Source organism: Tamandua tetradactyla, chromosome 16 (genome assembly GCF_023851605.1).
Source record: "Tamandua tetradactyla isolate mTamTet1 chromosome 16, mTamTet1.pri, whole genome shotgun sequence".
Taxonomy (NCBI): domain Eukaryota; kingdom Metazoa; phylum Chordata; class Mammalia; order Pilosa; family Myrmecophagidae; genus Tamandua; species Tamandua tetradactyla.
The window spans coordinates 20,006,388-20,128,283 of record NC_135342.1 but is presented as its reverse complement, the minus strand read 5'-3'; the positions used below and the strand labels follow the sequence as shown (position 1 = coordinate 20,128,283).

Sequence of the window (121,896 nt, the reverse complement as noted above, 5' to 3'; positions counted from 1 at the left end):
AATTAAGGTAATTAAATGCCTAGATGCCAGCAAAAAATAGCAAATCACACTAGGAAAATTGAAGATATGGCCCAGTCAAAGGAACAAATGAACAATTCAAATGAGATACAGGAGCTGAAACACTTAATTCAGAATATACGAAGAGACATGGAAAACCTCATCAAAAACCAAATCAATGAATTGAGGGAGGATATGAAGAAGGCAAGAAATGAACAAAAAGAAGAAATCAAAAGTCTGAAAAAACAAATCACCAAACTTATGGGAATGAACGTCATGGTAGAAGGGATGAAAAAAACAATGGAAACCTACAATGGTAGATTTTGAGAGGCAGAACATAGGATTAGTGAACTGAAGGACGGAACATCTGAAATCCGACAAGAAAAAGAAAATATAGGGAAAAATGGAAAAATATGAGCAGGGACTCAGGGAATTGAAGGACAATATGAAGCACACAAATATATGTGTTGTGGGTATCCCAGAAGGAGATGATAAGGGAAAAGGAGGAGAAAAACTAATGGAGGAAATTATAACTGAAAATTTCCCAACTCTTATGAAGGACTTAAAATTACAGATCCAAGAAGTGCAGCATACCCCAAAGAGAATAGATCCAAATAGACATACTCCAAGACATTTACTAATCAGAATGTCAGAGGTCAAAGAGAAAGAGAGAATCTTGAAAGCAGCAAGAGAAAAGCAGTCCATCACATACAAGGGAAGCCCAATAAGACTATGCCTAGATTTCTCAACAGAAACCATGGAGGCAAGAAGACAGTGGGATGATATATTTAAATTATTAAAACAGAAAAACTGCCAACCAAGAATTCTATATCCAGCAAAATTTCCCTTCAAAAATGAGGGAGAAATTAAAACATTTTCAGACAAAAATCACTGAGAGAATTTGTGACCAAGAGACAAGATCTGCAAGAAATACTAAAGGGAGCACTAGGGACAGATATGAAGGCAGAAGAGAGAGGTGTGGAGAAGAATGTACAAAGGAAGACCATGAGTAAAGTTAAAAAGAAGGAAAATTAGAAGTACATATAAAAGCCAAAAGGCAAAATGGTAGAGGAGGGTACTGCCTGGGCAGTAATAATACAGATGTTGATGGATTAAGCCTCCCAATTGGGGAACATGGACTAGCAGAATGGATTAGGGAATGGGACCAATCTATATGTTGTCTCTACTCAAATGACATGAAGGCAAGGACACAAATGGACATTTGCACACAAATGTTTATAGATTGCATTATTTACAATTACCAAGAGATGGAAACAGCCAAAATGTCCATCAACAGACAGGCGGCTAAACAAATGGTGGTATATACATACGATGGAATATTATGCAGCTGCAAGACAGAATAAAGTTATGAAGTATGTAACAACATGGATGGACCTTAAGGACATTAGGCTGAGTGAGATTAGCCAGAAACAAAAGGACAAATACTGTATGGTCTCACTGATATGAACTAACATTAGTGAATAAACTTGGAGAATTTCGTTGGTAACAGAGACCATCAGGAGATAGAAATAGGGTAAGATATTGGGTAATTGGAGCTGAAGGGATACATATTGTGCAACAGGACTGAACGTAAAAACTCAGCAATGGACAGCACAATACTACCTAACTGTAATACAATTATGTTAAAACATTGAATGAAGCTGAATGTGAGAATGATAGAGGGAGGAGGGCTGGGGGCATAAATGAAATCAGAAAGAAAGATAGACGATAAAGACTGAGATGGTATAATCTAGGATTACCTAGAGTGTATAATGACAGTGACTAAATGTACAAATTTTAAAAATGTTTTTGCATGAGGAAGAACAAAGGAATGTCATTCCTGCAGGGTGCTGAAAATAGATGGTAATATTTTAAAATTTAAACTTATGTGTGAGACTAAAGCAAAAAATGTTTATTTGGTACAAAATTTATATTTTGACTAGTGCATTTTCTAATATAACTTATGTAGATAGCTTGGTTGAACAACATAAGTACATGGAACCTTGGGTAGGACATGAGATTTTATTGGTTTGTCCAGAGTGATGCTCTGATGAAACCCAGAGTGATTTGATCAGTGAGTGGAATCGTATTTGCAAAGTCCCCTTTGGGAAATGGTGAGAACGGGGGAAAATTCAACCTCCAAGTTGAATTCTTGATGTTCTCACAAGCAATGTGGACAACAAAAGCTATAGGCTGAGCCCCCAGTCTTGGGGTTTGTTCATATGAAACATAACCCCACAAAGGATAGGTCAAGTCTACTTAAAATTAGGCCTAAGAGTCACCCCCAAGAGAACTTCTTTTGTTGCTCAGATGTGGCCTCTCTCTCCAGCCAACACGATGACTAGTCTCACCACCCGCCCCCCTCTCTGCATGGGACATGACTCCCAGGGGTGTGGACCTTCCTGGCAACATGGGACAGAGATCCTGGAATAAGCTGAGACTCAGCATCAAGGGATTGAGAAAAACCCTAGAATGAGCTGAGAATTAACATCAAGGGATTGAGAGAACCTTCTTGACCAAAAGGGGGAAGAGTGAAATGAGACAAAGTGTCAATGGCTGAGAGATTCCAAACAGAGTCGAGCGATTATCCTGGAGGTTATTCTTATGCATTAAGTAGATATCACTTTGTTATCCAAGAGGAAATGGAGAGGCTGGAAGGAACTGCCAAAAATGTAGAGCTGTGTTCCAGTAGCCATGTTTCTTGATGATGATTGTATAATAGTGTAGCTTTCACAGTGTGGCTGTGTGATTGTGAAAACCTTGTGTCTTATGCTCCTTTTATCTACCTTGTCAACAGATGAGTAGAACATATGGAATAAAAATAAATAATAGGGGGAACAAATGTTAAAGTAAATTTAGCTTGAAATGCTGGTGATCAATGAAAGGGAGGAGTAAGGGGTATGGTGTATATGTGTCTTTTTTCTGTTTTCATTTTATTTTTCTATTGTCTTTTTATTTCTTTTTCTGAACGGATGCAAATGTTCTAAGAAATAATCATGATGATGAATAGGCAACTATGTGATGATATTTTGAATTAATGATTATATATGTAGAATGGAATGATCACATATTAAGAATGTGTTTCTTTCATGTAATTTTTTAAAATTAATTTTAAAAATCTCAAAAAAATATTTTATCCTCTATTTCTTGAGATTATGGTAGGAATTTCACAGGTTGTGAAGTTTTATAGTTCCATGCTTTCATTCCCCGGTCCCTCAAGGGACTTTGGAAATTATTATTTTTTTTTATGCCCAAAACACTCTGAACTTCATCAGGGTATTACATCATCTTGTCCTGAATACTAAGTTCTTAGTCCCCATTCTTGGTTCCACAACAAGTAAAGCTGATTAGGTTGTTTAAGTAAACTGACTACACAGGTTAAATTAGGCAGTGTGCCACAGAAAATTTAAATTTTGGACAAAGTTAATTTCTCTTCCTTTGGCCTCAAGCAGAAAAAGTTTTAAAATACTTACAATATCATCCTTCCCAGATCAGCTTCATTCACATGTCTAATTGAAGTCTGATCTCTTTTTCAGCTTCTTTAAACCATTGCTGTATGGAGAAATGCTGACTTTTCAAGTTGGAGAACACTAACTCTGAATCTTAGATGTCAAACAGATACCCAAAATTCGGGGGACCACCAGGCTATACACAAAGAGCAAAGCACCTTGAATTTAGAAATGATAGTTAAAGTTCAGGAATAAATGTGTGACTGCTGTAAGAGTTTACAATGTAGGTGTGTTGGTTCAAAAATATTATGTACCCCAGAAAAGCCAGATTCTTGTAATCCAATCTTGTGAATGAAGGCTTATCATGAGTGGGATCTTTTGATTAGGTTGTTTCCATGGAAATGTGACCCATGCAATTGTAGGTGGGACCTTTTGATTAGATTATTTCCAATGAGATGTAACTGCTGCCCATTCAAAGTGGGTTTTAATCAGTTTACTGGAATCCATAAGAGAGCTCACAGAGAGAGAACTCAGGCAGAGATGTTTAGAGATGCAGAAAGAAAATGCCCTGGGGGAACCTGTTTGAAACCAGAAGCCCAGACAGACAAACAGCAGACATTGCCACATGACTTCCCATGTGACAGAGAAACCCTGAGTGCCATTGGCCTTTCTTCAGTGAAGGTATTCTCTTGTTGATGCTTTAATTTGAGCATGTTTATGGCCTTAGAACTATAAATTTGTAACCTAATAAATTTCCTTTGAGAAAGTCAACCCCTTTCTGGCAGCTTGCATTCTGGCAGCTTTAGCAAACCAAAACACAAGGTCATAATTTTCTTATAAACATTTTCTAAATGAAGCAATTTTCAGAAGCAAAAAATTTTACAATTGACTTATATTGGAGTCATCAACCACAAACCATAGCATAAGTTTTGTCCTGTATCAACATAAACATTAACCAGGGTTATGTTAATTAACAGAACATAATTTGTATACTTGCCTTGAATTTTTTTTTTTGACACAGGCAGGCACTGGGAATCAAACCCAGATCTCTGATATGGCAGGTGAGAATTCTGCCACTGAGCCACCATAGCACCACCCAGCCTTGCATCTTTTTTTTCCTTGCATCTCTTTTAAAACCCCTTTTGATGAACATGAAGTTCTGAGTTATTGTTGGCCATATGTACTTTTTTTGCTCTTTTTTTGTTTTTGTTTTGTTTTATATGCTATTGGTGGGGGTCACATTTCATTATTTTTCCATGTGAGTATCCCGTTATTGCAGCACCATTTTTTGGGGGGGAGTGCATGGCCAGGAATCAAACCCAGGTCTCCTGCATGGCAGGCAAGAATTCTGCCACTGAGCTACTCTTGTATTCCCCCAACCACATGTACTTTTAGAGAAGCATTAAAGCAAAGTCATGTAACTGACAAGAGAATTTGGACATTTTCATGATCATTCTTCAAAGAATAACTAAAACCATGAGCAACAACATCCTACTGTTTTCTAACATCATGCAGATCAGTATCAGGATATAACATGGACAGTGAGAACATTTTCAAGTCTTTAGGAATTGCATGCAATCTTTATATATATGAATAACATTTCCTCCATTAAAATTCAACCAACAGAAGTTTATAAAATCCCCTTTAATTTTACACTACTTATGTAATGTACTGAACGATTTTTAGCACCCTCATTTTCACAAGTGGAAGAACAAATCCTTTGCAATAATTTGAAATAAAAGACATACTTTTTGGTTCAATGTTGTGATGACAAATGTTAAAAAGTTTTTAGGTTTGACTTAAAATTGTGGAATCACAACACATACCAAACTCTGAAATCTGTTCTACAACTAATTATTGTAATGTGTTTTGAAATTCATTGCTTTTTTTGTATATGTTATTTTTCACACAAAAAAGTCTATTGTGATGTTAAATGCACAGCTATTTGATAATATTGTGAACCATTGATGGGATACATGGTATGTGAAAATATAATATACACCAAAAAATTAATAATTTAAAAAGTTGTTAGGTTTGAAAATAGGAGTTAATATAATTATAAAAAAATACTAAGTTCATCTAAAAGGGAGAAGACTTATCTTCTAAAATAAAGGATGATAAATCAACATAAACATTTGTTTGGTTTGCTAAAGTTGATGGAATGCAATATACCAGAAATGAGTTGGCTTTTTACTATGGGGATTAATTTACAACTTACAATTCTTAGGCCATTGAAAATGTCCAGCTAACAACATTAACGGCATGATACCTGGGCTCTGAAGGCAGGCTGCTGGCATCTATGATGCCACATGGGAAGACACATTGCAATCTGCTAGTCCTTCTCTTCTGGGTTTCATTGTTTTCAATTTTTGGCTTCAGTGGCTCCTTCTCTCAGCTTCTATGGTGCTCTTCCATAAGCGTCACTTAATTTCATCTTTTTGCTTCTGTATGTGCTTTATCCTCTTATAAGGATTCCCTCAAGAGGATTAAGAGTCTTCCTGAATGCAGTGGGTCATATCTCAGTTGAAATATTCTAATCTAATGGTGTTACCTACAATAGGTCTACACCCACAAGAGTGGATTAAAGGAATATGGCCTTTTCTGGGGAACATAACAGCTTTAATCTAACAAAAACATCAACAAGAATATTATCATGATATTAACATAGAATCTTTGTTCTCTAGATGACTAAGAAAAATATAACCTTTAATTAAGAGCAGACTAACAATCTGCATTATTTTAGCAGAGAGAAAACTAAATCAGTTTTGTATGAATACATAGTTTGACACAAAAGGCTGTTACAGAATTTTATAAACTATACTATTTTGGTTAACATTGATTACAACAAACAGAATTCACTCTCACAACCATTTTCCAATTTTCCATATCTATTCAAGTCTTGTCTTACACATTAAAACTAGGCATTTTACTTTGGGAAAAAACTATACACCCTTAGACAAGCTTATCAAATTTTAGTCAGCATTATCTATGACAAAATCACCTCCACAGGGTGGGCCATGGTGGTTCAGCAGGCAGAGTTCTCACCTGCCATGCCTGAGACCCGGATTCAATTCCTGGTGCCTGTCCATGCGAAAAGAAAAAAAAAATCACTTCCACAAGCATCCACAGCTTTCCATATTCACCCAGGCTTTTCCCTACATATTCTCAAGGACAAACCTACACATCTTTCTTTAACAAAGCACATCTTGTGTAGTTTGATACCTGCATATCTTAAATTATGAAAAAGATCTTTGATACTGTCTTTAAACATCCTATTAAATGTAATTATTTTCAAAAGTTTGTCAATAATAATTTAATTTCATTAAACACAAACTTTTTTTTTACCATCTTGAAGATCTAATAGATATAATGTTAGCTTATTTTATCAGTAAACATGCATAAATTTAGGGAGAGCCAAATTTATCCAAGTAGAATAAAATTGGTTTTGTTTGGTTTAAAAATTACAAAAACAGGAACAGGAATGGACTTTGTCATTGCATTTTTTGGGGGGGGTGGGGCATAGGCAGGCACCAGGAATTGAATCCAGGTCTCTGACACAGCAGGCAAGAAATCTGCCTGCTGAGCCACTGTGACCTGCCCTGTCACTGCATGCTTGCAGTTGTAGCTTGCCTTTTTTATTGGAGGTTGCAAAAATCTCTGTTTTATAGTATCCTAAAATTACGACCAACTTGAAAAACATCAACTCTGGAAAATATACCACAATTGTTTAATTTTTCCCAAGCAAAAATCCAGAATAACTTTTCCATCAGTCTCAAGAACATTTTCTTTTACTTACTGAAATGTGGCAATTAGATCTTACTCAGTTACCCCTATCCCAAGGGTGTGTATGTATATATATATATATATATATAATATAAATGATTTATTAATGGTGGTTACTGTTGCAAAGGTATTATTGGAAAAAAAATTAATTGTGGAATTCTCTCAGAACAAACATGGTCTATTAAACATTTCCTCTATGCCTAACATTTCTAATCTCCAGACCCCGTAGAAAGATTTCTGAAACAATCCCAATTTCCAACATCTTTCTACGCTCAACCCTTCCCCCATAGCTGCCTTGGCTGGTTCACTCATATTTGCTCAAAATCTAAGAGGCCTTGAGGGCAGGGATAGGTGAAGTAGAAAGAAAGAAGCCTGTTTTGTAAAGTTTTAAATGAGGATGGTGGGATTTAAGACCCCCAAGGAGGGCTTAGAGTTGATGACAGTTCCTATGCTTTTCTTTCAACTATAACAGAGAAATCAGGACTTTAGGGATGATTTTGGTTACTGAATCATTATATGGATATTCCTTTTTGCTTTCTGGTTTATTGGAGCAGACAGAGGGAAATTCCTAAAATCTCTAAATTGTAATCCAGCTGCCCTGATATTGGAAATGATTGTAAAAGCCCTTATCATGTGCTTTTGAGGTCATTTATGCCATTTATCTGGTCATTTTCTTGTAGGGCAAAGGCCCTAATGCTAAGGAAGAATATGAAGTCTTTAACTAGTTTCAGCCCCAGACATTTGGTGTAAATCGTATCAGCTTGACTCTGCTATTGAAAGATAACTTGTCTCCCTTTCTTTTGGCTTATACCTTTAGTACTGAAGTGATAACTCTGCCTCCCCTCCTTTCAATTTAAGTTCTCCTATTGAAATGATAATAACACTGTCTCCTTTTCTGCTTTGAACTTGCTACTTGAAACGACCTCATCTCTCCTTGCTAAAATCCTTAAAAGTCTTGAACTCCCTAAACTCAGGGAGACAGATTTTGGGCCAGTAGGCCATCTGCTCTCCTACTACACATCTAGGAATCAACTCTTTCTCTCTTTGAAACCCCGGTGTCTCAGGAATTGGTTATTGAGCATGTTGGGCAAAAGAATCCACGTCCTTTATCTGGTAAAATGCAATTGTTTCCAATGATTAGATCTAATTTGCCTAAAGCTCTTTTTACTATTTCCTGAGGCAGCCCTTTGTTGCCTTCAGGAAATGTCAGAGAGTGGTTTCTTTCCAATGTCCAGGTTTGTTTTCAGTAATTATAAAACCTAAGGCTTTAAGCCATAATGCCTAGAGGTTTTTCTTTTTGGGACTTCAGAACTACTGATATATATACACTTAATTTCATTAAATACTAATTAATTGTTGGATTACTTATTTTTCAGGAGTATACTCAACAGATGATCTCAGGTCAGGGTCTTGAACCCTGCATGGAATGACTCCCAGAAAACAAAAAGATGGAGAGGCCAGAGCAAATGGGGATCATTCTGGATGTGGCACTCAAGGCCTCCAACCCAGGTCCAGGGGACATGTACCACTGTACTAACCTCTCTATCCACTTTTACCTTGATGACCCATGCACCTAGTCAGATGTCTGGACTTGGAATAACTGATTTTTCTTTTTAAGCTTTTTCAGTTGCCAAGGGTCTGGAGTGCCAGCAGAACAGAGAACAACTTGATTGTCAAGCCTCTAGACTAAAATAGTCTAGCGGCCACAAAGTCTCGATTCCCATGTTTGCCTGTCTTGCCAGAGCTCTGGACCTTTGGGCAGATGGGTTCCTTGCTTCTTAGGGACATTTCTCCCTTCAGGGGTTACCAAATTGATACCAGACAAATGTGGGATTCACTGCCCTATGAGTCCAACAACCAATCCATGACACTGGGATTTCAAAGAGAGAAAGAGTTTATTACTGCCTGCAAAGCAGGAAATCAGGTGACGTATCAGTCCAAAAGTTGGTTTCCCCCAAAACTTCAGGATTCAAACAAGGGGAAATGTAGTATTGCCATTAAAATATCAAATATAAACAGGGCTGAGACTAGGCTAGAATAACCATTATAACAGTGCTTACTGTTGTAAACAAAGGTGAGATTAGGCTAAAATAACCATTACAAAAGTGTTAACATAGCTGAGACTAGGCTAGAATGAACATCACAATAGTAAATAAATGTAGGGCTAAGACTAGTGGAGTTTCAGTGATGTCAGGTATTAACTTCTGCCTAATCTACATTATAGAAAGGAAAAATATCTATATAATAACTAAGTAATCATAATCATTTATTAATTCTTAATTTCTCAGTTGCAAAACTTTCTGTTAACTTTTGACATTTTACTTTCCAAACTCAAAAGCTAAATTATCCTTTCTTTTTTTCATATTTTTGAAATAGACTTTAAAGACAAAATAATGACATTTGATCAGTTTCACAAATTGCACACTAAATGAAACCATACAATTACTTCAAGGGACTATAGGCAAGCAATTCGGTCATAGGAATCTGTTTATTTTTTTTTATTTATTTATTTTTATTAATTAAAAAAAATTAACTAACACAACATTTAGAAATCATTCCATTCTACATATGCAATCAGTAATTCTTAATATCATCACATAGATGTATGATCATCATTTCTTAGTGCATATGCATCGATTTAGAAAAAGAAATAGCAAGACAACAGAAAAAGAAATAAAATGATAATATAGAGAAAAATAAAAATAAAAATAAAAAATACAAAAATATATAAGAAAAAAAACAACTATAGCTCAGATGCAGCTTCATTCAGTGTTTTAACATAATTACATTACAATTAGGTAGTATTGTGCTGTCCATTTTTTTTTTTTTTTTAGAAATCATACCATTCTACATATGCAATCAGTAATTCTTAACATCATCACATAGATGCATGATCATCATTTCTTAGTACATTTGCATCGGTTTAGAAGAACTAGCAATATAACCGAAAAAGATACAGAATGTTAATATAGAGAAAAAAAATAAAAGTAATAATAGTAAGAACAAAACAAAACAAAAACCTATAGCTCGGATGCAGCTTCATTCAGTGTTTTAACATGATTACTTTACAATTAGGTATTATTGTGCTGTCCATTTTTGAGTTTTTGTATCTAGTCCTATTGCACAGTCTGTATCCTATCAGCTCCAATTACCCATTATCTTACCCTGTTTCTAACTCCTGCTGAACTCTGTTACCAATGACATATTCCAAGTTTATTCTCGAGTGTCGATTCACATCATTGGGACCATACAGTATTTGTCTTTTAGTTTTTGGCTAGACTCACTCAGCATAATGTTCTCTAGGTCCATCCATGTGATTACATGCTTCATAAGTTTATCCTGCCTTAAAGATGCATAATATTCCATCGTATGTATATACCACAGTTTGTTTAGCCACTCGTCTGTTGATGGACATTTTGGCTGTTTCCATCTCTTTGCAATTGTAAATAACGCTGCTATAAACATTGGTGTGCAAATGTCCGTTTGAGTTTTTGCCCTTAATTCCTTTGAGTAGATTCCCAGCAATGGTATTGCTGGGTCATATGGCAATTCTATATTCAGCTTTTTGAGGAACCGCCAAACTGCCTTCCACAGTGATTGCACCATTTGACATTCCCACCAACAGTGGATAAGTGTGCCTCTTTCACCGCATCCTCTCCAGCACTTGTCATTTTCTGTTTTGTTGATAATGGCCATCCTGATGGGTGTGAGATGATATCTCATTGTGGTTTTGATTTGCATTTCTCTAAAGGCCAGGGACATTGAGCATCTCTTCATGTGCCTTTTGGCCATTTGTATTTCCTCCTCTGAGAGGTGTCTATTCAAGTCTTTTTCCCATTTTGTAATTGGGTTGGCTGTCTTTTTGTTGTTGAGTTGAACAATCTCATTATAAATTCTGGATACTAGACCTTTATCTGATATGTCATTTCCAAATATTGATTCCCATTGTGTAGGCTGTCTTTCTACTTTCTTGATGAAGTTCTTTGATGCACAAAAGTGTTTAATTTTGAGGAGTTCCCATTTATTTATTTCCTTCTTCAGTGCTCTTGCTTTAGGTTTAAGGTCCATAAAACTGCCTCCAATTGTAAGATTCATAAGATATCTCCCTACATTTTCCTCTAACTGTTTTATGGTCTTAGACCTAATGTTTAGATCTTTGATCCATTTTGAGTTAACTTTTGTGTAGGGTGTGAGATATGGGTCTTCTTTCATTCTTTTGCATATGGATATCCAGTTCTCTAGGCACCATTTGTTGAAGAGACTGTTCTGTCCCAGGTGAGTTGGCTTGACTGCCTTATCAAAGATCAAATGTCCATAGATGAGAGGGTCTATATCTGAGCACTCTATTCGATTCCATTGGCCGATATATCTATCTTTATGCCAATACCATGCTGTTTTGACCACTGTGGCTTCATAATATGCCTTAAAGTCAGGCAGCGTGAGACCTCCAGCTTCGTTTTTTTTCCTCAAGATGTTTTTAGCAATTCGGGGCACCCTGCCCTTCCAGATAAATTTGCTTATTGGTTTTTCTATTTCTGAAAAATAAGTTGTTGGGAGTTTGATTGGTATTGCATTGAATCTGTAAATCAATTTAGGTAGGATTGACATCTTAACTATATTTAGTCTTCCAATCCATGAACACGGTATGCCCTTCCATCTATTTAGGTCTTCTGTGATTTCTTTTAGCAGTTTTTTGTAGTTTTCTTTATATAGGTTTTTTGTCTCTGTAGTTAAATTTATTCCTAAGTATTTTATTCTTTTAGTTGCATTTGTAAATGGGATTCATTTCTTGATTTCCCCCTCAGCTTGTTCATTGCTAGTGTATAGAAATGCTACAGATTTTTGAATGTTGATCTTGTAACCTGCTACTTTGCTGTACTCATTTATTAGCTCTAGTAGTTTTGTTGTGGATTTTTCCGGGTTTTCGACATATAGTATCATATCGTCTGCAAACAGTGATAGTTTTACTTCTTCCTTTCCTATTTTGATGCCTTGTATTTCTTTTTCTTGTCTAATTGCTCTGGCTAGAACCTCCAACACAATGTTGAATAATAGTGGTGATAGTGGACATCCTTGTCTTGTTCCTGATCTTAGGGGGAAAGTTTTCAATTTTTCCCCATTGAGGATGATATTAGTTGTGGGTTTTTCATATATTCCCTCTATCATTTTAAGGAAGTTCCCTTGTATTCCTATCCATTGAAGTGTTTTCAACAGGAAAGGATGTTGAATCTTGTCAAATGCCTTCTCTGCATCAATTGAGATGATCATGTGATTTTTCTGCTTTGATTTGTTGATATGGTGTATTACATTAATTGATTTTCTTATGTTGAACCATCCTTGCATACCTGGGATGAATCCTACTTGGTCATGATGTATAATTCTTTTAATGTGTTGTTGGATACGATTTGCTAGAATTTTATTGAGGATTTTTGCATCTATATTCATTAGAGAGATTGGCCTGTAGTTTTCTTTTTTTGTAATATCTTTGCCTGGTTTTGGTATGAGGGTGATGTTGGCTTCATAGAATGAATTAGGTAGTTTTCCCTCTGCTTCAATTTTTTTGAAGAGTTTGAGGAGAGTTGGTACTAATTCTTTCTGGAATGTTTGATAGAATTCAGATGTGAAGCCGTCTGGTCCTGGACTTTTCTTTTTAGGAAGCTTTTGAAAGACTGATTCAATTTCTTTACTTGTGATTGGTTTGTTGAGGTCATCTATGTCTTCTTGAGTCAAAGTTGGATGTCCATGTCTTTCCAGGAACCTGTCCATTTCCTCTAAATTGTTGTATTTATTAGCGTAAATGTTTATTTTTTTTAATGAAAAAAATTGTATGAAATGCAGGATTAAAATGACAGATACAGTTTCCTCCCCTGTAACGTTCCATATTTAGATGCTGGTGAAAGGCAGTGCTGGCAAAGTATTTAATGCACATGGAAATGCTATCCTATTTTGGCTTCCAGAAATAGCCCTAGTGATTCTATGCACCAATGCATTGGCTAATAATGATTATTTCAGTTTTACTGTAAATTGTTCTAATTCTCACTTAAGCACTTAATTAGCTCTTGCTCATTTCTAGAAGTTAAGGCAGCTGATGCCTGAAGTACCTCACTTGGACTCTCAACTAGCTCAGCCGTTCAACCTGAGTTCCTTAGGCTACAAGGACTGTCCTTGGCTCTACAACTCTGCCACCCCCCACCCCCGACTCCCAGGAACTTTCCATGGTCATTTCTGCCTATAAAAGGCAGCCCAGGCAAGGGAGGGAAACATGAGGAACACAATTGCCAAGGGCAGTTCTTATAGCAATCTTAATTCCAAGGAGGGTTACATGGGTGCAGAGGAACCCAGAGATTCCACCAATAGAGGTAAATGAGTTTCATTCATACAGCCAGTTCTTCAGGGGTTATTCCACTCTATCACCTCAGAAAACATACTTTCTTTGCATAGTGACCCACTGCTCTGTTGGTCAGTTTCCTTTCATACTATGTTAACTTTCATCTCAACCATCAGCCTTCATGTAATTTGTTTATGTTTCTCCAGTTTTCACTGAACATGCAGTGCATGGAAGCAATCATTTCAAAAACAAGAACTCACACTAAAAACACACATGAGCATCAAATACGAAAATGTGGGTTTTCTTCTGTTTTTATTCAGGGGAGGAGAATCCATCTCCTCATCTTCCTCATCTTTGTCACTGAATGAACACAAGGGGCTCATCTCGAGACACGGAGCAGTAGGAGGCTGCACTGCTAAACAGGTGACTGTTTGGGGCAAGGAACTGCCCAGTTGCTGAGGCCACTTCAGCAACCAAGCATAACCCTTGGTTTAGCTTGATTGGGATAAGGTGGCTCCCATGGTCAGGTCTAGATTTGAAACTGACTGGGTAGAGCTCAGAAGCAGTCCCTGATTCCACCAAGAAGATCCTGTGGAGATATCTGTGAGGTAACCTTCTTAAAGCCTTTGGTACTAGTGATTTAGCAAGTTTCAGATCCTACCGAGAGCACTTTCCTGACTCCAGGCCAAAGGATATTCCCATCTGCTTTAGTACTTCCTATGTCATCATGGATCTCAAGGGTGTTTTCAAAATTAAAAAGATATTCAAACTTGTCACTGGAGATGCTGCAATCTATGACTTTTTCTGTTTGTATTGATGATTATAAGTGGCAGCTGAATGGTGGAGTTTAGAACAGGAGGACTTGAGTTTTGGTGTTCATTTTGCCAATTCCTCTGTACCAGGTTTTTGAAAACAGCTGCAGAAGTTCTTGCAGCTGAGCCCACTTCTGTTTTATCCATTCTATCCATCTCTGCTTCTCTATCTCCAAGTTGTAACATTCCTGAGCAGTTTTTAGGCAGGCCAATCCACTTTATTTTTCCTTTGAAATTATGTTCGTTGTCATTAACACAATTAAAGCCTCATAAGCTCTTCTCCTAATGTTCTTCTGATCATAAGAATCAACCGCTAAATGCTTATTTGAATTGGTGAACTCTGATACCACCTCATCAACTACTTCGTATGATGTTGTTCCTTTCTGCTGAACTTTTTCACACACTTTCACTGAAAAATGAATCAAGCTTTTCCATTTTTATCTCCTTTAACCATCCCTGGTGCAGTGGTATATGGCTCCTAATCAGGACACTTCCTGAACTGGTTAGTCTCTGTGGTGTGCTTATAATCATTTGGGGTCCAATATTCATATTTACTGGTCCTAAGGTTTTTGGTAAAATTTTTGTTAGTGAGTTGCTGCTGTAAACTGGAAATGGGACAAAAGAAATGTTACCATAACATTACATAAATGTTACCAGCAATTCCACTTCGAAGTATTTACCTTTTGTTGGACTGAAATTCTGATCTATAAATCCTCTTAGTTCCGCATTTGTGAAAATCAAACCAAGATTTTTGCTGTCATGTCAAACTATATTCTACTTAACATTCTGCAAAGCCAGTAAAGAAAACCGCCCTCTTCAAAAATCGTTTAAAAGAGCATGTCACTCTGCAGGCCCGGGAGCACCTGCGCGCACCCACCGACTGGACCCGGGAGACCCGGTGCTGGCCGCCGTTCGGCTCTGGACCGAAGCGGCCTGTGGGGCCCAGCCTGGGGCGCCACCTCGGGCGCCACCTCGGGCGCGCGTCTCCTCCCGCCCAGCTGGGCTGAGGTCGGCCGGGCGCACTCACACCCGCCAGCTCCAGCGTCCCGACGTGATGCAGTCAGGCCGCGTTCACTAGGCAGCGGCAGCGGCTCGGCGGCGAACGACCGCGGCTCCAGCCTCTTTTATCTATTCCTTTTTTAAAAAACTTTTCTTTTTAATTCTGAAATATGACATATATACAAAAATAAATGATCTGTTCTTGATTTCAAACTATCTCTGGTATTTTGAAGAGGGTCCCTGAAAAATTACAAAGGATTTATTCTTTCATCTTGTAAAAAAATGTTAAAAGTGATTAGGTTTATTTAATTATGCTATGAGTTGCATAGGAAATGTCAAATTTGAAAGGATTTTCGACCCTTCTGTTCGTTAAATTTGTATAGGTAAAATGTCATTGATATAAATATTTCAAGTTATATAAAGAAAAAAAAAGTTATATGAAGTTCCTAAAAAGTTTATCCATGTCTTCAGTGTCCATGACTAAGTCTTAGTAGTGCTATACTGATATTGAACAATAGTATGGTGTTATTGGCTATAATTTGTTACTCTCTAAAAAAAGTTACATGCCACCAAAACAAGCAAATTTCCTTGTCAGTTACATTTTTCACTTTGATGCTTCCCCGAAAATGCTTACAATCATCTACAGATCAGAACTTCATCTTCAGCAAAAAAGAGACTAAATGAGAAGGAAGGCAAGTACATAAAAAAATTCCACCTGTCAGTTACATAACCCTAGTAAAACTGTAAATGTGGGATGGAGTCAAATACCTAGATGGACAGGGCAAGGTACAGTAAAATGAGGTATACCTGTAATATAAAATAAACAAGGTATACCTGTTATATGAAAATATCACAATTTTATACATGTTATAAAGCCTAAATACATGGCTATTCTTTTTGCTTTAAACAGTAAATTATCTGTTAATGCAATTGAAAATAAAACATAAACTAAATATGTAGCTACTTTCAGAAATCTTCATCTCCTAGTGAATGGATCCAAATTTCTGAATAGTTTATTTCTTCTGCCTGAATAACTTTCTTAAAATTCCTTGTACTGCACATCTGCTGGTAATGAATTCTCTCAGTATATATATTTGGTCTTAAGAACACTTTATTCCTCTCTTTTTTAAAATAAAATTTTAGAAAATGGAAACCATTTATTTATATCAAGGAGATGATTTGCAAATTGGGGAATGCTTGATGACAAGACAAAAGTTTTCCTTTTCTCCTGAGAAAAGAGGTAACTCATATAGCAAATAGAATAAGGTTACACAAGAAAAACATATGATTAGTTAAGCAAAAAGAAAAAGGAAAAAAGAAATGCAAACTTACTAAGGGGTTGGAATGTATGATATGCTAGCAGGTTACTGATGAAACTTATTTGCTCCCAGCTTTTTTTTTCTTTGTTTTTCTTTTTTGTTTTTTGCATGGGTAGGCTCAGGAATCTAACTCAGGTCTCTGACACAGCAGGTGAGAATCCTGCCACTGAGCCACCATCGCTCCGCCCTGCCCCCAGCCTTTTGATCATTCTCTCTCCCAGAGAGTATGATCATCATGCGTGTCAGTTTTCAGATGTTAATAATCTCTTGAGGATTCTTAGTATTTTTGTTCTTCCTTTTTAGAGGATTCCATCAGTAGTACTGAGGATTTCACATCCCACTGTATTGGAGTACCAATCTTCTGTCTTCATGTTAATAATCAGGCAAGGAAATCATAATGCAATTCTATCCAAATAGTCAAAAAAATATTGCATCGTTTGTTGTTAAATTTTTTACATTAATAAATAAATAAATTTAAAAATATATATAGCATTCTGGCAGCTTGCAAACTAAGTGTGCTTTTTTTCCTTTTTTTAAACATTTTTATTGAGAAATCTTCACATACATACAGTCCATACATAGTGTACAATCAATGGCACACAATATCATCACATAGTTGTGTATTTATCACCATGATCATTTTTATAACATTTGCATTATTCCAGGAAAAAAATTAAAGGAAAAAGAAAAAAAACTCATATATCCCATACCTCTTACTCCTCCCTCTCATTGACCACCAGTATTTCAATCTACCCATTTTTTGTGTGTTCTTTTTTTTAAACCCTTCTTAATCTTTAAAAATTCAAATACAAAGAGCTAAACTCCATAGAAAAATACTCACTTACATAGAATGCCTTATTCCTTACCAGAGTCTTTAGACAGCAATATGATGAAATAAGCGGCTCCAAACTCCCATTTCTCTACCAAAACATTTACAGAAATTACAAAATAACCAGAAATTATTAGATGACTGTCAGAACACTGGAAAACAATTAAAGTTCTATAAAGTCTAAGTGAATACTGAATCAAGAAAAAGGCAACATAAAATAGGAGGGAAACTTTGCGGCATTTTTACTTGCCCTTCCCCCACTCCTACCCAGTATAGCACCACTTTTGAAGAGGGTGGCACACCTTCCCGGTGTGGACCCTGGTCTTTGGTCTAAGAAGGAGCAGAGCAGGACTTATTTACAATTATTGTGTTGGTACTAAACTGTCTGGGGGGTGGGTGCTATCTGAGCACTTGTCTGTTTTGCCTTCTCAGAACGCATTCTTGGTGGAAAAGTGGGGAATATTTTTCCCAAACATTGGACGGTGATCAAAAACCATGCAACTGCCTGGGGCAAAAGATTATGGGCTGATATAAACACTGCTTAAAGCCCAGGTAGAAAAGTCAGGGAAGGAGTTTGCTCTAGTTTGCTAACTGCCGGAATGTAATATACCAGAAACGGAATGGCTTTTTAAATGGGGAATTTAATAAGTTGCTAGTGTACAGTTCTAAGGCCAAGAAAATGTCCCAATTAAACAAGTCTATAGAAATGTCCAATCACAGGCATCCAGGGAAAGAGACCTTGATTTAAGAAAGCTGATGAAGTTCAGAGTTTCTCTCTCAAGTAAGAAAGCACTGGGGGAACACAGAGTTTCTCTCTCATCTGGAAAGGCACATGGTGAACATGGTCAGGGTTCCTCTCTCATCTGGAAGGGCACATGGCAAACACGGTGTCATCTGCTAGTTTCTTTTCCTGGCTTCCTGTTTCATGAAGCTCCCCGGGAGGCAGTTTCCTTCATCTCTAAAGGTCGCTGGCTGGTGAACTCTGCTTCTCAAGGCTATGTCGTTCTGTTCTGCTCTCTCTGAATCTCTTTCATTCTCCAAAATGTTTCCTCTTTTATAGGATTCCAGAAACTTATCAAGACCCACCCAAATGGTGGAGGCATGTCATCACCTAATCCAGTTTAACAACCACTTTTTTTTTTTTTAACATGGGCAGGCACAGGGAATTGAACCTGGGTCCTCTGGCATCGCAGGCAAGCATTCCTGCCTGCTGAGCCACCGTGGCCCACCCTTATCAACCACTCTTGATTAAATACATCTCTAGGGAGAAGATCTAATTACAGTTTCAAACATACAGCATTGAATAGGGATTAGAAGAAATGGCTGCCTTTCCAAAATGGGATTAGGATTAAAACATGGCTTTTCTAGGGGACATACAGCCTTTCAAACCAGCACAGAGTTTATATGGGAAATTAGGAAATTCAAAAGCACTTGAGTATATTGGGGAATTTAGAGAATCAGGCACATGCCCACGAAAAGAAGCATGATCCAAATACCTGAGAAGTCCCAAGTCTTTCACCACTGGCAATAAGTAAGAGCTGAGGCAGAATTGCCTCAGTAAACAGCTTGGCTACTGTGTAAATAAATGCCCCAACACAGAGCCAGTCTGCAAAGACTGAGATAGGTATTTTTTGTTTTGTTTTGTTTTGTTTTGGTCTTTAAACTCTCAGCATTCAAGGAAATCTCAGACAAAACACTAGCTGGAGGTCATGGCCCAATGGTACTCTTCCTGTTAAACCTGAGTTAAACCTTAGCAGCCCAGCAGTTGTCCCTTTACAACTCACCAAAAATGGAAATCCCACTGACCCACTTCCTGATTCCCCAAATCCTTACCCTCCCACCTCCTACACATACACACAAGGTGTTTCTTGTGCAAAAAAGCATGGAGGATATTATGGGTTAAGGACATAAGTATTGCCTTAAGTGTCCTGTGAAAGAAATTATCCAAAAACAAGTTACAGGGAACTGCATAGCTGAAGTATTTTATCTTCCAGTGGAAAAAGACATCATTCTATAAGTCAACTTCACATTTAGGAAGGAGAAATTGGAAAAAATCCAGATGAAGAAGATAACACATTTTATCACATTCTCAAGTATATCGTGGAACTACTGGAAGCACAAAATATTCCAGACAGTTGTGGAAATGTGTCTCCATAAATGAAGCCACTTCAACTTTTAGCCTGGATTGCCTGTAGTTATGTAGTGTGGAAGAATTCAACTGAAAGTACAGGGTAAAAAAATGGCAAAAATTCAAACTATCAAGCAGGTGCAAAGAAATGATGACCTTATTGAATTAGAATACACCATTCTACTTCATGACATTGCATCTCAGGAGATTATTCCTTGGAAAATGCAAGTTTACTGGCATCACAACATTACACTAAAGAAAAATATAATAGCTGCTTGCCAAATGAAGTATTACAAGAATACGTCAAAACCCTAATACTAGGATGCAGTGTAAGATGCTTATCAATGAGTGCATAAGAGTCTTTACTGGTATCTAGTGAAGGGTTTAAATCAGTCCTAAAGTATCCCTTTGTATAAAAATTCAATGCTGTATGTCTGAAATCAAACATCAATCAAATAATATTCTTGATTATATGTATATTCCCTATATATGGAAAATACATATATCCCATAATAAAAAGTATCACTGTGTAAAAATGTCTTAACAATATAGTGTTTTGTATATTATGTAATCAAAAGCACCAATTCCAGCCTTAAAAAGCAAACAACAAAAAACAACGGCTGAACACACATAAGCTTTCAACAATCATGAACAGCAAACACTGGGGAATCCTATTTTCATAGTTACCATATTATAATTGCAACTGTGTACTTCTCAACAACAACAACAACAAATCAGAAAGTATACAAAAGAACAGGAAAATATGGTTCATTGAAATAAAAAAATAATTGTCAGAAACTGTCTCTGAGGAGGAAGTGCAGGCCTTGGACTTAAAAGATTTTAAATCAACTGTCAAAATATGCTTAAAGAAGACAAGGGACCACTTTCACCACTCTATTCAACACTGTACTGGAAGTTCTATCCAGAGCAATTAGGTAAGAAAATGAAATAAAAGGCATCTACATCAGAAAGGAATAAGTATAATTATCTATATTTACAGAAAATATGATCCTTAACATGGAAAGCCCCCAATAATGCACAAGAAGGCTACTAGTGCTAATAGATAAATTCAGCAATGTTGCAGGGTACAAGATAAACATACAAAGATCTCTTGTATTTTTATACATGAGCAATATACTATCCATAATGGAAACTAAGAAGGCAATTTCATTTACAATAGCATCTAAAATATCTAGAAATAAATTTGACCAAGGAGAGTTAAAAACTACAAAACACTACTGAAATAAATTAAAGAAGACCTAAATAAATGGAAAGACACCCCATGTCTATGTATTGGAAAACTTAATTTTGTTAAGATGTCAATAGTTCTCAAAGTGAGCTACACATTCAACACAACCTCTATAAAAATTCTAGCAGCACTTTTTATTTTTTGCAGAAATTTGCAGTCATCAAATTCACATGGAATTCCAAAGGCCCCTAGAATGGTCAAATCAATCTTGTAAAGAAAGAACAAAGTTGGAGATCTCACATATCACAAGTTCACAAGTTACTACAAAGCCACAGTATTCAAAACAGTGTGATACTGCCATAGAGATAGACATATAGACCAGTGGAGTAGAATTGAGAGTCCAGAAATGAGCACACCCATTGACACATTTTTTGACACAATTGATTTTGTCAAGGGTGCAAAATACATTAAGTGAGGAAGGATAAGTTCTTCAACAAATGGTGCCAGGACAACTTGAAACCCACATGTAAAAAAAAAAGTTGGATCTCTACCTCACACCATATGCAAAAATTAACAAAAATGGACAGAGAATCTAAACATGAGTAAAACCATAAAACTCTTAGGTTTATAAGGGGAAACACTGATGACCTTCACTATGGAAGTGATTTGTAAAATATGAGCCCCAAGCACGAGTAACTAAAGATAAAATGAATAAAATGGACTAAATAAAAAAACTTTTCTACATCAAAGAATATTATGAAGAAAGTGAAAAGGTAACCTACAGAATGGGAGGAAATAATTGGATATAATATATCTGATAGGATTTAACATTAAAAAATATAAAGAATCGTTACAACTCAATAACAAAAATACGAACAACCCTATTTAAAAATGGGCAGAGGACTTGAAGAGACATTTCTTCAAAGAATATATACAAATAGCCAATCAGCACATGAAAATAGACTTGAAGTCATTAGTTTTCAGGGAAATGGATATCAATACCATAATGAGATACTACTTCACACCCTCCAAATCGCTATTTTTTTTTAATGGAAAATAAAATCTGGCAAGGAGGCAGAGAAACTGGAACTCTTATACATTGTTGGTAGGAAAATATAATGGTGTCATTGCTGTGGAAAACATTTTGCTGAGTCCTCACAAAGTTGAATGCATAATTAACACATGACCTAGCAATCCCACATCTAAGTATATGCTCCAAAGAATTGAAAACTGGAATCAAACTAAAATTTGTATACCACCAATGTATTATTCACAAAAGCCAAAAGTCAGAGGTGACCCAAATGTCCATCAACAGATGAATGGATAAACAAAATGTTGTATATAAATACAATGAAAGATGATTCACCCATAACATTGAATGAAGTTCTGATCCATTCCACATGATAGATGAACCTTGAAGATACCATATTGAGTAAAATCTTAGCACAACACTATGAATGTAATTAATACCATAAAGTCTAAAACTTGTGTGTTAGTCAGGGTTCTTTAGAGACACAGAACCAACAAGAGAGATCTGTAGATAAGAGATTTATAAAGGGATCTCAGGCAACCATGGGAGTGGAAGAGTACAAAATCCATAGGGCAGACTATGAATCTGGCAGCTCTAATGAAGGGTCTGGACAAACTCCAAGGAGGGACTCACTGGCTGAAGAAGCACTGAAAGAGTCTCTTTTCTTCCTTCAACTGATTGGATTATCTTATTATGGGAGACGTGCTTTAATTGATCACAAATGTAATCAGCCATAGATGCAATCAACTGACTGATGATTTAATACACCAGCCTTGTGGTTTATCAACCTGCCAGAAAATATCCTTGTGGCAACAGTCAGGCTAGTGCTTGCCTGGCCAGATGGCTGGGAATAATCACTTGGTCGAGTTGACACCAGAACCTAAACATCACAACTTGCAAGTTGTTCAAAGGGGAAATTTTTAGTTATAATGTATGCTACCACAAAAAAATACTTTTAAAAAATAAGAATATTGAGTGGCTTCCAAATTTGGCATAGATAGCAAGAATGGTCAGGAATCTGAGGCCAATGTTGGATTGTTTCTCCCAACAGTGATAAAAGTTAAATGGCATCCCAAGGAAGAAATTAGACAAATCTAGAATGTGGGTCTTCCAACATGACAATTGACCTAGATTTTCAGTAAGTCAAGCATATGGTTAAAGGTTAGAGGGGAGATTGGTCTTTACTAAAGGAGACACAATAGCCATAATAAGATGAATGGACTTTTAAATATTTATTTAAAACATTAAGGCTAGAAAAAGCAGTTTTGAGAAAAATCATTCGGAATTTGAGTAAGGACTAGGTATTATGTAATATTAAAATTATTTTTAACTTTGTTTGGTTTAATTTAGTACTTATGATGTCATGGTCAGGTCCATGTGACAACTTGGCCAAGTGGTTGTACCTGTTTGTCTGGTTGGGCAAGTGCTGGCCTGTCTTTTGCTATGAGGACATTTCATAGAATTAAATCATGATCATGTCGGCTACATCCACAGCTGATTCCATTTGTAATCAGCCAAGGGATGTGTCTTCTTTAATGAGTGATGCTTAATCTAATCACTGGAAGCCTTTTAAGGAGGATTCAGAAGAGAGAGTCTCTCTTCCTGCTTCAGCTGGTGAGCCTGTCCTGTGGAGTCATCAGCTTCATAGCCTACCCTGCAGATTTTGGACACTACGTTCCCATGGTATGTGAGACAGTTTTATAAATTTTATATTTATGAATATTTCCTGTTGATTCTGTTTCTCAAGAGAACCCTGACTAATACATATGGTTTATCAATACGTTTTAATTTTCTTTTTAGAGAAACATGGAAATATTTAGGGGGAAATGGCATGATGTCAGGGATATGATTTAAAATACTACAGCAGCAAAAACGGAAATAAAAAGTCACAGATTCTCAAACAGATATAATGTTCATAGCAACATTTTTCACAACAGCCAAAAGATAGAAACAATTGAAAGGTCCATCCACAGATGAATGGATAAACAAAATGTGGTATATTCATACAATGGAATGCTATTCATCCATAAAAGGATTGAAGTACTAGTAGATCCTACAACACAGATGAACCTTGGAAAGATTATGCAGAGTGAAATACACCAGACAAAAAAAGATAAATATTGTACAATTCCACTTACATATTTAGAACAAGTAGAATAATTGAAAGTAGATTGGAGGTTAGCAGGGGCGTGGGAGAAGGTCATAAGGAGTTATTGCTCAATGACTAGAGTTTATTTTTCAGGTGATGAAGAAGTTTCGTTAATGGAAGGTGGTAATAGTAGGACAACATTGTAAAAGGAATGCCACTGAGATGTATTATTAGAAATGTTAAAATGGCAAATGTATTTTGTATATATTCATACACAAATATAATAGAATCTTTTGTTTCCTGCTAGTTCAGAGCTTTTCATTTGGGGGAATACCCATCATCAAAATGAGCAGTTAAAGCCTAAAAACGTTGGAAGCTTTATGCTGTTTGTTTTGTGGCCTTATCAGAGTCTTTAGTATCTTGGAATGAATAGCTAGTGCCAGGTTTTATTATCAGAGGTCTAACTGCAACCAGTCACACGTAAAGTGAAAAATGCAATAGAAGGAAAACGATTCTGAGATCTTCTGTTCCTTAAATTCCGTGTCCAATGCAAGTCCAACCCAGCACCTTTAAAGATCTCTGCTTTTATCTTGGACGTCACTTCTCTGTTACGATGGGAATTTTGTTTTCTTTGCAAGCTTCGCGTTTCAATCCTATATGGCCACATTTACATTATGTAAAAACTGACAAAATAAAAAGAAGAGAGGAACGTAGGGGAGGAAGGAGAGAAACGGTACGAGAAAAGAAAAAGAAAAGAGAGGTAAAGTGCCAAAATCATCCGTGAACTGTGAACTAAACCTGCTTATTTTACACAACATAACGGCAATCGACTGTAAGGCCAACGCTGCCGAGGATTCTGGGAATTGTAGTCCGGGGCTTCTGGGAATTGTAGTCCTGGCGCTGCCTAGAGTTCAGGCACTTCCGCTGCTGGGAAGCGTGGCTGTTCCTACCGGCTTCGTAGTGGAGGTGAGTTAGCGCGTCTTCCGTGTCCTCCCGCTTTCCTGGCCGGCACGTGGGGTCCATAGTTATCGGCCCTCACCCTGCTGGAAGAGAAACCGTGGCCAGCGGTGGAGGGCGCAGCCTGGAGGCGGAGGTAGCAGTTTGCGCCCCTGGCGTTGGGGTGGTTCGCGTGGCTCCGGGCTAGGGGCAGGTTCGGGTTGTGCCTCGCGGGGCTTCAGGGTCTTCCTGGCGCTTAGCAACCGCTTCCCACCTCCTCGCACCTTCCACATGCTCTGCCGCCTTGGGCGATATTGGAAGAGTTAATTTCTCCGTTTTTACTTAGTAAAATGGGGTTAATAGTCGTAGCCTACCTGGTAGGGATGTTGGGAGAATTACGTGAATAGACGGGAAAATGCTTAGAACAGAAACTCGTGCATAGTGAAAGTGTTACTGGGGCTCCGCGGACAACGGAGTCTCGCCGCGGGAAGAAAGTGAAGGCCTGTAGCATGGAGAGTACCCGCTAAAGGAAAGGAAGGAGTGCGGGCGTGCTCGACAGAGTCACGCTTCGGGGTGAACAAAGTTGATCAGTTTTATAGAAACTTTAGCCTATAGCAATTTAAAATTTTTGCCCCGTGATTGCTAGGTGTTCAGTTTGTTTCAAAAGGGTTCATTTCCGTCTGAATTTATGGCCTTCCTATTTTGCACTCCTTACATTACAAAACCTCAAAAGAGGTTTTCCTGTTGGTCGGAAGGGAAACCTGCTCTGCAAGTTTCAAGGCTGGAGCTGGAGTAGAGGTGATGTTAATTTGTAGAGGTGTAGAGCTGGAGTAGAGGTGATGTTAATTTGAGAGCTGGCGGTGAAACTTAACTGTTTCAGGACCAAATGGAGGACTGGTGACCATAACTCAGATATCTTCTAAAAAGTAGTCGGTTTTTACCATTCTTATTTTTTCTCAGAGAAGCACTTGGTCCTTGAAAGCTTTTGTGAACCCCAGATGGGTTCACTGCTGTAGCGCCACTGTCCGTTCTCCGGTTCCTGTAGCAAATGGGGCTGTTCCAGAATTCCTAATGATTTTTTCTCCCAACCTCTTTAAAAAGTAAGGAGTGAGTCTCAACCACAGTGATTTTTCGGGGAGCGAAGACACAGCCGTGATAGCTCCAGCGTTGTTTGAGTCCTCCTCCATGACTTCCTGAAGAGAAAGAAGGAGGCAGTGACCCCTTGGGTCCTGGTCCTGTTGCTTGGATTTGGTTTCCCAAATTTTTGGTCATACTCTGAGAAAGCATTTAAGGGTACAGCACAGATTGAGTGAGCAGATAGACAGTTTATTAAGAACTCATGTGAAAGGGCATGCAGCAAGAGAAGGAGTGAAAGGGAGAGGCCTTCGCACTGTGGGGCAATTTGCTGTTATAGATTTTTGTTCCTTTTATAATTTGTATTAACCATTTTACTACCGTCCCCTTTTTCTTCTTTCCTTGATGCTTCATCATAGATGACTCATTCAGGCAGGGGTTGTTGGCTCCACTTTTCTCCCTCCTTTGGGATGCTTGAGCCCAGAGGACTCACTCATGAGGTTGATGGGCCCCAGGTACTGTTCATTGCTGTTCTCAGAGGTATCTTTCTCCTTGGGGCCTGACCACTTCTTGGAATTTGCCCTTTGCTCCACAGCCAGCCACCGACCTAATTCTAACCCTTTCTTAGTAGTATCATCCCACCCTTGAAAGTCTTAACATGCTGTATTTCATTAATGCTATCAATAGAATGTGTTTATTTCCCCCATTAGCAAATTATTCTGCTAGGAAAATGCTTAAATATTTGTAAAAATAAACATGAGATTTGATGGGCATATGTTGATGAATGAGTAATAATAATTGATTAGCATGTTGAGTTCTAGGTATTCTAAGGGCTTTGTATACATCAATCAGCTTAATCCTCATAACAGACCTGTGAAATAGTACGATTATTATTCCTGTTTTGCAGATGTTATGGAAAGACCTTAAATTATTTGTCTAAAATGAAACATCAGGGAAAAGGTGGAAATGATCCTGGGACAAAAAAATGTTTAGTGGAAAAGCTGGTAAAATTGAAATAAGGCCTGAAATTTAGTTAATAATATTGTACAAATCTTAATTTCCAGATTTTGATAATTGTACTATAGTTACATGAGATGTTAACTGTAGGTGAAGCTGTATTCGTTTTGTAGCTTTCCTGTTATTTTCAGATTATTTGCAAATATAAGGGTTTTTAAAAAAAAAGATTTAGAGTCTAGATCAGGACTGCCCAAATTTGAACCTTATGCTGAAATATACTGGTTGAATAACTTGGGGCAGGTCATTTAAACTCTCTGTGCCCCAGTTTCCTAACTGATAATGTAGGGATCATATGAGTATCCTCCTCATATAGTTGTTGTAAGGATTAAAAAAGGACATGTACATAAATTGTGTGGAAGAATGCCTAGCACACACTGAGTGCTCAATCTATTAATTCTGTGTAATGGAATATAGTATATGTCTAACATAAGAAAAAGGGATTGTAGGGATAGACAGATGTTCTTCTCCCTACCCCCAACTCTTTCTTTGAGATTTAGCTCTACTCTACATCTGAATAAATACAGATTTTTGGTGTTATGATCTTATTTAATGTTACTGTACTTGTCTTTTGAATTCACAAGGTCAGTGGAATAATTGGAACAACTCTTATTGTTTGGGCAATGCTGAGTTTTAAATATCACCCCAGTAATGTTTGTCTGTTTTATGGTTGAGAGCCACTTAGCAATTAAAAGCATAGGCTCCTGGCTAAAATCCTATGTCTTCTTCTGTTAAATGCTTACTCATGAACAAGTGGCTTAATATCTCCATGATCCTCAACTGTACAATGTGCATAAAAAGTGTCTTTATCTCTAAGGTAGCAGTCAGATGAGTGGTTAAGCACTTGTAACAGGTATCTGCTCTAATTTTTTTAATTTTAAGCCCTCAGCTGCCATCTAAGTAGAACAGGTTGCTTAATTTGATCTTTACATTTCTTCTAGCTGTTACATACCTTGCTTCTGATCCCATTTGTGAGGATTAGAGAACAGGATAATCTTAATCTCTTGTGTCTCCTTTCTTTTCTCTTCCCTTAGACCCATGATTTGAGAGGAAAAAGAGTTGAAGCCTGGCCTCTGAGGTGAGGACCTTAAATTCTCAGTCTGACTGACTCTGCAGGTTGTTTTGGACTGATAGTAGAGAAGAGCCTAAAAGGTTTTTGAATTTTTTGTTCCCTCTTTCTAGAATCAGAGATGCTGTAGATCACACTTCCTCCAGATATCTGCATATTCAGTGCCGCAGTCCTCTCAAATTTCTGATCAAATTTTACCATCTTTTCTAAAACAGCTCTCTCTCTCTCAACCCCTGCATTCTTATTTTCCTTCTTAAACTTTTTATTTTGAAATAATTTCAGCATACAGCACAGTTACAAAAATAATACAAAACTCAGGCAGAGAACTCCAGCATACCCCTTTTCAGACACGCAGGCCCTCCAATTTTAACATTTTACCTCATTTACTCTATCATTCTTTTTATCTACCCATCCATCGTGCAATTAAGTATTAAATAACGTAATACTTCCTTGTACTTTTCCTAAGAACAAGAATAAACACTGATGTAACTACAGTTACCAGCTTGTATAGTTATCAAATTCAAGAACTTTAACATTGACGTAAAGCTTACAGTCTATATTCCAATTTTTAATATATGCCAATAGTGTTCCTCTGAGCCTTTTATCTATTATTAGATTCAGTTCAGGACCATGTATTGCACTTAATAGTCATCTTTTTAAGTTGCTCTTTTTTCTAATTGTGGAAACAAATACAACAAAAATCCCCTGCTTTGTTTCTGTCACAAGTTGACACATTGAATACTTATCAATTGTGTTGTTTATTACCTGCCTTCCCTACTATAATATCAACTTCATGAAAGTAGGGATGTTGCTTTATTCACTCATTTATCTTTAATATATAGAATTGTGCCTGGTACTAGGTAGGTGTTCAATAAATATTTGTTGAATGAATGAATGGATCATCCCAGTGAGTGACGATGAGCCTCTGGTCTAATGTAATACAGGATGCATTTCTATCAACTATTCAACCATTCATTTAAAAATTTTTTTTTTCCTAACAGTAGCATATACAATATAACTTTTCCCATTTTAATCACTTTCACATTCGGACATTCTCTTTTTTCAGCAATCTCTGTCGGGTGCCTGTTGTATCCCATGAAATCTTCTAGACAGTGAACAAAACAATGTGACTTACGTTCTAAAAAGGGAGAGAAATATAACCAAGCAAGATAAATAAATAAAACATGCTAGTGAGTGATGAGTGCTAAACTATAAAAAGGGGATGAATGGGAGAAGGAAGCGATGGAGTGGGGAGTTAAATTATATAAAATATGTCTAGGGAAAAACTCAGGGACGATATTTGAGGAAGTACTGATGGTTATTAATAAAGAAATGAATAAATACACAAAATAAAAGGATTGCCTTATCCAAAATCCATAACTGGCCCTTTTATGAATCCTTCCCCTTCTAAGGATAACCTTGATGTTACTCAAGCAAGGCGAATAAAAGACCCAAAGGAAGAAATAAAAAGATAAAATTCATGCTTTCCTTCTCCCAATTAGAAGCAGTCTCAGAATTTTACAGCTCAGAGGAACCTGGAGATAATTAGTCCATTACATGCCTAACTGGGGGTGTCTTCAGTCATTCTTTGATTCCATTTTTATAAAATGCAATTTTGAGCTATATTCACATACCATATAATCATCCAATGTATACAGATAGTATCATCATGTAGTTGTGTGTTCATCCTCAAAGTTGATTTTGAACATTTTCATTGCTCCTAAAACAATAAAAATAACACCAAAAATAAAAGTAAAAAAGAACACCTAAAACGTTCCATACTGGCTAGCCCCTCTGTGTTATTTATTTATTTTTTGTCATTATTTTCTTACTCATCTGTCCATACAGTGGATAAAGGGAGTGTCAATCGCAGGGTTTTCAAAGTCATGGTCATTCTTTAGGATTGAGACTGATTCCATATGTTTTGAGCACTTCTGATATTCTAGGTGCCAGAGATAAAAATTGTTAATCATCTCACAGGGAAAGCAGGTGTTTACATTTCTAATTCACCTCCGTTGCCTGGTGAAGAAAGACTTTCAGAGGAGGGATTTGAAGGATGAGTGAAAATTCTACAGGATAAAAAAGGGGAAACAGGTCCTTTATAGAGGCACAGTGACAGGAGGAAAGGCAGGAGAGGACTTGACAACCCAGGAATGAGTAAAGTCTCAAAACTCAGGCTTAGAAAAGTGGCCTTGCTGCAGTTCTGAGTCAGGCATTCTAGACCCCACTTGCTTTTTCCTACTAAATATTGTGAAATGTCAGGTCTCCTTGCCAAACCCTGTTACTGAGCAGATCAGGAAGGTGCAGACATACAGAGCTAGAATGAAGGGAATTGGAAGTTATGAACTGATTTCTCTCCCAAGATTTAAGAAGTTGATACAGTGCTGTCATTCTCTTCCCTTCTGGAGGACTTCTGCTTGGAGTAGGGAGACCCAAGAACGTGAATAGCTGCCATGTATTGAATGCTTACTTGTCTTTATTCACCAAAACCTATTAACAACCCTTTAAGTTAGATCCCGTTACTATGCCCATATCACAGATGAGGAAACAGGTCCCAAAAGCTAGTAAGTTACAGAGTCAATTTTAAATTCGTAATGAGCTGTCTCTATCCTCTCTCAACAGATCATTTTCAGCAGAGTCTATATGGCTCCAGCCCCTCTTTCCTTCTGTCCTTAAGGACGTGCCTCCCATCTCTTGGGATTTGTGATTAGAAACAGCATGGAGACAAGTTGAGGATCCCAGGCTCTGGAGTCATAGCTGGATTCAATGCTGTCTCGCCTCTCACCAGCCCTCCAACCTCAGGTAACTGATTCTCACTAATCCTCTAGCTTCTGCATCTGTTAAATGGGAACACTTAACTGAGAGCTTATTTAATGGGTGAGATTCTGAGACGGGTTTTAAAATTTTTTTTCCTGTTCATTTAATTGAGATGTAATTCACATGTTATAAAATTCACCCTTTTGAAATGTGCTATTCAGGGCTTTTTAGTATGTTCACAGGATTGTGCAACCATTACCGCAGTCTAATTCTAGAACGTTTTTACCAGCCTAAACAGAAACCTCACTCTCCTTAGGTGTTACCACCACCCCTCCCATTCCCTCTTGCCCCCAGCCCTGCACAGCCACTGATTTGCTTGCTAGCTCTATAAATTTGCCTAGCCAAGGCTTGACTAGAGTCACTCACTGATCCTCCAAAGCAACCCAGAAGTTAGGTTCTAAAGTTACAATGAGACAAAGACTGTCCAATTTTTGTTTAAAATGAAAAAATCAGCAGAGTCGTATTTTAAATTAGTTTTTCTTTACTATGGTATGCATGAGAGGAGAGGGGAGGTACCACTGAGATGCTTCTGATTACACTAAAAAAATGTATAGGTATCTTTACCTTTTAAGGAATGAGATGCTGAGGTCAATTGAGTATCGCTCCAGGATGACAAATTTTTAAGTAACAGAGCCAATCAGAATTAATGACTTTGGAGGGAAAGGTGAATTTCTCAAGACAAAACATTGATTGGACAGTCACTTAAATGTGGATGTCATGGAAGACTCCTTTATATTAAAATGATGACAATAATGTATCTCCACTCATGTACATGAGTGTCCCTAGCAGCATATTCCTAGTAGCCTAAAAGTGAAACAGCATCAATGAGTGACTGGACACACAAGTGTCTCCATACAATGGAATGCGATTTAGCCATAAAAAAACTGCTTTTCTGATAGATGCTACAACTTGGATGAACCTTGAAAACATAATTGCTAAATTAAAGAAGCTAGGCCTGAAAGATCACAGAGTTTGTGATTCCTTTTATATGGATATCCAGAGTAAGTAAATCCATAGAGACAGTCTGCAGATTGATGGTTGCCAGGGGTTAGAGGGTAGGGGAATTGGGGAGCAACTGCTTAATGGGTACATGGTTTACTTTTGGGAAACAAAAATGTTTGGGAGCTTATATAGTGTTGGTGGTTGCACAACATTGTGTGTGTACTAAATGCCAATAAATCATTCCCTTTAAAATGGTTAATATAATGTTACGTGTATTTAGCTTCAGTTGTAAAAAATGATGACAAAAGACATATCAAGGAAAATGTCATGATTCCATTCCCAACAATCTCATTTCTACAGCTGTAGGGAAATTGGTTATGAGTTTTGCACCCACTCACACCTTTGATCTCCATAAGTATGCTGTGAGGTAAACACTATTATTCTTATTTTGCAGGTGACAGACAGATTGAGGCACAGGGAAGTTAATTAACTTCACCAGGGTCACCTTATAGCAGTACCAGGATTTGACTCTATTTCTTTTGGCCCCACAGTCCATTCTGATAGCGGTTCATTCCACCAACATTGATTTCCCATGATGCCCAGGATGGGAATGATAGCCCAGGGAGCTGCAAGGGGCTCTTGTGTTAGGCTTGCTGCTTAGAGTTGGGCAGGTTGTTCACTGTTTTAAGACCCCTGGCTGAGACGTCAGTTGTGTGTGCTGTAGCAGGGGTCCCTTTTTAAAAAAATTCAAATGGACTATGGCCCATGTCTTATGGCTTCTTTCTCCATTCCTAGCTCTGCCTGCTCAGGACTCTTTCCCTTCCAGAGGAGCAGAAGAAGATGACCTGGTTTCAGGTGAGTTGAGTTTTAAATTTTATCTCTTAAAATGACATCTCTTTTTTCAAAGATTAGAGACCTTTTTCCTGAAAGATAAAGGAGGACAACAGGTATTTGTTATATGCTTCTTCCTTGCTTTTTTTATTCATTCTATTTATTTTTCCATGTAACTTTTGTTTTGTTTTGTTTTTTGTATTCATTTGTTTTATTTTATCTTCTCACCACACATTAGTCCAAACATTCCTAGATTAAAAAAACCCCACAGTATTATACTGTTTGCCTGTCAGCCATTTTCTCTCCTCTGCAAGAATAATAGGAAATTCTCTAAGCAGAAAGGAAAGAGAACAAAAGGATGTTTGGGATTTCAGGAAGGAAGGCAGAACAATGGAATGGGCAAAACAAAAGTAAATGTAGTAGACGTCCTCGTCTTTGGTTTTATGTTGCCTTTGATGGTTAAAACTAAAATGGTAACATTGTCTGATGTAGTTCTAAATGTATGTAGAGGAAATATTTAAGAAAATTATAAGTGAAATAGGGTAAAGGAACTTAGGGAAGTAAGGTTCCTATACTTGAACTGATAAAGTGTTGACACCAGTAGACTAATAGCTTATATCATGTAATACCTAGAGCAACTACCAATAAAACTGCAAAAGTGATTCAAGAGAAGGTACAAAGATAGTAGAGAGGTCCTTTGTACCCTCCACCCAGTGTCCCCCAAAGGATACACATTAATCACCAATAGTAAAATTTCAAAACCAGAAAATGTAGATGTGTTCAGCTTTATGTCATTGTAGCACATGTGTAGATTTATGTAACCACCACTTGCAAGTATAAATGTTGCATCAGCACAAAGATTTCCTGCAGTTCTATTATTGTCACATCCACACTCCTGTCTTCTACATTCCCTAACTCCTGGCAACCACCATCTGTTGTCCATTTCTTAAATTTTGTCATTTTGAAAATGTTACAGAAGTGGAATTAATTATGCAGTATATAACATAATGAGATAGCTTTTTTCACTCAGCATGATGTCCTTAAGGTCCTTCCAAATTGTGTACGTATCAATAATTCATTCCTTTTTATTGCTGAGTGGTCTTCCTCACTCTGTTGTACCACAGATTGTTTAACCATTCACCACTGAAAGACACTGGGGTAAGTTCCAGTTTGGGGCATTAAAGCCACAGTGGGCAGTTACGTATATATTTTTGTGTGGACGTAAGTTTTTATTTCCTTGGGATAAATGCCCAGGAGTGTGGTTGCTAACTGGCGTGGTAAATGTATGATTACGTTTTTATGTTAACTTAGCGGTTCCTGCTTTCCTTTATTATGTGGTTGATTCAACAGAGAAACTGAATTTTTAACTGTTATTTAATTTTTAATTTATTTAAATGTTCATAGCCATATGTAGCTAGTGGCTACCCAATTGGACGGCACAGTTCTAAGAACTTTTTGTGTATTCATTCATTTAATCTGTAGAAGAATCTTCTGAGGTGGGTACTGTTAGGCAGATGAAGAAATTGAGACTTTAAAGAATATCTCTGTCTAAGGTCACGCTTTGTGGGCTTTGGAACTTAAACTGAGGCGATGTGATCTGAAAAACTGTGATGTTAACTTTAACCCTCTGCGTGCTATCGTAGATGGTTGTCGTAGATGGGTGGCATGTACCTTGAGAACACAGCGGATGATTTATATAACTCCCCAGGAAGGGTGACTGAAGGTCTTTTGGTTTGTCAAAGGGTAACCAAGTGACATTACTCAGGGTTAGTGAATGTATAGTGAGAAACGTAAGATGGAAATTATCAGACTCTGTTGGAACTAAATTGACCCAATGTTTCTAGGACAATTTGGTAGTATCAGTCAAACTGAAATGTGTATACTCCATAATTCAAGAGTTTCAGTTCAGGGGACTTATTGTAGGAATAGTTATCAGTGGCACTATATAGGGGCTATTTTTTAATTGCGCAAACTCTTTTTTTGTATGTCGTAGTTTATCCATAGGCATATTTAAATAAAATATCCAAATAATCATTATAAAGCCTGTGTTTGTATTAAAGTTTCATGAACAAATTTAAAATTAAGGCAAACAAGGAAAAAAATCTACAGATACAGATACCAATTTTTAAAGTTCTAAATATTAAACAATAACAAGTACCATTTGATTGTCAAAACTGTGAATGTTCTTAAAATATCAAGTGGAAAGTTATAGCAAATATCTTTCCTACAGTAATGACCTATGTTACTGAACATTTTTAAGTTTTTGATTTCAGGAAATTGCAAAACACAAATGTTTTTACAATTAACATATGAAAATTTTAACCACCAAAGATGGCTATCTTAGTTAGCTTATCCATAAGCATATTTAAATAAGATATCTAAATAATCACTGTAAAGCCTGTGTTTGTTTTTTTTTGTTTTTTTATGTGTGATTCCATTTATTTAGTTATAAAATAGACAAAACTAACCTATAGGGGTAGAGCTTAGATTAGGTTTTACTTGGGGTAAGGTATCTGGAAGGAAATATGAAGGAAGCTTTGGACCTTTTCTTCAAATCAGAAAGCTGAAGAATTCTCAATAGAAAACTCACATTGATGACAATGCTTGTGACATCCAAAGCCAAGATCTACAGATGGCCTAACCTGCATGTTTTGTAATTCCCATAAGTGGACACAGAATATAATTGTCAGCCAGAACCCTAGATACAAAGCAGTATGGAAAGTCTAGTGTTGATAGCCATTTTCTTTTTGGTTCTAGCAGGTGACAATCTAGGGTCTATTATTGTGACTGATGCCAACAGTGATGAATGCTGCATCTCTCGATCCCGGCTGAACTGAAGTTTGAATAATAACCGTTGTTTCAGGAGACAATCCTTCCAGTTGCTCTGGCTTTTTAAATGTTAGATGATTGTTGGTTCTATGCTCCCTTTTCTCCTTCAGAGTTAAAAACTGCAGCCGACAGTTTGAACACTGGAAAGTTCTCTTGTTCCAGTGCCGCCAAAAGTGATTCACATATGATGCTGATGCTTTGAAAATTTTTAGACAAAATGGACACAGCAAATTTTTAGTGTTTTCATGGCAGGTTCTAAAATGCATGTCCACATCAGCAAGGGCCGATGATCTGTAATTGCAAACCTGGCACACATAAGGCATCTCACCAGGTTTGTGATTATCTTTCATATGTTGTAAGAGAAGCTGGTCTGTTTCAAATGACAGTTCACAGATTTTGCAAACAGGGGAGGGTTCCTGGGGGAGGTGCACATTTTCAATGTGATACTGCAGCTGGAAAGGAGTGGAAAACTGCCGGTGGCAGTGCTGGCAGGTGGTGTGGACTTCCCAGCTGTCACCCATCTGCTTCTCAAGCTCCAAATGGTGCTTCATGTGCTTCATAAACTTCACATTTTTTAGAACTTTCAAGCAGCTGAGGCACTTAAAGTTTGTGTAAGTCTTCACTTCTGGCCACCCGTCTCCTTTATGCTGTCCATAGTAAAAATCAGGAAGTAACATGATCATATCTCTTTTCTTGGAATCCACAGTCTCGTTATGACTTGCTGGGTTTGAAAAGTCTGTTTTTGCCAGTCCTTCAAAGCTATTTGTGGAGTCCTGTGTTGCAAGATCAAAATGTGTGTTGATATTTGCACATGCCCTTAGAAATAACGTTCCATTCTGAACATGGTTTACTGAGGTAGCAACACCTTTTGAGGCTGTACCAGTGTTCATTGTGATGAATGCACCTGAAAGGGTATCTAAAGAATCTTTCCTGGGGGTTCCATCACTGAGTTTAGGCCTTTTGGAGTTTCCACTGTTTACATCAGAAGGGGAAGGTCGCTTTGAATCATGAGGACTTTCATCCTTGCTTCTGACAGAATAAGCAGCTCCAACCACACACCGAGTCCATGGCATTGGCAAATCTGAGGCATTTAGGGGCATGACCTGTGGTGGGCTCCTTTGGCATCCAGGTTTAGCTGAATGCTCCATAATCATAGGAGTATCTGTTGGCCTCAATGCAGGTGGAGAAACTGTCCAGTTGGCCACTGCCGTTGATGATGGGGTCATATGGTTTGAAAGCTTCAGTGCTTGGGTGGTCGCTTGATCCATGTGACCCTTCCTTTTTGTTGAACCTGAGCCTTGGGTAACTCTGTTCAAAATGTTTGAAATCACAGGTTTTGCACTTGAAATCACCTTGACAAAGAGAATTTCAGGATTTTCACTTTCATGTTCCACTCCAATGAAGATCAGCTCAGCATCTTCATCATCTTGGTGTTCAGAGTCTTCTCCATCTCTCATCTGTGGTGCAGGTTCCTGTGCCTTCTCACTCAAGAGATGTGCCATTTTACAATTATTGTTTTGCTTGATTGAAGCCAGTGGTTCCTTCAACTTCCAGAGCTTTCTTTTTATAAATTGCTACCAGTTCCTGAAGTTGTGAGTCCAGGTGATTTGGTGTGGCTATCCACTCTGTGGCCCAGGGAGGACAAAATTTGTATCCTTGGAGCAATTCCTCAGGGTCTGCTGAGCCGCCTTTGCATCTACAGGACTCTCACCTCCCTCTGCAAAAGGAATCTTTTGTAAAGCCTGTGTTTTGTTAACCAATTTAAAATTAAAGCAAACAAGGAAAAGATCTGTAGATACAGATTTCAGTTTCTTGAATTCTAAATATTAAACACTATCTTAAATACCATTTGATTAGCTATCAAAATTGTGTATGTTCTCAAAATAACAAGGAGAAAGTTGTTACAAATATCAAATTTGTTCTCGTAATGACCTGTTTTACTAAGCGTTTTCAAGTTTTTAACTTCAGGAGTTTATTTTATCTAATATTACTATAGCTGCCTTTAGTTTTTATTTGTCAAATCTATTTTCCCTCTCTCATGTTTTATCCCTTAAATTACCCTTGCTAATACTCTTAAATTTTCCACCCTCCTCCAGACCCCCTCTCTGTCTTTCAGTCATTAGAGCCCCCTTTAATATTTCTTGTAGGGCAGATCTCTTTGGCACATTCTCATAACTGTTGTTTATCTCTGAAGATTTTAATCTCTCCCTCAATTTTGCTGGACAGCTTGACAGGATAGAGTTCTTCACTGGAAGGTCTTTCTTGTTCAAAATTTGAAATACATCATACTGCTGCCTTCTTGCCTCCATGGTGCCTGTTAAGTAATCTAAACTCAGTCTTACATGTATTCCCTTGTATGTGAACCATCTCTTCTCTTGCTGCTTTCATGACTTATTGCTTCTTTTCAAGATTTGACATTCTGAAAAGTATGTGTCTTGGAGTAAGCCTATTTGGATTTATTCTATTTGGGATTTGTTGGGTTTGTTTGGTTTGGATGTTTATGTCTTTTATAAGGGTTGGGAAATTTTTTCCCACTATGTCTTCAACTAGCCTTCCTATCTCTTTACTCTTCTCTTCTCCTTCTGAAACACTAATAATTCTCATATTTGTACACTTTGTGGTTCTGTTATTTCCCTGAAATCAAGTTGCAGATTTCCATTTTCTTTGCCATTTGTTCTTTTGAGCATTCAAGTTCACTTGTCCTATCTTCTAATTTGCATATTCTTTCTTGTACCAATTAAAGTCTGTTATGAAATCCTTATATACTTCTTTTTTTTTTTTGTATGCTTTATGGTGGGGGTCAATTTCATTCTTTTTCAACCGTTTGTTGAACTTTTTTTTTTTTCTGGGAAGACCCAGGAATCAAACCTGGGTCTCCTGCATGGCAGGGGAGAACTCTACCACTGAACTACGCTTGCACCCCGAACTCTAATATATTTATTTTTTCACATGGCCAGACACTGGGAATCGAACCTGGGTCTCTGGCATGGCAGGCGAGAACTCTGCCACTGAGCCATCATGGCCTGCCCTAAAATACTTTTAATTTGGTCTTCACTGTCTTTCATCGCTTTGATATCTGATATCTGATATTTTTCTTTTTTTTTTCTTTCAGAGTCTTCTTATGCTACTCCAGCTTCTCTTGACATCCTATATAACATGAATAACTTTAATTAGTTCTAAATTCTGTGTCCCCTAGGGTAATTTAATTTGGTCATTTATCTGAGCCATAACTTCCTAGATCTTTACGTGCTTTATGATCTTCTGTTGTGGACAAGGCATTTTTTTTAAATTGAGAAATCTTCACACACATACATTGTGTACATGGAGTATAATCAGTGGCTTACGATATCACATAGTTATGTATTCATCACCATGATCATTTTTTAGAATATTTGCATCACTCCAGAAAAAGAAATAAAAAGAAAAAACTCATACATACTATACATCTTACCCCTCCCTCTCATTGACCACTAGTATATCCATTTTACCCAATTTATTTTATCCTTTGTCTCCCCGGGAAAGGAGCCCCCAGTCTTTGCTAAAAAAAAAAAAAAAAAAATCAGGCACCCACAGCAGCGTGTCATAGTAGTGAGGAATAGGCCTTATATCTTGATTGAGTGGAGTCTGTGCACAGACTCCACTCAATCAAGATATAAGTAAAACCCATCAATTTTCTTCCAGGTTTGCCACAGGAGCTCCCAGTTACAGAGTGAAAGGGAAAATCTTCCCAAACAAACTACAAGAGTAGGCAGAGTCATGACTGAGTATAGTTACCCTCTTCTCTCTGTCCCAATTTCTCTAGTTTTTCTCCAAGGGATCCCCTATGTAGGGTAGACGATCCTTTATAATCATTCACACCCTGGAATTACTATTCTGGTCACTTTTTCTGTCACATCTTTCATTGTTGTAAGGAGCCCTGGTGACTACAGCCTCTTGTATTCTACCATCTTCCTGGAAGTCAAAACTCATATATCACGTCATCTTTCTGCTTAACAACAGAGTGATCTCCATGTTTGGCTGTGCATCTCAGATCTTCCTTGTGTTGTTATTTACTTCAGCCGAGACTCTGTACCTCATTATCATGGCCCATGACCATTATGTGATCGTCTGCCAGCCCCTGTACTAACCTATGATTGTTAGATGACAGTGTCCTCCCTAGTCAGTGGTCTGATTTATTAAGGATTCCACACTGGCAACACATTCTAGTGGTCCTTCTGTCAGTCCAACATAGGCCATCAAGTCTTCTGTCTTGTTCCCTGTCTGCTGAAGCTCTCTTTTCTGATAACTTCAATAATGAAATTTCAATTCTTGCTTCTCTGGTGTTGATTGGTGTTGGCTCCTTTGCCTTTATTGTCATGCCTTATATTCATATAATTTCCTCTTTACTGAAGTTTAGTTAAAGTTTCCAACCAGAAAAGAGCAAGGAAAGGCCTTTTCCATTATTTCCCTCATATCCTGTAGTGATACTATGTCAGCTCAGGTGCTGCTGTATATTTGAAGCCAATCTCTAACTCATCCGTGATTCAGGACATGATCATTTCCTTGTTCTATTCTATAGTTCCTCCTTTCTTGAATCCTGTACTCTATAGTCTTAGGAACAAGCAGATAAAGGATGTAATAAAGAGAGTTATAGGATGAATGCTCTGTTCTTTCATTTTGACCGCCTTTAGATTGAATTTGATTAGCTGTATACTGTTCAGAGTAGTACTTCTCTAAGTTAAGCAGCAGCAAAGAATAGCTCATCTCCGGGCACCTTCCAGGAAGGCCTGCAGTGGGCTCTCCCCTTTCTGACTGTGTAGGTGGCGCGGCCCTGACAAGAAGCCTGTCTGCGTGCCCTGGTGCGCGCATGGGTGCTGCCCAGAGCTCCCAAACCTCAGACCCAGGAACTCTGGAGAACCCTCAGAAGGGCAGGAAGCATGAGACAGATGGGGCATGACTCACTTTTTTTTTTTTTGCTTTATGAATACATTTAACACTGCTATTTCAAATGACAAATTTCACATTTTGCATAGAATTTAACCACATCGTAGTAGTTACTCTGAAAAGCACATTCACTTTTTTAAAATAATATTTTTAATGAGAAATCTTCACATACATTCAGTCCATACATGGTATACAATCACAGTATCATCTCATAGTTGTGTATTCATCATCATGATAATTTTTAGAGCATTGGCATCACTCCAGAAAATGAAATAAGAAGAAAAAATAAAAAACTCATATGTCCCATTACCCCGCCTCTCATTGACCACTAGTATTGCAATTTGCCCATTTTTTACTCTTATCCATTATTCATTTATTTTTAATCCTTATTTTTATTTACTTATCTTTCCATACCGTGGGTAAAAGGAGTGTCAGACACAAAATTTTCACAAGTACATGGTCACATTGTAAAAGCTACATAGTTATACAGTCATCTTGAAGAAACAGGCTACTGGAACACAGTTTAACAGTTTCAGGTACTTCCTTCTAGCCTCTCCAATACACCACAAAATAAAAAGGTGTGTCTATATAATACATAAGAATAACCTCTAGGATAATTTCTAGACTATACTTGAAATCTTTTAGCCACTGAAACTTTATTTTTTCTCATTTCTCTCTTCCTTTTGGTCAAGAAGTCTTTCTCAAACCCATGATGCTGGGTCCTGGTTCATCAGGGGAGCCCTGTCCCATGCTTCCAGGGAGATTTACACCCCTGGAAGTCAGTCCCATATAGGGGGAGGTCAGTGAGTTCACCTGTCAAGTTGGCTTAGAGAGAGAGGCCACATCTGAACAACAAAAGAGGTTATCTGGGAGTGACTCTTAGGCCTAATTATAAGTAGGCTTAGCTTCTTCTCCTTTGCAGGAATAAGCTTCAGAGGGCTGATCTCCAAGATTGAGGGCTCATCCCATTGAATTGGGTTTCCCCACTGCTGGTAAGAATATCAGAAATTCCCCAGTTGGGGAAGTTGAATATTTCCTCCTTTCTCCCTAGTCTCCCAAAGGGACTTTGCAAATAGTTTTTTTATTCTCTGTCCAAATAACTCTGGGATGTATTAGGGCATCACACTAATGTGGACAAACCAACAAGATCTTATGCCCTATTCAGGATACCATGTAATTATCATGTACAACTAAACTGACCATCCAAGTTAATTTAGGTAATGTGCTACCCATAATATACATTTTGTACCAAATAAACATCTCTCCCTTTAGTTTCATACAGAAGTTGAAGTTTTAAAATATGAACCATATCACCTTTTACCCTGGATTCTGATTTACCTTAGTCTTATCCAGATCAGCTTCATTCATCTCTCTAGTCGAAGTCTGATCCCTCTCTCAACTTTTTAAACAGTTTCTGTATGGGGTACTGCTGACTTTTATAGATTCAGAGCTCTAACTCTGGGTCTCAAGTGTCACATAAATGCCTGAAGTTTCTGGAAACAACCAGGTTATATATAAACCATATCCCAGTACTTAGAAATAACTGTTACAACTCCTGAATGTATGTGACTGCTGTAAAAGCTTACAATCTAGGACCATTTATAATAGGCCCCAACCTGATAACCCATGCTCTCAACTTCAGTTCTCTGAGTTTATATGTTATTGTTACTCCATCTGATTGAGGCATACTAATATTTGTTTTTTTTTTTGTTCCTGACATTTCATTCAGGATACAATCCTTAAGGTTCATACATCTAGTTGCATGCATCACAACTTCATTCCTTCTTGTAGCTGCTGAGTAGTCTGTTGTTTGTATCCACCACAGTTCCCCTATCCTTCCCTCAGTCGTACCCTTACACCACCTCCATCTGTTGTGAATCACAAACACTGCTGCCGTAAAAACCAGTGTGCAACTGTCCCTTCACGTCTCAGTTCCTCTATGTGTATACCTAGCAACAGGGTTGCTGTATCATATGACAACCCTATCCCTAGCCCCTGAGGAACCACCACACTGCTCTCCAGAGGGGCTGCACATCTCAACTTCCCTACCAACAGTGAATAGGTACATTTCTTTCTCCACATTTTCTCTAGTACTTGTTTCTCTCGGTTCATTTTTTTTTTTTTTTACATGGGCAGGCACCGGGAATCGAACCCGGGTCCTCTGGCATGGCAGGCAAGCGTCCTTGCCTGCTGAGCCACTGTGGCCCGCCCTCTCGGTTCATTTTTAAACAGATTTTTTTGCACTTAATCTAGTCCAACCTAAGTAAATAGACATGACTTCATCACCATAATCTATATGAAGACATTTCCTTTTCTTCTGCAGAGACTCCCCAATTTTCCCCCATATCCCCAACTTGTTGACATTTAGTTTTGGCATAATGCCTTTGTTACATTCACTGGCTGCATAATACAATTAAAAAAATTTATTAATTAATCCAGTCAAAATAAAACATGAACATTTTTAATGTATGAACATTCTATACCTGGTATGCAGTCAATGGCTCACAGTATCAATCACATAGTTGTATATTCATCATCTCAGAATGCTTACATCACTCCAGAAAAAGAAAGGAAAAAAGAAAAAACTCATACATACAATACCCCTTCCCCCTCCCTCTCATTGACCACTAGTATTTCCCTCTACCCAATTTATTTTAACATTTGTTCCCCCTATTATTTATTTATTTTTAATCCATATTTTTTACTCATCTGTTCATACCATAGATAAACAGAGCATTAGAACAAGGTTTTCACAGTCACACAGTCACTTAGTAAAAGCTGTATCACCATACAATCATCTTAAAGAAACATGGCTACTGGAACATAGCTCTACAGTTTCAGGCACTTCCCTCTAGCCTCTCGAATACATCTTAAACTAAAAAGGGGATATCTGTATAATGCATAAAATTACCCTCCAGGATAACCTCTTGACTCTGTTTTAAATCTCTCGGCCACTGATACTTTGTTTTGTCTCATTTCTCTCTTCCCTCTTTCAGTTGAGAAGGTTTCCTCAATCCCTTGATGCCAAGTCCCAGCTCATTCTAGGATTTCTGTCCCACGTTGCCAGGGAGGTTTACACCCCAGGGAGTCTTATCCCATGTAGAGAGAGGGGGGTGGTGAGTTTGCTTGCCATGTTCGTGGAGAAATAGGCCTTATCTGAGCAACAAAAGAGGTTTTCTGGGGGTGACTCTTAGGCCTAATTTTAAGTAGGCTTAGCCTACCCTTTGTGGGGATGAGTTTCATATGAGCAAACCCCAAGATTGAGGGTTGGCCTATTGATTTTGTTGTACTCTCTGCTTACGAGAATATCAGGCCTTCTCCAAATGGGGAAGTTGAATTTTCCTCTCTAGGCACCATTTATTGAAGAAACTGTCTGTCCCAGGTGAGTTGGCTTGACTGCCTTATCAAAGATCAATTGTCCATAGATGAGAGTGTCTATATCTGAACACTCTGTTCTGTTCCATTGGTCTGTATATCTATCTTTATGCCAGTACCATGCTGTTTTGACCACTGTAGCTTCATAATGTGCCTTAAAGTCAGGTAGCGTGAGGCTTCCAGCTTCATTTTTCTTTCTCAGGATATTTTTAGCTATTTGAGCCACCCTGCCCTTCCAGATAAATTTGGTTATTCGTTTTTCTACTCCTGAAAAGTAAGTTTTTGGTATTTTAATGGGTATTGCATTGAATCTGTAAATCAATTTAGGTAGAATTGACATCTTGACTTTATTTAGTCTTCCAATCCATGAACATGGTACACCCTTCCATTTATTTACATCTTCTGTGATGTCTTTTAGCAATTTCTTGTAGTTTTCTTTGTATAGATCTTTTGTATACTTAATTAAATTTATTCCTAAATATTTTATTCTTTTGATTGGAATTGTAAATGGAATGTTTTTCTTGATTTCCCCCTCAGATTTTTCATTACTACTGTACAGAAATACTACAGTTTTTTGAGTGTTGATCTTGTAACCTGCTTCTTTGCTGTACTCATGTATGAGCTCTAGTAGTTTTGTTGTGGATTTTGGGGGATTTTTCACATTAATATCACATCATCTGCAAACAGAGTTTTATTTCTTCCTTTCCAATATTGATACTTTGTATTTCTTTTTCTTGTCTAATTGCTCTGGCTAGAACTTCCAACACAATGCTGAAGAACAGTAGTGACAGTGAACACCCTTATCTTGTTCTTGATCTTAGGGGGAAAGTTTTCAGTGTTTCCTCATTGAGGATGATGTTAGCTGTGGGTTTTTCATATATTCCCTTTTTCATTTTGAGGAAGTTCCCTTCTATTCCTATCTTTTGAAGTGTTTTCAACAAGAAAGGATGTTGAATTTTGTCAAATGCCTTTTCTGCATCAATTGAGATGATCGTGTGGTTTTTCTGCTAAGAATTGTTGATATGGTGTATAACATTAATTGATTTTCTTGAATCATCCTTGCATTCCTGGGATGAATCCTACTTGGTCAGGGTGTATGATTCTTTTAATGTGCTGCTAGATTCTATTTACAAGAATTTTGTTGAGGATTTTTACATCTATATTTATTAGATTGGTTTGTAATTTTTTTTTCTTGTAGTATCTTTGTCTGGTTTTGTTATGAGGGTGATGTTGGCTTCATAGAAGAAGTTAGGAAGGCTTCCCTCTTCCATTTTTTTGAAGAGTTTGAGCAGAATTGGTATTAATTCTTTCTGGAATGCTTGGTAGAATTGACATGTGAAGCCATCTGGTCCTGAACTTTTCTGTTTTGGGAGCTCTTAATGACTGATTCAGTTTCTTTACTTGTGATTGGTTTGTTGGGGTCGTCTGCTTCTTCTCAAGTCAGTGTTGGTTGTTCATACCTTTCTAGAAACTTCTCCATTTCATCTGTGTTGTCTAGTTCATTAACATAAAGTTAATGTATCCTCTCATTACCGCCTTTAATTCTGCAGGATTAGTGGTTATGTCTCCTCTTCCATTTCTGATTATATTTATTTGCATCCTCTTTTTGTCAGCTTCACTAAGGGTCCATCACTCTTACTGATTTTCTCATAGAACCAACTTCTGGTTTTGTTGATTTTCTCAATTGTTTTCAGTTTCATTTATTTCTGCTCTAATCTTCGTTATTTCTTTTCTTTTGATTGCTTTGGGGTTTGTTTGCTGTTCTTTGTCTAGTTCTTCCAAGTGAACAGTTAATTCCATGATTTTTGTACTTTTTGGATATAGGCATTTAGGGTAATAAATTTCCCTCTTAGCACTGCCTTTGCTGCATCCCATAAATTTTGGTGTGTTGTCTTTTCAGTTTCATTAGCCTGTAGATATTTACTGATTCCTCTTCTAACTTCTTCTTTGACCCACTGGTTGTTTAAGAATGTGTTGTTGAGTCTCCACATTTTTGTGAATTTACTGGCCTTCTGTGTATTACTGATTTCCAACTTCATTCCTTTATGATCTGAGAAAGTGTTTTGATGACTTCAGTCTTTTAGCATTTATTTCAACTTGCTTTGTGACCCAGCACATGATCTATCCTTGAGAATGATCCATGAGCATTTGAGAAAAAGGTGTAACCTGTTGTTCTGGGGTGTAATGGTCTATAAATGTCTGTTAAGTCTCATCCATTTATTGTATTATTCAAATTCTTTGTTTCTTTATTGATCCTTTATCTAGATATTCTGTTCATTGATGAGACTGGGGAATTGAAGTCTCCAATTATTATGGTAGATGTGTCTAATTCTCTCTTCAGTGCTTCCCTCATGTATTTTGGAGCACTCTGGCTCCAACATTTACTTTGGCATAAATATTTATGATTGCTATGTCTTCTTGTTGAAGTATTCCTTTTATTAATACATAGTGTCATTCTTTGTCTCTTTTAATTGTTTTACATTTGAAGTCTTATTTGTTGGATATTAATATAGCTACTTCTCTTTTTTTAGTTTCTTTTTTAAAAAATTTTTTTAATTTTAAAATAAAAAAAATATGACAGGAAAGAAACACAAACATTCTTAACATATCATTCCATTCTACATATATAATCAGTAATTCATATCATCACATAGTTTCATATTCATCATCATGATCATGTCTTAGAACATTTGCATCAATTCAGAAAAAGAAATAAAACAAAAACAGAAAAAAATTTTACATACCATACCCCTTACCCCTCCTTTTCATTGATCACTAGCATTTCAAACTAAATTTATTTTAACATTTGTTCCCCCTATTATTTATTTTTGTTCCATTATGTTCTACTTGTCTGTTGACAAGGTAGATAAGAGGAGTATCAGCCAGGTTTTCACAATCACACAGTCACATTGTGAAAGCTTTATCATTATACAATCATTATCAAGAAACATGGCTACTGGAACACAGCTCTACATTTTCAGGCAGTTCCCTCCAGCCTCTCCATTATATCTTGAATAACAAGGTGATATCTACTTAATGCATAAGAAAAACTTCCAGGATAACCTCTCCACTCTATTTGGAATCTGTCAGCCATTGACACTTTGTCTCATTTCACTCTTCCCCCTTTTGGTCGAGAAGGTTTTCTCAGTCCCTTGATGCTGAGTCTCAGTTCATTCTAGGATTTCTGTCTTACGTTGCGAGGAAGGTCCACACCTCTGGGAATCATGTCCCAGGTAGACAGGGGAGGATGGTGAGTTTGCTTGTTCTGTTGGCTGGAGAGAGACGCCACATCTGAGCAACAAAAGACATTCTCTTGGGGGTGACTGTTAGGTCTAATTTTAAGTAGGCTTGAGCTATCCTTTGTGGGGTTAAGTTCCATGTGAACAAACCCCAAGACTGGGGGCTCAGCCTATAGCTTTGTTTGTCCACACTGCTTGTGAGAATATCAAGAATTCAACTTGGAGAGGTTGAATTTTCCTGTGTTCTCACCATTCCCCGAAGGGGACTTTGCAAATACTTTTCCACTCACTGATCAAATCACTCTAGGATTGATAGGGGCATCACTCTGTACAAACCAACAAAATCTCAATTCCTACCCAAGATTCCATATACTTATCGTGTTCAGTTAAGCTATCTATATAAGTTATATTAGGAAATGCACTAGTGAAAATATAAATTTTGCAAAAAATAAACATTTTTTGCTTTAACCTTACACATAAGTTGAAATTTTAAAATACTAATTACCATCTATTTTCAGCACCCTGCAGTAATGACACTCCTTTGTTCTTCCTCTTGCAAAATCATTTTTAAAATTTGTATACTTAGTCACTACCATTATACCCTCTAGACAGTCCTAGATTATACCATCTCAATTTTTATCGTCTATCTTTCTTTCTAATTTCATTTGTGCCCCCAGCCCTCCTCCCTCTATCATTCTCACACTCAGCTTCATTCAGTGTTCTAACATAATTGTATTACAGTTAGGTTGTACTGTGCTGTCTGTTTCTGAGTTTCTTTTTTTTTTTTAATTTTTAAATTAATTTTAAATTAAAAAAATGCAACAAAGAAACACAAACATTCCTAACATATAATCATTCCGTTCTACATATATAATCAGTAATTCACAATATCATCCCATAGTTGCATATTCATCATCCTGATCATTTCTTAGAACATTTGTATCAATTCAGAAAAAGAAATGGAAAAACAACAGAAAAATAAAACGAAAACAGAAAAAAAATGCATACATACTGTACCCCTTACCCTTCCATTTCATTGATCACTACCATTTCAAACTAAATTTATTTTAACATTTGTCCCCCCGTTATTTATTTTTATTCCATATGTTCTACTCGTCTGTTGACAAGGTAGATAAAAGGAGCATCACATGCAAGGTTTTCACAATCACACAGTCACATTCTGAAAGCTGTATCATTATACAATCATCATCAAGAGACATGGCTACTGGAACACAGCTCTACATTTTCAGGCAGTTCCCTCCAGCCTCTCCATTATATCTTGAATAACACGGTGATAAGTACTTAATGTGTTAAAATAACCTCCAGGATAACTTCTTGACTCTGTTTGGAATCTCTCAGACATTGATACTTTGTCTCATTTCAGTCTTCCCCCTTTTGGTCAAGAAGGTTTTCTCAATCCCTTGATGCTGAGTCTCAGCTCATTCTAGAATTTCTGTCCCATGTTGCCAGGAAGGTCCACACCTCTGGGAGTCATGTCCCGCATAGACAGGGGGAGGGTGGTGAGTTTGCTCATTGTGTTGGCTGGAGAGAGAGGCCACATCTGAGCAACAAAAGAGGTTCTCTTGGGGGTGACTCTTAGGCCTAATTTTAAGTAGGCTTGACCTATCCTTTGTGGGGTTAAGTTTCATATGAACAAACTCCAAGACTGGGGGCTCAGCCTATAGCTTTGTTTGTCCACACTGCTTGTGAGAATATCATGAATTCATCTTACGGAGGTTGAATTTCCCATGTTCTCACCATTCCCCGAAGGGGACTTTGCAAATACTTTTTCATTCACTGATCAAATCACTCTGCGATTGATAGGGGCATCACTCTGGATAAACCAACAAAATCTTATGTCCTACACAAGTTTCCATGTACTTATGGTCTTCAATTAAGCTATTTACATAAATTATATCAGGAAATGCACAGTCAAAATATGAAATTTGTACCAAATAAACTTTTTTTTGCTTTAGCCTCACACATAAGTTGAAATTTTAAAATATTGATTACCATCTATGTTCAGCACCCTGCAGTAATGGCATTCCTTTGTTCTTCCTCATGCAAAAACATTTTTAAAATTGTGCATTTAGTCACTATCATTATACACTCTAGGCATTCCTAGATAATAATAATACCATGTCAGTCTTTATCGTCTTTCTTTCTGATTTCATTTGTGCCCCATCCCTTCTCCCTCTATCATTCTCACATTCGGCTTCATTCAGTGTTTTAATATAATTGTATTACAGTTGGGTAGTTTTGTGCTGTCCATTTCTGATTATTTATATTCAATCTTGTTGTACAGTCTGTATCCCTTCAGCCCCAATTACCTAATATCTTACCCTATTTCTACCTCCTGATGGTCTTTGTTACCAATGAAATATTCCAAATTTATTCAGTAATGTCAGTTCATATCAGCAAGACCATACAGTATTTGTCCTTTTGTTTCTGGCTAATCTCACTCAACATAATGTCCTTAAGGTGCATCCATGTTGTTACATACTTCATAACTTTATTCTGTCTTACAGCTGCATAATATTCCATCATATGTATATACCACAGTTTAGCTACTCTCTGTTGATGGACATTTTGGCTGTTTACATCACTTTGCAATTGTAAATAATGCTGCTATAAATATTGGTGTGCAAATGTCCATTTGTGTCCTTGCCATCATGTCCTTTGAGTAGTTACCTAGTAATGGTATTGCTGGCTCGTATGGTAGTTCTATATCTAGCTTTTTGAGGAACCACCAAACTGCCTCCCACATTGGTTATGCCATTTGACTTTCCCAGCAACAGTGGAAAAGTGTGCTTCTTTCTCCACATCCTCTCCAGCACTTGTCATTTTCTGTTTTATTCATAATGACCATTCTGGTGGGTGTGAGATGATACGTCATTGTGGTTTTGATTTTCATTTCTCTAATGACCATGGAAGTTGAGCATCTCTTCATGTGCCTTTTGGCCATTTGTATTTCCTCTTCTGAGAAGTGTCTGTTCAAGTTCTTCTCCCATTTTGAATTGGATTGGCTGTCTTTATGTTGTTGAGTTGAACAATATAAATTCTGAATACTAGACTTTTATCTGATATGTCGCTTCCAACTATTTTCTCCCATTATGTAGGCTGTCTTTTTACTTTCTTGATGAAGTTCTTTGATGTGCAAAAGTGTTTAATTTTTAGGAGTTCCCATTTATTTATTACTTTATTTAGTGCTCTTGCTTTGGGTGTAAGGTCTAGAAAACGACCTCCAAGTATAAGATTTATAAGATATTTCCCTAGATTTTCTTCTAACAATTTTATGATCTTAGATCTAATGCTTAGGTCTTTGATCCATTTTGAGTTAACTTTTGTATAGGGTGTGAAATGTGGGTCCTCTTTCATTCTTTTGCATATGGATATCCAGTTCTCTAGGCACCATTTATTGAAGAGACTGTTCTGTCCCGGGTAAGTTGGCTTGACTGCCTTATCGAAGATCAATTGTCCATACATGAGAGGGTCTATATTCGAACACTATTCAATTCCATTGGTCAGTATATCTATCTTTATACCAGTACCGTGCTGTTTTGATCACTGTAGCTTCATAATACGCCTTAAAGTCAGGTAGCGTGAGACCTCTGGCTTCATTTTTTTTCCTCAGGATGGTTTTAGCTATTTGGGGCACCCTGCCCTTCCAGATAAATTTGGTTATTGGTTTTTGTATTTATGAAAAGTAAGTTGTTGGGATTTTAATTGGTATTGCATTGAATCTGCAAATCAGTTTAGGTAGAATTGTCATCTTAACTGTATTTAATCTGTCAATCCATGAACATGGTGTACCCTTCGATCTATTTAGGTCTTCTGTAATTTCTTTTAACAATTTCTTGTGGTTTTCTTTGTATAGGTCTTTTGTCTCTTTAGTTAAATTTATTCCTAAATATTTTGTTCTCTTGGTTGCAATTGTAAATGGAATTCTTTTCTTGATTTCCCCCTCAGGTTGTTCATTACTAGTGTATAGAAACACTACAGATTTTTGAGTGTTGATCTTGTAACCTGCCACTTTGCTGTACTCATTTATTAGCTATAGTAGTTTTGCTGTGGATTTTTCGGGGTTTTTGACATATAGTATATCATCTGCAAACAGTGAGAGTTTTACTTCTTCCTTTCCAATTTTGATGCCTTGTATTTCTTTTTCTTGTCTAATTGCTCTGGCTAGACCTTCTGACACAATGTTGAAGAACAATAGTGACAGTGAACATCCTTATCTTGTTCTTGATCTTAGAGGGAAAGTTTTCAGTTTTTCCCCATTGAGAATATTAGATGTGGGTTTTTCATATATTCCCTTTATCATTTTGAGGAAGTTCCCTTCTATTCCTATCCTTTAAAGTATTTTCAACAGGAAATGTTGGAGAAGCCATAAAATATCGCTAACATGGCTGCCGTGGCTGATGCAAGGCAACACAAAATGGGTGACCTGAAATCTGCCCTCTGCCCTAGAAACAACGGTGACCAATCCCAGAAATCTGCCCTCCAGCCTAGCAACAACAGTGACCAATCCCAGCCTGACACGTGTCCCTGCATGCTCCCAGCCTATATAAGCCTGTGCACTTCCTCAATAAAGCGAACTCCTTCCACTCTCCCTTGAGGGTTGTCTCCTGAGTCGTGTGCTGTGTGCTCTGTGTCTGTGTGACTGACTCAGTATGACCACTTACCCCCAGCCATCAGCTAACCAGCCATCAGCTACCCAACAAGGAAAGGATGTTGAAGTTTGTCAGATGCCTTTTCTGCATCAATCAAGATGATCATGTGGTTTTTCTGCTTTGATTTGTTCATATGGTGTATTACATTAATTGATTTTCTCATGTTGAACCATCCTTGCATACCTGGGATGAATCCTACTTGGTCATGAGGTATAATTCTTTCAGTGTGTTGCTGGATTCGATTTGCCAGAATTTTGTTGGGGATTTTTGCATCTATATTCATTAGAGAGATTGTTCTGTAGTTTTCTTTTTTTGTAATATCTTTGTTTGGCTTTGGTATGAGGGTAATATTTTGGCTTTGTATAATGAGCTACGTAGCTTTCTCTCCTCTTCAATTTTTTTGAACAGTTTGAGCAGGAGTGGTGCTAATAATTTCTGGAATGTTTGGTAGAATTCACATGTGAAGCCATCTGGTCCTGGTCTTTTCTTTTTGGGGAGCTTCTTAATGACTGATTCAATTTCTTTACTTGTGATTCGTTTGTTGAGTTAATCTATTTCTTCTCTAGGGAAAGGTGGTTTTTCATGCCTTTGTAGAAAGTTGTCCATTTCATCTACATTGTTGTATTTATTAGCATAAAGTTGTTCATAGTATCCTGTCATTTCTTCCTTTATTTCTATGGGGTCAGTGGTTATGTCTCCTTTTCCATTTCTGATCTTATTTATTTGCATCCTCTCTCTTCTTCTTTTTGTTAATCTTGCTAAGGGTCCATCAATCTTATTGATTTTCTCATAATACCAGTTTCTGGTTTTATTGATTTTCTCAATTGTTTTCATGTTCTCAATTTCATTTCTTTCTGCTATAATCTTCATTATTTCTTTCCTTTTACTTGCTTTGGCATTAGTTTACTGTTCTTTCTCTAGTTCTTCCAAGTGAACAGTTAATTCCTTAATTTTTGCTCTTTCTTCTTTTTTGATGTAGGCATTTAGGGCAGTAAATTTCCCACTTAGCACTGCCTTTGCTGCGTCCCATAAGTTTTGGTATGTTGTGTTTTCATTTTCATTTGCCTTGAGATATTTACTGATTTCTCTTGTAATTTCTTCCTTGACCCACTGGTTGTTTAAGGGTGTGTTGTTGACCCTCCAGATATTTGTGAATTTTCTGGCACTCTGCCTATTATTGATTTCCAATTTCGTTCCTTTTTGATATGAGAATGTGTTTTGTATGATTTCAATCTTTTTCAATTTGTTGGGACTTGCTTTGTGACCCAGCATGTGGTCTATCCTTGAGAATCATCCATGAGCGCTTGAGAAAAAGGTGTATCCTTTTGTTGTGGGGTGTAATGTTCTATAAACGTCTGTTGAGTCTAGCTCATTTATTGTATTATTCAAATTCTATGTTTCTTTATTGATCCCTGTCTAGATGTTCTGTCCATTGATGAGAGTGGTGAATTGAAGTCTCCAACTATTATGGTAGATGTGTCTATTTCTCTTTTCAGTGTTTGCTGCATGTATTTTGTAGCATTCTGGTTCGGTGCATAAATATTTGTGATCATTATGTCTTCGTGCTGAATTGTTCCTTTTATTAATACATAGTATACTTCTTTGTCTCTTTTAACTGTTTTACATTTGATGTCTAATTTGTTGGATATTAGTATAGGTACTCCTGCTCTTTTCTGGTTGTTGTTCGTATGAAATATTTTTTCACAACCTTTCACTTTCAACCTATGTTTATCGTAGGGTCTAAAATGTATCTCCTGTAGACAGCATATAGATCTGTACTGTTTTTTTTTTTTTTTTCCGCATTCATTTATTATTATTGCTTGGGCAGGTACTGGGAACCGAACACAGGTCTCCGGTATGGCAGGTGAGAACTCTGCCAGTGAGCCACCGTGGTCTGCCCTCTGTACTGTTTTTTTTTTTTTTTATTAATTAACGGGAAAAAAGAAATTAACCCAACATTTAGAAATCATACCATTCTACATATGCAATCAGTAATTCTTTTTTTTATTAATTAAAAAAAATTAACAAGACATTTAGAAATCATTCCATTCTACATGTACAATCAGTAATTCTTAATATCACATAGTTGCATATTCATCCTTTCTTAGTACATTTGCATCGATTTAGAAAAAGAAATAAAAAGACAACAGAATAAGAATTAAAACGATAATAGAGAGAAAAAAAAACCTATACCTCACATGCAGCTTCATTCAATGTTTTAACATAATTGCATTACAATTAGGTAGTATTGTGCTGTCCATTTCTGAGTTTTTATATCCAGTCCTGTTGCACAGTCTGTATCCCTTCAGCTCCAATTACCCCTTCTCTCTCTTTTTTTTTTTAATTAACGGAAAAAAAGAAATTAACCCAACATTTAGAAATCATACCATTCTACATATGCAATCAGTAATTCTTAACATCATCATATAGATGCATGATCATCGTTTCTTAGTACATTTGCATCGGTTTAGAAGAACTAGCAACACAACAGAAAAAAATATAGAATGTTAATATAGAGAAAAGAAATAAAAGTAATAATAATAGTAAAAAACAAACAAACAAACAAAAAACCTATAGCTCAGATGCAGCTTCATTCAGTGTTTTAACATGATTACTTCTGTACTGGTTTTTAATCCATTCTGCCAGTCTGCATCTTTTGATTGGGGAGTTTAACCTATTAACATTTAGTATTATTACTGTAGGGGTAGTGCTTCCATCATTTTGCCTTTTGGATTTTATATGTCATATCTAATTTTTCTTCTTTTTACCTTTACTGATCATCTTAATTTCTACACTGCTCTCCACACATCTCTATCCTCTCTTTTTCTGCCTGTCTCTAGTGCTCCCTTTAGTATTTCTTGCAGAGCTCGTGTCTTGGTCACAAAATCTCTGTCATTTTTTGCCTGAAAATGTTTTAATTTCCCCCTGATTTTTGAAGGTAATTTTGCTGTATATAGAATTCTTGGTTGGCAGGTCTTCTCTTTTAGTATCTTAAATATGTCATCCCACCATCTTCTTGCCTCATGTTTTCTGCTGAGAAATCTACACATAGTCTTATTGGGCTCTTGCTGCTTTGAAAATTCTCTCTTTCTCTTTAACATCTGACATTCTGATTAGAAAGTGACTTGGAGTACATCTGTTTGGATCTATTATATCTGGGGTATATTGCACTACTTGGATCTGTAATTTTAAGTCTCTCGTAAGAGTTGGGAAATTTTCAATGATAATTTCCTCCATGTTTTTCTCCTCCTTTTCCTTTCTCTTCTCCTTCTGGGACACCCACAGCACATATTTGTGTGTTTCATGTTGTCATTCAGTTCTCTGAGTCTCTGTTCATATTTTCCCATTTATTCCCTATGTTTAATTTGCTTTTCGGATTTCGATGTCACATCCTCCAGTTCACCAATCCTGTCTTCTTCCTCTTTGTGTTAGTTAGATTCGGTTGTCAACTTGGCCAGGTGAGCATACCTAGTTCTGTTGCTGCAGAGATATCCAATGGTACGTGAACCTCATTTGTTGCTAATTACATCTCCAGTCAGCTAGGAGGCATGTCTGCTGCAATGAGTGATGTTTGACTTAATTGGCTGGTGCTTAAATGAGAGAGCGCAAGGTAGCACAGCCAAAGCAGCTCAGCATTCCTCATCTCACCACTTGCAGCTCAGCCCAGGCCTTTGGAGATGCAGAAAGAAGTCACCCCGGGGAAAGTTTGTTGGAACCCAGGGACCTGGAGAGAAGGCCAGCAGAGACCATCCTGTGCTTTCCCATATAAGAAAGAACCTCAGTGGAAAGTTTGCTGCCTTTCCTCTGAAGAACTTAACAAGATAAATCCCCTTTTATTAAAAGCCAATCTGTCTATGGTGTGTTGCATTCCAGCAGCTAGCAAACTAGAACACTCTTGAAACCTAGCATTGTAGTTTTCCATTGTTTTTTTCATCTCCTCCACTGTGCCTTTCGTTCCCATAAATTCTGTGATTTGTTTTTTCAGAATTTTGATTTTTTCTTTTTGCGATTTCCTTGCCTTCTTTACATCCTCCCTCAATTCATTGATTTGAGTTTTGATGAGGTTTTCCATGTCTGGTCGAACATTCTGAATTAATTGTTTCGACTCCTGTATCTCATTTCAGTTGTTGGTTTGTTCCTTTGACTGGGCCATATCTTCAATTTCCTAGTATGATTTGTTATTTTTTGCTGGCATCTAGGCCTTTAATTTCCTTAAGTAGTTTATTCTAGAGATTGTTTTCACTTTTTTTTTCACCTAGATTTTTCTTTCTGGATGAGTTTGTTTCGTATCTGTTCTTTGACATTCAGTTCAGCTAATTCTAGATTTCTAGCTTAGGTTTTGTTTGACAGATCATCTTTCAGTTCATGTTTTCTTGTTTCTTGCCCTGCCTGTATGGTGCCTTTTTCTTTTCCCCTTAGGAGGATCTACTTAGGTATTATAGACCCCAGTCAGATTTTCCCATACCAGAGTGGCCTCCTCAGGAGGAGAGTCACTTGCATCAGTTTTCCCTGAGAATGAAACCCAGAAGGTTGAAAGACTTTACTCTAAAGCCTCTAGAGTCTGTGTTTTTCCTATCCTGCCCAGTATGTAGTGCTTGTCTGCCTATGCATCCCAGCAGCATAAAGTACTTTTATACTTCAGCAGGCTCTCCCTGCTGGGATTGAGGTTTGAGATGGAGGAGATGTTGTAGGCTGGCTTTAATCGCTTCAGTTTTCCAGTCCCTAGGGTCTGAATTCACTGAGGGAGGGGGTTCCACCTGAACTGGGCCCCACCCCTCACCTGGGGAAAGCACAGCCACCAGATAAGCTCTCAGACAAGCTTAATTTGCTCTTCCCTGGGTCAGTTGGAGCCTGAGAAGCCTTGCAGTTGTATCCAAAGACCAGTCAAGCCATAGAAACAGAGTACAAAAAAAGAAAAGAAAAAAAATCTTCCTTTTCAGAACAGGACCCCATTCCTCAGTTTTGTTTGTCAAGAGCTGATGTTGATATGTTGCTCTGTGTATGTACAGGTTCCATGTCCCGCCTCCTTTTCTTCAGGGCCCGGACCCTTTCAAGTGTTTTGTGCCGTCTGATTAAAAAAAAACTGTTTTTTTTTTTTTTTTTTTTTTTTTTGTCTGTCCTGTTCCCTCTGCACTGGGGCAAAGCTCAACAATCTCCGCTTTTATTCAAGGTTCAGCTGAGCTGGGGACTTATTTTTACTAGTCAGAATTTGTTAATTAATTCTACAGATTTGAGCTTGGTTGCTTAGCTCCTGCTGCTAGTAAAGTCTCTTTTCTTTCCCCTCTGGGAACCAGCCTGTGAGGGAAGGGCACTGGCCTCCACAGCTTTGGGGACTCATGGTTTTGGGTGAGATTGCAGGTGGTCCAGCTTGTCCAGACTGGTGTACGCTGTTTCTGGTCACTGATGTGGCCCCAGCAGTTTTTCTGTACTGTTCCTGTGTATTCCTAGTTGGTCTGGAGGATGAACTAAATCTCACACCTCACTAAGCTGCCATCTTGGCTCCTCTCATCTGCATAATACAATTTTAATGTTGATTATAGACCCTAGCTTGCATTGATTGTAACTTTTCTCTGTATACCATTGCATTTTCAACACCTTGTGATATTAATTGCCCACACTTTTGATGTGATTGTAGAAAAGTCATGTGTGGAATAAAGAAGAGGAGGAACTTGGCTCAGGTTCTCTAGAATCCTGAATCCCTTCTCAAACATCTTCCATCTTCTCAGTGCTGACTTTTTCCAGTGGATGATGGTGTAAAATTGATGAGTTGGGTATTTGGCATTCTAGGAGGTGGTGACACTCAAGGATGTAGCTGTGGTCTTCACCAAGGAAGAACTGGGACTCCTGGATGCCACCCAGAGAAAATTGTACCAAGATGTGATGGTCGAGAACTTTAGGAACCTGCTCTCTGTAGGTGAGAAGTAGAGTCCTTTGTCACTAAATTTTGGGCCCCTGGAGTGTCTTTTCATCCTCGGGTGTTTAAGACTTTGGAATTCTTGAAATGTTTCTTTGACCAGGAGATCTGAGTTCCTTCTTTCCTGTGGAACCCTTTAGCTAGACCTGATCTTTTTTTTCAAATTACAGTTGTGACATGTCATTCTTGATTTTGATTTGATAGAAGAGAAATATCATAACTCCTTCTCAAGAACTGCAGTTTATGCAACAAAAATTGTGAATAAATGCAGGGAAGAAGATGTGATAAAAGTAGATAATGGTTAGAATCAGGTCCCTTGATCACTTGTTGCAGTGATTTACATTAATGGATTTGTGTGCTGGATCACAGCATCAGATATATTTGTTACAATAGATCCCCATTAGAAATTTGAAAATTCTCCTTAGAGCTCATATTTAGTTTCCTGGGGCTGCCCTAACAAATAATCCCAGTCTAGGTGGGTTAACACCACAGAAATACATTCTTTCATAATTTGTGGAGGCCAGAATTCCAAAATCAATATGTAAGTAGGGTCACACTCCCTCGAGAGGCTTTAGAGAGGAATCCTTCCTTTCCTCTTTCAGCTTCTGGAGTGTGGCAGCATCACTCCAGTCTCTGCCCCCACTTTCACATGGCCGTTTCCTCCCTGTGTCTTTTTTTTTTTTTCCACTCCCTCTGCCTGTCTGTCTCCTAAGGTCACTGGTCATTGGATTTAGGGCCCTGTCTCATCCAGGGTGATCTCTTTTCAAGGTCTCAATTACATTTACAGAGAGCCTTTTTCAAACTACAGTCACACTTGCAGGTTATAGGTGAAAACTCCCTTTGGGGGACCTTCATTCAGCCACTACAGAGCCCATGAAAATTACAGAATTGAAACTAAAATTTTAATAATTTATACCTTTGATGTATTTCCTTTTGTCAGGCTATCAACCCTTCACTCCAGATATAATATTACCTTTGTGGAGAGAAAAGAAACTTTTGATGATGAAATCAAAAATTCAAGATGAACATTTAGGTGAGAACCATGGAGCCACATCCTTGCAATTAACAACTCTGGGTTCTTTGCTTCTCACCACCTCCTGGTACCCAAGCCCCCATCTTTCACTACTCTGCTTTGATTAAAATAGCTTTCTTACTGCTGCCCTACTTCCTCATTTGCCTTCTTACATTCCATTCTCTACCCAGTAGCCAGAGGAATCCTTTAAAATGTAGGTCAGATGGTATCATTCCTTTGCTCAAAACTGTTCCATGGCTTTCTGTTTCACTCGGCAATATCCAAAATCCTTATAGTGGCTTTCAAGGACCCTACATGACCCAGCCACTCACTAACACTGTAATTTCATTTCCTATCCTTTGCTCCTCGTGCAGTCCCTTCCAGCCATGTGGAATAGCTTTCTGCTGAGAAGACTGAGGGATAATGCCCTTGAGCCTCCCTATTTGATCTAAAGGATCTGGGAGGCACACACTGCTGGAGTTTAGATACAGGTCAGGCCTTGTATCTGATGGAAGAGTATTCTGAGGTACTGAATTTGATCTTTCTGAGGTCTTAAGAGAAATTTATTTTTAGATCATGTGTTCCTGAGAATGCCCTGGGTTTAATCTTCACTCAGAAGCTATTTCTTAATTGTAACACCATTTGCAATCAGAATATTAGGCTCAGCGTATTTAAAACCAACCATTATTGAGTCTTCTTTGTTCAACAGCCCTTCCTTTAGCTAATATTTCTCTTCTCCTACTTTATTATAAGCAAGAAGAAGAAACCAGGTAGCACCTTCAACACTGTCTTAATAGAGCATCTGGTTTATTAAGTTCCACATCTGCAGTTATGTGGAACACATTAAGTTATGTGTTCCACATAACTGCAGGCAGCAGTGTCAGTAAATTTTCTGCCTCTGCATAACAAAAACACCTCCTTCCAGTTTCCATTAATGTTTCCTCTCTTTCCTTTAAACCTTCCCTGCAGCTCCCTCAAATGGCAGACTTGTACAAAAAGTCTAAAGGCACTTAACTAATACTCTCCTAAAAGGCTCTCCAGCTTCCACCTGCTGCCTGGTTCCAAAGCTACTCCCATAATTTTAGTCTTTTGCTTTGAAGCCACCACAAGTCCTAAGTCTGTATTAGTTACCTATTGCTATATAGCACTTTATGAATAGGAGTCTAGTGACTACTTCTTTGTTTCCATATGCCTGGAAAACCAGAGATAAAGTCCAGCTGGACTTTCCAATGGTTGAATGTGGTCTCCCAATGTGGTCTACACGTGAAGTGTTTTTTTCCTTGAGTGATCACTTGTGCTCATTATCATCTCTAAATTCTCCTTATCTTTGCAGGACACTGGAATCAAAGTGAGGTAGAGGCTTTTCAAGAATTAGCATTAAGATACATTTTATATGAAGATCTTACATACTGGCAGATGTGGGAACAACTTACAAGTAAATTAACCAGAAAGCAAGATGCAATAATAAATCCTCAAAGCAGGAGGTCCGAGTTGATAAAACAAAGTGATTCACCCTGTCAGATGTGGGTAGGGAAACCTATTCAGGTTTCTGAAGATGAAAATTATGTAATGAAACTTCAAGGGGAGAGTTCCAGTAGGCATCAAACCGAAGAGTACTCAAATAGGACCATCTGGGACTTTGGGAGGAACATGTATGTGAAAGAGTCACAGAACTACCACATGGCTGCAAGGAATAAACTGTGTAGATGTGATCAGTGTGTTATAAGAAACATCTCTCATCACTATGAAGGACATGGGATACCCAGAAAAGAGAAAACATTTAGTCATAATAATTGTGGAAAAGACTTGAAATCACCCCAGCTTAGTGTAATCCAGTCAGAAGAGCAATCTTTTGATGATAATGAGAAAGTCAACAGCATTGACTCTAGTCTTGAACTTCATCAGCAGTTACACTTAGGAGAGAAGCCTTATGTATGTATTGAGTGTGGAAAGGGCATTGATTATACCTCAGTGATTCCCATTCAAGAGAATGTTTATATGGGAGAGAAATACCATAATGGTATGTGTGGTGATGGCCTCAGTCAGAGTTCACATCTGCAAACTCACCAGAAAGTCAACACAGGAGAGAAACCCTATCAATGTCAGGTATGTGGTAAGAACTTCAATCAGAACTCCTTCTATACCACATGTGAACTTATGCATACAGGAGAGAAGTGGTATAATTATGACATGTGTTGTTGCTTAGATCTTAACATTCACTGTGTAGACAACACTGGAGAGAAATCCTATAACTGTGATGTGTATGATAAACGTTTCAGTCAGATGACACATGCTCATCAGGGAACCAACAAGGAAAAGAATACATACAAAAGAGCGGCATGTGATAGTGTATTTAATCTGAATTCTGGTCTTTATCAGAGAGTACGCACTGGAGAGAAACCGTATCAATGTAAGTTGTGTAGTAAGGACTTCAGTAGAGCAGTAACACTTCAAGCCCATCAGAGAATACACACAGGACAAGGACCGTACAAATGTGAGGTGTATGATAAGAACTTCGCCTATAACTACCATCTAGAAGTGCATCAGAGAGTCTATACAGGAGAGAAACCCTACAAATGTGATGTATGTGGTAAGGGCTTCAGGTGGAGGTCATATTTGCAAGCCCATCAGACTGTTCATACAGGAGAGAAACCCTACAAATGTGATGCATGTGGTAAGGGCTTCACAAGGAGTTCAGGTCTTCAAGCCCATCGAAAGGTCCATAAGGGAGAAAAACGCTACAAATGTGATACATGTGGTAAGGACTTCAGGTGGAGTTCAAATCTCCAAGCCCATAAGAGTGTCCATACAGGAGAGAAACCCTACAAATGTGAAGTATGTGGTAAGGGCTTCAACTGGAGTTCACATCTCCAAGCCCATCAGAGAGTCCACACAGGAGAGACACCCAGCCAATCTGATGCATTGGGTAAAGGGTTCAGGTGGAGATCACATCTTCAAGCCCATCAGAGTGTCCACTCGGGACAGACACCCTGCCAATCTGATGCATGGGGTAAGGGCTTCAGGTGGAGATCACATCTTCACACCCATCGGAGAGTCCATACGGGAGAGAAACCCTACAAATGTGATGCATGTGGTAAGGGCTACAGGTGGAGATCACATCTTCAAGTCCACCAGCGTGTCCATACAGGAGAGAAACCTTACAAGTGCAATGCATGTGGTAAAGGCTACACAAGGAATTCATGTCTTAAAGCCCACCAGAGAGTCCATACAGGAGAAAAACCCTACAGATGTGATGCATGTGGTAAGGGCTTCTACTGGGGTTCACATCTTCAAGCCCATCAGACTATCCATACAGGAAAGAAACCCTACAAATGTGATGCATGTGGTAAGGGCTTCAGTTGGAGTTCACATCTTCAAGTCCATCAACGTGTCCATACAGGGGAGAAACCTTTCAAATGCAATGTGTGCGATAAGGGCTTCACAAGGAGTTCATGTCTTAAAGCCCACCAGACAGTCCATACAGGAGAGAAACCTTACAAATGTGATACATGTGGTAAATGCTACAGACGGACTGGATATCTTCAAGCCCATCAGAGTGTCCATACAGGAGCGAAACCCTTCAAATGTGATGTATGTGGTAAGAGCTTCATCTGGAGTTCACAATTTCATGCCCATCAGATAGTCCATAGAGGAGAGAAACCCTACAAATGTGATGCATGTGGTAAGAGCTTTATCTGGAGTTCACAATTTCATGCCCATCAGATGGTCCATACAGGAGAGAAACCCTACAAATGCAATATATGTGATAAGGGCTTCACAAGGAGTTCGCGTCTTCATGCCCATCAGAGTGTCCATACAGGAGAAAAACCCTACAAGTGTGATGCATGTGGTAAGGGCTTTACAAGGAATTCACGTCTTCAAGCTCATCAAAGGGTCCATAAAGGAGAACAACCCTACAAATGTGATACGTGTGGTAAGGGCTTCAGGTGGAGTTCAGGTCTTCAGGTCCATCAGAGTGTCCATACAGGAGAGAAACCCTACAAGTGTGATGCATGTGGTAAGGGCTTTACAAGGAATTCACGTCTTCAAGCTCATCAAAGGGTCCATAAAGGAGAACAACCCTACAAATGTGATACGTGTGGTAAGGGCTTCAGGTGGAGTTCAGGTCTTCAGGTCCATCAGAGTGTCCATACAGGAGAGAAACCCTACAAGTGTGATGCATGTGGTAAGGGCTTTACAAGGAATTCACGTCTTCAAGCCCATCAAAGGGTCCATAAAGGAGAACAACCCTACAAATGTGATACATGTGGTAAGGGCTTCAGGTGGAATTCAGATCTTCAGGTCCATCAGAGTGTCCATACAGGAGAGAAACCCTACAAATGTGATTCATGTGGTGAGGGCTTCAACTGGAGTTCACATCTGCAAGCCCATCAGACACTCCATAAAGGAGAACCACCCCACCAATCTGATGCCTGGGGTAAGGGATTCACTTGGAGTTCACATCTTCAAGTCCACCAGAGAGTCCATACAGGAGAGAAACCCTACAAATGTGATGCATGTGGTAAGAGCTTCCGGTGGCGTTCACAACTTGAAGGCCATCAGCATGTCCATACAGGAGAAAAACCCTACAAATGCAATACATGCAGTAAGGGCTTCACAAGGAGTTCATGTCTTAAAGCCCACCAGATAGTCCATACAGGAAAGAAACCCTACAGATGTGATACATGTGGTAAGGGCTACAGGTGGAGTTCTCACCTTCAAGTCCATCAACGTGTCCATACAGGAGAGAAACCCTACAAATGCAATGTATGTGGCAAAGGTTTCACAAGGGGTTCATGTCTTAAAGTCCACCAGAGAGTCCATACAGGAGAGAGACCCTACAAATGTGAGGCATGTGGTAAAGACTTCAGCTGGATTTCACATCTTCAAACCCATCAGAGTGTCCATACAGGAGAGAAACGCTACAAATGTGATGTATGTGATAAAGGCTTCACAAGGAGTTCACGTCTTCGAGCCCATCAGAGTGTCCATACAGGAAAGAAACCTTACAAATGTGATACCTGTGGTAAGGGCTTCACCAGGAGTTCACGTCTTCAAGCCCATCAGACTGTCCATACAGGAAGAAACCTTACAAATGTGATACCTGTGGTAAGGGCTTCACCAGGAGTTCACGTCTTCAAGCCCATCAGAGTGTCCATACAGGAAGAAACCCTGCAAATGTGATGGATGTGGTAAGGGCTTCAGCTGGGATTCACATCTTCAAGCACATCAGTGTGTCCATACAGGAAAGAAGCCCTACAAATGTGGTACACGTGGTAAGGGGGTCAAGCAGGAATTCATGTCTTGAAGCCCATCAGTGTGTCCACAAAGGAGAGAAAACTACAAATGTGATAAGGGCTCAGATGGAGTTCATGTCTTAGCTGAGTGTCCATATTGGTAAGAAACCCTAAATGTGATGCATGCTGTAAGGGCTTTGGTAGGTTTTTGCGTCTTCAAGCCCATCTAAGTGTCTATACTGGTAAAAAACAAAACAAAACAAAAAAAACAACCTACAAATGTGATTGCATGTGTAAGGGTTTCAGTTGATTTTCACATCTTCAAGTCTTTCGGAAAGAGTGTCCATAAATGAAAGAAACCCTGCAAAATGTGTTGTATGTGATAGAGGCTTCAATTGGAGTTAACAGATCGAAGCCCATCAGAGTGTCCATATAGGAAAAAAATCCTACAGATGTGAAATCATGTAAGGCTTCAGTGGGAGTTCATATCTTTAAGCCCATCAGACTGTCCATAGAGGAGAGAAATCCTGCAAATGTGATGTATATGTTAAGGGCTTCATTTGGCCTTCATGGCTTCAAGCCTGTCAGAGGGTGTGTACAGGAGAGAAACCCTACAAATGTCACCCATGTGGCAAGTGCTTCAGCTGGAGTTCACATCTTAAAGATGATTGGAGTCCATACACGAGTGAAACCTTAAAAATGTGATGCATGTGGTAATAGCTTCTGTTGAATTGAACATCTTCCAGTCCATCATAGTGTCCATACAGGAAAGAAACCCTACAAAGTGATGCATGTGGTACGGGCCTCAGTTGGAGTTCACATCTTCAAGCCTTCAGAATGTCCATATAGGAGAGAAATCCTGTGAAAGTGATGCATGTAGTAAGGGCTTTGTAAATTCTCATATCTTTGAGCCCACCAGAGTGTCTACAGTGAAAAGAAACTTAAACTTGATGTGTGTGATAAGGGCTTTAGTCCGAGTTCACATCTTTAAGCCCATCAAAGTGTCCATGCAGGAAAGAAACCCTATGCATGTGATGCATGTGGTAAGGGTTCATTCAGCTGGAGTTCACATCTTCCAAGTCCATCAGTGTGTCCTTAGAGGAGAGAAACTTTACATATGTGATGCATGTAGTAAGGCTTCCGCTGGAGTTCATGGTCTTTAGGGCCATAAGAGTCCACACGGCAGAGAAACCCTGCAAATGTGGTTCATGTGGTAGGGGCTTGAGCTGGAGTTCACATCTGCAAGCCTATAAGAGTGTCCATACAGGAGAGAATCACTACAAATATGACACATGTGGTAAGGGCTTCAGCAGAGTTCACATGTTCAAATTCGTTAGATAAGGGTGATAAAACCGATTCATGTGATGATTGGTTAAAGGTATTGTCAGAACTTCTCTCATCCATCAGAAAATCCACAGAAAAGATTTTTGAAGTGTACAGCTTAAGAATTCAAGAATAAGCTGAGTTTTTCAGTTATGCATTCTTTTGAAGAAAACCTATGGTTATATGAATATGAGCTGTATTTCAAGCAGAGCCCTAATTGTCACAGTTATCAAGGTAACACATACCAGAAAAACTGAATAATAAGGGTTTCACAGTCAATAGAATCTACACAGGAGAAAGACCTTAGAAATGATAAATAAGGTCAAGATTTAAGCAAACATATAATGATGGACATGACAAAATCCATGTGCACTAGAATGTAAACTCCATGCCAACAGGAACTTTGTTTACTGCTCTGTTACTGTGAGCTCAAATGAGTCCTGAAAAATAGGTTCATTTTTATGATTGCTGTTTTAAAATCCTTGTCAGATAATTCTAACATCATGGCATCTGTAGATTGTTTTTTCTCATTTAAGTTATTGTTCAGGTTCTTGGAATGATGAGCAATTTTTTATTGTATCCTGGACAATTTGTGAATTCTGCTGTGAGATTTTAGCTCCCATTTAATCCTTTTTGCTGGCAGGAAGTCACCCTCAGTGTAGCATGCAGGCCCAGGTTGGGGTTCTTCTCCTAAGTGGGACCCACTGGAATTAGAAGAGGGAAAGAGGAGAGTTCCAGCCCTTTGCTTCTGGGTGGGAATTGAAGCTCTTTTCCCCGAAATCTGCTGACACTAGTGAAGGTGAGGTGGTAGGGGTTGTAGCAGGGGGCTGACTCGTGCCATCTTATTGCTGTTAAGTAGGAGTTCAGCTCCTCATTCAACCCTGATGACACCAACCTGGTGGAGGAATTGGAGTGCTAAGTCCGCTTTCTGCCTCATTACTGCAGTGGAAGAATGGGGGTTGGATGGGAGGAAATTCAGCTTTCTACTGCTTGCAGACATGGTTCCTGTAAAGGAAAGGCCAACTTACATGGCCTCCTTGTCACTAGTTGGGAGTGGAAATTCAGTGTCCTGTTTGGAGTCATTGAATCTAAGGCGGGGGTGGGGGTGGGGGTGGGGAATGGAAGGCTGATTTGCACTATGTTGCCACGTTGGGGTGGAGATTCAGCTCCACTGTATGCTGCTGACATTACAGGGAGTTGTAGGAGAGCTACACTTTTCCCATTGGTTTGGCTAGAGTAGATCAGTAAAGGTTTTATGTCCTACTAGGACACTCTTCCCAGTTCTTTTGCTTCAAGGAGTGAGACTTTTTTCTTTAGCTGTTGGTTCCCAGTTGCAGGCTTCTCTAGCACCTCACCTGGTATCTTCATGAGGTAAACTCATTGCCATGCCAGTCCTTAAGTCCCCATGTCCCTAGGCAGTCTGCCTTTGCATACTTTAGAGTCTTCTTACATTTATTTGTTGTATTATGACCAGGGTTTTATAGTTTTAAAAAGAAGGTATGGTCTGCTCCATGTTAGCTTGACCAATTTACTTATTTGAATCAGGATCCAAACAAGATGTACACATGACTTTTGGTTGTTATGTCTGTTAATGTTCTCCTAATCAAGAACAACTTTTTTATATCTTTTTTCTGACCATTAACTTTTTACAAAATCTATTACAGTCATATATTTTGCATAATTTCTCATACTTGGGATATGTCTTTTGGTTCTTTGTGGTGTCATTTAACTTTTTCCTTTACCTCAATAAATGGAAGTTATATATCTAGAGTTTTGATTTGATATTAGGCTTTTGACAAGAATTTCATAGGTACTGCTGTGTGCTGAAATGAGAATTTTAAGACTTTTCATTTGTAAGTGTTGAAGGTGTGTGTGTGTATATATATATAATCTTTTGTATCAAGATTATATATGAATACATCTCTGGGAAAACTCCATTTCATTCCATCACATTTCTCTTTCTTAAAATTCCTAAACTGAGGATTTACCTGCTCTCTTGGCTGAAAATTCCCCCCCTATAGACTGTGGGAGGAAAAATCAGTTTATGGAATCTTCACAAAAATTGGATTGGATGACCACTTATATTAGGCGCTATCTTACTGGCAAATTTGAAAATAAAGGACGAGTGAATTAAATGATTCATCTTGAGTTTCAAGATGTTTCTCTACTGTGACTGGACAGTAGGGCCTCTTCAGATTTTTCAAGTTACATGTGTAGGGATTATACCTAAATTAGAATAATGAAGTCATTTACAGGTTGGAGAGTCCAGATAGTGAAACCTGACTGAAATCTTTGATAAAAGCCTGTATGATTAAGACCAGAATTTTCAGAGATGTGAAATAATCCACATAGAAAATCAGTTAATATGCATGTGATTGGTAAAACTATCAATTAGACCCCATGATTTTGATGATTCCTAGAAACAAATTTTATAGCTGCAATGACTCAGATTTTGTGAAGTCAATATGCAAACAACGTTATAGTCCATATAAGGTAAACCCTATAAATGTAATGATTTGTGGATTAGGTTTAGTAATGATTCATATCATACCATACTCAGTTGACTGAGCTCAGTAGAGAAATATTTTAGAGATGTGACTTGGTGTGGAAAACACTCCAGAAAGAGTCTTTCATTGAGGGCTACCAACTTGAGTTTTTATTTTTCCAAACATCAGTTTATTCCCTCAGGGAGGGAAAAATGTAAATATAATGAGTGTGGTAAGGACTTGGAAGGAACTCATCTCTTCATAGTCATTGAATTCACACAGGAGAGAAGTCTTACAGATATAATGTGCATGATAGTGATTTAGTTTTAGGTCATTTTGTATTCATTCGGAAAAACAGGGAAGAAGTTTTATACAAAGGAGTGGGGAGGGATTTGGTCAGGGCTCCTATATTCACTAGGAGACACACTTGGGAACGAAACACTAAAATGCAATGAGAAGGGAAAGTGCTTCGGTTCAAGCTCTATTTGAAGTCCCTTTGAGTTAGCACTCAAGAGAGGTCTTTTGTGTGAATGAGAGTGGAAAAAACTTTATAGAGCCAATACCTTCACGTTCATTACATGTACGAAGAAGACAGTTTGTATAAATTTATATTTGTGGAGATTTTCACACCGTTGAGTTCTTTACACTCAGTTGTCAAAAAAGAGTTCTATAGATCCAATGACTAATAAGGGTGAAACACCGTGATTGTGATGAGTAGGAGAACTAAGGGCTTCATTTAGAGTTCAGATATTTATGTTCGTCTCAGAAGCCAGATGAAGGAGATGCCTCATAAGTGTAAAAAATATTAAAGACTTTGGTTAGGATATATATATATATATTATTAAATATATATATATATATAAAATTATTAAATTTGTATGTATATTATTAGTTATATATTCTAGTTAACAGTATATCCAGAATTATTTCAACATTTAATCAGTATAAAAAATTATTAATATATGTTACATTCTTTTGTTCATATATTTTTGCCAGATCTGTGTTTTTAGGCTTTTGACCATGCTGGAAGAAAGAATTCAAGGGCACAGCATGAGTAAATAAGCAGAAAATTTATTAAGTACTCATGCAGAGAAGGAATATATGGGCACTCTAGCAAAGAAGTGAGGGGCAAGACACCCTGGCACTGTGGGACAATATACTTTTATAGATTCTTGTTCCTTTTGTAATTTTTATTAACTATGTTACTACCCTCCCCTTCTCACCCTTTGTGGTTGCTGATCATAAGCGATCGACTCAGGTGAAGTCTTTTGGCTTCCCTGTGTTGTTTATTGCTGTTCTTCTCAGAACTTCCTTCCTGTGGCCTGACTGCTTGTTGGAGTTTGCCCTTTGCTCATCAGCCAGCCACTGTGCTAATTGTAAACCTGCCTCAACTTCCTCAGAGTATTCTAGTGTGTCTTAATCTTAAGGGAGTTTGAGCCAATGCACCATCTTATGTACCTGCTGTGTCATGGGCCCTACTTGTGGGAACATAGAAGTCTGCTATTGAGGTTTGAGCGTGGGGAACAGGAGTATTGCCTCGGGCAAAGAGGGGTTGTGAAAGGCTTCTAATCTGTAAGAAACAAACTGGGTGAGAAATTGTAGTATGTAGGGTCTGAACAGAAGCAGGGAAAAGATGGAACTCTGTTTTTTAGAGTTTTCATGGAGCACTTTGAGTTGGGGCTTGATAGACTGGCTATTTGCTATATTTGGCTGAAATTTGCAGAAGAGTAAATTCTAGAGTATCAATTCTATTTGAAATTTCTCAGCCACTGAAATTTTATTTCCTTTTTTTGGTTAACTAATTTTAAAATGCAAGGGTCAGGATCATCCTTGCCAATCATGTCTCACATTGCTAGGGAGACTTACACGGTGCAAGTCATGTCCCTTGTAGTGGAAGGTAGTGAGTTTATTTGTAGAGTTTGACAATAAAAGAGATTCTCTGGCAGTGACTCTTAGGCATTAATTATAAGTAGGCTTAACCTTGCCATTACAATAGGCAAGTTTTATAAGGGCAAGCCTCAAAATTGAGGACTTGGCTTATTAAATTGGGAGCCCTTATTGCTTAAGAGATTCGCAAGAATTCCCCAGGTTGGGAAGTTCAATAGTTTTACATTTTTGTAAAAGTCTCTTAAGGGACTTTGCAAATATTTTCATTTTTTTAATTAAGATTTTATTCTTTATTCTTGGATCCATGCCAAATAAAGCTGAATAAAGTTGTGTAAACAAACTGACTAGATAGTGTGCTACAGAAAATTTAAATTTTGGATGGTGAGAACATTGTCAAGTATTTAGGAATTTTATATACCTTCTGGATGTATAAATAAAAATTCACCCATGAAAATTTAGCTGAGAAAAATAAGAAATATCTTAATTACTGGGATACTTCCTAAACACTTTATGTAATAAATAAGTAAATTATTTAGCACCTCACTTTTACAAGGGGAAAGAACAAATCCTTTGTAACAGTTTTTCTTTAAGAGAAGAATTGTTTTCTGAATTTAAAAATAAGGTTAAATAGACATAACAAAAAATGTTATTCTGATGTGATATACAATCTTTGTCTTCTAGAGAGTATATTCATATACTTAAGAAAAAATTTTTATAACCTTGCATAAAGAGCAGGCTAACAATCTACATTTTTAAAATAGAAAACTACAGTTTTGTATGAATACATGGTTTCACACGAAAGCTCTTTTTGAAAAAAAGAATATTTGTTTCATTTTGCTAATGCTGCTGGAATGAAATATGCCAGAAATGGGTTGGCTTTTACAATAGGGGCTTACTAGTTTACAATTTTAGTTTGAAGGCCATGGAGATGCCCCAAATAAGGCATTGATAGGACAAATACTTTCTCTGAAGAAAGGCCATTGGCACCCAGAGTTCCTCTGTCAAAGGGAAAGCACATGGTTGGCATCTGTTGATCCTTTTCTCTGAGCTCCAGGTTCTGGCTCTGTTCACTTTCTGTAAATCCTTGTTTAACATCTTGGGCATCTCTCTTTTAACTCTCTCCAAATGTCTCTGGCTTTTACCCTCTCATAAAGATCCCCAGTAGAGGGATTAAGACCCACCTTGCATGCACTGAGTCACTGTCATGGTCAGGTTCATGTGTCAACTTGGCCAAGTGGTGGTTGGGCAAGTGCTGTCTTGCCTGTTGCAATGACATTTCATAGAATTAAATCATGATCATGTCAGCTGCATCCACAGCTGATTCCATTTGTAATTAGCCAAAGGGGTGTGTCTTCTGCAATGAGTGATTCTTAATCTAATCACTGAAAGCCTTATAAAGGAGGATTCAGAAGAGACAGGCTCTTCCTGTTTCGGCTGGTGAGCCTCTCCTGTGGAATTCGTCCAGAACCTCCATCGGAATCGTCGGCTTCACAGCCTACTCTGCGGATTTTGAACTCTGCGTTCCTGCGGTCATGTGAGACACTTATAAATTTTATATTTGCGAGTGTTCCCTGTTGATCCTGTTTCTCTATAGAACCCTAACTAATACATCTTGGTACCAGGAGTGGTTCTTAAGAAACAGAATCTTAAAAATGGGTTTTTATGAATGGTTTTCTACTCTCACTGGACTCAGAGACACTAAGGACTCTGATTCCTGTAATCAGAATGACACTCCCAATCCATGGAGTGAGTTGGCAAAAGAGATAGTCAAAATATCACCATTCGATTCTCCTAATGCTTTGCTTGTAAGAAGCCAGACTCTGGGGGATAATGTTTTTTACCCCTTCAGGAGTTTTGTTTTGTAGAAATAAGAGGTATAGAGATGTTGGTTGATTGTTGTTAGATACACTGTCTACATTAAGGGGTGAAAGGGATGGGCTTAAGGCTTCAAATCAGAAGCTTAAGCACCATCTGAAAGATGTAGATGTTTCTACAAGTATCCTGAAGGAAAATCTTGTTTCCTGTAGCCATAGACTTGAGATCTCTGAAAATCAGACTCAGAATCTTAATGTTAGAGTAGCAAATTTACAACGTAAACTGAAATCTCAGTCTTGCATGGTGTCTGCCATTAAAGTGAGGGCATTGATTGGAAAGGAGCAGGACCCTGGAAAATGGGATGGGAACATATGGATTGATAATGATGTCGGGGGTGAGGTTGAAACCCTAAATCATGCTGAATCTTCTCTAGATAACCCTGTAATAGTTTGCCCTGAGGACATAACTGCCCCACCTCCAGCCTGCCTTGAGAAGTTGGCCACCCAAGCTCCTCCTGAAGGGATTAGCCCTAGAGTGATTAACCCTGTTTCACCAGATGAAACTGCAAGCGAAGGCTCTGAAGCAAATGGCTAGGAAGATACTTCTAATTCTTTTCATGAACCACCCCCACCACCCCTCATTTCCTCCAGACCTATAACTAGACCAAAGTCCCAACAGGCCCTAAAGGTAAGGTACAAAGTATCACACATGAGGAGATATGTTACACTCCAAAAGAACTGTGTGAGTTTTCTAACTTATATAGACAGAAATCAGGGGAATGTGTGTGGCAATGGATTTTAAGGGTGTGGGATAATGGTGGGAGGAATGTAAGGCCGGATCAGGCTGAGTTTATTGATATAGGCCCACTAAGCAGAGATTCTGCATTCAATGTTATAGCTCAAGAGGTTAGAAAAGGTATTAACAGTTTGTTTGGATGGTTGGTTGAAACATGGATCAAAAGTTCGCTGACATTACCTGAGGTTTAAATGCCAGAACTGCCCTGGTATAATGTAGTTGACGTGATCCAGAGGCTTAGAGAAGTTGGAATATTAGAGTGGATTTATTATGCAAATCCTGCTCATACACCCCAGGAATGTCCGGAGGATGCACCTTTTACCAGAACAGTGAGAAATAAATTTGTGAGACTAGCACCATCATCCCTAAAGAGCTCTGTGGTTGCACTTCTCTGTAGGACAGATATTACTGTAGGAACTGCTGTCACTGAGCCAGAATCCTTAAACACAATGGGGATGACAGGATCCCGAGTTGGCAGAAGCCAGGTGGCAGCACTTAATCGCCAAAGACAGGGTAGAAGTGGCTATTATAATAGACAGAAAACTCAAAGGAGGTGTCAAAATTATATGACACACAGAGATTTGTGGCATTGGCAAATAAATCATGGGGTACCTAGAAATACAATAGATGGGCAGTCTACTAAATTCTTGTTTGAGCTGTATAAATGAAAGAGTTCTAGGTCAAGTGAACAGATGTCTAACCTGAATTAACAAAAACACAGTCACGGCCCATTAATCAGACTTGAAACAGTTTACAGACCCAGAACCCTTTGAATGAAGGAGAGGCCAGGTCCCTTTGGGGGAGAACTGTGTTACACTACCACAAATATATACTGTTAATCTTCCTCCAAGCCTTCCCCAAGGAGACCGATGGCCTTTTATCAGGGTAACTGTGCATTGGGGAAAAGGAAACAATCAGATATTTTGGGAATTATTAGACACTGGTTCAGAAGTGACATTAATTCCAGGGGACCCAAAACCTCACTGGTCCACTAGTCAGAGTGGGGACTTGTGGAGGACAGGTGATCAATAGAGTTTTAGCTCAGGTCCATCTTACAGTGGGTCCAGTGGCCCCCCTGACCCATCCTGTAGTTATTGCCCCAGTTCCAGAATGTATCATTAGTATAGACATACTTAGCAACTGGTAGAATCCCCACATTGGCTCTCTAACTTCTGCAGTGAGGCCTATTATGGTAGGAAAGGTCAAGTGGACACCATTAGAACTGCCCCTACCAAGCAAAATAGTAAATCAAAAGCAGTACCAGCTTCCTGGAGGGATTGCAGGGATTACTGCCACTCTTAAGGACTTGAAGAATGTAGGGGTGGTGATTCCCACCACATCCCCATTCAACTCCTCTTTGACCTGTGTGAAAAACAGATGGGTCTTGAAGAATGACAGTGGATTATTGTAAGCTCAACCAGGTGGTAACTCCAATTGTGGCTGCTGTTCCAGATGTGGTATCATTGCTTGAGCAAATCAGTACATCCCCTGGTACTTGGTATGCACCTATTGATCTGGCAAATGCTTTTTTCTCAATAGCTATTAGTAAGGACTACCAGGAACAGTTTGCTTTCAGTTGGCAAGGTCAGCAATATACTTTCACTGTCCTGCCTCAAGGTTATATCAACTCTCCATCCCTATGTCATAAGCTTATCTGCAGGGACCTTGATCCTTTCTCCCTCCCATGAGACATCACACTGGTCCATTATATTGATGATATCATGTTGATTGGATCTAGTGAGCAAGAAGTAGCAACTACTCTAGATTTACTGGTAAGGCATTTGCATGTCAGAGGATGGGAGATAAATCCAACAAAAATACAGGGGCCTTCCACCTCAGTGAAACTTCTAGGTGTCCAGTGGTGTGGAGCACGTTGAGATATCCCTTCTAAGGTAAAGGATTAGTTGCTGCATCTGGCCCATACTACAACCAAAAAAGAGGCACAATGCCTACTTGGTCTCTTTAGATTTTGGTGATAACATGTTCCTCATTTGGGTGTGGTACTCTTGCCCATTTATCAAGTGACCAGAAAAGCTGCTAATTTTGAGTGGGGAACTGAACAAGAGGAGGCTCTGTGACAGGTCCAGGCTGCTGTACAAGCTGCTCTGCCACTTGGGCCATATGATCCAACAGATCCAATGGCGCTGGAAGTGTCAGTGGCAAATAGAGATGGTTTCTGGAGCCTTTGGCAGTCCCCTATAGGAGAACCACAATGCAGACCCTTAGGATTTTGGAGCAAAGCCTTACCATCTGCTGCAGATAACTACTCTCCTTTTGAGAAACAGCTTTTGGCTTGCTACTGGGTCTTAGTAGAGACTGAATGCTTAACCATGGGCCACCAAGTTACCATGAGGCCTGAGTTGCCTATCATGAGCTGGGTGTTGTCTGACCCATCAAGCCATAAAGTTGGGCATGTGCAGCAGCACTCTATTGTAAAATGGAAATGGTATATATGAGATAGAGCCAGAGCAGGTCCTGGAGGCACAAGTAAGTTACATGAGGAAGTGGCCCAAATGCGCATGGTTTCCACTCCTGCCTCATTACCCTGTCTTTCCCAGACCAGAGCTATGGCCTCTTGGGGGTTCCTTACAGTGAATTGACTGAGGAAGAGAAAACTTGGGCCTGGTTTACAGATGGTTCAGCATGATATGCAGTTCCTCCTGAAAGTGGACAGCTACAGCATTACAACCCATTTCTGGGGTGTCCTTGAAGGACAGTGGTGAGGGGAAATCTTCCCAGTGGGCAGAACTTCGAGCAATGTTCCTGGTTGTTCATTTTGCTTGGACGGAGAACTGGCCAGAGGTGTGTTTGTATACTGACTCATGGGCAGTTGCTAATGGTTTGGTTGGATGGTCTGGGACTTGGAAAGACCATAATTGGAAAATTGGTGACAAAGAGGTCTGGGGTAGAAGTATGTGGATAGACCTTTCTGGTTGGGCTAAAAACATGAAGATATTTGTGTCCCATGTGAATGCACACCAGAGGGTGACTTCAGCAGAGGACGATTTTAATCATCAAGTCGATAAAATGACCCGTTCTGTGGATACCAGTCAGCCTCTTTCCCCAGCAACTCCTGTCATTGCCCAATGGGCTCATGAACAAAGTGGTCATGGTGGTAGGGATGGAGGTTATACATGAGGTTAGCAACATGGACTTCCACTTACCAAGGCTGACCTGACTACAGCCACTGCTGAGTGCCCAATATGCCTGCAGCAGAGACCCAAACTCAGCCCCCAATATGGCACCATTCCCTGAAGTGACCAGCCAGCTACATCGTGACAGGTTGGTTACATTGGACCACTCCCTTCATGGGAGGGGCAGCAATTTGTTCTAACTGGAATAGACACATACTCCGGATATGGGTTTGCTTTCCCTGCATGCAATGGTTCTGCCAAAACTACCATCCATGGGCTTACAGAATGCCTTATTCATTGTCATGGTATTCCACATAGTATTACTTCTGATCAAGAAACACACTTCACAGCAAATGAATTGCGAGAATGGGCACATGCTCATGGAATTCTCTGGTCTTACCATGTTCCCCATCATCCAGAAGCAGCTGGATTGATAGAACGGTGGAATGGCCTTTTGAAAACTCAATTACAGTGCCAACTAGGTGGCAATACATTGGGAGGCTGGGGTAATGTTGTCTATGAAGCTGTATATGCTCTGAATTAGCATCTGCTGGATGGTGCTTCTCCCATAGCCAGGATCCATGGGTCCAGGAACCAAGGGGTGGAAATAGGAGTGGTACCACTCACTATTAACCCTAGTGCTCCACTAGGAAAACTTTTGCTTCCTGTCCCTGCGATCCTGAGCTCTGGTAGTCTACAGGTTTTAGTTCCTAAACAGGGAGTTCTTTCTCCAGGAGAAACAACAATGATTCCACTGAGCTGGAAGTTAAGACTGCCACCTGACCACTTTGGGCTACTTATGCCACTGGATCAACAAGCCAAGAAGGGGATTACATTATTGTCTGGGGTGATTGACCCTGAATATCAGGAGGAAGTAGGACTGTAACTACATAATGGAGGTCAAGAAAAGTCCTGTCTTATTTTTCACATAGAGTAAATTATATTCTTATGCAATATGCAGGATTGCATAAAACCCAGTAGTTCTTAATGCCACCAAATAACCATATAAATCCCAAATGCAGCAAAGATGAACAATCTTCTTAGTGCACTTTCACCTCTTTGAAGTTGAAGCTGCTCCTTTTGGATATTTTCCACTTCAATGTGAAGTAGATTGTTAAGAGGTTCATTAGTGGTTTCATTACGTGGCTTTTTAAAAGAAAAAAATGTTTTGACTTGATTTCTTTACAGTTCACAATTCTCAGATGAGACTTTTTTTGGAAATCAGATAGTCCAGGGATATTCTGAATAACCAAACACTCTTTAGTAGATGAAATTGTACTCAATGCAATTGTAATAAATAAGCATCTACATCCTTAGCAATATTGCCAGTATATCCTGGAACCAAAGTAAGATGGTTTTCCTGTTCCCACAATCCACTTCATTGTTGTTTTAAAAGCTGAATATTTCCATTGTTTATAATTTCTGTTTTGAATGATAGTTCCGACCACCACCTTTTTATGAATGCTTGAAACCAGTTTAAACCAACTATTACATATTCTTCAAATCTACTTTTAAGTAGTGACTTTACTAGAGGCAACAAATCTACACAGCAGCCAAGTGAGATGTATTGTTTCTCTTCCTGTAAACTATTGGTGAGCACAGGAAGGCAGTCCACTACAATTCCAAGATCTTTTATCCTCACCAAATAGGCCACAAGTTCACTTATACTTCTCTTCCCCAAGAAAGTTAAAGGTATGTTCAATCTCAAATTCTGGCTGAACAATACTTGTGGCATTGTTTCATAGTCCTGAGAAGCCTCAGTAAAAATTGCACTATATTTTGATGATGGGCTTTCTGTCTGTGAAGAACCAGAATCACTGTAGTTAACCAAATATGTTCAACTATCAAGGCGTAATTTGTCAGGCATGTGGCTGCTACAAGCCACTTCATTTTCTTTATTTGCCATGTCACAGCCCGCACTTCTAGGAAACTTTTTTCTGTAACAAGGACTTTGGAAAGGATGATGAATTTTCTTTCTGTGATAGGTCGCCCTATGTAGTTTATCTGGGCTTTTCACAGCTTGTCCAACTCTTCTATTTATATAGGCAGCCAACTGTTTTGGAGATTTCTTAACCTCCTTCATGTTCTTATTAGTGAAATTAGAGATCATTTTTCTAGGAAGATCAATGGAATGATCCTCAATATTATTACAAAAGTTCCATTTTTTTAACATTGTGGGTTTCAGATGCCATAATCTCTTAAATACCAGCACCTCATGGTACCGTGGCGCCTCAGTTCAGCTGATGATGAACCGCACCCAGCTGCCTAAAGCATCCCTCAGATACCAGGCCAAGCCCCACTCTGGGCCAGTCAAATGCAGCCGCACAGGTCGGCCTGCCAGGATACCTCCCCCAACCCCCTAGGAGGTATCCCGTCTTTTAATACTACCATGCCCTGTGAGTAAAATCAATGGAAAACTGCAACAACACAATCCAGGCAGGACTATGAATGGGTCTGAAACTTCAGGAATGAAGGCTTGGGTCACCCCACCAGGGAAAGAACCATGGCCAGCTGAAGTGCTTGCTGAGGGTAAAGGGAGCATGGAATGGGTAATTGAAGAAGGTAATGATAAATATGAACTATGATCACGATCAGTTACAGAAATGAGGAGTGTAATGCTGCTTTGTTCATGTTATACTATTTAAGTTGCAAGATATCAAGTTTAAGAATGAATATTACCAAAGGACATGTGCCCTATTCTGGAGAGATTAATGTGTTTCCAGTTATATGCAGGACAGTTGAGTATTGTTAGGTGAAAGAAAAAAATGTGTGTTTTATTGTTTTTTATTTAGAAATTAGGTATGGTTTAAGGTGGTATGTATAGTTGCCAAGTTGACAAGGGGTGGACTGTCATGGTCAGATGCATGTGTCAACTTGGCCAAGTGGTGGTTGGGCAAGTGCTGGCTTGCCTGTTGTGATGAGAACATTTCATAGACTTAGATCATGATCATGTCAGCTGCATCCACAGCTGATTCCATTTGTAGTGAGCCAAAGAGGCATGTCTTCTGCAATGAGTGATGCTTAATCTAATCACTGAAAGCCTTATAAGGAAAATTCAGAAGAGTTGGGCTCTTCTTGTTTCAACTGGTGAGCCTCCCCTGTGTAGTTCATTCAGACCCTTCTTCAGAATCGTCAGCTTCACAGCCTACTCTGTGGGTTTTGGATTCTGCGTTCCTGCAGTCACGTGAGACACTTTTATAAATTTTATATTTGCGAGTGTTCCCTGTTGATTCTGTTTCTCTAGAGAACCCTAACTAATACAGTCACATTTCAATTGAAATAGTATAACCAAAGGTCTACACCTACCCCCCCCAGAGATGGATTAAATGAACTTGGTCTTTTATTCAGCACATAACAGCTCAAAACTACAACACAGGCCTATCAGTTTTGGTCAGTGTTGACTGTGACAGAATTCACTTTCATAAATCCTCTACAACTTTCCATATCCATTCAGGGCATGTAATTAGTAATGACTACAAACAAAATTCAATTTCATACTGACAATTTTAGTTCACGAAAGTAACATTGCAAGACTACTCTGAGGCAATTGAAGGCATTAAGGTCTTTTGCTAAGGCAATCTTAGTCTCAACTGAGGTGAGACTCTTAAGTCCCTGCCATTCAAAAGGAAATAGCTATTGAGAACCAGGGTGAATAGGGTTAGAGCAAAATGATTTTAAGGTCTAGGACTGAGTACCTGAATGCAGACTAGCTTCTCAGTAGGCTCATCCCTGGGATACCTTCATTCCATACAGATGGGTTTATTTGTTTAAGGATTTCCTTTGGGATGCAAGAGGCCTCAATCTATTAGGGACCTTGGGGCAAATAAGGGGTAGACATTAGCTGGGTTTACTAGTCTTAAGGTGGCCCCTAGGGAGTGAAGAAGATCCTAGAAAGGGGATGGGGTATTCAGGGACAATGAGAAACTGGTGGGACACTTGAATGTCCTCAAGCCTACAAAGAAGAGAGGTAGTGAAGGTTCTAGTTTTGTCTATACAGTAACTCTCATAACTAGGCAAGTCTGAGTGGAGACAGTTCTAGAGTTGCAGTTCAGGACAGAGTAAATGGCTCCAGTAATACGAAATTAATCTTACCTGTCATGTTAAGTGTACCTAAGCCTCTAGGTTGATCATGAGAAGTGAAGTCAGTGGATCTATACACAACCTTAGGCCCCATCTATTACCAGTTTAAGGCCATGGATTCTTTTACTCAATGTTCTCAATAACCAATTCCTGAGACACTGAGATTTCAAAGAAAGAGTTTATTACTAGGCATGTAGTAGGAGAGCAGTTGGTTTAGCGACCCCAAAATCTGTCTCCCTGAACTCCAGTAGTTCTGATAGTTTTATTAGAGAAAAAGATGGGTAAAGCTTAGGATAATGAGCACAGTGGCCCCAGATGATGTAATTAGAGGTGGTTTAATTATTGAGCATGTGTGGATTGATTGCATACTTAGTCATAGAATGTGTGTAAGAAAATGCAGAGAGGTACAGGTAACTGGTATGTTAAAAGTCTAAGCTACTGGGCATGTCAGACAGGCCCATTTTGGTTAGATCCAGTCTCATTTATCAAGATAATGTTATATTTGGGGTGGATTAGTTCTGGGCTGACCCAAGGCCCTTCATTAATGAGCATTAAGGGCTATTTTTAGTGATTGCAAGACTTTTTGTTGTATTTTGGCATGGTCAGGCTCTGGGAATCAAACCCAGGTCTCTGGTATTGCAGGCAGGAATTCTACCACTGTGTCACCATTGCACTGCCCAATTACAAAACTCTAAAGTTGAAAAACTGGATAACTGGGTACAAATGAATGTTAGTCACAAGGTTTTTACAATCACAGGGATAGAAGATAAGGGCTATACAATCATCAGAAATCAAGTCAAACTGGATTACAATTTAGAGATTTCAGGAATTTCCCTCTGTCCAGTATACCAGCAAGCAAAAAGAAATATCTGTTTAATTCCTAATTTTACAGTTATAACTATGACCATTCCCCAGTCTTGAGAAATATCTGGACAACAACCACTCTTGCTACTTCCTGCTGACAAAGGGGTATCAGCCCTAAGGTTTTGGGGAGTGGAACTTTTTAGAGTGCAGTTGGATATATTCTTTAACACCAGTTTTTTCCTGAATTATTAAGGCTTCTCCCATATTTTGGTTATGGCATAACTGGGATAAGAGACAGACATGTTTTAAGGATGAGCATGCTTATAATTATTATTAGTAATATCATTAGCCCTGCTTGTAATGCTGAATGAAACCAGGATCCTATTCCTGTAGGAAGAAATCAAGTATGCTGAAGGAAGTGGAGCTAATGTCTATGGCATTAATATGATTTTTCATATGTTCTTATACTTGTTACATTATTAGATTCATCAGGTGCATCATTCAGCTTTTATTATAGCACATGTTCCTCCTGATGAATCTGTTAAAACATCTGAGGCCTTTTGGTTTCATAGTACTGCTTTTAAAAGAGATAACTGTTGAGGCTATTGTTTAAGGCTTATTGTGTAAAGTTTTTCAATGCCTCTAGCCTAAGTATAACATCTTCAATGTTTAAAAGAGATTAACTGTTGAAGCTATTGTTTAAGGCTTATTGTGTAAAGTTGTTCAGTGTCTCTATCCTAAGTGTAACATCTTCAATAACTAATGAAGGCAGAAATATAGCTAGATGGTTGTACCAATGAAATACTGATTGGGGCTATAAGCTTTTAATAATGGTTGATTTGCTCCTGATGGTAGAGTTTTCTACATACTGCCTTGAGCTCAGGGGAATCCTAGAGTGCATCTATCTATCTAACCTGGAGGTAACCAGGGCTATAGGTTGGTGCTGCATAACCATTGAGTTCTGTTCAGAGCTACCCAGCAAACAGATCTATTAGTCCAGTCCCAAACCAGTCACTCTCTTGTAATATTATGGTTTGGAGACATTGCTCTGGAGGCAGCCATCCTATTTTCCTTGTATTGGAAGTGTTATATGGTTGTGAATGGTTCCATTATTCCCAACTGAAGGGCTGTCTGGCTTAATCTACCATACCCAGGCATTAGCCATACCATGCTATCCCAAAATTGTAAGTGGTTCTCTTTTTCTCTAATAGTTAAATGCTAAGCCTTATTTTGTGTTGATAGCCTCTTACACTGTTATGTTATAAGAAAAAGAAATGAGATATCCTGGGGTTTCTAAATTAACTGGCTATCTTTTTAGATCTGTATTGGTTATATTCATGGTATTGAGAATTTCCCTTGGTTCTCACATCCTTTTAATTAATTTTTTAGTTCCTTCCACTCAGCTCCTTGGAGGGGTGATACCTACCAGGATAACCCAGAAACGACATAGATAATTGGCCACACACCCAGCAATCATATTGATTCACAGAAGCTGCATAGGGATGTGCCCACTGTAAGAAAACATTAATGCTTGATAATGTTTCATCTCCTTAGGTTATACTGCAGCATAGGTACCAAATGGGATATGTAAAAAATATATGTTAGGAAGAGCTTAATAATCTTATAAAGCAAGCTATCTTGTTGGCTGCCAGTGAAAATGTTTTATCCTTTGGACAGTGCACACATTTATAAAATTTTGTATATACTTAATGGTGCTTAGATAAAAAAAATTGCTCTAGTATTTGCTTCTTACCTGTTCTCCTGAAAGTAAATTTTGAATCTTCTAGGTGTTTGCAGTGATATCTGCCTCCTGGAAATTGGTCAGTTTCCTCTCCTTCTTCAGGATTCTCAGCTGTCTGTTTTTCAGTATTGATTCTATGAAGGATTCTAGGAGAGAAAACTGGTAGACAGTGCTATTTTTATTCTACTATGGTGTATCCATGGTTTCACTCCCATCAATTTGACAGAAGAGTGTGTTGTTAATAAAATTTCATAGGGATTTTCCCATTTTGATTTCAATTGGTCCGTTGGATGTTGGTATTTCAACTTTTTAAAAAGAACTCCATCTCCAGGTTTAAACTGATGTGAGGGAACATTTTCAGGAAAAGAAAACCTACTTGGGTCATAGTGATGAATTGCCTCTAATGTGGCCCCTAGTGACTGAACACATTAATTTCTAACTCATGGGCTTGTTCCATCTAGGTATATGTACCACCTTGTTTTGGGAATGGTCACCCATATACCATTTCAAATGGGCTCAAATGGAGCTTGCTTCAGGCTGCTACTATTACCTGTATCAGAACCAGCAGAAGTACCTTGTCCCATGAGAGATTGGTTTCTTGGCAAAGTTTCACCATCATCATCTTCATGGTATGATTCATCTTTCCTGACTTCCCAGTAGCTTGCAGTTTCCAAGACATATGTAATTTCCAATTTATGTACAGAGCTCCTGACAGTTCCTATGAAATTTTTGACATAAAAACACTCTCATTATCACTTTGTATTGAAAATGTGAGTCCAAACCATGGGATTATTTCCTTCAGGAGTGCCTTAATTACTTCTGAAGCTGATAGTCCTTCATGGAAAGGCCTCTACCCATCCTTGTAAAAGTACAAGAAAGTACTGGTAATTTCCACATGTCCTAGGAATAATAATAAAGTCTGTTTGCCAGTCCTCACCTGGTGTTGTACCCCTTGGCTTGCACTTCTTTTATAGGGGGTGGAACTCCGGGTTTGGGGTTGTTTCTAACACAAGTCAAACAGTTTTGCATTATTTTCTGAATGGTTCCTTGCATCTTAAGTCCTACAAATACAATATTTTCAACCATTGATGCATGACATTTCTTTCAATATGAGTACTTTGATGTAAATAAGAAAACAGGAAGGATGGATTTATAATGAAGATAGAATAATTCCATTAAGTGTTCTGAAATAGGAATTGTTCTATCTTCATTATAAATCTGTCCTTCCTCTGTTTTCTCGTGTGGAATGCTTGACTGAGAACTAGCATCTATTTCTTCTAAGTTAAAGCCCCACTCTTTGGCTCTCAGCAAATCATGGGCTGACTACTGAGGAGAAAAGTTTTTAAAATTTTATATCTGATATTAGAGAAAGTACCAATAATGAGGATGGAGATTTTAATTTGGCTGCTGCTCTTGCTTCTAGATCGCCGTTAAGTTGTCATTTTACATAGTCCATTTCTCCTTTCTGATGACTGTAACAATGCATTATGGCCATTTCTTTAGGCAGCATCACTGCTTCTAATAATGCTAAGCCCATATCTGCCTGTTTAATTTCCTTTTTCCTTGATGTTGAGTCCTATTTCTTTCCAGATGGCTCCATGCACATGAACTATATTAAAAACATACTTAGAATCTCTCTCTATATATTTACTTGCTTTCCCTTTCCTAGATAGATGTAAAGCTCTGGAAAGTGTGATAAGTTCTGCCCATTTTGCAGATATACCTGGGGAAAGGGCCCCACTCTCTATACTTTGTAGAGTTACCATTGCATAACCAGCTTCCCAGAGTCATCTTTCCATGAAGCTGTTTCCATCAGTGTACATCTCAATGTCTGGTTGTTCTAAAGGTTGATCAATGAAATCCAGGTGCCCAGAATAGACTTCATCAATTATTTATATACAGTCATGCACAGGTTCCCCTAACCCCACTCAGAAATAATGTAGTCGGGTTTAGACTAGAAGAAGCTCTTAGAGTGATGTTAGGATTATCCAGTAGAATGGTTTGATATTTACTTAACTGTCCAACGGTGAGCCAATATCCACCTTTCTATTCTAACAGCAACAGCACATAGTGTGGTGTGTGCACAGTGGTGGGTTGTCCTAAAGTAAAAATTTTTGGCTTCTTTGAGAATATCACAGGTGGCTGCCACAGCCCTTAGACAAACATCCTTGGGTAGTATTGTTTAACTGTTTAGAAAAATAGACCATAGGACATCTGATATGTCCTAAGTTTTGTGTAAACACTCCTAATCCAATCCCTTGTCTTTCATGTATGAAAAGGTCTAAGTGTTTTCTTGGGTCTGGGAGGCCTAGGGCTCCTGGGGCTATTCAAAGTTCTCTTTTTATTTTCTGGAAGGCATTCTTAAATTCAGTTGTCCAGTTTAGAGGCTCTTCTCATCCTGTCAAGGCTTTATATAAAGGTTTTGCTATAAGTTCAAAATTAGGTATCCAGATCCCACAGAATCCTGCCATCACTAGAAATACTCAAAACTGACTTTTTGTTAAGTGGTTCTGATATTCGGGCTAAAACCTCTCTCTGGTCTGGCAATAGATTTGTCTGTCCTTTCGATAGTGTAAAATCTAACTATTTCACTGATACTTGTGAAATTTCAGCTTTTTTCTTTGAGATTTTTAAACCTCAGTCTGCTAAGAATTTCAGAGTTTAAATAGTGTTTTTTTTTAAATCTAATGCCTCTTTGGTACAGCTTGCAATTAATATATATGTACTGTAATAATACTCCTTCATGTAAGAGTAAATCCTTTAGATCTCTGGATAGCACTTTTCCAAATATTGTGGGAATGTTTTTGTATCCTTGTGGAAGAACAGTCCAACAATACTGTTGCATAAGTTTAGTAACTGGGACCTCTCATTCGAAAGCAAAAAGTTCTTGAGATTTTGAATCAAAAGGTATGCAGTAAAAGGCATTTTTCAAATCTAAGATGGTGAACTAACAGAGATCTCCAGATAATGTAGTAAGTAAGGAGTATGGATTTGGCACAAGGTGGTTGTCTACTATAGTTTACTAATAGCCTGAAGATTTTACACAAAATGATACTCATTTAGGGTGCCTGGTTTTCACACAGGCAATATTGGAGTATTATATGGAGATTGACAGGGTTGTATTGATTGGTATTTCAAAATGTCTCTATAAGTGGAGGACTTCCTTCTCTGGATCTTATCTTAAGTGAATACTGTTGAATGTGACACACAGTAACTGCTTTTTTTTACATGGGCAGGCACCGGGAATCAAACCTGGGTCTCCAGCATGGCAGGCAAGAACTCTGCCTGCTGAGCCACTGTGGCATGCCCAGTAACTGGTTTTTGAAGTTTCACTCAAACCAGTCTTACTGTTATTGTCCATCCAGGTTTTCTATAAGCCCATGCCTCCGGTTTCATGGCTTTCAACATTTCTTCTGGGTTGGGCCTGGCTTACTATCTTTGGTGAGTAATGAAGCAGCTTGCAGTGCACAAGTGTGCCCTGGAGGCACTTTTATTTTATTTTTTTGCTGTTTATTTTTATCTTTTTATGTTCATTCTGTTCTACATATATAATCAGTAATTCACAATATCATCACATAGTTGCATATTCACCATCATGATCATTTCTTGGAACATTTACATCAATTCAGAAAAAATAAAAAGACAACAGAAAAAAAAAGATACATACCATACCCCTTACCCCTTCCTTTCATTGATCGCTAGCATTTCAAACTAAATTTATTTTAACATTTGTTCCCCCTATTATTTATGTTTACTCATCTGTTGACAAGGTAGTTAGCAGGAGCATCAGACACAAGATTTTCACAATCAAACATTCACATTGTGAAAGCTATATCATTATACAATCATCATCAAGAAACATGGCTACTGGAACTCAGCTCTACATTTTCAGGCAGTTCCCTCCAGCCTCTCCATTACATCTTGGATAACAAGGTGATATCTGCTTAATGCGTAAGAATAAGCTCCAAGATAACCTCTCGACTCTGTTTGGAATCTCTCAGCCATTGATGCTTTGTTTCATTTCACTCTTCCTCCTTTGGTTGAGAAGGTTTTCTCAATCCCTTGATGCTGAGTCTCAGCTCATTCTAGGATTTCTGTCCCACGTTGCCAGGAAGGTCCACACCCCTGGGAGTCATGTCCCACGTAGACAGGAGGAGGGTGGTGAGTTTGCTTGATGTGTTGGCTGGAGAGAGAGGCCACATTAGTCCTAATTTTAAGTAGGCTTGACCTATCCTTTGTGGGGTTAAGCTTCATATGAACAAACCCCAAGACTGGGGACTCAGCCTATAGCTTTGGTTGTCCACACTGCTTGTGAGAATATCAAGAATTCAAATTATGGAGGGTGAATTTTCCCCTGTTCTCACCATTCCCTGAAGGGGACTTTGCAAATACTTTTTTACTCATTGTTCAAATCACTCAGATTCATCGGGGCATCACTCTGAACACACCAACAAAATCTCATGTCCTACTCAAGGTTCCATGTACTTATGATGTTCAGTTAAGCTATCTACATAAGTTATATTAGGAAATGCTTAATCAAAATATAAATTTTGTACCAGATAAACATTTTTTGCTTTAGTCTCACATATAAGTTGAAATTTTAAAATATTAATTACCATCTATGTTCAGCACCCTGCAGTAATGACATTCCTTTGTTCTTCCTCATGCAAAAACATTAAAAAAATTTTTACATTTAGTCACTATCTTTATATACTCTAGGCATTCCTAGATAGTACCATGTCAGTCTTTATCATCTATCTTTCTTTCTAATTTCATTTGTACCCCCAGCCCTCCTCCCTCTATCATTTTCACATTCAGCTTCATTCAGTGTTTTAACAAAATTGTATTACAGTTAGGTAGTATTGTGCTGTCCATTACTGAGTTTTTATATTCAGTCCTATTGCACAATCTGTTTCCCTTCAGCTCCAATTACCCAATATCTTACCCTATTTCTACCTCCTAATGGTCTCTGTTACCAACGAAGTACTCCAAGTTTATTCACTAATGTCGGTTCATATCAGTGAGACTATACAGTATTTGTCCTTTTGTCTCTGGTTAATCTCACTCAGCATAATGTCGTTAAAGTCCATCCATGTTGTTACATGCATCATAACTTTATTCTGTCTTACAGCTGCATAATATTCCATTGTATGTATATACCACGGTTTGTATAGCCACTCATCTGTTGATGGACATTTTGGCTGTTTCCATCTCTTGGTCATTGTAAATAATGCTGCTATAAACATTGGTGTGAAAATGTCCATTTGTATCCTTGCCCTCATGTCCTTTGAGTAGATACCTAGGAATTGTATTGCCAGGTCATATGGCAAGTCTATGTTTAGCCTTTTGAGGAATGGCCAAACTGCCTTCTACAGTGGTTGTACCATTTGACATTCCCACCAACAGTGGATAAGTGTGCCTCTTTCTCCACATCCTCTCCAGCACTTGTCATTCTCTGTTTTATTGATAATGGCCATTCTGGTGGGTGTGAGATGATATCTCATTGTGGTTTTGATTTGCATTTCTCTAATGGCCAGGGACATTGCGCATCTGTTCATGTGCCTTTTGGCCATTTGTATTTCCTCTTCTGAGAAGTGTCTGTTCAAGTCTTTTTCCCATTTTGAATTGGATTGGCTGTCTTTATGTTGTTGAGTTGAACAATATAAATTCTGAATACTAGACCTTTATCTGATATGTCATTTCCAACTATTGTCTCCCATTGTGTAGGCTGTCTTTTTACTTTCTTGATGAAGTTCTTTGATGCGCAAAAGTGTTTAATTTTTAGGAGTTCCCATTTATTTATTGATTTCTTTAGTGCCCTTGCTTTGGGTGCAAGGTCTAGAAAGTGGCCTCCAAGTATAAGATTTATAAGATATTTCCCTAGATTTTCTTCTAACAATTTTATGGTCTTAGATCTAATGTTTAGGTCTTTGATCCATTTTGAGTTAACTTTTGTATAGGGTGTGAGATGTGGGTCCTCTTTCATTCTTTTGCATATGGATATCCAGTTCTCTAGGCACCATTTATTGAAGAGACTGTTCTGTTCCAGGTGAGTTGGCTTGACTGCCTTATCAGAGATCAGTTGTCCATAGATGAGAGGGTCTATATCTGAATACTCTATTTGAGTCCATTGATCAATATATCTATCTTTATGTCAGTACCATGCTGTTTTGACCACTGTAGCTTCATAATATGCCTTAAAGTCAGATAGTGTGAGATGCCCAACTTCATTTTTTTTTCCTCAGGATACTTTTAGCTATTCAGGGCACCCTGCCCTTCCAGATGAATTTAGTTATTGGTTTTTCTATTTCTGAAAAGTATATTTTGGGGATTTTAATTGGTATTGCATTGAATTCATTAATCAATTTAAGTAGAATTGACATCTTAACTATATTTAGTCTCCCAATCCATGAAGACGGTATGCCCTGCCATCTATTTAGGGCTTCTGTGATTTCTTTTAACAATTTCTTTTGGTTTTATTTGTATAGGTTTTTTGTTTGTTTAGTTAAATTTAATCCTAAATATTTTATTCTTTTGGTTGCAATTGTAAATGGAATTCTTTTCTTGATTTCCCCCTCAGATTGTTCATTACTAGTGTATAGAAACACTGCAAATTTTTGCGTGTTGATCTTATAACCTGCCACTTTGCTGTACTCATTTATTAGCTATAGTAGTTTTTTTTTTTTTGCATGAGCAGGCACCAGGAATTGAACTCGGGTCTCTGGCCTGGCAGGCGAGAACTCTGCCTGTTGAGCTATCGTGGCCTGCCCAGCGGTAGTAGTTTTGTTGTGGGTTTTTCAGGGCTTTTGACATATAGTATCACAAAATTTCTTTCCAATTTTGATGCCTTGTATCTCTTTTTCTTATCTAATTCCTCTGGCTAGAACTTCCAACACAATGTTTGAATAACATAGGTGATAGTGGACATCCTTGTCTTGTTCCTGATCTTAGGGGGAAAGTTTTCAGTTTTTCCCCATTTAGGATGATATTAGCTGTGGGTTTTTCTTATATTTCCTTTATCATATTGAGGAAGTTCCCTTCTATCCCTATCCTTTGAAGTGTTTTCAACAGGGAAGGATGTTGAATTTTGTCAAATGCCTTTTCTTCATCAATTGAGATGATTGTGTGGTTTTTCTGCTTTGATTTGTTGATATGGTTTTTTACATTAATTGATTTTCTTATGTTGAACCATCCTTGCATACCTGGCATGAATCCTACTTGGTTATGATGTATAATTCGTTTAATGTTTTGCCAGATTAGATTTACTAGAATTTGTTGAGGATTTTTCATCTATATTCATTAGAGAGGTTGGTCTGTAGTTTTCTTTTTTTGTAAATCTTTGTCTGCTTTTGGCATAAGGGTGATGTGGAGGCACTTTTATTGACAAAGAAACTGGAGAAGTTATCTGGACATTTCACTTGGTTAGCATGTCTCTTCTCAGCAAGGAAACTTGTTGTTTTGGTACATACAGGAAACTATGCTTTAAATTTTTAGTCCCTATTAGACAGTCTAGTGGCTGCAAAAATGGCTTATTTGCTTTCTTACAAGATACTCCAGTTATAGTAACTGATTGGTTGAAAATTGCATTCTGTTTTTTATTTAATACTGAGTATGTGGCTCCTGTATTGACAAGAAAGTCAATTAATTGTTTTCCCACCTGTGTTGTTACTAAGTGATGTTAGTAACACCTAGGCCCTTTCATTCCAAGTCCATTATCTTGTTAGGCCATCTGAAATGTGCGTTATATAGCTTCCCTTCCAGTGCCCCTTTTTCCTGTGGTATACACACTGTTTGGTTTCTAATTCCATAAGAGTTCCTCCAGACTCTTGAGGGGGCCCAGGACTTTTACTGTCTTCCTGTTGTCTTGTCCTGGTTGTCCTCTGTTCATTAGTGCCTTGAGAAGTGCCATTTGCTTCCTGAGGTAGCGATCTTCCAGTGCTACTTGCTTTTGAAAGTACCAGTTTTTAACTTGATCCTTGTTGTTATAAAATTAAAAATGAGTTCAGCCAACTTAGAGATAGGCAGTTCTAGTCCATTGTCTATTTTCTGTGATTTATTCCATATATCAGGAAAACTCTGAGTAATAAAAATCATATTCAAATTTCTGCATTTTCTGGACTTTTTGGATCTATGTCTGTGTGGTGCTGGTAGGTGCTATAAATCCCTTCAAGAAAAACTGAGGGACTTACTTCATTTATCTTCTGGTAGTTTATAGCTTTAGGGACCCCTTTTCATAGGCCTGCCATAATACACTCTTTATAATGTTCTAATATAGCCTGGTCACCTGCTTCATCTGGATTGAGTGGATTTTGCTCCAGCATACACTGGGTTGCCAGGATTTTCTCCCTGTTTCCTATCAGCTTCCTGCTTTGCCTTTTCTATTACCATTCTCCATTCTACTTTCATTATCAAGGTATTTAACAAGACCTGAATATCAACCCAACTTGGGTTATAGGCTCCAAATATTGAAGCAATTAGGCTCCCCATATTCTTTGGGTCCTCTCTGTAGAATGGGGTATTATTTTTCCAGTTATATAAATCTGATGTGGAGAATATGGTATGCACATACACAAATACTCTAGGCCTCCCTGTTTGTCTACTACTACATGCACTTGCTGGAGAGGTAAAAGTTTTTCCTGTGACCCTGCTACTGATTTTAAAGAGAAACCTTAGCCAAACTGAGTACCCTGTTGGGTATGGGAGGGGAGACCCTATTCCTATTTCAGGCTGTTTTCCTTCTGATAAAAGAGGATACCAAACAGGATGAGGAAGAGGTAGGAGATGTTCCTCTTTTCTGATCTGTCAACCCCTTTCTTATAGGATGGAGGTGGAACAGATGAAGGAGTTAATTATGATTCTACTGAGTCATCTGGATTTGAGTCAGGAAGGACATTTTTCTTTTCTCCATCTATCTTTACAGGTAAAATGTTTTATTTTCTCATCAACATTCATTTCTGGGAGAGTCAAAGGATTGAACATACATCATCTCATCCTGTTTCTGCTCTATTTTACAGAACAGTTCTAACTGTAATATGATGCTCTTATCTACAGAGCCATTCTCAAGTCATCTCTCCTGACTCTTAATTATATTGTGGCCAGACTATGTTACTGAACTAAGTTTTGCTTTTCATAGGCTCATAGTTAAAATTTCTCCAATTATTCAAGATGCAGCCCAGAGAAATGCTATTAAAATTATAATTTCCCATTTTAAAAGACTTCTATAGTAAACAACCAGTTAAAACACTTTGATAGTATAAATATGGTAATACATCACCTTACTAATTTAAACAGACACTTAACACTTGCTATATTTAAGTAACACACTGAGTGTATCAATTAACAAACAGACATAAAACACATTGCATCAACTTAACAATTAACCAATACCTAGGTAACACACTGGCTGACACCTAAACAGCCCTGCTTAATTTCAATACAACCAATTAATTGTTGGATTAACTCACAGCTTCAAACCCTGTCTAGTATGGTATCCAAAGACAGAAAGTATAGAGCAAAGGGCATTGTTCTGGAAGCATGACCCTTGCCTATGTCAAGGGTACTCAAACCACCTATTTACTCCCCAATCCACTTTTACCCTGATGACCCATTCACCCAGTCAGGTGTCTGGACATGGAACTGGAAACTGTTTCTCTCTTTGAAGTTTTCTAAGCACCAGAAGTCTCTGGAGTGCTGGCAGAACAGAGAAATCCTCATTGCTGAGCCTCTAGACTGAATTAAGACCAGTGGCCACAAAAGTTTCAGTTACCTGGCTTACCTATTCTGCTTAACCAAGTTCTGAGACACTGGGGTTTCAAAGAGAGGAAGAGTTTATTACTAGGCACATAGTAAGAGAGCACATGGTCTGGCGTCCAAAATCTGTCTCCCTGAACTGCAGTAATTCTGATAGTTTTATTAGAGAAAAAGATGGACAGGGTTTAGCATAATGAGCACAGTGGCCCCAGTTGATATAGAGGTGATTTAATTATTGCCCATGCACAGATTGATTACATGCTTAGTCACAGAACATGTGTAAGGAAATGCAAAGAGATATAGGTGACTTGTATGTTAAAGTCTAAGCTACTGTGCATGTCAGGCAGGCCCACTTTGATTAGATCCAGTCTTGGTTATCAAGATAACTTTAGATCTGGGGTGGGTTAGCTCTGGGCTGGCCCAAGAGCCTTCATTAATAAACATTAGGGGCTATCTTTAGTGATTACAAGACTCTAAAGTTGTAAAACCAGATGACTGGGTACAAATGAAGGTTAGTCAGAAAGTTTTTACAATCACAGGGCAGAAGATAAGAACTATATAATCATTATCAGAGATCAAGGCAGCTGGATTATAATTTAGAGAATTCAGGAATGTTCCTCTGTCCACTCTAGTATACCAAAACACAAAAAGAAATATCTATTTAATTCCTAATTTCATGGCTACAAGTCTTATTCACTTGCCACAAACAGAATTCAAGTGGCTGTCCTGCCCCCATATGGGAGACAGTGCAGTGTCCAGGCTGGTGGCACTTACAGCAAGTGCCTGGTGCATCCGGAGGTTAAGGGTTATCTCAAGATTTCTCTCTCTGCCAGTGGCCCTCTGACTCATAGTTGAAACATGGCCCTTGATCCTTGGAGCCACTATTTGGGTGATCTTGAAGGGATAGGGTGTTTTAACAGAAATTGCAGTAAGTTGAGCCTGTTCTTTGATGTTTTGCATGTCTCTCATTGTCTTCTCACTCCTAAAGAGCCCTAACATATTGGAAATTTCTCTGCCCAGAAGCAGCTGCAGCCTGTCCACAATTGCACATCACTATGGATATAAGAGGGGGAGGCCATTCCTCCAATAGGATCATATGGGGGTATTAGGGGAGTGCTAGGAAGCCCAGCTAGGCTCATAGACAATGGAGGAGGTGGGAATGGCACTGCTGCCAGACCTACTTTGAGAGTTGACACCCTCCCACCCCAGATGTCCGAGACAGTGAATATGATACTATTTCTGTACCAGTAGATAGAGGAGGTGGAGGGAATGGGGAAAGAGTCATCCAATGGGTCCTTTTCACAAGTAAGGATTTTTTGTAAGGTTTTTAATATCTCTTTTCCCCTCAGAACTCATCTAGAGGCCTCTTTTTATTTTATTTATTTTTGTGTATGTTTGTATTTTTTAAATTTTCAAATTAAAAATATATATAACAACAAACCAACACAAACATCCTTAACTTATGATCATTCCATTCTACATATATAATCATAATTCACAATATCATTACATAGTTGCATATTCATCATCATGATCATTTCTTAGAACATTTGCATCAATTCAGGAAAAGAAATAAAAAGACAACAGAAAAAAAGTTCATGCACACCATACCTCTTACCCCTCCTTTTCATTGATCACTAGCATTTCGCTCTAAATTTATCTTAACATTTGTTCCCCCTATTATTTATTTTTATTCCACAAGTTTTATTCATCTGTTGATAAGGTAGATAAAAGGAGCATCAGACCCAAGGTTTTCACAATTACACAGTCACATTGTGAAAGCTTTATCATTATACAGTCATCTTCAAGAAACATGGCTACTGGAACACAGCTCTACATTTTCAGGCAGTTCCCTCCAGCTTCTCCATTTCATCTTGACTAACAAGGTGATATCTGTTTAATGTGTAAAAATAACCTCCAGGATAACCTCTCAACTCTGGAATCTCTCAGCCATTGACACTTTATTTTGTCTCATTTCACTCTTTCCCCTTTTGGTTTAGAAGGTTTTCTCAATCCCTTGATGCTGAGTTTCAACTCATTCTAGGATTTCTGTCACACATTGCCAGGAAGGTCCACACCCCTGGGAGTTATATCCCACATAGACTCGGGGAGGACAGTGAGTTTGCTTGTTGTGTTGGCTGGAGAGAGAGGTAGAGGCCTCTTTTTAAATACCTCATGATGTTTTAAGGCCTCCTCTATGGTTTCCTTTTCTGTTGTGACAGACTCCATATAGCTCCTTCTGAATCTTTAAGGTACAGTAAATTAAATCTTTTTACAATGTCTTTATCTTTACACAACTCTACAAGTGATTGAGTATATAGGGTACTTCCTCTAATCTCTTGGGGTTTTTTTTGCAATACATCTTTAATTGTATAATCACCTGGAGGTCAGGAGTCCCATTCTCTGACCACTCTACTTAGTTAAAATTGTGGTTACACAGAGATGCAATAATGTATAAACAAGTCTTTCTTTAAATGACTCTATCCAAATTTAGACCATTCATTGAGAGTACTTCCCAGGGAGATGTAGTCAGCACACTTTGAGAGTTTCCCATGGCTGGGCAATACCAACAGAAATTGCAAAGACAAAACGTTAGAGTAGGAGTTCCTGAAATACAACTGGTTTCCCACATAACTGCAAACTGCACAAGCTGTGCAAAATCAAAAGGAACTGCAAACTGCATGACCTGTGTAAAATGCAAAAGGAGAACCACAAATCTGGGGTCACAAAGTGGAACTCAAACTCACCAAATCCACAAGCATGACTTCTGAATCAACTCAATAGCTTTTCATACACTAGGCTAATTAAAACAAAAGGAAGCAAAGTGAACACAATAAAAGATCACTCACCCAGTACAGGGAAAGTCCCAATTGCAAAGTCACCTTCACTTAGATGTGCTTGATGTCCATCTGTGTAGGTGCCTCCAGTCTCAGTCCTCCAGAAAAAATTCCCAGGCAGTTGCTAGGCACAGAGCCAAGGGATCCAGGAGAGAACCCCATAGTGTACGGGACACAGATCAGGGCTGCATTGAAAGCAGCAGTGGTCTTGCCATGGTTGCCTAATTGTTATTGTCAGAAAACATGGCCCTATATAGTCAAGCACACCACCTGATCCCTCACATCAAACAGAGAAACAAGTCTGCTTTGGTGACAAGATGAGATTACTGAAGATGCATCATCAAGGAATTAGAGGAAAAATATCTTTGCAAGACCAGTTCAAAGTGAGAAGGGTGACTGTAGCTTTTAAAGCCCTAAACAGATAAAGGAATGGTAAAGGTCTAGAAGAAAGCAGAAAAAGAAAAGAATAGAAAAGAAAGAAAAAATAAGCATCACAGGATTAATTAAATTGAGAAATGGTAACCTACTTCATTTTGTTTGGTCAGCATATCCTGTTATCTGGTAGGCCCTTCTCTTGCCATTGACCATTCAGGTCTTTGATCTTGTCCTTTGAGGGGAAGAAGGTGTTTTGATATATATTTTATATGGGTTTTATCTTTCTCTGGGTGTTTAGGTCTTTGATCCATTTTGAGTTAATTTTGTATAAAGTTGTAAGATATGGATCCTCTTTCATTCTTTTGCATCCAGTTCTTCAAACATCATTTATTGAAGAGGTTTCTCTGTCCCAGGTGGGTTGGGTTAACTGCCTTATCAAAGATCATAAATGTTCATAGATGAGAGGGTCTATATCTGAATGCTCTATTTGGTTCCATTGGTCAGTATATCTATCTTTATGTCAGTATTATGCTGTTTTGACCACTGAAGCTTTGTAATATGCTTTAAAGTCAGGTAGTGTGAGACCTCCCACTTCATTTTTCTCAAAATATTTTTAGCTCTTCGGGGCACACTTACCTTCCTAAAAATTTGGTTATCAATTTTTCAATTTTTGGAAAGTATGTTTTGGGATTTTAATTGGTATTGCATTGAATCTACAAACCAATTTGGGTAGAATTGACATCTTAACTATATTTAGTCCTCCAATCCATGAACATGATATAACCTCCCATTTATTTAGGTCTTAATGATTTCTTCTAGCAATTTCTTGTAGTTTTCTGTATATAGGTCTTTTGTATCCTTAGTTAAATTTATTCCTAAATATTTGACTCTTTGATTGCAATTGTAAATGGAATTTTTTTTCTTGAATTTCTCCTCAGATTGCTCATTACTAGTGTATACTACTAATTTTTGGGTGTTGTTTTTGTATCCTGCCACTTTGCTGTACTCATTTATCAGCTCTAGTAGATTTGCTGTGGATTTTTCAGGGTTTTCAGCATATAGGTATATCATCTGCAAACAGAGTTTTACTTCTTCCCTTCCAATTTTGATGCCTTATATTTCTTTTTCTTGTCTAATTGCTCTTGCTAGAACTTCCAAAACAGTGTTGAATAACATGGTGACAGTGGGCATTTTTGCCTATTTCCTCATCTTAGGGGGAAAGCTTTCAGTCTTTCCTCATTAAGAGGATGTTCTGTTTTATATAAATATATAAATATATATATATATATATATATATATATATATATATATATATATTCTTTTTATATGTTGAGGAAATTCTCTTCTATTCCTATCCTTTGAAGTGTTTTCATCAAGAAAGGATGTTGTATTTTGTTAAATGCCTTTTCTGTATCAATTGAGATGATCACGTAGTATTTCTGCTTTGATTTGTTGCTATGGTATATTACACCAATTGATTTTTTTTTTATGTTGAACCATCCTTGCATACTTGGAATAAATCTCACTTGGTCATGGTGTATAATTCTTTTAATGTGCTGCTGAATTTTTTAAAAAACTTTTTTATTGTATAGTGTGACATATATACAAAGCAAAGAAATAAAAAGCAATAGGTTTCAAAGCACTCTTCAACAAATTACAGGACAGATCCCAGAGTTTCTCTTGGGCTACCATATGATTCTCTCAGATTTTCCCTTCTAGTTGCTCCAGAATATAGGAGGCTAGAAGGCTTAAATATTTTTTTACCATCACAATGGACTTTTTTCTTTCTTTTTTTGTGAAAAATAACATATATACAAAAAAGCAATATATTTCAAAGCACAGAAACACAATTGTAGTTGTAGAACATGTTTCAGAGTTTGATATGGATTACAATTCCACAATTTTAGGGTTTTTTCTTTGGGCTGCTCTAAGATACTTGTGACTAAATAACATATCCATTTAATGATTCAGCAATCATATTCATTTGTTAAATCCTATCTTCTCTGTATAACTCCACCATCACCTTTAATCTTTCTTTCCCTCTCTTTAGGGGTGGGCTATGGGAATTCTAACTTTTCCATGTTGGAAGGATTTGTCACTAATACAGAGTAGGGAGATGGAACTATCTGATATTCTGGAGAGGCTGGGCCCTCTAGGTTTCAGGACTTATCTGGTCCAGGCACCCATCTGGAGATTGTAGGTTTCTGGAAAGTTACCCTAGTGCATGGAACCTTTGTAGAATCTCATATATCACCCTAGGTGTTCTTTAGGATTAGCTGGAATTGATTTAGTTAGGGTTTGGCAAGTTATGGTAGGTAGTAATATCTAACTGAAGCTGCATAAGAGTGACCTCCAGAGTAGCCTCTCAACTTTAGGTGAATTCTCTTAGCCACTGAGTCCTTATTTGCTACACTTCTTTTCCCCCTTTTTGTCAAGATGGTATTATTGATCCTACAGTGCCAGGGCCAGACTCATCCCTTGAAGTCATCTCCCATGCCACCAGGGAGACTTTCTCCCCTGGATGTCATGTCCCACATAGTGGGGAGGGCAAAAGGAAGGGATTTTTAAGTGATTATTTTTGTGGACAGGGAGGTAAAGTTTTTCCTCTATTAAATCTTTATAGGACAAAGATCAAAATATAGAGTTTCCAAAAAGGACCATCTGGGATTTTGGAGGAAAATGTATCTGAGAGATTCACAGAATTATGAATGTGTTTATTAAATGCAATCTTCTTATGCAAAATACTGGTATATTTCTAAATGAGTCCTGTTAAATACTTAGTGGATACGGGCTTAGTGACTATATATTTGTTTCCATAGGTATGGAAAACCAATGATAAGGTCATGCTGGAGTTCCCTGTGATTGTGTATGGTCTCCTAATGTGAACAACATGTACACTATTTTTATCTCTGAACAATCACTTGTCCTCATCATCTCCTAATCCTCCTGTCCTTCCAGGAAAAAGGAATGAAAAGGAGACAAAGACTCTTCAAGAAGTAGCACCAAGATGCCTTTTATATGAAGATTTTATATGCTTGTCGATATGGGAACAATTTACAAGTAAATTAACTTCAGATGAAGATGTGATAATAAATCCTCAAAGCAAGATGTTCAAGTTGCTAAAATAAGGTGATCCCCCTGTCAGATGTAGGCAGGGGAATCCATTCAGGTTTATGAAGATGAGAACTATTTAAGGAAGCTTCAGATGGAGAGTTCAGTAGGAATCAAAATAAAGAGTTTCCAAATAGGATTATCTGTAACTTTTGGAGGTCAATGTATTTGAGAGAGTCACAGAATTATAACAGAATATAAGAAATAAATTGTGTAAATGTGGTCAATGTGTTATGAGAAGAATCTCATCACCATGGTGGTCAAGGACTGCACAGAAGAGAGAAAATATTTAGCCATAATAATTGTGGAAATAATCCCAGCATAGTGTAATCCAGTTAGGGGAACAAACCTCTGATGAAAATGGAAAAGACATCAACCTTGGCTCTATCTTGAATTTCATCAGCAATTGCACTTGAGAGAGAAGTCTCTTACATGTATCATCTTTGGAAAGGGTATCAATTATAGCTCAGTGATTCCCATTCATCAGAGTGTTCATATAGGAGGGGTATACTATAGGGCTGGTAGGTGTGGCAAGGGTCTCCATCAGAGTTTGCATCAGCAAACTCTTCAGAAGGTCAACACACAAGAGAACCCCCCAAAATGTCAAATATGTGCTAAGAGCTTCAATCAGAACACTTCCTGACCCATGTATGAACTTTTTCACACAGAGAAGTTGTTTAAGTGTGACAAGTGTGGGAAGGGGTTCAGTCATACCTTAGATTTTTTTATATAAATTAACCCATTTATTTTAGGCTAGATGTGTTTCAAATTGTGGAGCTTCTAGATCTTTCAATTCCTTCAGTCTTCGGATGGCAGACATTACTGTGACTGGAGAAATGGTGTTGTAGGTCCAGGCACCAGCAGCTATTGTTTACATGCAGGAACCACAGTGCCAAGATCCCCACAGCTCTTCTTTTCCTTTCAATTTTGCCACACGAGGAAGTGTACCTGGTGTGCTGGCTGATTTCAATTTTCTTCAACATTTTCCTGAGGGGGGCACTATAATGTGCCCCATATTTACCTATGAGTCCAACCTTCTTGGTGCATTTTGCTATGTGGTGGCAAACAAACTCTGATCCTAGAGAGCCATAGCTTAGATATTAACATCCACTGTGTGGACAACACTGGAGAATCCTAGAAATGTGATGTATATAATAAAGGTTTTGATTAGACATCATAACTTCATGCCCTCAGAGAACCCACATGGAGACAAAACATTCAAATGGGAAACATGTGATAGGGGATTTACTCAGAATTCTGGTTTTCATCAGATTTCCCACACTGGAGGGAAATCATATCGATGTGAGTTATGTGGTAAGGTCTTTAGGAGGGACTCAAATCTTCAAGGCCATCACAGAATACATACTGGAGAGAAACTGTACAAATATGATGTATGTAATAAGAACTTTGGCCTAATTGTCATCTTCAGGCTCATCAGAGATTCTACACAGAAGAGAAACCCTACAAATTTGAGACATGTAAGAATTTTAATTGGATTTCAAATCTTCATATTCATCAGAGTTCATACAGGAGAGAAGCCATACAAATGTCGCATGTGTGGTAAGGGTTCCAGCTGGATTTCACATTACCAAGCCCCACCAGAGTCTATAAAGAAGAGAAAGCATGCAAATATGATGCATGTGGTAAGGGCAGCTGGAGTAATCATCTTCAAGCCCATCAGAGTGATGATTTGGGCAAGGAACCATACAAATATAAAGAGTGTGAGAAAGTCTTCATTTAAAATTCATCTTGTTTATCAGAGGATCCACAGGAGAGAAACCTTACAAATATGAGGCATGTGGTAAGGGCTTCAGCTGTAGTTCAGAATTTCAACTCCATCAAGGAGTTCATATAGGAGGGAAACCATACAAAAGTTTGTATGTGGTAAAGGCATTAGTGAAAGAGTATGTGTTCAAGTTCATCAGAGAGTCCCTAAAGGTGATAAAACGAATACACGTGGTGATTGTGGTAAAGGTGTTCTTCAGAGCTTAAATTTCTTTTTCATCAGAAAATCCACACAGCAAAGAATATTTTTGAAATATAGTGTAAAAATGCAAGAATGTGCTGAGCTGTCCAGTCATTAGTTCCATTGAAGAAGATCTATTGTATGGATATGGACAGTACTTTAAGCAGAGCTGTAATTGTCACAGTTATCAGGAAGATGCAACATAAAAACTTTATAATAAGGTTTTCACATTTAGCAGAGTCCTACACAGGAAAAAGACCTTAAAAATGATTAAGGTGAAGACTTGAACAAAATTATAGTGATGGACATGACAAAATCCATGTGCACTAGAATATAAGCTCCATGAAGTCAGGAAATTTGTTTACTATTCTATTATCATGACTTCAAACCAGTGCCTGAAAAAATAATAGGTGCATTTTAATGTTTGCTGCTTTAAAATCCTTGTTACATATTTCCAACTTATGAGTATCTTGATAATGCATCTGTTGATTGTCTTTTCTCATTCAAGTTGTTATTGTTCTGGTTCCTTGGATGATGAATGATTTTTAAATGGTATCTTGGACATTTTGTGTATTCTGTTATGAGACTTTGGGTCCCCTTAGATTCTCTTCATTGGCATGCAGTCACACTGCAAAACATGCAAGTATGGTGAGGGTTCAGTTCCTAACAGCCACACTGACACTGAGGGATGGAAGGACCAGAGTTCCATCCTCTCATTGCTGTGTGGAAATGGATGTTCATTTCCCTGCTGAACTCTGGTGACACTAACAAAGGTGAGGGCATAAGGGTTATAGGAGGGGACTGACTGGTGCCTTTTTGTGCTGCTGAGTAGGAGTGAAAATTCAGCTCCCCATTAAACGCTGATGACACCACTCTGGAGAAGGAATTGGAGTGCTATGTCTGCTTCATTCTGCCTCTTTACTTCAGTGGAGGAGTGGAGGCTGGATGGGTGGAAATTCAGCTCTCTTTGCTGCCCTGCTGACACCATCTCTGTGAAAGAAAGGCCAATTCACATTGCCTCCTTGTCACTAGTTTGGAGTGGAGGCTCAGCAACTTGTTTGGAGTCACTGAGACTAAGAGAGGGAGAAATGGAGGGCCAACCTGGCACCACTTCATTGCTGCTAAGGTGGGGGTGGAGATTCAGATCTCCACTTTATGCTGCTGATATCACAGGGGGGTGGAGAGAAGCAGTTTTCACATTGGTGTTTGGTTAGAGGAGGATTAGTGTTATCAATAAAGATTTTCCAGTAGACCACTCTTTTCCCAGTTCTTTTTTGCTAGAGGAGCTGGATACTTTTTTCTTGTTTTATCTGTTATTTCTCTGTTGAAGACCTCTCTAGCACCTCACCTGGGATATTTGTGAGAGAACTCACTGTCATGTCATAATTCAAGTCCCCATCTCCCTAATTTCTTACATTTATTTGTTGTATTGTGCCCAGGACTTTGTAATATTAAAGGGAAGTAATGTTCTCTCCTTCGCTGGATGACTTTACTTATTTGAATCAAGAGTCAAACAAAATCTACACATAATGTTTAGTTGTTATGTCTGTTAATATTCTCTTAGTCAAGAGAAGCTTCTTTTTTTAGATTTTTTTTCCTACTGTTTACTTGTTACAGAATTGGATTCGTTTGTTTGTATATAATCTCTCACACTTGGGAGTTATGTCTTTTTGCTTCTTTCTGGTGTCATTTAACTGTTTCCTCTATCTCATTAAATGGAAATTATATGTCTAGTTTTTTATTAGATATAAGTTAGGCATTTGACAAGAATATCTCATAGGTAGTGCTGTGTGCTGGAATGAGGATTTTAAGGTTTTGCACTTAAAGTAACAGTAGTATGTGAGTGTGTATATATATTTCTCTTTTTGAGTCAAGAGTATATATGAATAGATCTCCTCACTTTCACTCCACAATATTGCTTTTTTTAAAAAATAATGCCTGAACAGAGGATTTACTTGCTATGTTTGGTGAATTCTTTTCCCCCCTATAGCCAGACTGAAAATCAATTCATGGAATCTTCAAGAAAAGAGCATTAAATAATCACTTATATTAGGGGATAGTCTACTGGCAAATTTGAAAAGAAAGGAAAAATGAACTAATTGATTCATCATGAATTTCAAGGAGATATTTCTGGATGAATGAAGTAAATGAAGTCATTCCAGCTTTATTTGGACATCTGGTGTGTCCAGATAGAGGTCTGTATCTGTTGTAGTTTGCTAAAGCTGTCAAATGCAATATACCAGAAATGGAACAGTTTTGAATAAGGGAATATATATTAAGTTGCAAGTTTGCCATTCTAAGTTCATGCAAATTTCTGAATTAAAACACCACAGAGAGGCTACCTTCAGTCAAGAAAGGTTGATCCCATCTGAAACACCTGTCAGTTGGGAAGGCACATGGTGACATCTACTAGCTTTCTCTCCTCATTTGATAAGGCTTCCCTGGGTAAGATCTCTGGCTGTGTGGGCTTTATTTGGGTATTTAGCTGAAGAAATTTTTAAATGTGGAAAAAAGGGTGGCCTGGTTTCTCCTTGCAGCTTGTAGTAAAATGTGACAGGAAAAAAGAAAAGTTTAGAACAAAACTCTTGGGTAGGAAGAAATCAGAAACTGATAGTCTGGAAAACTTTGGGCTTCCAGAAAGGGAGACCCCAGAGAATAGTGCCCCACATGATGATTTAACCAAACCAGCCAGCCATTTCATAAAGAGCCAGAATTTGAAATGGAGTTATCCAGAAAGGATTTATGGAAGATTCTATTATCTGATGGGTGTGATCCATGTATATGGCATGGAAAACAGAGACGTTTCTTGTGAGACCTGTGTAAACAGAACCTCTGCTAGTCTGGACTAAAAGCTAACGTTTGAAGCTGAGAAATCTCAGGCTAGGAGAGCAGACCTACCCATCAACTTCTAGAGGGTGGACTTTCTGCCTGTATGTTCAGGAAAAATTTTGGTGCCCCAGACTTCAGAGAATGTGGAGCAAATTCCTTTGAGATTGGGGAGAGTCTTGCTTCTGCATAGATTGAGTGTGTGCCCTGGAGGTGGCAGAGATTCTGGGTGCTGCCCTGGTGCATGGAGAGGGTGAAGTCAAGAAAAAGGAAGTCTCCCCAAAGTTCCCCAAGGTTGAAACCCTCACCCCAGTTTTTGAGAGAACAGGGCTGCTGTATCAGCCCTTGAAAAGGGTGGGACTGCCACTTTCTAAAGCCCTGAGAATGAATGACTCTCAGACATTGAAATCTAATGGAGTTCACCCTGCAAGTTTTTGGAACTGTTTGTGCCCAGTGACCCATGTTTTCTTTCCAATATCCCCCTGTGCAAATAAAATCATCTATCCCATTACTGTTTCTTCTTTGCATACTTGCAGCAGATAACTTGTTCTGAGTTTCACAGGTCAAGGGCCAGAGGAAAATTTGCCTTAGGACAGCCCATGTATGTAACTAACCTTGATGAGATTTTGAGCTGATTTTACTTTGTATTATATTTGTATTGTTACTTGTATCAGTTTGTTAAGTGCCAGAATGCAATATACCAGAAGTGGAATGGCTTTTAGAAAGGGAATGTATTAAGTTGCAAGTTTAATGTATTAAGTTGACAGCCTATAAAAATGTCAAATTAAGGTGTCCAGGAATACCTTAATTCCAGGAATGCTGATGGGGCTGGAATACCTCTGCCAGCAGGGAAGTCATGTGGCTGGCATCTGCTGGTCCCTTACTCCTGGGCTACATTACTTTCAGTCTCTCTTCCTGTGGGGGTTCCTCACTTTGATTCTCCTGGGCTGGCATCCATCTCTTGGCTTCCTTTGACTCTCTCTGGGTTCTGGCTTGCTTAGTATCTCATGGCAACACCTGCTGGACTCCAAGCATCTCTGGACATCTGTATCTCTGTTCTATGGGTCCTTTCTTAGCACCCAGGCTATTTCTGACTTGATCTCCAAATGTCTACATTGGCTCTGCTCTGACACTTCTGAACTTTTCTCTAAAATGTTTCCTTTTTTAGAGGATTCTAGTAAACTAATCAAGACCCACCTGGAATGGATGGAACTATATCTCCAGCTAAACAAAAGGCCACACACACACACACAATTGGGCATGCCACATTTCCATGGTAATAATCTATTCAACAGATTCCACCTACAATATTGCATCAGAATGAAAATAAATGGCTACCCCCACAAGATAGGATCAGAATTAAGATGTGGCTTTTCTGGGGTACATAATACCTTCAAATTGGCACATTACTGAAATTGCTTAAGGCTTTGTGATATTGTAATGGAATAAATGTATAGTATTTGGAAAGAACATGTCTTTGGGGTTTCAGAGGGTGGAATATGCCAGTTTGAAACTGTTTTTACCCCAGAAAATCCTTGTTCTTTAATCCTGATTCAACAGTTTAGAGTGGGATCCTTTTGATTAAGTGGTTTCCATGGAGATGTATCTCTGCCCATTCAAGGTGGATCTTAATCTGTCTACTGGAGTTCTTTTAGAGGGAACCATTTTGGAAAAAGCTTCAGAGCTTAAAGACATTTTACATTTGGAGATACTGAAAGAAAACACCCCGGGGAAGGTGTTTGTGGTGAAAAGCTGTGAGAAAAAGCTAGTAAATATGGTCATGTGCCTTCCCAACTGACCAGAAACCCCAAGAACTATTAGCCTTTTCTTGAGTCAAGGTATCTTTCTCTGGATGCCTTAGTTTGGACATTTTCAAGCCCTTAGAACTGTAAACTTGTAACTTAATAAATTTCCTTTATAAAAGTCAACCTATTTATGGTGTATTACAATTCCAGCAGCACTAACAAACTAAAATTCTATGGATATGACTGGTATGATAGTTTCTGTTAGACTGCACATGATTTTGATCCTTCTCAAAAACAGAGGAGAGAACTCTTGTAGTTACAATGACTCTTAGCAAGATTTTATGAAATCAACATGCAGGCATCATATAATATTCCACATAAGCCTAAACCCTATGTAATGACATGTGGAATTAAGTTAAGTAATAATTCATATCCCCTTACTCAATTGAGTGTTTTCAATAGAGAAATACTTTAGAGATATGGCTGGCATGGAAAACACCCCAGAAAGAGCCTTTCATTGAGGGCTACAAACTTAGTTTTTATTTTCCCAAACATCAATTTATTCCCTCAGGGAGGAAACATATAAATATAATGAATGTGGTAAGGACTTATCTCTTCATAGTCATCATTACATTCCAAGAGGAGAGAAGTCCTATAGATGTGCATTATAAGAATTTGGTTTTAGGCCTGTTTTAGTTTGTTAAAGCTGCCAGAATGCAGCACACCAGAGATGGATTGGTGTTCTAGTTTTTTTAGCTTCTGGAAGGTGATATGCCAGAAATGGAACCTTTTAAAAAGGGGAATTTATTAAGTTGCAGGTTTACAGTTGTAAGGCCATGAAATGTCCAAATTAAAGCATCCAAACAAGAGGATACCTTCTCTCAAGAAGGCTGATGAAGTTCAGTGTTTCTCCTTCAACTGGAAAGGCACATGGTAAAACATGGTGGCATCTGCTAGCTTTCTCTCCAGGCTACTTGTTTCATGAAGCTCCCTGGGGACATTTTCCAAAGGTCTCTGGCTGTGTGGGCTTTCATGGTTTCTGTGGCTCTAAAAAGGGACTCTTTCCAAAATGTTTTTTCTTTTAAATGATTCCAACAAATCATTCCCACTGGGAATGGGTGGAGTCACAACTCCACGGAAACTGTCTAATCGAAAATTACCTTTCATAATTGGGTGGGTCACATCTCCATGGGAGCAATTCAAAAGCTCCCAGCAAGCAATTTCGAATGAGGATTAAAGGATATGGCTTTTCTGGGGTCCATCAAAGATTCATACTTTGATAATCAGATTTTAATAAGGGGATTTATTTAGTTACAATTTATAGTTCCTCAGAAGAAAGGTAGCTAGTTTTCATCTGAGTTCCTCTGCCAATGAGAAGGCACGTGATGATGTCTGCTGATCTTCTCTCCTGGCTTCTGGATTCCAATGGCTTTCCCCAGGGCAATTCCTTTCTGCATCTCCAAACTAGGCTGAGATTAGGTATGCTGAGCTGGTTGGCTGTGCTGTGTTGAGTTCTCTTCTGACCTCTCTCTTTTAAGCTTCTAGCTAACAACAACTCCTTCATTATTGAAGGCACTTCACTTAGCTGACCACAAATGTAATTAGCCACAGATGAATTCCACATATGGATGATTTAAGTCCAAAGAAATAGAACAACAGGGCATCGTTACCTGGCTAAGTTGACACTTGAACCTAATTACCACTAGATCACTTTGTATTTACCAGGGATAACACACAGGGCAGAAATTCCATAAAAAGGAGTGTGGGGAGGTAACTATTAGTGCTCCCATATTGTTCACTGGAAGATATGTATTGGAAAGAAAAACTTAAAATTCAGTGAAAGTGGAAAGTGCTTCAGTTTAAGCTCTATTCTTCAAGTCCTCTGAGTTAGTACTCAAGAGAGAGGCTTTACATATAAGTTAGAGTGAAAAGAATTTCACAGAGCAAATACCTTCACATTCATTAGAATGCACAAAGAAGATAATTTATTTAAATTATATATTTGGAAATGATTTTGTATACAGTCAAAGAATTGTCTCAGGAGAGAAATTCTTTAAGTACAATGAGTGTGATAATGGTGAAACACCGTGAATATGATGAGTGAATGAACTAAGGGATTCATTTGGAGTTCATAAATATATGTTCATCTCAGAAACCATGAGAAAGACACCTTATAGATGAAAAAAGAAATATTAAGGACTTCAGTTTGAACTCATATATTTTAGTTCATCAGTGATTCATGTGGAAGAGAAAACCATATACAAATGAAGAGTTTATTGTTTTCAATAATAGATCTCAATAAAAGCCTACACAAGAGAAATCCTGTAAATATGGTCAATGACTTCTCAGGGTTGAACTGTAAAACAGACTCTCTATATTCCAATCAAAAACATGTTTTTCATATATTCAATAGAAGACATACACAACTGCTGTAAGGGCTATGGGAATGTTGAGAGAAGCCAATGCCAGCTTGCAGCACCAAAGTGGGATCTCGAGATCTTAATGATAAGCTGTTGGGAATCTGAAGAATCTCAGTTTTCTTCAGGAAAGTGGATAATACTCAGAGCTTTCTTCAAAGTTTCTGAAGATCTAACGTTTGTAGGAAAATCCCTACAAACTCTCAGTCTACAGAGTAAACGTGAGTGATTCTCAAGAAGCTCACTTGGAAGTGGCTTCAAAGTTCATGCCTGCTCATGCCGCTGTCTGCAATTGCCTCTGGGGAATAATGCCCTCTCCTTCTCTTCTGGCTTTTAAATCTCCTGTGATTACCTTCACAATGACCAACTGTAATCCAGAGCCATATGAGGAAGATGAAATTCTGAGATATGTGACTGAGCTCTGACCAAGAAATGAAGACAGAAACTATATGTAACACTTTCTGGCCTTGCCTTTAAACCACTCCTTATGATTCTCCATCCTCTCCCGCTCTTACACAGTGATCTCTAACTAGGTCTATTAGTCATGCTCTCCCAAGAAAAAGGACCGACAAGATATATGTATGTGTGAATGTACGTATGTATTTGTGTGTATGTTTTATTTATATGTATGATTTATTATGAGGATTTGGCTCATGTGACCAGGGGGGTTGTCAAGTCTGAACTTCAGAGGGCAGACCATGCACAGGAAGCTCTGGTAAAGGTGATTTTAGATATCCTCTGAATTCTCCAGAGGAAGAGCTGGCTGGCTGGAAATTCCAGCAACAATGAATGTTGAGAGGCAGAAATTTTTCTGCCCTCAGAAACACTCAGTTCTCACATTTAATCTCTCTAGCCTATTGGATGAGGAAATTATCTATATTGCTATGAGCAGTCTGTTTTGTTGAAGGTATATGAATCAAATCCTACAAGACGCAAACCTTGCAGATGCAAACAGTTGGGCACCATAACCTAGACAAATTGATGCATGAAATTAGTTATCATAGCAGGATCATGGATGCCACTTACTCCATATTATATAGCTGCAATATGAAAGACTGTCTGACCATTATTGGAATTTACTTGAGCAAGAGATAAATTTTCTTGCATCAAGCAAGATTTCAGGGTTTATCTGTTACCACATGAAACAGCTTTTGATTCCTATCCTGATCAATACAAAGAGTCTTACTAGGAGCTGGTTTCATAATTACCCAAAAAGGTAATTCCTATAGCTAGATAGCACACTCTCTCTCATTTTGAAACATTTTTTGTCAAACTTACACCAAAGTTATGGGTTCATTTACACACAACTTCATTTTCCTGAAGTATTTGAGAATAAGATGCTGTGATGCCCTATCACCCCTGGATACATTAATATGTATAACCTACATGTATGGACATTCTCCTACATAAACTTAATATGTTAGCAAAAATCAGGATGGCACATTATTACCACCTAATCAACAGATTTCATTCATTTTACACCAGTAATCAGAATAATCTCCTTTATAGCAAAATGAATCAATCCAGGATCCCATAATGTATTTAAGTTGTCATCTCAGCTTTGGTTTCTCTGATTTAATGACCTTGACACATTTGAGAATTATGTGCTAGCTATTTTGTTATTATGTATGGAGAAATACTCTCAATTTGGTCTTCTCTGCTATTTCACCACAATTAAAATCAGGTTATGCATCATTGGGTGATACATCACATAGGTGATGATGTGGTATTTCGGCACACATTTTGATTTATACTATTCATGGTGATGTTAATTTTAATCAGACCAATGCGATGTCTGCCAGATCTCTACTATGCCAGTTTGAAAGGATTTAAGTACCCTAGGAAAACCATGTTTTAATCCTAATCAGTCTTGTGAGAGCAATGGTTTCTTTTAATCCCTATTCAGTACTATAGGTTGGAATCTTGAGTAGGTTATCTTCATGGAGATGTGGCTCAATCAATTGTGGGCATTAAACTTGATTAGATGGAGACATATCTCCACCCATTCTATGTGGGTCTTGATTCGTTTACTGGAATCATATAAAAGAAGAGACATTTTGGAGAGAGAGTCCTTTTTGAGAATGAGGAGAGTGCTGCAGAACCATGACAGAAGGATGAGAGAACCACAGAGTCTACCAGCCAGCGGCCTTTGGAGTTGAAGAAAGAAAATGCCTCCCAGGGAGCTTCACGAAGCAATAGGCCTGGAGAGAAAGCTAGCAGATGCCACCATGTTTGCCATGTGCCCTTCCAGCTGAGAGAAATGCAGAACATCATCAGCCTTCTTGAACCAAGGTATCTTTCTCTGGATGCTTTAAATTGGTCATTTCTTTAGTCTTGTTTTAATTTGGACATTTCACAGCCTTAGAACTGTAAACCAACAACTCATTAAATTTCCCTTTTTAAAAGCTGTTCCATTTCTGGTGTATTGCATTCCAGCAGATAGCAGACTAGAACATCTACCATGTAAAAGTACTCTTTTCCCTTTTATGATGAAAAAGTTTGTTGATACTGCATAAAATTCTGTTCTTCATTAGACCTTCATTTTATTTATTTGTTAATATCAACATAGGCATCTCTATTTCTATTCTATTCAATGTGTTATGACCAGTTACTTTCATTGTGTATTTGATGGGAGTCTCTTCAACCTGATTTCTGTATCCAATGATAAGTTCCCATCATTCTTAAAGCATTTCCTTACTCTGCGTCACAACAGAATGAGCAAGGCTCACCTTTCACTTTCCCTGTCCCAGCCCTAAAATCAGTCATTTTCATAAGGAGTTCTTTCATTTAATGGAAGACGGTAATTAGAAGCCAAGATCTGGGCAGTAGATGTGCTCACTACTTCAGAGAATCATTGTTCCCAATTCTTTTCTTCTATCCCAGAACTGGCTGGGGATAAGAGTTTGTGTATAAACGCACACACACATGCATTTTAAATTTTTCTCTGTATATTAAAAAACAATAAGCATATCAAAATTCCCATTCTAATCCAAACAACAGAGACATTCCTCTTTTCTCCCCTTTCATGCATTTAACTCTCACCTTTGACAGAGACAGTCTTTGCTTTTATTTAAAAAAATTAGTATTTGCTTTATGGGATCAATCCCCTTTTATCTAACTAATTTCCCAATACCACCACAAATCCCTACATAGATGTCCTCTTACTCTATATCAGCTTTAACACCTTTTGCCAATCTTCCTCTTCACATGGACATCCTCCTCACCTTGCTTGTTCTCTGACACTTCAATCCTCCATCTTCATCATGCTCTGGCTCTGAAATTCTGGTCTGGATTGCCTTGATACTGGATGCTCTCTTCACCATGCTCAGGCTCCAGCACTTTACACCAGGCCTCCCTCCTGCATTCACACCATTTTCAGTCTCTATCATCTGTAATATCTTGTGTCTGACAGCCCATTCTTTTCACCCTGCTTGCAATTTTAATCCCCAACCAATTTTAATCCCCAACCTGAACCACCCCTCATTACCGCATACATACCCCTCTCACCTGCTTTGGAGAAGCCATAGTTCTTCACCTCTCACTCTTCTTTCTTTTGACAGTTTTACCTAAGGTGGTGGTAACATATCAAGTCTCCAACCCTGGAGGCAGCAACTGCTTTATATATATATATATAAAGAGAGAGAGAGAGAGAGAAATCTTCACACATGTACAGTCCAACCATATTATATAACCAATGGCTCACAATATCACCACATAGTTGGGTATTTATCGCTATGTTTATTTTTTGAACATTTACATCACTCCAGAAAATGAAAAAAGAAAAAACCTTGTATAACTTATACCCCTTACCCCTCCCTCTCATTGGCCACCTGTATTTCAATCTACCCAATTGTGCCAATATGAAAGGGTTATGTACCCTAGAAAAGCCATGTTTTAATCCTGATCCATCTTGTGGAAGCAGCCATTTCCTTTAATACCTATTCTGCACTATAGGCTGGAAACTTGATTAGATTAGCATCATGGAGATGTGACATACCCAGTTGTGGATATTAGCCTGCACTTAGAGGGAGATGTGACTTCACCCATTCCAGGTAGGTCTTGATTAGTTTACTAGAATCCTTTAAAAGAGGAAGCATTTTGGAAAAAGCTTGAGAGCCATGAGAGCTATGAGAGAACCCATGCAGGCAGAGACCTTTGGAGATGAAGAAGGAAAACGCCCCTGGAGGACCTACATGAAAGAAGAAACCTGGAGAGAAAGCTAGAGAAGACATCACTATGTTCATCATGTGCCTTTTCAGTTAAGAAGAGAAACCCTGAATGTCATTGGCCTTCTTGAACCAAGGTATCTTTCCCTGGATGCCTTAGATTGGATATTTCTATAGCCTTGCTTTAATTTGGACATTTTCATGGCTTTAGAACTTTAAATTTACAACTTAATAAATTCCCCTTTTTAAATGTCATTCTGTTTCTGGTATATTGCATTTTGGCAGCTTGTAAACTAGATCACCAAATTTTTTTGTTACCCTTTATCCCTCCATTACTTATTTATTTTATTTCCTTATGTTTTTACTCATATGTCCACACCCGGGATAAAAGGAGCCTCAGACACAAGGTTTTCACAATCACACAGTGACATTGTAAAAGCTATATAGTTATACAATCATCTTCAAGAATCAAGGTTATACTGGAGCAAAGTTCAACAGTTTCAGGTACTTCAACCTAGCCACTCCAGAACACCATAGACTAAAAAGGGGTATATATATATATATATATAATATATATATTATATATTATAATAATATATATATTATAAGAATAACCTTCAGGATAACCTCTTGATTGCTTTTGAAATCTTTCAGCCTCTGAAAGTTTAGTCTCATTTCACTCTTCCCCCTTTTAGTTAAGAAGTCTTCCTCAATACCATGATGCCAGGTCCCAGCTCATCCCCAGGAATCAGGTACCACATTGCTAGGGAGATTTACACCCATGGGACTTATGTCCCATGTAGAGGGGAGGGCAGTGAGTTCACCCACCAAGTTGGGTTAGAGATTTCAGTCACATCTAAGCAACAAGTGGTTCTGTGGGGGGTGGCTCTTAGGTATAATTATAAGTAAGCTCAACTTTTCCTCGCAGGAATAAGCTTCATAAGGGTGAGTCTCAAGATCGAGCACTCAGGCTATTAAATTAGTTGTCACCTATGCCAGTTTGAAAGTATTATATACCCCATAAAAGCCATGTCAGACCCCTAATCCAATCTTGTGGAGGAATCATCCTGCCTCAATAGTATAGGTTGAAACTTTTGAGTAGATTATCTCCATGGAGATGTAACATGCCCAATTGTGGGTGTGATCTTTAATTAGATGGAGTTGCAACCCCACCCATTCTGGGTAGGGCTTGATCAGCTTACTGGAATCCTTTAAAAGGGAAAACACTTTGGAGAAAAAAGTCAGAAACAAGAGAAATGATGGAAGCCTCAGAAATGACAGAAACTTTAGAGGAGAGCTGACAGGCAGAGAACAGAGACATGAATGTTTGGGCATGCTTGGAGCCTAGCAGACATTGTCATGAGATGTTAAGCAAGCCAGAACCTGTAGAAAGCCAAGGGAAGCCAAGAGATGAAAGCCAGCCCTGGAGAAGCAAAGTGAGGAACCTCCACAGGAACAGTGGCTGAAAGCAATGTAACCCAGGACCAAGGGACCAACAGATGCCAGCCACATGATTTTCCAGCTGACAGAGCTGTTCTGGACAAGTATCACCCTTTCCTGAGTGAAGGTAACCTCTTGTTGGTGCCTTAATTTGGACGCTTTAACTCCCTTATACTGTAAACCTGTAACATTAAATTCCCCTTTAGTAAAAGCCATTCCAATTCTTATATCATATTCTGGCAACTTGCAAACTAACACTTCCCCACTGTTTGTGATAATATCAGGAATTCTACAAATGGGGAAGCCAAATATTTCCTCCTTTTCCCTAAGTCTCCCCTATGTACCCTGCAAACACTCCTCTATTTCCTCTCCAAATTATTCTGGGGGTATTTCAGGGCATTATACCAACTTGTTAAAATCAACAAGATCTCATGCCCTATTCAAGAGTCCATGTAATTATGGTGTTCAAATAAACTGACCATATGAGTTAAATTAGACACTGTGCTACCTAAAATATGAATTTTGCATCAAATAAACAACAACCCCCTTTGGTCTTGCACAGAAAATGAAGTTTGAAAATATGGGTCAAATCATCCTTTACCCAGTATCCTGATTTACCTTAGTCTTTGCCATGGTCAGGTTCATGTGTCAACTAGGCTAGATGGTGGTGCCAGGTTGACTGATTAGGTAAGTGCTGGCTTGTCTGCTGCTATGAGGACATTTCATGGACTTAAATCATGATCACATTGCCTGCATCCACAGCTGATTGAACTTGTAATCAGCTAAGGGGAGTGTCTTATGCAGTTATTAGACTTAATCTAATCACCAGAAGGCTTTTAAGGATTCAAAAGAGACAGTCACCTCTTCTTGCTTCAGCCAGTGAGCCTCTTATGTGGAGTTCATTCAGACCCTTCATTGGAGCTGCCAGCTTCACAACCCTATGGATTTTGGACTCTTACATTCCAGTTGTCCAGCCAGCCTCTTCTGAGAGTTTGTTAAGGACCTTCATTGGAGTTTCCAGCTTGCAGTCTGCCCAACAGACCTGGGACTCTACATTCCCAAGGTTATGTAAGAGACTTTTATAAATTTTATATCTATGGATATCTCCTGCTTATTCTGTTTCTCTAGAGAACCTTAGCTAATACAACTTGGTATCAGGAGTGGTTAAGAAAAGGAGTGGTTCTTTTTTAAAAAAATTTCATTAATAAAGCTGATCAACATACAATATGAACATTCTTAATGTATGAATATTCCATATTTGGTGTACAGTCAATGGCTCACAATATCTTCACACAGTTGTATATTCATCACCATGATCATTTATCTGAACACTTACATCACTCCAGAAAAAGAAATAAAAAGAAAAAAGAAAAAACTCATGCATACCATAACCCTTACCCCTCCCTCTCATTGACCACAAGTATTTCCCTCTACTCAATTTATTCTGACATTTTTTCTGTGTATTACTTACTTTTAATCCACTTATTTATTCGTCTGTCCATACTGTAGATAAAAGGAGCATTAGAACAAAGTTTTTACAACCACGCAGTCACTTTTCTTTTTTAAACTTTTTTATTAATTAAAAAAATTAACAAACAAAACATTTAGATATCATTCCATTCTACATATACAATCAGTAATTCTTAATATCATCACATAGTTGCATATTCATCATTTCTTAGTACATTTGCATCGATTTAGAAAAAGAAATAAAATAATAATAGAGAAAAAAAGATTATACATACAATACCCCTTACCCCTCACTTTCATTTTCCACTATTTCAAACTGAATTTATTTTAACATTTGTTCCCCCTATTATTTATTTTTATTCCATATGTTCTACTCTTCTGTTGATATAGTTGCTAAAAGGAGCATCAGATATAAGGTTTTCACATTCACAGAGTCTCATTGTGAAAGCTATATCATTGTTCAATCATCATCAAGAAACATGGCTACTGGAACACAGCACTACATTTTCAGGCAATTCCCTCCAGCCTCTCCACTACATCTTGAACAACAAGGTGATATCTACTTAATGCATAAGAATAACCTCCAGGATAACCTCTCGACTCTGTTTGGAATCTCTGAGCCATTGACACTTTGTCTCATTTTACTCTTCCCCCTTTTGGTCAAGAAGTTTCTCTCAATCCATTGATGTTAATTCTTAGCTCTTTCTAGGGTTTTTCTCAGTCCCTTGATGCTGAATCTCAGCTCATTCCAGGATCTCTGTCCCACATTGCCAGGAAGGTCCACACCCCTGGGAGTCATGTCCCACGCAGAGAGGGGGAGGGTGGTGAGACTACTCATCGTGTTGGCTGGAGAGAGAGGCCACATCTTAGCAACAAAAGAGGCTCTCTTGGGGGTGACTCTTAGGCCTAAATTTTAAGTAGACTTGACCTATCCTTTGTGGGGTTAAGTTTCATGTGAACAAACCCCAAGTCTGGGGGCTCAGCCTATAGCTTTGGTTGTCCACACTGCTTGTGAGAATATCAAGAATTCAACTTGGGGAAGTTGAATTTCTCCCCACTGTCCATTCCCCAAAGGGGGCTTGCAAATTCTTTTCCAGTCACTGATCAAATCACTCTGGGATTCATCAGGGAATCACTCTGTACAAACCAACAAAATCTCATGTGCTACCTGATATTCCAAGTACTTATGACATTCAATCAAACTATCTACATGAGTTATATTAGGAACTGCTGTAGTCAAAATCTAAATTTTGTAACAAATAAACATTTTTTGCTTTAGTCTCACACATAAGGTGACATTTTAAAGTATTAATTATCATCTATTTTCAGCACCCTGCAATAATGACATTCCTTTGTTCTTCCTCAGCACAGTCACTTTTCAAAAGGTATATCATTATATGATCATCTTAAAGAAACGTGGCTACTGGAACACAGCTCTAAAGTTTCAGGCACTTCCCTCTAGCCTCTCTAATGCACCTTAACCTAAAAAGGGGCTATATACATATAATACACAAGCATAACCTCCAGGATAACCTCTTCACTCTATTTGAAATCCCTCAGCCACTGACACTTTATTTTGTCTCATTTCTCTCCTCCCCCTTTCAGTCAAGAAGGTCTTTTCAATGCCTTGATGCCGAGCCCCAGCTCATTCTAAGATTTCTGTCCCACATTGCCAGGGAGGTTTACACCCCTGGGAGTCATGTCCCACATAGAGAAGGGGAGGGCAGTGAGTTTGCTTGCCATGTTGGCTGAGAGATAGGCCACATTTGAGCAACAAAAGAGGTTCTCTGGAGGTGACTCTTAGGCCTAATTTTAAGTAGGCTTAGCCTATCCTTTGTGAGGATAAGTTTTGTATGACCAAACCCCAAGATTGAGGGTTCACCTAATGCTTTTGTTGTCCTCACTGCTTGGGAGAATATCAGGCCTTCCAGGAGTGGTTCTTAAGAAACAGAATCTTAAAATTTTTTTTATGATTGGTTTCCTACTCTGAATGGACTGAAATGCACTAAGAACTCTGTTTCCCATAACCAGAATGATGCTGCCAATCCATGGGGTGAGCTGGCAAGAGATATAGTCAAAATATCACCATTGGATTCTTCTAATGCTACACTTTTATGAAGCCAGGCTCTGAGGGATAATGTTTTTGCCATCTTATGGAGTTTTGTGGAAATAGGAGGTATAGAGATGTTGACTGATTGTTGTTAGATATGCTGTATACATTGATGAGGGAAAGGGATGAGCTGAAGGCTTCAAATGAGAAGCTTATGGGCTATATGACAGATGTAAACATTTCTGCGAGTGCCCTGTAGGAAAATCTTATTGTCTGTAGCCACAGACTTGAGATCTCTGAAAATCTCTTAGACTCTCATTGTTAGAGCAGCAACTTTACAACATAAACTGAAATCTCAATCTTGATGGTCTGCCATGAAAGTGAGGATAATGATGGAGGTGGAGAGGTTGAAATCTGATGTAGGTTTCCATTGTTTTTTTCATCTGTTCTGCTGTGCCTTTCATTCCCATACATTCTATGATTTTTTTTCAGACTTTTTATTCTTTTTGTTCATTCCTTGCCTTCTTTATAGCCTCCCTCAATTCATTGATTTGATTTTTGATGAGGTTTTCCATGTCTGTTTGAACATTCTGAGTTAATTGTTTCAACTCCTGTATATCATTTGAATTGTTGGTTTGTTCCTTTGACTGAGCCATAGGTTCAATTTTCCTAGTATGATTCGTTATTTTTGGCTGGTGTCTAGGCATTTAATTACCTTAATTTGTTTCTTCTGGAGATTGTTTTCACTTTTTTTTTAACCTAGAGTTTTCTTGCTGGATGATTTTGTTGTCTATCTGTTCTTTGACATTCAGTTCAGTTTATTCTGGACCTCTAGCTTAGGTTTTATTTAACAGAGGAGAAAATTTCAGTTCTTGTTTTCTTGTTTCTTGCCCTCCCTATATGGTGCCCTTTTCCCCCTATTAGGAGGGTCTACTTAGGTATTATAGACCCCAGCCAGACTTTCCCAAATCAAACTGGCCTCCTCTCAGGAGGAAAGAGTCACCTGCATCAATTTTCTCTGAGGGTGAGACCCAGCAGATTGAAAGGCTTTCCTATGAAGACTCTGGACTCTGCGTTTTTTTTTCTGTCCTGCCCAGTATTTGGCACTTTTCTGCCTGCAGGTCCTACCACCATAAGGTGATGTGATACCTTTTACTTCAGCCAACTCTCCCTGCTGGGGGTGTGGTTGAGAAAGAAGAGAGGCTGTAGGCTGGCTTTAATCACTCCACTTTTCCAGGCTTTGGGGTCTGAACTTGAGAGAAGGATTCCACCTGAGCTGGGCCCCACCCCTCTTCTGGGGAAGGCACAGGCTCCTGACAAACACTCAAACAAGTTTAATCCTGCCTTATGCCTGGGGCAGTTGGAGCCCCAGAAGCCTTGCAGCTGTATCCAAAGAGTAGTGAAGCCATAGAAATACAGCCACAAAAAAGAAAGGGAAAAATCCTTTTCAGAGCAGAACCCCCATTCCTTGGGTTTGCCAATCAAGAGCTTAAGTTGGTATGTTGCTTTGTGTACCTTCAGGTCCTATATGACCCCTCCTTTCCTTCAGGGCCCAGACCCTTTCAAGTATTATGTGCTGTCCAATCCAAAAAACCTGTTTCTTTTTTCTTTTTCTGGCAGCCCTGCCCACTCTGTGCCGGGGTAAAAACCAGCAACCTCAGTTTTTACTGGACATTCAGCTGAGCTGGGGGCCTATTTTTAGCAATCAGAATTTGTAAATTAATTCCACAATTGGGGCTTGGTTGTGCTCAGGCCCTTGCTGTTAGTAAAGTCTCCTTCCTTTCCACTCTGGGAAGCAGTCTGTGTGGGAGGGGTGCCAGCCACCGTGGTTTGAGGAACTCAGTGTTCTTGATGGGCTTGAAGTCCATCCAGCTGGTCCAGACTGGGGTATGCTGTGTGTCCAGTCACTGATGTGGCCCCAGCAGTTGTTCTGTACTGTTTCTGGCTATTTGCTAGCTGCTCTGGAGGATGAACTAAACCCCACACCTCCATAAGCCACCATCTTGGCCCTCAGTCAGGTGGAGAGGTTGAAACCCTAGATCATGCTGAGTCCTTTCTAGATAACCATGTAATAGTCTTCCTGAGGACATAACTGCCCCACCTCCAGCCTTTTCTGAGGAGTTGGCCACCAAACCTGACCTGAAGGGATTAACCCTAGAGTGATTAATCCTGTTTCACCAGAGAAACTGCAAATGAATGCCCAGAAGAAATTGGTTTGGAAGATACTTCTAATTATTTTCATGACCCACCCCCTATACTCCTCATTTCTTCCAGACCTATAGCTAGACTAAAGTCCCAACAGGCCCCAAAAGGAGAGGCACAAAGTGTCACCTATGAGGAGGTACATTATACTCCAAAAGAACTGCATGAATTCTCCAATTTATATGGACAGAAATCAGGGAAATATGTGTGGCAATGAATTTTAAGGGTGTGAAATAATTGTGGGAGGAATATAAAGCTGGATCAGGCTGAATTTATTGATACAGAAGAGATTCTGCATTCAGTGTTACAGCTTGAGGGGTTAGAAAATGCATTAACAGTTTTGATGATTGGCTGAAACATGGATCAAAAGATGGCTGACATTACCTGAGGTTGAAATGTCAGAACTGCCCTGGTATAATGTAGATGAGGGGATCCAACAGCTTAGAAAGATTGGAATGTTAGAGTGGCTTTATCATGGAAAGCCTGGTCATACAGTGTATGCATGCAGGAATGTTAGCAGGATACACTTTTTACCAGAAGTGTGAGAAATAAATTTGTGAGACTAGCTCCATCATCCATGAAGAGGTCTGTAGTCACCCTTCTCTGTAGGTCAGATATTACTGTGGGAACTGCTGTCACGGAGCTGGAATCCTGAAACACAATGGGGATGATCAGATCCTGAGTTGGCAGAAGCCAGGTGGCAGCACTGAACCCCCAAAGACAAGGTGGACATGGCTATCATAATGAACATCAGACTCAAAGCAGGAGTCAAAATAATCTAACTTGCAGAGACTTGTGGCACTGGCTAGTAGATCATGGGGTACCTAGAAGTACAATAGATGGGCAGTCTGCTAAATTCTTGCTTGAGCTGTATATGCAAGAGTTCTAGATCAAGTGAACAGAAGTCTAACTTGAATTACAAAAAACAGAGAAGCACAGTCTCTTAATCAGTTCCCAGACCTGAGACAATTTACAGACCCAGAGTCCCTTGAATGAGGGGGAGACCAGGTTTCTGGGGGAGGACCCTGTATCACTGCCACAAATTTATACTGTTAATCTTCCTCCAAGCCTTCCCTAAACATACTGATGGCCTTTTACCAGGGTAACTGTGCACTGGGGAAAAGGAAATGATCAGATATTTTGGGGATTATTAGACACTCGTTCAGAAGTGACATTAATTCCAGGGGACCCAAAACATCACTCTGGTCCACCATTCAGAGTGAGGGCTCGTAGAGGTCAGGTGATCAATGAAGTTTTAGCTCAGATTCATCTCACAGTGTGTCCAGTGGGCCCCTGGACTCATTCTGTAGTTATTTCCCCAGTTCCAGAATGCATACTTGGAATAGACATACTGAACAACTGGCAGAATCCCCACATTGGCCCTCTAACTAATGGAGTGAGGACTATTATGGTGGTAAAGGCCAAGTGGAAGCTACTAGGACTGCCCCTACATAGCAAAATAGTAAATCAGAAGCAATACCAGATTTCTAGAGCGGTTGCAGAGATTACTGTCACTCTTAAGAACTTGAAGGATGCAGGGGTGGTAATTCCCACCTCATCCCCGTTCAACTCTCCTATTTGGCCTGTGCAGAAGGCAGAAGGGTTTTGGAGGATGGCAGTGGATTATTGTAAGGTCAACCAGGTGGTAAATTGAATTGCTACTGCTGTTCCAGATGTGGTTGCTTGAACAAATCAATACATCCCCCTGGTACCTGGTATGCAGCTATTGATCTGGCAAACTCTTTTTTCTCAATAGCTGTTAGTAAGGACCACCAGAAACAGTTCTTTCAGTTTTCAAGGTCAGCAATATATTTTTACTGTCCTACCTCAGGATATAATCTTCAGCCCTCTGTCATAATCTTGTCTGCAGGAAACGTGTTCATTTCTCCCTCCTACAAGACATCACACTGGTTCATTATATTGATGATATCATGTTGATTGAACCTAGTGAGCAAGAAGTAGCAACTATTCTAGACTTATTGGTAAGGTATTTGTATGTCAGAGGAAGGGAGATAAATCCAACAAAAATACAGGGGCCTTCCATCTCAGTGAAATTTCTAGGTGTCCAGTGATGTGGGGAATGTTGAAATATCTGTCCTAGGGTGAAGAATAAGTTGCTGCATCTGTCCCCTCCTATGAAAAAAAAAGAGGCACAATGCCTAGTTGGTCTCTTTTTTTTATTAATTAAAGAAAAAAAAAAGAAATTAACCCAACATTTAGAAATCATTCCATTCTACATATGCAATCAGTAATTCTTAACATCATCACATAGATGCATGATCATCATTTCTTAGTACATTTGCATCGATTTAGAAGAAGAACTAGCAAAACAACAGAAAAAGATATAGAATGTTAATATAGAGAAAAAAATAAAAATAATAATAATAGTACAAAAAAAAGACAAACAAACAAACAGACAGACAAAAAAAAAAAACACCTATTCCTCAGATGCAGCTTCATTCAGTGTTTTAACATGATTACTTTACAATTAGGTATTATTATACTGTCCATTTTTGAGTTATTGTATCTAGTCCTGTTGCACAGTCTGTATCCCTTCAGCTCCAATTACCCATTATCTTACCCTGTTTCTAACTCCTGCTGGACTCTGTTACCAATGACATATTCCAAGTTTATTCTCGAATGCCGGTTCACATCAGTGGGACTATACAGTATTTGTCCTTTAGTTTTTGGCTAGACTCACTCAGCATAATGTTCTCTAGGTCCATCCATGTTATTACATGCTTCATAAGTTTATTCTGTCTTAAAGCTGCATAATATTCCATCGTATGTATATCCCACAGTTTGTTTAGCCACTCGTCTGTTGATGGACATTTTGGCTGTTTCCATCTCTTTGCAATTGTAAATAACGCTGCTATAAACATTGGTGTGCAAATGTCCGTTTGTGTCTTTGCCCTTAAGTCCTTTGAGTAGATACCTAGCAATGGTATTGCTGGGTCATATGGTAATTCTATATTCAGTTTTTTGAGGAACCGCCAAACTGCCTTCCACAGTGGTTGCACCATTTGACATTCCCACCAACAGTGGATAAGTGTGCCTCTTTCTCCACATCCTCTCCAGCACTTGTCATTTTCTGTTTTGTTGATAATGGCCATTCTGGTGGGTGTGAGATGATATCTCATTGTGGTTTTGATTTGCATTTCTCTAATGGCCAGGGACATTGAGCATCTCTTCATGTGCCTTTTGGCCATTTGTATTTCCTCTTCTGATAGGTGTCTGTTCAAGTCTTTTTCCCATTTTGTAATTGGGTTGGCTGTCTTTTTGTTGTGGAGTTGGACAATCTCTTTATAAATTCTGAATACTAGACCTTTATCTGATATGTCGTTTCCAAATATTGTCTCCCATTGTGTAGGCTGTCTTTGTACTTTCTTGATGAAGTTCTTTGATGCACAAAAGTGTTTAATTTTGAGGAGCTCCCATTTATTTGTTTCTTTCTTCAGTGCTCTTGCTTTAGGTTCAAGGTCCATAAAACTGCCTCCAATTGTAAGTTTCATAAGATATCTCCCTACATTTTCCTCTGCGGTTTGGCCCAACCACTAAACTATCGGGGACCCTCTACTCCTCAGCTTCTCACTGCTTGCTAGACGACACTGCTGCACGCAGAAAAGGGGCTCGAGCCGG

At 38.5% G+C, this 121,896-nt stretch overlaps 2 protein-coding genes and 6 pseudogenes across 2 annotated transcripts; 4 read left to right on the top strand and 4 right to left on the bottom strand.

Annotated features, from left to right (window-relative positions):
* Positions 1–13,799: 13,799 nt before the first annotated feature.
* On the bottom strand, positions 13,800–15,119 carry LOC143658341 (transcription factor Dp-2 pseudogene; annotated as a pseudogene).
* A 4,186-nt stretch (positions 15,120–19,305) lies between these two features.
* LOC143658340 (latexin pseudogene) lies at positions 19,306–20,000 on the top strand (annotated as a pseudogene).
* A 5,813-nt stretch (positions 20,001–25,813) lies between these two features.
* On the top strand, positions 25,814–68,477 carry LOC143659042 (uncharacterized). Its single transcript, XM_077131546.1, is given in 9 exon segments — positions 25,814–26,477; positions 28,011–28,054; positions 30,668–30,847; positions 32,600–32,659; positions 57,462–57,588; positions 58,529–58,621; positions 59,934–63,680; positions 63,683–63,760; positions 63,763–68,477. Coding segments are annotated over 7 exon segments (4,287 nt in total). The 5' UTR covers positions 25,814–26,477; positions 28,011–28,054; positions 30,668–30,811; the 3' UTR covers positions 63,909–68,477.
* Positions 35,208–36,921, bottom strand: LOC143659044 (zinc finger protein 280A-like). Its single transcript, XM_077131547.1, has one exon. The coding sequence runs from the start codon at positions 36,919–36,921 to the stop codon at positions 35,404–35,406; it is 1,518 nt and encodes a 505-aa protein (XP_076987662.1). The 3' UTR covers positions 35,208–35,403.
* An 8,079-nt stretch (positions 68,478–76,556) lies between the features above and the next one.
* LOC143659045 (KATNB1-like protein 1 pseudogene) lies at positions 76,557–77,469 on the bottom strand (annotated as a pseudogene).
* A 20,301-nt stretch (positions 77,470–97,770) lies between these two features.
* Positions 97,771–99,186, top strand: LOC143658339 (zinc finger protein 233 pseudogene; annotated as a pseudogene).
* Positions 98,724–99,030, bottom strand: LOC143658338 (large ribosomal subunit protein eL43 pseudogene; annotated as a pseudogene).
* On the top strand, positions 99,069–99,911 carry LOC143658336 (uncharacterized; annotated as a pseudogene).
* Positions 99,912–121,896: the final 21,985 nt, after the last annotated feature.

Excerpts from the sequence above, each read along its gene's own strand:
- LOC143659044 (XM_077131547.1), bottom strand. The coding sequence starts at position 36,921 with ATGAGAGATGGAGAAGACTCTGAACACCAAGATGATGAAGATGCTGAG.